This window comes from Antechinus flavipes, chromosome 2 (assembly GCF_016432865.1).
Source record: "Antechinus flavipes isolate AdamAnt ecotype Samford, QLD, Australia chromosome 2, AdamAnt_v2, whole genome shotgun sequence".
Lineage (NCBI taxonomy): Eukaryota > Metazoa > Chordata > Mammalia > Dasyuromorphia > Dasyuridae > Antechinus > Antechinus flavipes.
The window spans coordinates 177,522,230-177,666,408 of record NC_067399.1 but is presented as its reverse complement, the minus strand read 5'-3'; the positions used below and the strand labels follow the sequence as shown (position 1 = coordinate 177,666,408).

Sequence of the window (144,179 nt, the reverse complement as noted above, 5' to 3'; positions counted from 1 at the left end):
ATACTATATTTTGCTAAAGGGTAGCATAGATAATGAAGCAATATCAATATTAAACATATATGCACCAAGTGGTATAGGATCTAAATTTTTAAAAGAGAAATTAAGAGAGCTACAAGAAGAAATAGACAGCAAAACTATAATAGTGGGAGATCTCAACCTTGCACTCTCAGAATTAGATAAATCAAACCACAAAATAAATAAGAAATAAATCAAAGAGGTAAATAGAATACTAGAAAAATTAGATATGATGGATCTGTGGAGAAAACTAAATGGAGACAGAAAGGAGTACACTTTCTTCTCAGCAGTGCATGGAATCTATACAAAAACAGATCATATATTAGGATATAAAAACCTCAAACTCAAATGCAGTAAGGCAGAAATAGTAAAGGCATCCTTTTCAGATGACAATGCAATGAAAATTACATTCAACAAAAAGCTAGGGGAAAATAGACCAAAATTAATTGGAAACTAAATAATCTCATACTAAAGAATGATTGTGTGAAACAGCAAATTATAGACATAATTAATGACTTCACCCAAGAAAATGACAATAAGGAGACATCATACCAAAATGTGTGGGATGCAGCCAAAGTGATAATAAGGGGAAATTTTATATCTCTAGAGGCCTACTTGCATAAAATAGAGAAAGAGAAGGTCAATGAATTGGGCTTGAAACTACAGATGATAGAAAAGGAACAAATTAAAAATGCCCAGTCAAACACTAAATTTGAAATTCTAAAAATAAAAGGAGAAATTAATAAAATTGAAAGAAAAAAAAAACTATTGAATTAATTAATAAAAATAGGAATTGGTTCTATTAAAAAAATAGACAAACCCTTAGTAAATCTGATTTTTAAAAAAGAAAGAGGAAAATCAAATTGTTAGTCTTAAAAATGAAAAGGGAGAACTCGTCACTAATGAAGAGGAAATTAGAGCAATAATTAGGAGTTACTTTGCCCAACTTTATGTCAATAAATTTGATAACTTAAATGAAATGGAAGAATACCTTCAAAAATATAGATTGCCTAGATTAACAAAGGAAGAAGTAAATTGGTTAAATAGTCCCATCTTAGAAAAAGAAATAAAACAAGCTATTAACCAACTCCCTAAGAAAAAATCCCCAGGACCAGATGGATTTACATGTGAATTCTACCAAACATTTAAAGAACAATTAACTCCAATGCTATATAAACTATTTGAAAAAATAAAGATTGAAGGAGTCCTACCAAATTCCTGTTATGACACAGACATGGTACTGATACCTAAATCAGGTAGGTTGAAAACAGAGAAAGAAAATTATAGACCAATCTCCCTAATGAATATTGATGCTAAAATCTTAAATAAAATATTAGCAAAAAGATTACAGAAAACCATCCCTAGGATAATACACTACAACCAAGTAGGATTTATGCCAGGAATGCAGGGCTGGTTCAACATTAGGAAAACTATTAGCATAATTGACTATATCAATAACCAAATTAACAAACACCATGTGATCATCTCAATAGATGCAGAAAAAACTTTTGATAAAATCCAACATCCATTCCTAATAAAAACACTTGAGAGTATAGGAATAAATGGACTTTTCCTTAAAATAGTCAGGAGCATATATTTAAAATCATCAGTAAGTATCATATGCAATGGGAAAAACTGGAATCTTTCCCAGTAAGATCAGGAGTGAAACAAGGTTGCCCACTATCACCATTACTATTCAATATTGTATTAGAAATGCTGGCCTGGGCAATAAGAGTCGAGAAAGAGATTAAAGGAATTAGAGTAGGTAATGAGGAAATCAAGCTTTCACTCTTTGCAGATGATATGATGGTATAGTTAGAGAACCCCAGAGATTTTACTAAAAAGCTATTAGAAATAATTCATAACTTTAGCAAAGTTACAGGATACAAAATAAATCCACATAAATACTCAGCATTTTTATACATCACCAACAAAATCCAACAGCAAGAGATACAAAGAGAAATTCCATTCAAAATAACTGTTGATAGCATAAAATATTTGGGAATCTATCTACCAAAGGAAAGTCAGGAGATATATGAGCAAAATTACAAAACACTTTCCTCACAAATAAAGTCAGAGTTAAATAATTGGAAAAATATTAAGTGCTCTTGGATAAGCTGAGCAAATATAATAAGGATGACAATACTCCCTAAATTAATCTATTTATTTAGTGCTATACCAATCAGACTCCCAAGAAACTATTTTAATGATCTAGAAAAAATAACAACAAAATTCATATAGAACAAAAGGTTGAGAATTTCAAGGGAATTAATGAAAAAAAAATCAAATGAAGATGACCTAGCTGTACCTGATCTAAAACTATATTATAAAGCAGCAGTCACCAAAACCATTTGGTATTGGTTAAGAAATAGATTAGTTGATCAGTGGACTAGGTTAGGTTCACAAGACACAATAGTCAATAACTATAGCAATTTAGTGTTTGACAAACCCAAAGATCCCAATTTTTGGGATAAGAATTCATTATTTGATAAAAACTGCTGGGAAAACTGGAAATTAGTATGGCAGAAATTAGGCATGGACCCACACTTAACACTATATAACAAGATAAGATCAAAATGAGTCCATGATTTAGGCATAAATAAATTAGAGGAATATAGGATAGTTTACCTCTCAGACTTTTGGAGGAGGAAGGAATTTGTGACAAAAGAAAAAACTAGAGATCAATATTGATCACAAAATAGAAATTTTTGATTACATCAAATTTAAAAGGCTTTGTACAAACAAAACTAATGCAAACAAGATTAGAAGGGAAGCAACAAATTGGGAAAACACTTTTACAATTAAAGGTTCTGATAAAGGCCTCATTTCCAAAATATATAGAGAATTGACTCTAATTTATAAGAAATCAAGCCATTCTCCAATTGATAAATGGTCAAAAGATATGAACAGACAATTTTCAGATGATGAAATTGAAACTATTTCCACTCATATGAAAGAGTGTTCCAAATCACTATTGATCAGAGAAATGCAAATTAAGACAACTCTGAGATACCATTATACACCTGTCAGATTGGCTAAGATGACAGGAAAAAATAATGATGAATGTTGGAGGGGATGTGGGAAAACTGGGACATTGATGCATTGTTGGTGGAGTTGTGAATGATTCCAACCATTCTGGAGATCAAATCTGGAATTATGTCCAAAAAGTTATCAAATTGTGCATACCCATTGATCTAGCAGTGTCATTACTAGGCTTATATCCCAAAGAGATCCTAAAGAAGGGAAAGGGACCTATATGTGCCAAAATATTTGTGGCAGCCCTGTTTGTAGTGGCTAGAAATGGGAAAATGAATGGATGTGCATCAATTGGAGAATGGTTGAGTAAATTGTGGTATATAGATGTCATGGAATATTATTGTTCTATAAGAAATGACCAGCAGGATGAATACATAGAGGCTTGGAGAGACTTACATGAACTGTTGCTGAGTAAAATGAGTAGAACCAGGAGACCATTATACACTTCAATGATTCTGTATGAAAATGTACGCTGATGGAAGTGGATATCTTCGACAAAGAGAAGATCAAATTCAGTTCCAATTGATCAATGATGGACAGAATCAGCTACACCCAGAGAAGGAACACTGAGAAATGAGTGTAAACTCTTGGTATTTTTGTTTTTCTTCCCAAGTTGTTTTTTACCTTCTGAATCCAATTCTTCCTATGCAACAAGAGAACTGTTCGGTTCTGCATACATATATTGTATCTAGGATATACTATAACATATTAAACATGTATAAGACTGCCTGCCATCTAGGAGTGGGGGTGAAAGGAGGAAGGGAAAAATCGGAACAGAAGTGAGTTCAAGGGATAATGTTGTTAAAAATTACCTATGCATATTTACTGTCAATAAGAAGTTATAATTATTTTTAAAATTTTTTAAAGAATATCACTGGAATTGATGAAAAAATACAAAGGAAGGTGGCTTAGCCATATCAGACTTAAAACTACATTATAAAGTAATGATCATCAAAACCTTTGGTTTTGTAATGGATCAGTGAAATAGGTTAGGTATGCAAGACACCATAGTGACTTAAGTATTCTACTGTTTGATAAATCAAAGGACTCCAGCCACTGGGATAAGAACTCACTATCTGACAAAAATTTCTGGGAAACTAGGCACTGACCAGTACCTTACCCCTTATACTGAGATAATGTTGAAATGAGTTCATGCTTTAGACATAAGGAGTGATACTCTAAGCAAATTAAAAGATTGAAGGGGTAGTCTATCTCTTGGAAGGAAGAGAAAAAAGGAGAAGGGAAAAAATATGACAAAAGAATTAAAGAATATTATGAAATGCAAAATAGTAATTTTACTTACATTAAGTAAATAAAATTTTTGCACAAATAAAACAAATGCATCCAAGATTAGAAGGGATGAAGAAAACTGGTAAACAATTTTATAGCCAGTGTTTTATAATAATGGCCTCATTTCTAAAATATAGAAAGAATTGACTCAAAGGAATACAAATCATTCTTCAATGGATAAATGACCAAAAAATACAGACAATTTTCAGATGAAGAAATTAAATCCATTCATGATCATTTGAGGAAAAAAATTCTAAATCAGCATTGATTAGAGAAATATAAATGAAGACAACTCTGAAGTATCACCTCACACCTATCAGATGAAATAAGATGACCAAAAAAGATAATGATAGATGTTGGAGGGCATATGAGGAAAATAGGACACTAATACATTGTTGGTGAAGTTGTGAGATAATCCAGCCATTCTGGAGAACAATTTGGAACTAAGCCCAAAGGGCAATCAAACTGTGCATACCCTTTGATCCAGGAGTGTTTCTACTGGGCTTATATCCCAAAGAGATCTTAAAGAAGGGAAAGGGACCCACATGAGCAAAAATGTTTGTAGTAGTCCTCTTTGTTGTGGCAAGGATTTGGAAACTGAGTAGATGACTATCAGTTAGGAAATGGCTGAATAAGTTACAGTATATGAATGGAACATTACTGTTGTGTAAAAATTGATGAAAATTTCAGAAAAGCCTGGAAAGACTTATATGAGCTGATGCTGAGCAAAGTGAGTAGAACTAAGAGAACATTGTATACAAAAACAATAAGATTATATGATGCTCAACTCTGATGGACTTTTTTTTTCAACAATACAAGGCAATTCCAATAGACTTGTGATGAAAAGAGTCATCTGCATATATTTGCATTGCATCCAATGAAGACTGAATGTGGATTGAAGGATACTATTTTCATCTTTTGGGAGGAAGGTTATCTGAATTTTTTCTCTTTTTTTCTCTTTTGTTTTGATTTTTTGTTCACAACATTAAAAATATGAAAATATGTTTAAAAGGATTGTACATTTATAACCTCAATTAAATATTTTGCTGAGTTGGGGAAGGAGAATATAAGAGAAGGAAGGAGAAAAAATTTATAAAGCAAAATCTTACAAAAAATGAATGTTTAAAACTATCTTCACATGCAATTGAAAAAATAAAATATTATTGTGAAAAAAAGTTATCACAACTGTGGCCCATTATTCTGAGACTTGCTTGTTAATTATTACTGGAGGAGGCATTACGCAGTTTATAGCTCTGTAGGCACTAATATTTGTCATGTAGTCAAGTCACTCCCGTACCTGTTTGTATCTGAAATGTATCAAATATTCCTACCCTGCAGGAGAGTTGTGAACCTATCTAAATTATTTTTATTTCATTAAAAAAGTTTAAAATGTTATTCATAAAAGCTGGTCTATCTTCAAGTCATTGCAAATCTCTAATCTGCCAATTTATGTGTTGATGTTGAAAGAAAACTTCAGTCTTTGGGCTTTTCAATCTGATTAATGAGGCAAAACTCAATACACAAACAATTTAAAGGAATATATTTTAACTAAGTTAAGGTAGCAACATTTATAAAAGCTGGTCTCTCATTGAAACTTTCAATGAGGTACCAGCTTTTATGAATAATTTTTAGATTATATGGATAAGTTTACCTTAGCAGATGACATTGAGCCATTACATCTCAGTTCCTGCCTAAAGTAGCAAAAATGTGACAATCTGAAGGTAGGGATACATAATAAAGAACAGGAAATGCAAAAGCTGTAGGTTTGATGTCTCTTTCCTTTCTAGAGACTTTTCCAACATTGGTTTATAAAATAGGACTAAAAACAATGTAAATTAATACTGAATCAATCTAAATTTGAACAATTCATCCATTTGGTGCTGACCATATATATGAAAATGACTGAAAGAAAGAAAAAATATATAGTTCAGCCCCACAAATCAATCTTATATTTCACCTTTTTGCCTAATTTCATCTTAAACTTTGCTGATGATAGAACCAAATTAAGAGCTATAAGTTATGGGACTTCAAATTCATCAATCATAATCCTACATTTCCATCAGTGTCATAAAATTGACTAAACTATGGTAATAATCACACATATCTCCCAAGCAATCAAACCTTATTAAATAGGCCCTATATTCAAAGTAAGGCATAGCACAATTCAAATTGCTTAGAGGGAATACTGTGTAACAATTTTAGAGGGGAAATGTTCAGATTCGAAATGTTACCAAAAAATTCTCTGTAGACGGCTAAAACTACTGAGTCAATGCACTGAGGTCGGGACTGCTAAGCACTTGAGGCTAACTACTGATTGGACAATACTCTATGGGCACATGCTTGGAAAATGGTTCTTTCCACTATCCATACTGGCTCAATGATTGGTGTATAGAGGATTGTAGGAAGGACCGGGGGTGGAGTAAGACGAGCCAGAGACACTCTTGGCAGTAGACGAGGGGAAAGGCGGTCGCAGAGATTCTGCTTCCATCCTGTTCAATCCTGTGTCTAAGACCAAGAATAAAGACTGAGGACTTTTGCTTACCCTGACTCCAGCTGATTTGGGGTGTACTGGGTGCACGGTTGTTACATTCCTCAGTAAATAAAAATATAATGAATCACAAGATACAAATAAATTATGATCACTGATATCAAATAACAGAAATCCTCCTTGTAACCTAGTTATAACTACAAAATTTCAGTTAGTTATTATATTTCTTCTTGAGTTCCAGATAGCTCATGAAGTTGCCTGGTTCCTGTCCATAGACATCCTGGCATAAGCTTCTTTCTTAGATAGCTCTTTTCATTGGATTTGCTTCTCTGGCTCCAAATCATTTGCAAAGTCCAAGATAATATACAAAAAATATTTGATTTTTTAAATAATAGATCATATGGTGAAAAACAGCTTCTGGTCCATTAACATCAAAGCTATAGGAAAAACAGTTCTATGGATCCACATGTCATTTGAAATCTTAAGAAAACTTCAATCATCACATACCATTTACCATTTCGATCTTCCATCTATGGAATTGTCAATGTAATGCATTGTATAAAATTTATGAATAAAATCTTAAAACAATTTCTAAAACTAATTTTTATAACATAGTAAAGTTCTTTTCAGAACTTATTATCAGAAAATGCTCAAGGCTATATGTTCCCTTATCACTGTTTCTTTGACATATAAATCCAATCATCTTGTTGCTTTCTTTTTTTTAAATTCATTTTTCATTAAAGCTATTTATTTTCAAAACATATGCATGGATAATTTTTCAACATTAATTTTTGCAAAACCTTATGTTTCAATTGTCCTCCCTCCCCTCACCCTCTCTTCTAGATGATAAGCAATCTAATATATGTTAAGCATGGTAAAAAAAATATGTAAATCTAATATATGCATACATTTATAAAATTATCTTGCTGCACAAGAAAAATCAAATCAAAAAAGAAAAAAGTGAGAAAGAAAATAAAATGCAAGAAAACAGCATAGAGAGTGAAATACTATGTTGTGATCCACAGTCAGTTCCAGCAATCCTCTCTCTTGGTATAAAAGGCTCTCTTCATCATAAGATCATTGGAATTGGCCTGAATCATCTCATTGTTGGAAAGAAAAAAAAAAGCATGTTCCTCAGAATTGATCATCATATAAACTTGTTGTTGCCATATCCAATGATCTCTTAGTTCTGCTCATTTCACTTAGCATTAGCCCATATAAGTTTCTCCAGGTCTCTCTAAAATCATCCTGCTGATCATTTCCTATAGAACAATAATATTCCATAACATTCATATACCATAACTTATTCAGCCATTCTCCAACTGATGCTCATCCACTCAGTTTCCAGTTTCTTGTTACTACAAAAAAGACTGTCACAAACATTTTTGCACATGTGGGTCCCTTTCCTCCTTTAAGGGATATAAACCCAGTAGAAACACTGCTATATTAACACATTCCCTCCAATATTCATCACTATCATTTCCTGTCATCTTAGCAATTTGAGAGATGTATAGTGTCAGAGATGTCTTAATTAGCATTTCTTTGATCAATAGTAATTTAGAGCACCTTTTCAGTATGACTAGAAATGGTTTTAATTTCTTCATAATAAAATTGTCTATTCATATTCTTTGACCATTTATCAGTTGGAGAATGGCTTGAATTTTTATAAATTTGAGTTAATTCTCTATATATTTTAGAAATGAGGCTTTTATCAGAACCTTTGAATGTAACTTTAATACAATATTGAATAGTAATGGTGATAGTGGGCAACCTTATTTCACCCTTGATCTTATTGGAAATGGTTCTAGTTTATTTCCATTATGTATGATACTTGCTTATGGTTTTAAATAGATGCTACTGATCACTTTAAGAAAAACTCCATTTATTCCTATTGTTTAATGTTTTTAATAGGAATAGGTGTTGGATTTTATCAAATACCTTTTCTGCATTCATTGATATAATTGTATTATATTTGTTAGCTTGTCTATGGATAGTCAATTACGCTAATAGTTTTCCTAATATTAAATCAGCCCTGCATTCCTGGTATAAAACTTACTTGGTCATAGTGTTATTATCCTGGGGATAACTTTCTGTAATCCCTTTGCTAATATTTTATTTAACATTTTTGCATCAATATTCATTAGGGAAATTGATCTATAATTTTCTTTCTCTATTTTCACCCTTTCTGGTTTAAGTATCAGCACCATATCTGTGTCATAAAAGGAATTTGGTAGGACACCTTCTTTTCCTATTTTATCAAATAGATTGCATAGTATTCAAATTACTTGTTCTTAAAATATTAGGTAGAATTCACATAAAAAATCTAGCTGGTCCTAGATATTTTTTTTTCCTCTTAGGGAGTTGATTAATAGCTTACTCTATTTATTTTTCTAAAATGAAATTATTTAAGTAATTTATTTTCTCTTCTGTTAATCTGAGAAATCTATATTTTTGTAGATATTCCTCCATTTTGCATACATTATCAAAATAACTTCTAATTATTACTCTTATTTCCTCTTTGTTGGTGAAAAGTTCTCCCTTTCATTTTTGAGAATAATAGTTTGATTTTCTTCTTTCCTTTTTCTAATCAAACTAACTAAAGATTCATCTATTTTGTGTTTGTTTTTTTTCATAAAACCAACTCAGGTTTATTTATTAATTCAATAGTTTTATTACTTTCAATTTTATTAATCTCCCCTTTTATTTTCAGAATTTCAAATTTAGTATTTAATTGGGGTTTTTTAATTTGCTTTTTTTTTTTAGCCCCTTCCCCTTTCTTATGCCTTTCCCCTTGTACTTATGTTCTCCCTTCTATTAGCCTCCTCCTTCCTTTCCCCTTTACCCTCCTATTTCCCTATAGGGTAAAACAAGCTTCTCTGTGAAGCTATATATGTCTGACACTCTGTCTTTGAGCCAAATCTGATGAGAGTAAGATTCACACAATGCTCATTTTCTTTCTCTAAATTGCAATAGGTCTTTTTTTTGCCTCCTCATGAGATCTAACTCTATTTTCTTCTTCTTCCAGTAAGATAACTTTTCCTCTTAGTTTCTTTTTTTTAAATCATCACAACAAAATCAAATTATACTTGCACTCTCTAAGTATACCCATAACAGAAATACAGGTCTCAAGAGTTAAATATATCATCAGCTTTTTAACTTTTAAAAGTTGTTTTTTCTTTCCCTTTTAACTTTTTGATCCTTGAGTTATATATTTGAATATCAAATTTTCATTTCAGCTCTGGTCTTTTCATCAGAAATTGATGACATTCACCTGTTTCATTGAATATCCATCTTTTTCCCTAAAAGATGATTTTCAATTTTGGTGGATAGTTGATTCTTGGCTGCAATCTAGGTTCCTTTGTCTTTGGGGATATCATATTCCATGTCTTTTTATCTATTAAAGTAAAAGCTGCTAGATCCTGGTAATCCTGATTGTGGCTCCTCAATATTTGAATTTTTTTCTTCTGGCTGCTTACAATATTTTCTCCTTGATTTCATAATTTTAAAATTTAGCTAAGATGTTCCTTGGAATTTTCATTTTGGGATCTCTTTTAGGAGGTAATTTGGTGTATTTGTGCAATGGCTATTTTACCCTCTGGTTCCAAGACATCAAGGTAGTTTTCCTTTATGATTTCCTGAAAGATGATGTCTAGACTTTTTTTTTCATCATGGTTTTTAGGAAGTCCAACAATTCTTAGATTGTCTCTCCTATATCTATTTTTTAGAGCAGTTGTTTATCCAATGAGATATTTTACATTTCATTTTATTTTTTAAATTTTGTTTGACTGATTCTTGAAGTCTTATTGTGTCATTCACTTTCATTTGTTCAGTTCTAATTTTTAGTGAATTATTTTCTTCAGAGATTTTTTTAAATCTCCTTTTGCATTTGGCCAATTGAGCTGTTTTGTTCATTGCATTTTTTTTCCATTTCACAAATTCTGTTTTTCAATGAATTGATTTCTTTTTTGTATCTATTTTGTAAGGAATTAGATGCTTTTTTCATTTCAGCAAATCTATTTTGTAAGGAATTATTTGCCTTTTCCATTTTGTCAAATCTATTTTTTAAGAAGTTTTCTTCAGATAAGTTCTCCTTTTCCTTTTCCATATCCTCTTGCAAAAATCTCATTTCATTTCCCTATTTTTCTTCTAACTCTCTTTTAGGATTCTTTTTGAATTCTTCCATGAGAGCCTCATGAAATACTCATATCATCCACTGTGGCTTCATCTGAAGCTGATTTACCTTTAAGATCCTCAGGATGTGAGGATCTTCTCTTTTTCCATAAAAACTGTCTATGGTCAGAGTTCTTTTTGCTTTTTTGCTCTTTTTTTAAAGGTTGAGATCTGCTCTTAAGGCAAAGAGATGGCACTCTCTTTAGTTTGCCCTGGGGTTGGTGTTGATGACTGACTTGCAATGATGGGTAGGCATGGCTAGGTCCTGCCTTCTGGACTTCAGGGGCTCACAATTTGCCTTTTGTATTTGCTTTGAATGTCTTACTGCTAATTTGTTGATCTAGGAGCTTGTATCCAGGTACTCTGTCCTACTCCCAAGAGTCTCGCAATAGATTCCCTGGTGCAAAACTCACAATGCCTCAGTTCCTACCCCCAGCTCCTTGCCCTGGGCTCCCTTCAATGCAATCTGGTCTTGGCAACCTCTCCTCATACCTGATTTCTGAAGTTCTTTCAAAGTATCTTCTTTTGGAAACTTGTTGTACTCTACATATTGTGTGACTAGTACTTATGGTACATAGATATTTTTCATTCCTAGATTCAACAGTATATAAATGAATTTACTTTAAGATGCTTAGTAATAGCCAAAAATAATTAGGAGGGGAATGTGTACATATAACATCCCAAATTTTATACAGAGACAGCTTAGTTGAAATGAATTGTTTACAGGAAAACAGATTATTGCTCTCAGAAATACTTTAAACAATAAGAACATCTTTAAGGTAATTCTTGAGTAGTTTGCATACATTTCAGGACCTGTTCTACAAACTGGTTATAATCCTAGAGTAAATACCAAACAAAAACAAAATCAGATTTCCTATTAAAACATAAGATGTATCATAAATTACCTCTCACCACATAAATAACTGACTTCACTGAAATTCTATTCCTTAAAACATAACAAAAGAAGTTCCTGACTCTAATCTAATAACTAAACAGATTTATAACTTTGTTTCACAAACTTCTTTACCTTTGTCTAATTATTCCCATATCATATAATGATATGTTTCACAAACTTAATCTTATAAATATGATAAATTCAAGCACTAATTTAATACTTGCATAGGTCATGAAATTACTATAAATTCAAATCAAGATCTTTCTCACTTGCAGCTTATTAGAGTAATTCAGATACCTTTGTACTAATCTAATTAACTAACAGATTCAGTATTGCAATGACAAATTTCTAGTATTTGCCTGCCCTGACAGTAGAAATTTGCCATCAAAGGAAGAAGCAGGGCCATGATTATAACAACATCAAAATTGGTCCTCTAATGGCAAAAAAAGAGAGAGAGAGAGAGAGAGAGAGAATATCAGGATAAGCAGCTTTAGTGCTGTTTGAGTTCATAGGACTCATAATTAAGTTTCAAGTCTCATTTCATTAACAAATTACCAAAGCCAGATTCAAGATTTTAAGGGACAATACTTTTGTTCCAAGCAACATAATGGGACATCCAAAAGGATCCAACCTTCCTCCATAATAAAGTTATGCTCTTAGCTTTTTCCAAACATAATAGTTTCTTGAGTGCACTCCCCAAGGGCTTCTCCCATTAATTAAGGATGAGCTATTGTTCTCATGAAATTCAAATTCAGACTCTTGTAGATTACAAAGCCACTGGTTTCACCACAAATAACAAGTATCATTAAACACCACTTAGGGCTAAATTATTATCATTCCTCACCTTTTGTTGCAATAATAAAGTTTAGCAAGCCTTTAGTTAGTAACTCAATATTCTTTTCTTCCTTTTGTCTTCTATTCCCAAATTGTAAATTCACTCTGAAATAGAATAGGTAGCTAGAAATCAAGAAAATATAACATTTTGAAATCCCACATATATATGGTGGTTTCTTCCTTGAAATCAAACAAACAAACAAACAAACACTAATTGTTATATACCTCCAGGCTACCAGACATCATTTTTTAAGATAGTATATATTCACTCCTTAAGGCAGAAATAAATCTTTAAAAGTGGACTTTGTTTTGACTAAGATGATTCAAGGTATAACATCTACTCTAGATATATCACAAATTCTGAAAGAGATCTGCAAATAATCATAAATAAAACTCACTCTATATAATTAGCAGATTTTAAACTTTCATCCTCATTTTGTGCAAGGAATGTTTGAATTCCATTTACTCAGTAAGAATTTGACAATCATAGCAAGTCTCGAACAACTTTGATAAGAGGCAATGACCAGATGGTTCCAAAAAATAGCTTAAATGTAAAAATTAAAAAATATTACCAAGCCTTTTTTTTTTTTTTTTGGTACTTCTTTCACACAGCAAAGATCAATTTTACCTGTAAAAAATGTAATGCTGGAGAAACTGAGCAAGACAGAGATTAGAGAACAATTTAATAGTTTATCAAATAGGAAAGATTTACCGGGACCAAATGATCCATGTTTGGTCCCAGGGCTGAACGAGACTATTGTCTCAAAGAATCCAGTCCTGAATATCAGACAGCAAGACTCTTTTATAGGATAATAAGAACAATGATATAATGGGGGAGGTACCTGGATGGGGATGACCTAATAGGGGGAGGCATCTAGGATGACATAATAGAGGGAGGTACTGGAGAGGTTACAGATATTCTAATGATGTCTAAAATGAATAGATCTTTATCCTGTCAAACATTAAGAAGGGATGATTATAGCCTAAAGATATAAAACCTTTATCTCATCAAACATTAAGAGGGAAAGGTTATAATCTGAGGCTGAATAACTAAATGGGACAATTAGAGAAACTGGATCAGGACATTAAAAGGGAACTGTAGCACAACAATATATACATGTAAAGATTGATATGTTATAATATTATGACAAAAACCCTAATAATTTCATTGACAATCTCATAATTTTCATGAATGAAAGCCAAATAATTTTAGGTGAAATTTCCTCTTACTGTAGGCAAACCTGGAAGTTTCTAACTTTTTAAGTTTGAGGATTTTATCTTACAATACATGATCAGCCGAGCTAACAAAATAACACAACAATTTTCAAACACTTTTTTCAACAATAGCTTTCTATTTTTCAAAATATGTGCAAAGATAGTTTTCAACATTCACCTTTGCAAAACCTTGTGCTCCAATTTTTTCTCCCTCCTCTCTCTTCCCTCCTTCCTCCTCTAGACAGCAAGTAATACAATATAGATTAAATATGGGCAATTCTTCTAAACATATTTCCACATATAACATGTTGCACAAGACAAATCAAATCAAAAAGGAAAAAAAAATTAAAAAGAAAAAAAAAGCAAACAAACCACAACAAAAAAGGTGAAAATACCTCCTCTCTCTGGATGCAGATATTTTTTTTTTCCATCACAAGTCTATTGCAGTTGTCCTGAATCACCTCATTTTTTCAACGCCTTTTAACAGTACAATTCACAATTTAGTGACATTCAGATTATAAGAAAAATTGTTTTTCTCACAATGTAATCCAACATAACAGTTTATCAAATTTCAAAATATAGTTTTGATTATATTAAATTTAAAAATATTTCATCAATGTTATCCCTCTTTTCTCTTCTTACACTTTCAGTCCCCAAGCCTCCACACATATTCTGTTTATATTTTCTTCAAACTTCTTTATTCCTTAGGCAACACCTGGCTGTCTTATGAAGGCAAATACCTCTCATGACTTCAGAAAGTTTACAGTATGATTTGGAACAGGTGCCACCCATAAGTAAACATTTAAAAATTTCAGATCTATTGTTAAATCCTGTGAAAAGAAGAAAAAAACTATTTCAGAATCACAGCTGATTATCATATAGATGAAAAGCTATTATGCTGTGTTATGAATCATAATTCAACATGTTGAGACCTATTCTTAATATTTATTAATTTGTTTTTTTCATTAATATTTCAATAAATGACATAGTGTAATGTAATGGAGAGAACCTAGAATTGAAATACCAAGAATTAGAATACATCCCAGCATGCCTCCTTTTAGGTCTTGGTGAAAATTATCTCACTTCTTTGACCCTTAATTAATTTTCTATAAAATGATACTCATTATGTTTGGATTATATCTCACAAAACTGTTGTGACAATCAAATCAGAATATTGATTAGACTTGTCTTTGTTATAGCACAGGTATTATGTTTCTCTCCTACTCAATAAACTTCATTGGCTTCCTATCATCTCCAAGATAATTTTTTTTTCTTCTTTTTTACCTTCATTGTATTCTGAGGTATCTTTTCAACCTAATTACTTAGCTGATCCTTTCATTCCCTCAATAACCTAGCCAAACTAACTTTCCCTTTGTTTCTGCAAGCATAGAAGTCTATTTATCATTTGTTTTTGTGCTAAATATAAGCCTTATCTGGGTGAGACTTCTTCATTTTGATCTCTTAAAAGCTCAAATTTTCCTTCAAAAATAAGCTTATATTTTTACCACCTACATTCAATTTATCCTAATCCCTCAAAATTCTATTTCCCTCTCCAAATCCTAGTACATGGATCTATTTTGTATTTTACATATGCTTATATATGTCCTTACCGTTATCCCCAGTAGAGTGTAAGCTTCTAAGCGTGGACAGTTTCATTATTCCCTTTGTATTTCCAGTCCCTGTCAAGAATTAGGCATTTAATAAATGTTTTATGATGAATTGCCCTCTAAGGCACTATGTGATTGATAGTAGGCACATATGAATGAAAAAGTATTGTTCCCTATAGTCAGGAATATTACAATCTGGTTAGAGAGAAAAGCCATGGAGACAAATGATTGAAAACAAAATGTAAAGGGCAAAAAAGTTATCAGACTATGCATACTCTTTGATCCAGCAGTGCTACTACTGGGCTTATATCCCAAAAAGATACTAAAGAAGGGAAAGGGACCTGTATGTGCCAAAATGTTTGTGGCAGCCTTGTTTGTAGTGGCTAGAAACTGGAAAATGAATGGATGCACATCAATTGGAGAATGTTTGGGTAAATTGTGGTATATGAGCGTAATGGAATATTATTGTCCTGTAAAAAATGACCAGCAGGATAAATACAGAGAGACTTGGAGAGACTTACATGAACCGATGCTAAGTGAAATGAGCAGAACCAGGAGATCATTATGCACTTCAACAACGATACTGTATGAGGATGCATTCTGATGGAAATGGATTTCTTCGACAAAGAGATCTAACTCAGTTTCAATTGATCAAGGATGGACAGAAACAGCTACACCCAAAGAAAGGACACTGGGAAATGAATATAAACTATTTGCATTTTTGTTTTTCTTCCCGGGTTATTTTTACCTTCTGAATCCAATTCTTCCTGTGCAACAAGAGAACTGTTTGGTTCTGCACACATATATTGTATCTAGGATATACTGTGACATATTTAACATGTATAGGACTGCTTTCCATCTTGGAGGAGGGAGTGGAGGGAGGGAGGGGAAAAGTAGGAATAAAGTGAGTGCAAGGGATAATGTTGTAAAAGATTACCCTGGCATGGTTTCTGTCAATAAAAAGTTATAGTTATTAATAAAAATAAAAATAAAACAAAAAAGAATAGAAAATATACTCAATGAACAGGACAAAAGGAATGTAATTCATAACTAATAATAATAATTAAGTGTATATAATTAATACAAATATATTTTTCAAAGAACATTTTTGTATGTATTTAAAATAAATTTCATAAACATTGAAAAAAATGTAAAGGGTAGGAACTTTGGAGAAATATACTTAAGGTTCAGTATGATTGATTTAAAAAAGGTGTTAACTCAGTGGAATTGATAAGACAATGGTTATCTAGTTTAGCATGTGAGCTCTCTAGTTCAATATGATTGCCCTAGTGATAAAGTGATTGGTTTATATTCAGTATGCTGTAATGATGCAATTGCAATAGAACATATAAACTGGGACAAACTCAGCTAGAGATAGACTCAGAGAAAACAGAGGACTGGAGGCTGGAGCTCAAGCTCTCTGACTTAGAGAGACATTCTATCTTCATCAGCCTCATGGTGGCTCTCCTGCTTCCCCTACTGAGACCAAGACCCATTCCAGAGGGCCTCCAGAAAACTAGCCTGGGTCCCAGGCAAGGAAACAGACTGTGAAGGAGACAATAAAGACTTTTGGACTTTATCCCTGGCTATTCTTGTGGTGATTACTCTGCTGACATGAAGGCTGATCCCAAGACCTCCAGAAAGCTAACCAAAACATTACAACAAAATACAAGAAGATTTTGAAATTTAAACAAACATGCTGTTCTAAGAATTCATAAAAAGAAAATAAATCATTTTTAATTTGGCCAAGTCAAAGAACAGGGAAGCAAGATTTCTTAGAGAAGATAGGATCTGAGTTGAGCCATAAGGGATGAATAGGATTTCTATAAGTGAATAATGGGAGAGGGCAATCCAAGGTTGAGTCAAAATGTGCACAGGCCCATAAGAAACAAAAAACAACATGTGGTCATATATTTATTTGATAATGTAAAGGAATACAGGAAACAATTTTGGACTAGAATCAGTAGATCTAGGTTTGAATGCCACTTTTGATGTTTAAGAAGGTTTCTACCAACTCAATGACAGTGTATCCTTTCTCTAGCTTTATTCGTAGCCCCCATAAAAGCTACCTCTGCTTTAGAGAAGAGTGTTTGCCCTATTAATTAAACTGCCAGAATGGTGAGAGAGAATGTGAAGGATACAGAAGTTATGAAAGAGAAAATCAGGAGTTGAATCTTACTTCTGCTGTTTACTATCTGAGTGACCTTGAACAAGAAAATAGTAGTAATATGTTGGTAAGGAACATAAGATGCATTATCACAGTAGCTAGGTTCTCATTCTGGCCGCATCTAAAACTTATGAATTAAAAAAAAAAACTCATTTCACAGCTTTGTCAGGAGTCTAGGCTACTGTTCATAACTATAACACATCCACATTTTGCATAGTAATATACTAGTATTATGATATACATTTTACAGATAACAAATCCAAGATTTAGAGTGCTTAAGTAATTAACCAAGTGTAATAAACCATAAAAGACAGAGAAGGGGCATGCATTCAAGTGTTCTGACTCAGAATTTGTCCTTCCTTTTTCAAAGTAGGTCATCCTACATATTCCTCCTAAATTCTTCATCTTTTGACTATACTTAGGTTTCTAACACCTATGAATCATAGCTTACATTTCTCTAGCGTCTCTTTATACAAATCTTTTTTTATTATCTTCACAATATTGCTGGAAATTGATCAGTGTAATAAGAAACTGAAGCCTTGGAAAGATCATTGACTTTATCTAAATGTCATCTGGCTAGTTGCTGTAACCTCTTCATTTAGAAAGATAGTGAAAGAGCTGGTATTCAAGCTCTGGTCCTCTGATTCCAAAGCCAATGCTTACTCATGTTATCCCAGTTGGGTTTGGGTGGGTACACTGGCAAATATCACCTTATCCTCCTTAGGATAGATATAATATACTTGAAAGTATTTTCAGAAAACTTTCTTACTCACCTGTGATCACTTCCCAATCTTTATACTTACTGAATTTAAAATAAATTTTTAGATAGAGATTTCTCACTGTCAACAGTTGGATGGAACTTGGGAATTATAGGAAAAATGTTAAACTATCCTTTTAACAAAAGAAAGAACAAGATAGGAAAAATAAAACCACACCACATCACACTGAACTTACATTGGTTCAATTAATATCAGCATTTAAATACCTAAAGTAGAATGTAGTAACCATTTTCAAAGCCTAGAGTAGCCCTATATTTATTGGACTAGGAAATTGCCCAATTAAAATTTATTTTGCAAGTGATGAAATCTACAATGAAATTCTAAATAAGCCCATATTAAATTGTAAAGTATGGGCTAGCTCTCTGGAGGGCTTCAGAGTCAACCAGTGTCAGGATAAATCAAAGTTCTTGGCCTTTAGGGGGAGAAGTGAAGGAGGCAGACAAGCTGCCATGAGGCTTGCCAAAGATCTCTCCTGGATTCTGGTGGTGATTTGAGTCACCACCTTCTCTTCTCCTCATCCTGCCATTAAGTGTTTTGATTGTCTCTCTTTGCCCTCCAATCCTTGCCTATGATTATCTCACTGCCAAACATTCAGCAAGCACCAATAGTGAGGAGAGTCATTATCCAAATATATGCTAATAGAGCTATTATCTCACATCAAATAGGTAGCCTTAAGTGCTCTCTTGTCTGATTCAGAGTTTCAGCCCTCTACATCTCCCACTTTCTTTTGTTTTAGAACACAGGTGCTCAAGTCCTCCCTGACTTCTCAGGAAAGGGGGTGAAAACACCAAAAAAGGAGGTGATCACATGCCCCTTGACTTCTCAGGAAGGTAGATGAAAAACACCAAAGGGAAATGGGGAGTCAAGCCAGATATCATTAGCCGGTTTCTGGGCTGAAGGGTCTTATTAAAAACAGGTATGCACAAACCCATCAGCATGGGGGGTATTACACAAGCACATAGCAATAACGCAGAGGCTAGTAGTGATGACTCTCCCCACAGATGGCGCAGGTTCAATGTGGTGTAACAAACATGAATTGTATATACAAGTAATTTATAACAAACAATATGAATCAACATGGTATTGTAAAAGATTTCTAGAAGTCCTAGTAAATAACAATCACATATATGCCTCCTTCAGCAGTCAAGAGATAGCCCAAAATTAATCTATTGTCCATTACTTCATCAGGCAATCCAATGATCCCTGCAAGTTTTTGAAGTCCTGCAACAGTCTTTTTATGTGTTAGGGAATCCAATGATTCCTGCAGATTTTGAAGTTCTGCAACAGTCTTATCATTTCTCAGAGAATCCAATGATTCCTAAGGGTTTTCAAGTCTTATAACAGTCTCATTATGTCTCAGGAAATCCATGATTCCTGAGATTTTTCAAGTCCTACAACAATCTTATCATGTCTCAGGGAATCCAATGATTCTTGAATGTTTTCAAGTCCTACAACAATCTTATCATGTCTCAGAGAATCCAATGATTCCTGAGGGTTTTGAAGTCCTTCATCAGTTTCATTAACAATTTTTGATGTCCATGAGTCAATAGCCGTAACTGACAAACTCTTTCAGTAGTGGGCACAGTCAGTGATGGAACCCCCTGATGTTTCTTGGGTCTTCTTCATTTCAAGGGTCTGCTCTGTCTCTTTCCAATGGACAAGGAGAATACGACTCATTGGCACCCATCTGATTCCTTCTCCATCTGTAAAGATACAAGCAAAGTCTTTCCCCCAAGCAGTTAACCTATCTGATCCCTTCCATTCACTGCTTTCTGGGTCTTTCCATATCACCTGGCAATTATCTAAAGATAATGGAGCTGCTCGTACTGGACACTGCCCTTCTGGTGGGTTATAAAACCTGCCTGCCAAAACCAGTGCATCTTTGTCAAAAATCAAAAAGCTAATGAAAATAAAATTTATATACATCGGGGCTTCAGTTATTGTCTTGTTAATTGTCTAAGTTATAGATGATATAGAAAATGTTAATCATGCAGGTAAAACTTAAAACTTTAAAAGTATGTCAAGACTATATTGTTGTTGTTTGTTTGGTTTTTTCCAGAAAAGTCAGTTGTTAAACATTTGCCAGGATACTCCTACATAAAGCTCATAAGTCTCTGTTTTCCCCTATAAGAATGGCATGAAATATTTTATCAAAAGCTTCACTAAAATCTATGCAAACTATATTCAGATCATTTTCTTCATCTATTAGTTAAATAATTCTATCAAAAAAGTAAATGAGGTTACTCTGAGAGGATCTGTTGTTGATGAAGTCACACTAACTCTTTGTGATCACTGCTTCACATTTTAGATGATAATCAACAATTTCCTTAGAAAATTGCTTTGTAATTTTCCTAGTTATCAAATTAAAACTTACTGGCCTATCATTTTTGGATAGTTCTGTCTTATTTTTGAAAACCAGCATGTGTGTTTGTCATTAAAACTGGGGTACCTGTCCCACTTTCAACTATTTTTTCAAATATCATTGATATTATTTCATCTATCACAGTTGACAATTCTTTCAATGCCTGAGATTGTAGTTTATCTGAGCCAAATGACATAAATTTTGCAAAAGTTACTCAACGTTCTCTATTTCCTTAATTATCTTGATATCAACTTGCTACTAGTCATTTTTGTCCTGTAAGTTCTAATGCAAAAAAACCCCACTTTTACTGGCAGGAAAAAATGAAATCAAAATTAAAGTTTTCTCTTCTTTCTCTCTATAGTCAATTATTTCACTTATCTAAAGGAAAATTGTTGTCTCTTTTTTTTTCTACTCAGTTTCCCCTAGGTGTATTTGTTAAAGCACACTAAAGTTCTGCCTTTTTCTAACTTCCTGTTTTAGGAATATTTAGAAATACATATTCCTCTAGTCTGAAAATCTGAATGAAGAAAATTGTATCAATGTTTTCTGAAATGGGAAGGAAAAATAATGGTCTGAGCAAAATCTCTCTCCTTCTACCCTTATCAAAGAACTAGCCATTTTCTTTAGTTGGGCAAAAAGTTCATGGGATAAGGCATTCCACTGGATTTAGTTTTTTATCTCTCTTCCTCTAAGCTTTTGTCTTTCTCTTATCTAAATCCCATGATATTAATATAGGTATCTACATTTCTGTATCTATCTATATGCATGTATATGTATCTACCTATCTATATATGTGTGTGTATACATATGAAATATATGTATGTATATATATGTGTGTGTGTGTGTGTGTGTGTATACAAATATATATACACACACATGAAATAGTATATATTTTACATACACACACACATTGCCTCGGGAAACTATTTTAAAAATTTAACATCTCAGTAATGAGGGTCTAAGTCTTTCTACCCCCTTCAGAAGAAATATTACAATAAGATCCCAGAAGTCACCAAAGGACCACTGAAGGTAAGAATAGGGGTATGAACATGATTAAGTTGGGAAGCAGCTGTGCTATGACAGTTTGACTTGAAGGGATCAAAGTCCTTTTCAATAAAAGGTAGGGAGCTCTATTTGTACAGTCATCAGCAGAAAGGCCAATTACCAAAATTGAGAGCCTAGAGTAATCATATTATAGTTTTCCCCTAGAAATCTTTACTACCAGGGCTTTTTGTCATATTAGGTCCTCTGCCTGGTGAATTGTGGAATCATTTCCTTTTCTCTAATTCTCTGCTCATGTGATTTTGTTTATATGATTTGATATAGGAATCCTGGAATCTTCAAGGTCCAAGATTCTCCTTTCTTCAGGAAGATTAAAATGATCTCTCCTAAATAAATTTCTTCTAGCACTCTTTTTAGTTCTCTCATAATGTCACAGAAAAGTATAGTTTCAGCATTAGAAGGGACTTCAGTGGCCAACTAGTCCAAACATGTCTGAAAATATATTTTCTCTACAGCAAAACAATCCTTTGCTTAATTTAATATCAGTGTTGATAATTAGTAGTATCCAACTCTTCATGACTTCATTTGGCATTTTTCTTGGCACTAAAGTAATTTGCCATTTCCTTCTTTAACTCATCTTACAGATAAGGAAACTTAGGCAGTGTTAAGTAATAAGCTCAGGGTCACATATTAGTAAATGTCTTGAGTCTTCCTGACTTCCACACTGTCACTTTATTCACCTAGCTACCCCCTCCATCTAGCTGCTGCCCCCTATTATGGATGGTGTTTCTAAAGAACTACTGGGAAAATCCCACTCCCTCTAGACCTCAGGTTTTTTCATTAGGATATCATAGGATGAAAGCTCACCACAGAACCTTAAAGACCATCTAGTCCATCCTCTTCATAATACACTTCTACAAATTGAAATCCATCCCAAGGAAGTGACTTATTCTGAAGTCACACAAGGCCATGCAAATGCCATAAATATAATGTGTTGTTTGACTAGATGACCTTAGGGGTACCATTCTTCTTTAACATTTCAGAAATCTATGAATCTCATTTTCTTAGTCGGGAATTCTATTTAGTTAAGGAAGTTTTCAGGAAGGAAATGGGGCTTCTGGGGAGTTTTTGAAGAAAGGGAGGAAAGTTATTCTAAGATCACAGTCATAATAGCAGAGTTCTTTAAGGATTTGCAAAGTACTTTATTGTTTGGAAAAATCTAGGAGATAGTGATAGTCTCAAGGAGTCCTGAGCCTGTCTTCTTTGATTCCTTCATCTTAAGGTTAGGAACGGTATCTTTTACAGCAAGGTTGAGCAAAAGCACAACTCCCCACTTTGAACTCTACCCAGGGACACAATCCAAAGCGACAAACACCAGAAACTTCTTTGCATCTTTGGGCATTATGTACTGGATCACCTCTTGGGAGAAGATTATCTCCTGCAAGAAGAAAACAACCTTTAAATGGAGAATCAGTCTCAATCTAGCAAACCAGACTGAAAACATCAGCCTCAATGATGCTGAAAGGGAAACTCTTTAGACCCCCAACTTCTGCCTCTAATATCCAATCTCTTTACCAAAATCCTCAGTTTAACTGAATCCCATGTTAGAAAATAGTGAAATAATTTCTTTTTATCTTTTTTGTATTATTATTATAGCTTTTTTATTTATAAGATACATGCATAGATAATTTTTCAGCATTGACAGTTGCAAATCCTTTTGTTCCAACTTTTTCCCTTCTTCCCTCCACCTCTTCCCCCAGATGACAGGTTGACTAATACATGTTAAATATGTTAAAGAATAAGTTAAATACAATATATGTATACATGTCCAAACAGTTATTTTGCTGTTTAAAAAGAGTCGGACTTTGAAATAGTGTACAATTAGCCTGTGAAGGAAATCAAAAATGCAGGTGGACAAAAATAGAGAGATTGGGAATTCTATGTAGTGGTTCATAGTCATCTCCCAGAGTTCTTTCCCTGGGTGTAGCTGGTTCAGTTCATTACTGCTCTATTAGAACTGATTTGACTCATCTCATCATTGGAGAGGGCCACGTCCATCAGAACTGATCATCACATAGTATTGTTGTTGAAGTATATAATGATCTTCTGGTCCTGCTCATTTCACTCAGCATCAGTCATGCAAGTCTCTCCAGGCCTTTCTGAAATCATTCTGCTGTTCATCTCTTACAGAACAATAATATTCCATAATATTCATATACCACAATTTATTCAGCCATTCTCCAATTGATGGGCATCCAATAGTGAAATAATTTCAAGTTTATGCAATTTTTTCTTAATTAATCAATCCACAAATATTTATTGTCTGCCATGTAGTAGACCTTATCCTAGAGAAATAAAGGGAGAAATAAAACATACCCTGTTCTTAAATAGTTTCCATTCTCAGAATGTACAGGAGGTGGGAGAACAATATCTAACTACATATATATGTAACTATATACAAGCTATATGTAAATTAAATGTAAGCAATCTGAAGGATAGAGTTGTAACTAAGGATCTCAATAAAGACCCCATGTGGAAGTTTTGTACTTGAGTTGAGATCTGAAGAAAGCAAAAATTTTAAGATATCATAGGTGAAGAAGGAACACATTATATATATATATATATATATATATATATATTATATATATATATATATATATATGTGAAAGCCTATGCAAAATTAAGGAGATGGGAAATGGCATACCATGTATGAAGAACAAGCAGCACAGTTTGACAGGATTATAGAATCCATGAAAGGAGTAATGTTTTAATAAGGCAATAAAAGCAAATCAATCAGGCTAAGATGACAGGAAAAGATAATGACAAATGTTGGAGGGGATGCAGGAAAACTGAGACACTGATGCATTGTTGGTGGAACTGTGAAAGTTTCCAACCATTCTGGAGAACAATTTGGAACTATGCTCAAAAAGTTATCAAATTGTACATACTCTTTGATCCAGCAGTGTTTCTACTGGGCCTATATCCCAAAGAGATCTTAAAGGAGGGAAAGGGACCCACTTTTGCAAAAATTTTTGTGGCAGCCCTTTTGTAGTGGCTAGAAACTGGAAACTGAGTGGATGCCCATCAATTGGAGAATGGCTGGGTAAATTGTGGTATATGAATGTTATGGAATATTAGTGTTCTGTAAGGAATGACCAGCAGGAAGAATACAGAGAGGCTTGGAGAAATTTACATGAACTGATGCTGAGTGAAATGAACACAACCAGGAGATCATTATACACTTCAACAATGATAATGTATGAGGATGTATTCTGATGGAAGTGGATTTCTTCGACAAAGAGAAGATTCAATTCAGTTCAATGATGGATAGAATCAACTACACCCAGAGAAGGAACACTGGGAAATGAATGTGGACTACTTGAATTTTTGTTTTTCTTCACAGGTTATTTTTACCTTCAGAATCCAATTTTTCTTGTGCAACAAGAGAACTGTATGGATCCGCACACACATACTGTATCTAGGATATACTTTAGCATGTTTTAACATGTATAAGACTGTCTGTCATCTAGGGGAAGTTATGGAGAGAGGGAAGGGAAAAGTTGGAATAGAAGTGAGTGCAAATTTCTCATGCATATGTTCTATCAATAAAATGCTATAATTTTTTTAAAAAGTAAATTAATCAAAATGTAATTTTACAAATGATACTTCCTATCCTTGTGACTGTTCCTCAAACCTTAATTTTCTCATCTTTATGCAGCAATAGGGAAAAAACTAGGTGTCACAATGAATAGGGCACTGGTCTTGGGATCAGGAAGACTTGATTTCCTGAATTCAATTCTGGCCTCAGACACTTACTAGTTGTGTGACCCAGAGCAAGTCACTTAACTCTATTTGTCTCCGTTTCCTCATCTGTAAAGTGAGCTGGCAAACAAATCCAGATTTTTTAGATGTTTTCCCTGCTTTAATTCTTATGAAAGCCCAGCAGGGACCAATGTTCAAATACATGGTTATGTGTTCTTAAGTAAGTCTCTTAACTTCTTTGGCCCTCAGTTTCCTTATCTGTAAAATATGGAAATTAGAGCAGATGACCTTTAAGTTTTCTTCTGCTTCTAAATCCATGCTTCTATTATCCAATAAAATTTTCTGAGCCTCAAGTTCAATGATAACCATATGCTTTATTATATTTTAATCTTCTTTGTTAAATATTTCACAATTATATCTTAGTCTGGTTTAAGCCATACTCCAGAATGTTGTTATCTATATATAGCCTATGGTCCATGTTTGACACCTCTCATGTGATAAATAGAATGATGATCCTGGAATCAGGAAGATCTGATTTTATATCCTGTCTCTGACATTTACCAGTTATATGATCCTGGAAAAGACTCTCTCCCAATTTCCTTCTCCTCTCTCACTCTCCCCTTTCCTCTTCCTCTCCTCCCTTTTCCTCTCTCTCTCTCTCTCTCTCTCTCTCTCTCTCTCTCTCTCTCTCTCTTCTCTCTCTCTTCTCTCTACATACATATATCTTTGTGTATATGTCTGTATAAATATAGATATAGATATAGATATATACATATTCATGTATGTCATATTTTGGACTAATTGGAAAAATATGACATTAACTATACAAACTGCTTAATTTGTTATTGTTAGCATAATTGTTATTGTAAATAATAAAAAACCATGATGATAAAATAGTCCTACCTTCATCATCACCATTCTTAAGCTTTGCATTCTCTATATGCCCTTCAACTTCAGTTATATCTTCCTTTGTAGCTTCATTCTGACTCTCTAAGGAAGCCTGGGCTTGGAAAAACAGGAAGAGAAAAGCAAAGAGAAAGCAAAAGATTCTCATGATCATTAACTTGGTGGCTTCAGGAGTCCCACAAGCTGCTACTTTTTACGAACTATACTTGGACTTTCTAATTTATAGGAGATAGCCTATTATTACAGGTCACATGAGACAGTTGGTCGGCTACATATGATTTATTAGTTTCTCTTTGTTGTTATCCAGTCCCCAGGTTTTATATTCCCTTATTCCTTTTGTTTGCCAACAGCTGACTCAGGCTCAATCCTACTCTGCACCTGCTTACTTTTCTTTTAACTTGAAAGCAATCTAGGAAAAGAGATAAAGAAAGCCTATTTTAGGCCTCAGAATTACAGCTGTAAAATCCAATTTCATCAGTTTATTTGATCCCTCCACTTCTGATCTTTGATTTCTCCTCCATTATTTCACATTGCTTCACAGTTCCAGATGAGTCACCTGAGACATGAAGATCTGCTTGCAGAAATTTATGGAGATATTGAAAGGCCTCACAAAACTCAGTAAAGGACTTGTTCCCTCTCCCTTGGGATTTGTTCTAGGAGAGAGGCAAGGAATAGTTATCAGATACACAGACCTGTGCACCCCTTCTTTCTATGGGTTTCTGTGATTCCAAAGGAGTTAGAAATTAAGCTTGCTTTTGGAGTCAAATTCCCTTTACTTATCCAAGTACTCCACCTTGAAGAGTCTTCTTTACTCTATTCCTGTAATACTTACAAGTGTTTAGCTAATAGAAGAGTGATCTATCTGTCTCTGAAAGTCACTTTAGCTATGAATGTAGGAGAGAGAAAATAGTGACAGTGAAATGGTATGTATCTGTTGGATAATGAAAGACTGGCACATTTTCTGAGCCACTTTTGCCCTTGTTGCTCCAACTGCTCTAACAAGGTCCACTGGGATTATACTCCAAGAAATGTTCATTGGTTTCTAACCTTTCATCCTTTTCTCTCCTCATTCTCCTTAACTATTCAGAGGATTCTACTGCAACACCTTTGTTCTTATCCACAGTTACACCATCCTGGTTTAGTCTATTATCCCCTGGCTTCTTACAAAAGCCTCCTAGTTGGTCTCCCTGACTTCAGCCTTTCCCCTCTCCATTCTGTCCTTCACATGGTAGTCAAATTAATACTGCAAATATATATGACTAACACTTTCATTCCCTTCCTCAGAAAGTTCCAGTGCCTTTTCTTGTCCCTAAGAGAAAATAAAAATTTCTTTGTTTTAATGTTCATCATCATTTTATTCCAATCTACCTTTGTAAGCTTATTCTATATTACTCTCCTTTTCAAACTATTATCCAGCCAAATTGGCCTGGGTACTATTCTCCATACTTGACATTTCATTTCATGTCATGCTATTCTTCAAGTTTAGATTGCATTCCCTCCCTACAGCCATCTCAAAAAAAAATCCCAACTTTTCAACAAAGCTCAGCTGAAATGATATCTCCTATAGGAAGCCTTGCCTAACCTATTGCTAGTGCCCTCCCAGCTGAAATAACTTTAATATAGTTTTAACATACTTTATACTTACTTTTCTGTGTACATGTTGTTGTCCCTTTGTTCTATTTGGCCCTAGAATGCAGGAGACAAAGCTAAAGAGAGAAATTTAGACAATGTCAGGGGACAATGTTTTTCAAACAATCAGAGCTATCTGTATGTATACTGATCTGCCTCATGAATAAATCTGCTCCCCTCTTTGAAGGTTTTAAGCAGAATTTTTTAAAATTACTTTTTAGGTGAAGTGTTTCAAAGTTGAGTATTATCTCAAAGATAACTTTTAATCTAAGTATTGAACTAGATGATGTTGTAGACCTCTTCTGGCTCTAAAGATCTGTGATTCTCTGAAGGACAAAAGAAAGGTTTAGATAAAGTGTTATAAGAAACTCCAGGAATAAGAGACACTTTGATCCTGAAGGGATCAACAGAAAGTCTACCTCTAAGAAGAGTCACCTAAGGTAAACCTTGAAACAAGGTTGGGATGGCCACAAATGAGAGGGAGTCTACTGCAAGCACAATGGATATCGTGATTGAAGGCAAGAAGCTGAGAGAGGGAAGGAGAAAGACAAGAGATAATTAATAGACCTCATTTGACTGGGAAATAGATCATGTGAATAATTTGAGATAAGGCTGGAAATTTAAGACAATGCCAAATGGTATAGGACTTTCAATGTTAGGATGAAGAATTTGTATTTTATGAAGAACTACTCAAGACATTTGAGTAGAGTTGTAATGTAATCAATGTGGTACATTAGGCAAATTACAAAAAAAAAAAAAAAAGCTTCAAAATATCAGAGAAGGGCAAGATTTGTGGTAAGTGGAGAGGCTCAGATTCTTTCCATTTATTTCAATAAATAGGACCTCTTATGTACAGAGCACATGCTAGTCACTAAAGGAGAAAAAGAGATGATATTAGAGACAGTCCCTATATTAATGGAGTTTTTAAATCTTTGATATGATGAGAAGAGATTAAAAATCATCTTATTTAGAAGGGTCAGGTATTTTTCAGATTTTATGGGAGAAGAATGTAAAGTACAAGCTAGCTCCCTGGAGGGCCTCAGGGTCAGCCAGAGTCAGGATAAATCAAAGTCCTTGGCCTTTAGGGGAAGAAGTGAAGGAGGCAGGCAAGCTGCCATGAGGCTCACCAACGATGGATCCTGGATTCTGGAATCTGGAGTCTCCAGCCTCTCTCCTCCTCATCCTGACGCCAAGTGCCTCTTAGTTCTCTCCCTCCAATCCTTGCCTATGATTATCTCACCAACAAACATTCAGCAAACACCAATGGTGAGGAGAGCCATCATCCAAATATATGCTAATAGAGCCATTGTCTCACATCAAATAGGTAACCTTAAGTGCTCTCTTGTCAGATTCAGAGTTTCAACCCTTGATAGAGGAAACTAAGTCAAAGAGTTAAGTCAAACTTGCTTTGGGTTAAGTGCATGGCAGGGTAAAATAAGAAATAAATATCCCAAAGCAGCTCCTCCCCTTTAGCCACCACTGCTCCATCTCACTCTCATTTAGGAACAGGTCTTGAAAAGCTATCAGAATCATACAAGGTCAGTTTCTCTGATCAGAAGAATCTCCACTCCCATGAGTTCCCACTAGGCAAGCAGCTAGCTAGTATCATCACATATACATACACATACATACATGGATTTTAAGCTTCTAGAATCTATAATTGCATTGGGAAGTATACCCTCTTTACTCCATTCCTTAATAAAAGACATTTTTCATTTGTGTGCCTAGGAAATTTATCAGCTGTAATGAAACTTAAACTACTACTTGGATAACACACAATCTCTAGGAATATAACTCAAAAGAATCATCCCAGTGATTACCTCCTCATTACCATTGTTAGGTTTTGGAAGATGATTATGGTCAGGGTTATTTCTCTAAGGGTATTAAGGGGAAGGAAGGCCCCTCTTCATTGTCTCTCAAAAGTCCATTACTATCTATTTTATCTAGAGAAAGACATAGAGGTAAGTTAGGTTAGTCAGATAAGAAATCAGATATTTCTAGTGTACAGTCAAATGCCTTGGAAGGAGTGTTTATTTTTTATGATGTAATAATTTCACAAATATTCCCATCTTTTCCTGGGCTTATCTAAGCATTGGGGCACATGCCTTCAGAAAATAGTCGGTATACTGGAATGCATTCCTAACCAACTACTCCCAATAATCTCCACAGGCAGCTATCACACATCAGTAGACAGCCTAATTGATTTCAAGTAAAAATCAGCATTGAAAGAACTAGTTCCTTTCACTCAGGCTTTCTTTACCCTAGGAGGATGCCTAAGGGAACTGTGCAGCTTGACTTTTTTTTTAGGTCCCTTCTAGATTGAAATTTTTGGTCCTATCTATCATTGAATGAGACATTATATGAGATAAAGAGAATAATTTTCATTGTAATCTTTTCAGGAAATGGAGGAAGAAAACCTTAGGGTAAAAGAAAGTCAGAATATGCTATGAAGTTCAAGATAAAGAACACTTTGAGAGAGACTTCATTCACAGATCCTCAACTCCCTTGATAATAATAGCTTACATTTATAAAGTGCTTTGATACTAGCAAAGAAAAGTAATATGATGTAGTGGAGGAAAATCTGGGTTCCAATCCTTCTTTTTTCTGTTTAAGTAGGTAAACTCCCTAAAGGGAGCAACTGTTTCTTTTTTTCTTTTTCTTTGTATTCCCACTGCCTAACTCATAGTTTAGAATTTATCAGGTACTTAAATTCTAAGCTATAAGTTGATTGATTGTGACACATATTAGTTATATAACTGAAAGAGTTACAATCTCTCAGTTTTCCCAGGCAAGTCTTTTAAGACTCTAAGTTGTAGGACAGTGAAATCACATGTCCATTCAGAAAAATGCAAGGCTCTTGAATAGATACCTTATCTCATTGATCCCCATCATAACACAGTGAAATAACCACTATAAGCATCTCTATTTTTCAAACAGAGAAACGAACCCAGAAAACTCTCTTGATCCTCAACTGTTTATTCACTGCCTTAGTAGCATTAGTACAGTATTTAGAAATCTGAATCCTTTAGCTTGAATTGAGATTTTGCCACTATCTGGGTGAATTTGGGCTGCTATACTAGCTCAGGAATCAGGAAAATCTGACTTCAAGTCTGGCCTCCAAAAACTTAGTAGCTATGTGATCCTGCACTAATCACTTAACTTTTGTTTGCCTCTGTATTTACCTGTAAAATTGGATTAATAGTAGCACCTATTTAAAATAGTTGTTACAAAGATAAAATAAGATATTTGTAAAGCACAGTATCTAGTACATGGTAATCATTATATAAATATTTATTTCTTGTCCTTTCTTTACAAATTAGGAAACAAAGGTTTTGAATTAGATGATCTCTAAAGTCTATTCTACCTTAAAATTCTATGAGGAGTTATAATCTTATAGTCCTGACCAGCCCTACAATATCTTCTTCACTGTCCTACCTTGATAGGTCTCTTCCTGATTACCTGACTCTCCTCAGTCCGCCTCAAATCTCTTTTAACAAAATTCTACTTTTAATTTTTCCTATTTTCCAATCAGACTGATGTAGTTTTTATCCTGTATATTTGTCTTTATCTCCCATTTTCTATTTCTATATTTATGTTGTTCACTAAGTCAAAAATGGACTCCCCTCCTCCTTCTTTTTGCCTGTCAATCAATCAATAAACATTTATTAAGGGTGTGCCTAATATCTGCCAGGAACTGTACTTAGCCATGGAGATAATAAGAAAGACAAAATAAGCCCTTACTCTCAAGAATATCATATTGTAACATAAATTATACAAACAATCTATTTTGAGGATATATTGAGGGAAATCTCAGAGGGAAGACAATAACAAAAAGGAGGACAGTAAACAGCTTCTTGCAGAAATTGAGACTTGAAGAAAACCAAGGATACTAGGAGTCAAAGATAAGGAAGAGAGTTCCTAAATGCCATGCTTATTAACTGTATTATTGGTAAATCATTTTCCTTTTCTGAGTCTCAGTTTTTTCATCTGGAACCTGGGGTTTTTAATATTTTTGATTCTTGCCACAAAATGTTATGATAACCATGGGTCACTGTGGATCAAGGCCTAGACTTATTCAACTGCTAGTTTATAAATCTAATATTCATTTCCAGCAGATTATAAAGTATTAATCATGTCTTTTAGAGCATATTTCAAGTTCTATAGCAGTTGCAGTGACTCATTCCTTTGGCTTTGCTTTTTGAAGGTGTGAATCAGATTCTTTGTACATTTGCTAGAGATGTGGTGTGGATTTACTCAGTAAGTATGACTTAAAATCTCCATGCTACCTAACTCATAACCTTATCCTATCATTTACAAATGATTCATCATAGTTATGTGATCTTGAATAAGATACACATTTTTGCAATAAAACCTTAACTAGACATCACTAAAGGTATGCATTTATTGTTCTTTAATTGATTCACTTGCATTCCCTATAGCAGCTGTTACAAATCTCTTCTCAAATCTCCCATACCACATATCCAGGATTTCAAATATCATTGAAAAATGATTGATTTCTCTCTCCTTTCCAATTCTACATCTCAAAATCCCTGACATCACCCACTCTTTGGCCCCATCCATTTTTTCCTCTTTTTTTCTGGTCTCTTTTTCCTAGGTCTTCTCTTTCTAACTTCTTTATTTCTCTCAAAGGGATTGTAATCATTCTCATTACCCAGGTTGCAACCCACAGAATTATGTTCCATTCCTATCTCTCACTTATCTCATATATTAACCTACTTAGGGACCTTTATTGGTTCAACTTTCACAGCATCCTTCTTCTGTCACCTCATTTTCTCCTTTCCACTCACATCAATTTCCAGTCCCTATAAATTCTTGCTTCAACTACTGCAATAGTTTCCTAATTAAACTGTCTACTTTATGTCTCTCGACAACACATCATTACTAAAATGATGTTCCTAAAATGATCCCTTTCTCAATTGATAAGTGGTCAAAGGAATTGAACAAACAGTTTTCAGAAGAATAAATCAAAGTTTATCAATAGACATAAAAATATTCTAAATCACTAATAATTAGAGAAATGCAAATTAAACAATTCTTGAGTACCACCCCATGCCTATCATATTGGCTAAAAAGACAGAAAAGGAAAATGACAAATGTTAGATAAGATGTAGAAAAATAGACATACTAATGCATTGTTGTTAGAGTTGTGAACTAGTCCAACAATTCTGGGAAAGCAATTTGAAATACTGCCCAAGGAGCTATAAAACTAATAGGACAATTTGATCCATCAATACAGCTACTAGGTATATATCCCAAAGAGATCAAATAAAAAAGAAAAAGCACCCAGTTGGGTTAGTAACTATCCATCTCTGCCTTCGTATTTCATATCAGTAAAATGAATGTGGTTTGTTTGTTTGTTTGTTTGTTTTTTTGGGGGAAGAGTTAGTGTACTGCAAATTCAGAAATGATTGAATGTACTCCCTAGTGGTGTCTAGTTGCTAGAGTCCTCTAGATGTGTGCCCAGAAACTTCTTAATGTAACTCCTACTGATCATGGGCACTTGGCTTTCTGGGTGCAGGAAGAGGTTTACAAGGAGGGAATAGAAACCATTCTCTGGTTGTTGGCCAGTCTTCAAAAGGTGAACTGCCCAATCTAACAAAACCCTCTCTATTTTTTGCTTGGTCATTAATTCTTCCTTGATCCCCATGTCAAACAGGAGACTTTCCCACACACACAGTCCATAATTTGCCTATGACATCCCCATTTATGTCTAAATTTTGTGCCCATTTTTAGTTCATCTTGTTATATTGTGAGATGTTGATCTATATATAGTATATAGTGTGTATATACAGTATGAGATATTGATCTATATATAGTATATAGCATCATCTTCTTATAGTATCAGATGTTGATCTATGCCCAATTTCTGTCAGACTGCTTTCCATTTTTTTCTATATTTTTGTGAAAATGTAAGTTCTAGCCCAGTAGCTAGGATCTTTGGGTTTACTGAACATTTAGTTACTGGTTGTAATTTACTTCTGTATATTTTATGCCTATTCTATCCTACTGATAAGTCACTCTCTTTTTTATCCAGTGTGACAATGATTTGATGATTACCATTTTGTTATATAATTTGAGATATTATATTGCTATACCACCTTCCTTTGCTTTTTTATTGATTCCCTTAATATTCTTGACTTCTTGCTATTCTAGATGAATTTTATTATTTTCTCTAGTTCTATAAAATAATTCTTTGGTTATTTGGTTGATATGGCAGTGAATAAGTAAATTTTCCTAAGTAATACTGTCAATTTTAGTATGTTGGCTTGGCCCACCTCTGAGTATTAATCATGAAATGTTTATCAAATTTAAAGATGGAATATAGCTAAGAGGGATAGCTAATACTCAATCATCAGAATTAGGATACAAAAAAGTTAACTTTCATAATATCAAATTTAATAAAAATTCTAAAGTATTACACTTGGATTCAAAAAGTCAATTTTAAAAAATAAAAAGAAAGGAAGTTATCCAAAATATCAGTGAATATTAAAAAAAACTCTCTAGGAGTTTTATTAGAATTCCAACTCAATCAGAGCCAATAGTCAGATTTGGCAGCCAAAATAGCTATTAAATTTTAGGCTTTATTAAGATAGGAGCAAAGCCTGGGACATTTTGCTTACGGCTACATTTTTTGAAAAAATCTTATTCTGGATAGTTAGAGAGAATTTTGAGTGTGAAATCATGTGATTGAATTGTCTCCAAGCTTTGAGAGGAAACATGTATCCAGAGATGTTTCCCTAGAGATATAGAAAAAGAAGCATTAGTCATGCCAGGGAAACATCATATCCAATATGCCTCTGTTTTCCAGCTTGTTTCTCTAATGACTGCTAGAATAGTCTTCCTTAGGAAAATCAGACCCTATCTCTCTTAGTTTGAACTGAGATTTCATCTGTCTTTCAGCTAAAAAATTTATTAACTTTTGTATGTTCTAATCTGTTTAATGTCTCCAGTTTCTGCTTGCTATTTAGGTAAGTTTCTCTCCTACTTATTGTTTATGTTTGCCAATTACATGAATTTGATGGGAAAGATTTAAATTAATAAGTAAAAGCCAAGGGCTACCTTTACCCTGAAGAAAAAAGGGGAAAACACTTCCTTAAGTGTCTAGTATTTACTAAGGACTGTGCTAAGTACTTTATAAGTATTATCCCATTTGATTTTCACATCAGTCCTGTGTGATAAGCTAAGTGATATTTCTATCCTCATTTTTGGGGGTCACTGAAGCAGACAGAAATTAAGTGGTTAGCCCAGGGCTACATAGCTAGTATTATGTCTGAAACCAGATTTGAACTCATCTTCTTCACTAAACACCCAGTGTTCTTACTATCTACGGGGCTACCTAACTATCTCACCCTCAAAAGCGAACAAACATGCATTTTTCCTTCTAAACTCCTTGACTAGAACAGAAATATTTTAGAGGAATTAGATAGATAGATAGATAGATAGATAGAAAGAATCCTAGTGTCATACTCTTAACACAGAAGTATTCACAATACACTTATTGAAAAAATAAATATGTGAACAAAGATAATTATATAACTTAACCAATCTGTAAAAATTTACCTATTTATCTATTCCTAGTTTATAAAATGGGAATAATCATATTTGCTTCTTAGAGGGGTTCTGAAAGTTGAAAAAAAATGCTAAATTAAAGTGCTCTGTAAAATATAATGTTAATATGTAGTACTATTTATTTTCTTCTTATTTTTAAGGCAAAAATCTGTCCTTGCATTTGTATTTTAGTTGTTTTTTAATCATGTCCTACAATTTCTGACCCCATTTGGGATTTTGTTGACATAAATACTGGAGTGGTTTACCATTTCCTGCCACTAGAGGTCATGCAATGCTTAGTAACTCTGACACTCTAGAAAAAGATTTGACTTCCTAAGTAGCAGACATTTCAATGATTGGGAAAGACTGCTTCTTATTGTAGCCTATCACTATCATCTTGGAAGAAGCCAAGAAGCTCAATGAAAATGAAAGAAGAGTTTAAAACATTTTATTTTGAGTTAATCCTTTATGAATTCAATTCACTTTAATTCAACAAATATTAATTAAGCATCTTTGGGTCCAGCACTGAGCCAGGTTCTGGAGTTACAAAACCACAAAAGATATATTCAATAAGCTTTTATTCTTTTAAGACCAAAGCAAACAATGTACATAGAAAATTGGATGCAAAATATTTTACAAATAATTTGAAGGATGAGAGGATTCTCCTAGAACCTGGGGAGACCAAGTCAGAATTCAGATGGTACTTAAGCTGAGGTTTTAGAAAAAGTTAGTAACTCAAAAAAATGAAGAAGGTGAGCATTTTAGGCACTGGAAACAATCAGGATAAAGGTCAGAGATAAGAGAGGGAATGCTGTGGATGTGAGAGAACAAGCAGACAATTTGACTGAAACAACATGTGTGACAAAGAGTGAAAAGGTAAGCTGGGATCAGAGTATGAGGGCTTTAAAAACCATTAGGAAGGATTTCTATTTTATTCTAGAGGAAAGAGGAAACCACCAATTTCTTGAGAAGGAGGGAGACACAATCAAATCAGGGCTTTAGGAATATCAGTTTAAAGACTTTTTTGCTCTTATTATTTATATGTATACTATGACCCTAACACTGGTTCTTGCACCCATCCTTCCACACACATCCAAACTGAGTAGATTGAAATATCCATGGCAAAATAAATATGTGGACTAATGAATGAACAAATAGAAAGATAAACAAAGGAAGGAAGGAAGGAAGAGAGAGAGGAAGAAAAGAAAGAGGCAAAGAGGAAAGAAGGAAAGAAGGAAGGGAGGAAGGGAAGGAGGGAGGAAGGAAGGAAGGGAGAAAAGGAGGGAGGGAGAAAAGGAGAAAGGGAGGGAGGAAGAAAGGGAGGGAAGAAGGAGGGAGAGAAGGAGAAAGGGAGGGAGGAAAGAAGGGAAAGAGGAAGGAAGGAAGGAAGGAAGGAAGGAAGGAAGGAAGGAAGGAAGGAAGGAAGGAAGGAAGGAAGGAAGGAAGGAAGGAAGGAGGAAAGGAAGGAAGGAAGGAAGGAAGGAAGGAAGGAAGGAAGGAAGGAAGGAAGGAAGGAAGGAAGGAAGGAAGGAAGGAAGGAAGGAAGGAAGGAAGAAAAACTTCATCCAGAGGCCAAAACCTTTGGTTGTGAGCCTCTAGTCTGGTCCTTGAATGATAAAGATGGACAAAGTCTATCTTTGGGCTATACTTGGGAGAACCTACTAAAATCTTTAAGAACACAGGAATATTTCCATGTCATAGTGCATGTGGGGACATTGTAAATGGAGAATGACTTCGTCAAACATATCTACCTCAAGACTTCCTAATAGTTTAGAAGACCTGAACTTTCAGGCTAAAGTTATGAATAATAACTTGGAGAGAATCCAGAGAGGAACAATTAGAATAATGATGGGACTTGAATCCATGACCTATGAGAATTATTTGAAGAAATTGGGAATGTTTACTCTAGAGAAGAGAAAACTGGGAGGTAAGAGGATGGGAATAGGGAAGGAATGTGATAGATATCTTCAAGTATTTGAAAAGCTGTCCTGAGTAATGGGTGAAAATTGTAACACTCTCAATTTAATCTTAATATCAGAGAAAAATCTTCATAATTAAAGCTTTCCAAATATGTATTTGGTATTCCTTTTTAGGTGTTCAAGTAAGCTGAATGACTCCATGTCCAATATAATTTAATGGATATTCCTTTCATGAATAGACTGAATTGATGATTATTGAAAGAGTTAAGAGGATAGTAAGGGAAGATTTTTAGCCAGTCTATTACAAAAAGATTAAATATCATGAGCAAAGATGCAAAAGTTGAAATTAGTATCACTCAAATGGAAAGGATGGTGCCAAAATAAAAGGAGAAGAAAGGCTATAGGTGTACTTAGAGAAAACAATAACTTCAAAGTGCTATGTAACTGTGAGCTGTTATTAACTACAAGTAAACTTCTATAAATTATTTCATCTAATCATCACAATATCCTTCATAGTTCAAGTATTATTAAGATCAATTTACAAATAAGGAAGCTGGGAATTAGAGAAGGCAAAGGACTTTCCCAATGCCACATTGCTAGTAAGTGGTAAAATTGGAACTCTAACCAAGATTTCATAATTCCAAGTTTATGAGTTATTCCTAACACTTCTTCACATACTTCATGCTTCCTTGAAATATTTTAAATCTTTCAGTACCCTTGTTAGTAAAGGGACCTACTGTATAGCCATGACCTGTAATCATGACCAACACAGGTAGTTATCAGTTCCTTAGCTTTGTAGAACATTGACCTAATTCCTCCTTATGTACAGAAATTAGAATCAGACCTCTTTTGTAATAGGTCTAAAGCATCATAAAAAATAAGACTTCATGGAAATGTGAATGACTTTAATCCAGACCATGAGAAATGTGATATTCCAAGCCACTGATTTAGAATTTCTTTTTTTCTATTTTGAGGTATGTCATTGCTTCTATTTCAGTAAGCATCAGATTGTTCACCATCTCTTTTTTTTCCCAAGTGTCAATTAACCTGGATCAATTTGTTTCATGCACAACCTATAAAAGCATAGAAATCCTCCCTTGGAAACACACAGAGATCATCAATCCTTACCTGTGCCCTCCCTTCCTGCCTTCCCATTTTACAGATGAGAAAACTAAAATTCAAGGATTCAAAGGAATCCATTCAATTCCACACAGATAGCTTATAGATAAAAGCCAAAACCAGAATAAAGGGTTTCCATGGAAACTCAACAATATTTATCTTATGAAAAGGTCATAAACCTCTGAAGACAGATAAGTAATCTTTCCCTAAAAAAATTTTATAGAAAATAGGCATCATGGCATAGTGGTTAGAGAGCTGTTCTTGAAATCAAGATTTAAGTCTGACCTGTGATACATGCTGGTCATGTGATAGTTGACAAATACGTTCTGAATGTTCCAGGCATTTCTTTACAACTATAAAGCTTCAGAGAAGGTACAAATGTGCATGGAGAAAGGAAGTTTCTTACTAGGAATTCCCTACACAAACAAACTGAGAACCAGTAAAAACAAAAAACAAGAAAGCTTCAAAGAGGATCATTATATAATCAGTCTTGTACCTCTTAGAATCATGGAATGTTAGTACTGAATGATCTCTTAGAGATAGGTTTTGGTTGAACTCGATGACCTCTGAGGTTGTTTTCAACTCTCAGATTCTGATTTGAAATTCCATCTCCAGCATACCTGATAAGTTGTTATCCAGGTTTTGCTTGAATATCTCCAGTGAAGGAGAATTCATTACTTATTAAACCGTCCATTAATTTTTCAAAAAATTTTCTTACCCTGAACTTTGCAGTATACATATAGCACTCAGCTTCTGAGTCCAGGCAGAAGAAATCTAGTCTCTCTTCAACAAAACAACCCTTCAAATGATTGGAAGTAGCTATCAAGTTGTCCCTAGGGCTTCTTTTTTTCTCTAGGTTAAACATCTCCAGTTCTTCCACCTAATCTTACATGTGTAGCTTTGTATAAACTTTAGGAACCCTTATCCCAACTCTCACTTGCATTGGTGAGGTGCCAAGAAGATTGGCTAGATATACTCCTCCTGCTAAGGATTCTAGAGATACACTGGAGAGCAGTAAGATTATTCCAAAGCTTTTGGCTCAAGCCTCCACGGCATGTTTGTTGGAATATCAATCATCAATTAGTTTCACCCTGTATCTTTGACTGACCCAAAGATTCCTGTTCCAAAAACATTTACCTGATGAACATCCACTGGCCCTTGCAAAAATAGATTAATGAAAAATTACATGAAAAAGAAAAGTAAAAATACTCAAGAGAATACTTTCCCCTATATAGCCTTGTGCCCTGTAGAAAGTAGGTTTAGATTTAAAAGGTTGCTATAAAGTATTTTCCACCAAGTTCACTTCCAAATGAAGCATTACTATTAGATAAGTAGCTCTTGTGCTTAATTACCACCATTTCCCACTGCAATTTCTATGTGTATTTGGGAGGAATCCCACATCTTGAGTATATATTTGTGCACCAGGTTAAGATGCCAACAAACACTGAAATAGATTCCCAACTCGTATAGGCTCATAGCTTCTTGGATTTAGAACTGATAACTCACATCCACTTAGTTCACTGTCTTCATTTTGTGGATGAAAAGATTTGCAATGGCATTAGTTGTGTGTTTTTTTTAATCTTTTTAATGTCTGACTTAATAGAAAAAAAGTTTATCTACTTCTATACTCAATCTATTATATGTTGTATTGGTTGAAATATATAATGAAACTTCATCCAAATATGTAGTTAGAAAAAGCAGGGTTTTTTCTGTGGCCAAATAACATTATTATTATAAAAAAGTGTTTTTTACCTTGTGTATAGGTAGTTTGCAAACTAGTATTTGGATGCTTCCAAAATTTGATCCCCAGGACTAAGTATTATAACTATACTACTGTCTACCATGATAAAACTGTGTTTGGGGTATCACCTTCCTTGTTTCTAATTAATAATATTAATTAATAATAATGACACTGTGGAAACAAAAAAGTAAAAATCCTGCTCTCAGAGAATTTAGAATCTGGTGTATCCCAGGATAACATGTACATTTGTGGACATCTACAACAGAATTACAAAATATATTCAAAATGATTTTGGGATAAAGGTGCTAAGCCCTAAAGGAACCAAAAAAGGCTTAAAAGCACAGCTTAAACTGAAACTGGAAAGAAACTAAGGATTTTAAGAGTAGCAGTAAAGAGGGGATGCATTCTAAACATGAGGAGAAAGTGCAAAGCAAGAGATGAAAGGTGCATCATCATCACATATCAGGAACATACTAGGCCACTTTGACTAGACTTCATTGTATAACAGCAAATAATTAGGAAAGTTGAAAAGCTGCATTGGAGCCATACCCTTCTCTACAACTATGTGCATTTATCTCTGTAGTGAAAGGAGCAAATAATGTAACTGATTATTTACAAATAATGCAATTGATAAGGAAGTGAAGTGATTTGTTTAGGGTCAAATGACTGACAAATGGAAGATTTAGGGGGAGAATATATCTTCTGACTCAAAATTATGTGTACTTTTCATTATGTTATGCTGCCTCTCTTTATTCTATTCTACTTTAAAGGCACTTCCTGTAATTCAATTAAAAAAAAACAATTTGCCTCAAAGTTGCATGTTATTTTTACATTTTAATATACTTTCTAACAATGACCCTATTGTACATTTATGAAATTACTCTACATTAGGTGAGGTGAATTTTATTGTCCCTGTTGGCCAAATTAATACAGAGAGGCTTAATAACTTGGACCAGTTTCTTTAGCCAAGTAGTGGTGGAACTAGCATTAGAATCCAGGTTCACTATCTGGATTTAGTGTTACTAAATGCTACTGCTAGTAGATACCAAGGTAATGAAGGGCTAGGAAAATAGATAATTCTTGTGTCAAAACTGCAGCTACTTTCATTGATCAGCTTTCCTTCCCTCCTTATGGCACAAACTAAGGCTCTGATTCTAGAGTATCACAGAGTATACCACCTTTATTTATTTTGACTAGTTGGTGGAGTGAAGTCATAATTATTTCATTTAAGTGAATTTTCCAAGTAAATGACAAGTACTACTTTTAGCATCAAATATTTATATTTTTTAAAAAGAAAAGAAAAATTTTAAATGACATTTTTGGATTAAAATCTTTCTTAAGCATGTTATAAAACTTCAGAGTTGGAAGGGATCTCAGAAATCATCAAGTAAAATCCAAACATGCAAATAATCCTATCCACAATAAATATCCACCCACTTTTGCTTAAAATTCTCCAGTGAGGGGAAATCATTATCTCCAAAGGCAGCCTATTCCACTTTTGAAAAGTATTCATTGTTAAGATATTTTTCTTGACATTAAGCCTAAATTTACTTCTTTGCAACTTCCACCTATTGTCCCTAGTTCTGCTGTACAGTGCCAAATAAAACAAATCTAATATCTCTTCCACATGATGACTCTTCAAACAAATGTCTGGCAAATAATAAGTACTTAATAAATGCTTATTGACTGAATAATTGAAGACAACAATCACATTTTTTCTGAGTTTTTTCTTCTCTAGCTTAAACCTCCCTAGCTCCTTTGGATGACTCTCTTACAGAATATTCTCAAAGCCCTTCATCATCCTGATTGTTTTTTTTTTTTTCTGTAAACTCTCTGATTCTTCCTTACTGCTTAAATGTGATGCATAGAACACAATGCTCAAGAGCTGTTCTAATCATGGTATACCACCTCAGCTAAGGGATATTGAACATTAACTTTCAGAGATTTGTGTCATCATTAAGAACAATCCACACTCTATCAATTAGAATATTCCACACAAGAAAAAATGCCAGATCTGGAAATGAAGGCCCATAGAATAATTTACCCAAAGGCACATAGGTAGTAAAAAAAAAAAAAAAACGCAGACGGAATTTAAACTCAGATCTCTTTTCTCCTCAGGAAGAGAAGGAATGAATTTTAAGCATAGAGGAAAAAGTCTATGTGAAAGCATATTTTGGAATCAGATATGCCAGATTTGAGGAACAACTATGAGGCTGATAGAATTTAGACTCCATTAAAGAGAGGAATGTTTTAAAAGTCTATGAAATTAGATGAAGCCAGATTGTGAAGGGTTTTTAATATCTGGAAGAGGAATTTACACTTTATTTTTGAGGTAGGAGGGAGACTTTAAAGAATTTTGAACAACATAGTTATATAGTCAGATTTGTGCCTTAGGAAGACTTTGGTTATATGCATGGAGGTAGAATTGAAGAAGTTAGAGACTAGAAGTGGAGACTATATATGGTTATAACAATATACCAGGAGAGAAATGATGTGGTATGAACTAGCATAGTGTACATGGGAGTTAAGAGAAGAGACATATTGCGAAATGTAGAAATAAAGTGCATAAGTCAAATGATTATGTATGGGGGCTGAGAGAGAGGAAAATCTCTTGACATATAAATTTTTAATTTTATGAATTGGAAAGATGGCATCACCCTGGAAAGCAAGAAGGAAGCATGGAGAAGGAAAAGCATTATGAGGGAAGAAAATGAGTTTTATTTTAAATTTGTTGAATTTGTACGCAAAAGGAAAATTAGGTTTAGAGATAATCAGGAGCTAAAAATAAAAAATTGAAATTTAGGTGAGATATTTGGGCTATTTTAATAGATTTGACAGACATTTGTATAGAGATAATAATTAAACACATGGGAATGGATGAAACATTAAAATAAAAAACAAAAAGAAAAGAGAAAATGACAGGATAGATCCTTGGAAGATACCCATATTTGAAATTCAAAAGACGGATGATGATACCATAAAGTTGATAAAGTAGGAATAGTAATACTGGTAGAAATAACTAAAGAAATACACACATCATGTAAGCCAGGAGAAGAGAGAATATATAAGAAAAAGAGGTGATTAAAAGAACATAAAGTTGAATAGACCTCAAGAAGAATAATTCAAAAGGGATGTTAGATTAATAGTTGAGATTACAATTAGTCAACTTTTTGAAAGTGGTTGATTGTGCATATCCTTTGATCCAGCAGAGTTACTACAGGGCTTATATCCTAAAGAGATTTTAAAGAAGGAAAAGGGACCTGTATATACAAGAATGTTTGTGGCAGCTCTGTTTGTAGTGGCCAGAAACTTCAAACTGAGTGGATGCCCATCAATTGGAGAATGACTGAATAAACTATGGCGTATGAATATTATGGAATATTATTGTTCTATAAGAAATGACCAACAAGATGATTTCAGAAAGGCCTTATATGAAGTGATGCTGAGTGAAATGAGCAGGACCAGATCATTAAATGCTACAATATACAACAATACTATATGATGATCAATTCTGATGGACGTGGCCCTCTTCAACAATGAGATGAACCAAATCGGTTCTAATAGAGCAGTAATGAACTGAACCAGCTACACTCAGTGAAAGAACTCTGGGAGATGACATAGAATTCCCAATCCTTCTATTTATGTCCACTTGCATTTTTTATCTCTTTCACAGGCTAATTGTACACTATTTCAAAGTCTGATTCTTTTTGTACAGCAAAATAACTGTTTGGACATGTATACATGTATTGTATTTAACTTATACTTTAACATATTTAACATGTATTGGTCAACCTGCCATCTGGGGGAAGGAGTGGGGGGGAAGAGGGGAAAAGTTGGAACAAAAGGTTTTGCAATTGTCAATGCTGAAAAATTACCCATGCATATATCTTGTAAATAAAAAGCTATAATAATAAAAAAAAGAAAGTGGTTGATTGACATAATTTCAAGGAATTATGAATTCAAAACCAAGAAAATAAAGTCAATGAATTTACACAATTGATTCTAGACACTTTACTGAAAAAATTACGAGAAAGGAGGCAGGGTAAAGGTAAAATTATTAAAGGACTTTAGAAAACCTGGGGATATTTGTATACAAGGTTAAAGCCAACTGAGAGGGAAAGGCTATGAGAAGATGAGAAGCAGAAAAAAATATTGGAAGAACAAAGTCCTATAATACAAGAAAAGCTGGGATCAAGGACATAAATAGAAAGAATATTCTTAGAATAAGGAAAGACCTCTACTTCTACCAGATAATGGAACATTAGAGAAATGAGAAAAATGAATAAAGAAGAACAATGATATGTGGAATAATGGAGAAGAGAGACATCAAGGGACAACCTCTTTTCTAAATAAAAAAGTCAAGGAAGAGAAGGGGTTACTAATATTAAATAGGGATCTGAGTAGTAGACCTTCTGATTTGATTCAAGTGTATGGAGCTATTTATACTGGCACTCAATGGACTCAAACTACTGTTCTTTATAAGTTCTTGTGACAGTTTTAATGATATTCCACTAAAACATGTTGCCAAAGATACAAAATTGCATTTGTATGCAATACATATATGTATATACAATTTTGACTTTAAAAACATTTTTGGATGGACCTGTGATTCATCCATGTAGGTGAGGAAATTGATATTGTTCATTAATATAGATTTGGTCTCCATCTAATAATTTCTATTCTTGCTATCAAGTTATTTGTTGACTGTCATATTAGCTACCTAAGTTTTAGCTTCCAGCTTCTCTCTCTTCTCTCTCTCCCTTTTGAATGCTGATAAACCTGGCAAAAAGATAACCAAGAAATGGTATGTGGAGTAAATAAGAAGTAGCTAAGTAGTACAGTGGATAAGATCTTGATCTTGGAATCAGTATGACCTGAGTTCAAAAATAGCCTCAGTTGCTTACTAGCCATGTAACTATAAGCAAGTCACTTCACTATCTGCTAAAGTTTCCTCATGTATAAAAATGGGGATAACAGAAATTACTTCCTAGGATTGTTGTGAGAATAAAATGAAATGACATTTGTAAAGTACTTTGCAAATCTTAATGTGTCATACATGTGTAATCTATTATTATTGATTAAAAATGGGTCTCTGTGATAGGTTTTCATATGAATAGAAAGCATTGACTTTAGTATATGGATTTGGTGAGAATGTATTGATTACTCAGAGGTCCTAATTTTCTTCCTAGTTCTTGGCAAGGTAATGTATAGCTGAAGTAACTAGACAAACGACTTCTTGGATAACTAAAGGGTTACTATACTTGGTTATTTTCAGGATTTTAAGAATTATCAGGTACTTTTTCACAACCATTCCTAAGCAGTTGAAAATTGCAAGTACTGTAATATATAATATTTATATGAGAAAACTGTGGTTCAGAGACACTTACCTGTGGTCACAGAGATAGAAAGATTGCAACTACTATTAGATAAGATGGTGCTACTTTACCATTACATCATCCATGGATTCCATTGCTGTCACTCGGTAGTCCTTTTATTGTTTGCCTGTGTTTTTATCCATTTAGTCAATATTTAGACAGCTGGAAAGCAGGATTCCTCTTATAGAAGACTGGGACTGTGTGTTGGGACCAGCATGTGGACAAATATAAAATTAATTAATCTGTCAACCAGACATATGGAAACCTATGTTAGTGAAGGGGAAAAGATTAGAAAAGATTTCATTCAAAGCCTTCATTCATTCAAAGCCTGTAGCCTTTGTTCAAATTGCTTTCCCTGTTCAAAAGTGCCTCCATTCCATTTTCCCCAACTTTCATCTATGAGTACCTTTCCTCTGGAATGAATAATGAATAAATGAAAGAAAAAATGAATGAAAAGCATTTATTAATGCTTCTTATTTGCCAAACACTACATTAAGTTCTAGAGACGCAAATACAAAAATAGGGCTAGTCCCTGTCTTCAAGGAAGTTATGCTCTATTGAGGGACATAATAAATATAGTGAATAGTCAAAAAGTAGCATTTTGGATTGAAACATTATAGGAATAGTTCATAAAATAGTAAATTCATAATCCATTCTCATGACTTGAGTGATTCCAAAACTGGAAAAGGGTTGCAGGTAGAGAATACAAGGGCAAGGTGGCTATCAAAATGATGACAAATATATATGACAAGGGACCTCCTAGATAGAGAATGTCAATAGCTAGTTATTCATTTGACTACTTTTTCAACTAGATAATATTTTTATAATAATGTAGACTTTATTCTTTATTCATTATTTCAGATCTAATTCTTTGTAAAAAATCTTATTGCTACCTTTCACATATTTCATATGCTAACTACTCATATACAATGTTGGAGCCCCTTGTCATGTCTACCTCTTAGTTATCTGGGCTTCCTTTAAGGCTCCATTCAAATTTTACCTTCTAGGAGCCTTTGCAGGTCTCCCCATTGCTATGGCTTTCCCTCTGAGATTTCCTCTAATTTCCCCTCTATATATCTTGTATGCACTTAGTTATCACCCCCATTGGAATGTGAGCTCTTTGAAGGGAAAGACTAATTTTGTCTTTATTTGTACTCTCAGTGCTTAGCCCAAGTCTCAGCACATATTAAGTACTTAACAAATGCTTGTATACTAACATATTCTTGAGCAAGGTGTTTAGAACAGAAAGGGCAATTCAACCAGTTCCAAAGGTGATATTATAGCTCACATCTTTACCATCTGACAATGACTGAAAGGTTCAGAAAATTTTTTAAAAAATCATTGCTTTGACAATTTTAAAGCATTTGATTCTTTTGTGTTGTCATTGTTACATTTTAAGTTCTACTGTCTTCCTCCCTCCCTTTCCAAACTCACACTAGAGAAGACTACCATTTCTCTCTCTCTCTCTCTCTCTCTCTCTCTCTCTCTCTCTCTCTCTCTCTCTCACACACACACACACACACACACACACACACTTGTGTATGTATTCCATCTCAGAAAAAGATTTGATTAAAAAGAGCAAAATATTATTTTAAAAATTTACGTTTCCAATATATATGTCAAAATTAGACTTTGAAAGAAAAGGCTAGGTTCTACTTAATGCAAATAATGAATTCCTTAAAGGAGGTGCATGTATTGAAATTTTTTATTGTTTAAAGTAAAGTAAAATAATAAAGTAGTTATATAAAATACGGTCATTTGTCCCATTTTGATGGAAATATTCAATGGGATTCTTCATTTTTTGTACTAATTGGGACCTAGCTGTAATAAATTGTCTACTGATGCTATGATAATTCATCATTAAAAATCACAACAACAATAATAAAGACATGCCATACTGTTAGAAGTTTGTACATGAATTAGGCAGGCTCCTAATGGCAATTAAAAAAACTCTAGAAAAGATGTAGAAATAATGGGAGGTCAAACAAAGAAAGAATAAAAAATTAGAGTCCCTATTTTTCCCCTTCCCTCACTTTGTTCTCCCCAAGAATCTTTGACATCATGAAATACTTAGCCCTAAGACACATTTACCCATGGATCCAAGAGTTGTTAATTTCATGCATTCTTAGAACTTAGAAAAAAACTTGGAAGTATTCTAGTCGTAAATATTGTGAGTTGAAAGAACCTATAGCCCAGTCAATTAGCAACTTTCTTCTGCCTCCTGCCTCTCTGGATCATTCATTCCATTTTGAGATGGCTTTATTCATTCGGAATTATCACCAAAGTGTAAGTCTTTGTTTAAATCCACCACTTTACAGATGAAGAAACAAATTGATGGAAATAAAGTGACTTGCCTAAAATCACAAAGTGAGTCATAAAATGGAAAAGGGTAGAAATAAAATGCAAATGGGAGTAGAAATAGAAATGGAGTCAGAATTTCTTAACATCCAATCCAGAATATCTTTTTTGATGATGCAGTGCCATAATTGGTCTTTTGTAAAGGGTTTCCCTGGGTAAGAATCAAAACAGAGCTGGTCCAAGCCCACAAAAAGCCTGTTCTTTTTGTTTTAGACATACCCATAACATAAACAGAATTTCCATTCCCATAGTAGTTTATGGTATTTTTAAATCACCCCTTCCCTACTTCAACAATTCTCTATTTCCACATGAGAAAGCTGAAACTTAGGGGAGTGAAGTTATTTAAACATCTGAAGAGGAAGTGACTATGTTGTATCTCCAGAGGAGCTACTTCTCTATATACTGCCTGCAGAAGCTACTCTGGAAGTAGGGACCATGGTTATTTCTTGGACTCTTGTGTGTGAGGGACTGATGTGAGGGAGTAATAGATTGAGGTAATGGCAATGATTTGACATGCCTAGAACTTGAAACTTTCTGTCTCTCTACCAAAATGTCTTGTCATTTCTTGACATAAAGTGTTTTTAATTTTTTATCTACTTTTCCTCTTTCAGATTATTTTATGACTCACTACCAGCAATCTAAAATATCTTACAACTCAGTAGTTGCAAGGTACCACAATATTCATTACTAATGTCTTCAATAGTACCAAAATATTTTTTGCAAAAGCTTACAAATTATTGTAGTTGTTTTTGCTATTTTCTTACCAAATCTTAAAGATAGCTAGAGGGCCCCTTTTAATCTATTTTACTGAAACTGTTTTTTAAAAATTTGCTGAAAATTTTTCTGGCAGAAAAAATGACAAAAATGACTTCCAATAAAAATGTTTTCCTCGTTTTCCTTGGTGTTTCCATTTGGGATGGAGAAAAAAACTGTTATCTAGTTAAGACCTTTGATGTTCATTAAATAAGTTTAAGTTAAAGAATTTGGCAAAATGTAAAAAAAAAAAAAAAAGTTGAACCCCCCCCAAAAAAAACTAAAAAGCCAAATTTATTAGGAGCTCTCTCCAAAAAGCCAGGCCAAAACATATCTCATATTCAACCATATTTGCTGTTTTTTGCTCCAGGCGTCCCAGTTCAACAATGGATGAAGAATTTGAAAGATCCACATTCTAGTCCTTCTTCTGACATTATACATCTTGCTGTGGGCCTTGACAAGTCAATTAACTGTTCTGGGCCTCAATTTCCATACAAAGAGGAGCTGAATCAGAGAATATCCAAAAGTTCTTTAAAATAAAACATTCTCTCATATATTGTACAATCCAGAAGTCTACTCCCAAGTCTTTAAAACTCAGTAACTAAAATTAAATCTTGAGGCTCATTTTACTCTTGAATTAATAATAGAAAACAGTATTCCAATGAAATCTTCCCTAAGCTATCTTTATTAAATGCCATATTTCTTTGGTATAAATATTACATTAATTAAAAGTAATGTTTCTTTAGTAACAAGTAGGCAAACATCAATAGCTAAAAATAAATATCATTCCATTCCAACACAGAAACCTTAATCTTTATGTATGGATTTATATTCATTATATAATACTATAATCTTCTGGAAAAAATACATGACCATTTACTCTTACTATTTTGAATATAAACTAAGGAAAGATGTTTGAAAATGTACTAGCACTAAGACAATGGAACTTCCCTCTTTTCAGTAATGTACCCAGTGAAATAAATTATTAGGAAAAGATTTTTTTGTTGTTGTTCAGACCAATGATTTATTCAGTGTAGGGAACTACATTGGGGGTAGGAAATTTTAATAATGCAATTCAGAAAGATACTCTAAAGTTGCACTGGAAGCTCTCAAGGGATTGTGAGAAATAAAATGACTTGCCCATGATCACACAGCTAGAATATATTTGGATATATTAATAGGTAGATCTTGCAATTCCTACTGCCTCCATCCATTATACCACTGTGTTATTCATTAATTTTATAGGTATCAAACAAGATCCCTGTTTTGTTTTACTACTTTACAAAGTCTAAGCAAATTGGGAAGGGGGGGTACAGAGAGAAAGTGATAGGGGCAGTTGAAAGAAGTGTCATAGGAAGAACAAATTTATTCATTTTGTCTTTCTAATTCTTATAGGAATAATAAACATAATGACTGCATTTGTTCAATGACTTACTGTTTATAAATTGCTTTGCTACACATTACTATATTTGTGAAGGAGGCAGGATAAAGATAATTATCCCCACTTTAGAAATAAGGAAGCTGAGATCCAGAGTAACTCAATGGTAACACAGGGAGCAAGTAGAAAATCTGGGCCTAGAATCTAAATTATTTGATTCTTTCTCCTGAGTTGTTATTGTTTTTGTCTGCCAGGCTTTTATCTGTTCCATGGCCCCATGAACTTGGAACTTCTTTGTCACTCATAACCTGGAGCTTGAAGGTTACCTGTTATTCAGAATTTGTTTCACTCTCATGAGAAATCTCTTTGAGAAGGGGGAAAGAGATTACAGAATTTACCTTGACAAGGTTTTGGATCCTAACAGGCAGCAATCTCATTGACTCTGAACCCAAGGGTGATAAAATTCAAGGTGGCTAGCATCTGTCTAACCACATCAGCAAAAGGCTGGTTTACCAAAATAGGTATTAGGAGACAAGTTTTTCATCAGCTGTAGTATATTTTAAAACTAACATTGTTTCCACCATAACTGATACTGAGTTATCTTTTGGGAGACAAAAAGATACTTGTTTAAAAAGTTAAGAATATATGTTTATGGTGGTGGTCAACACTTGTAGTTCCTAATGCTGGAGAGAATTTAGACTGGGAAACTGCATGAAGTTGGGAATTCTGAGCTTCATTGATGTTAAAGCTGATTGGGAGTGCATACTGAACACAGCACTAATGAGGTAAATTCCCTGGGAACAGAGCCACTGACAGAATGGAAAACCAGTTCACATCAGACAAATGAAATGTGAAAAGCTTCTGTGCTGATCAGTATTGGAATAGGAGTGACTAACTGATGCACTTCCAGTCTGGGGGAAATAGGGAAACAAAATAAAAAATAAAACAACAGAAAATTCTTCTGATATGATGCCAGTAAAAGGCTAATCAGGAGACAGATGGAGGATCATATAGTTATGACAATGAGAAAATTAGCTAACAGATGGTATAGGTCACCAAAGAATATCAAAGAAGAGAGTTTTTTTTTTTAATTATACACTCATAATTGTAGTCTTTCCTTTTATTCCCGACTCTGTTCCCTTGAGCACCAGTTAAAGCTTTATAAAGAGAGCTCTCTTCCTCATTAGATCACAGTCAGAGTTGTCAGTGTCTTCTCTTTTTGTAGCCCTTGCAAACTAGACAAATCTTTAGGATGAAAGCCTTCTGCCTTCTCTTTGCTGTGTTTTTTGTGGCTGTTCAGACCCTGATTCATGATGAAGTGGAACAAACAGATGATTCTCCAGTTCTGGAGGGAGAGATGGAGCATGCTAACTTCCGGTGGCCTTCAAGACCTGGGAGAAAAAATGAAACAGGTAATAAATAAGTAACAACTCTCCTAGGGGGTTTCGATTTAGTATTTACCAAAATAGTAGTTGGACTTTTCTTTCCCCAATTGGGAAACATTCTGGGGAAGTACAGTTTAATGTAGTATTTCCCAAACAATGGTTCTGACTCTCCAATGGAATTAGGAAGTGTTAGGTCCAAAAACTCAACTTCATTATTTTCTGCTTAAAGCCTCCCCACTTCCAAACTTTGCTATTACTGTTGAAGGCACCAGCATCCTCCCAGGCCCCAGACATGCAACCTAGGTATCATGTCTATTGATTTCATCCTTTTAACATCTCTCAAATGGAGCCCCTGGTGAAGGCTCTCGTTTTCTCTTGTTTGGACTATTGTATAAATTTCTGCTTGGTCTGTCCACCACAAATCTTTCTTCAATCTCTTCTACTCACCATTTTTCTGGAAAATCAGACCTGACCATGTCACCCCAACTCTACTCAAAATTCAGTGTTTGGCATCTGAAGTTTTTTTACAACAGAGTGCCACTAAAATACACATACTTTATCTTTCTATCATTTTCATATCTTACCTTTTCTTTTCTGTTCCTCAAACAAGATACTCCATCTCCCAAACCCATGTATTTTTTTCCACTGACTATACCCCATGTGTAAAATATTCTCTATCCTCCTCCTGGCTTCCTTGGAGTCCTTTAAGCCTCAGTTTAATTCCTACCTTCTACAGGAAGTCTTTCTTAATCTTCTGTAATTCTAGTGCCTTCCTTCTGTATCTTTATTTTATGTGTAGCTTGTTTGTACATAGCTGCTCACATCTCATCTCATCTATTAGACTATGAGTTCCTCAAGAGCAGATATTTTATCTGTTGACTTTCATTATATCCCCAGTACTTAACACAATGGATGGGATAATACTGAGTGATTAATAAATTTTTGTTAACTAACTAACTATTAGTGTTGAAGACAAGAACCACATATTGTATTGGAGAGGTAGGTTCTCATAATGTTGGAGTTCAGCCAAGAAATGAAGGAAACTAGAAAAGAACTCTTCAATGGGGAAATAGAGAAGGGCAAAAAGAAGGTAATTCAATTCAGTTTAAATAAATTCAACAACCACCTTTGGAGTACACAATATTTACAAGGTGATTTAAAGTAAGGACTTAGAGCAAGGTCTTGGGAGAATTTTTATTATAATATAGCTGCTTAAAAATAGGTTTTTTTTAATCTGAATTTTTCTTGGCATGTTTTCAGAATCAGAGAAATTTAGAAGCCAACTTCCTGGTTGGGTAGAAGCAAACTGAGCCCTTTCTCTTCATATTGACATGCCTATCATTCCCTTAATAATTGCTTAAATTTTTATAGTGACTTAAGTATATTGCAGAGAACTATGTATTCATTATCTCATTTTGTCCTCATAAAAGGACCAAATGCCATTTTGAGCTAAGTGCTACGATTATCTACATTTAACAGAAACAGAAACAGTGTTCAGAAGGATGGCTAGAGACACTGACTCTTCAAAAATAGACAATGCTGCCTATATTTCAATCTTCAGTAGGGGCTCACTGATCAGAGCTGGCAAGGAGCTAAAGGGCTTCTTACCCTTCATTGGCTCACAAATCCAAAAAGGGTCTTACATAACTTTAGAAAGCCAAGTAGGTCTTGAATTATCCAAAGTTGATTAAAAATAATTTTTGAATTCACAGAAAATATTCAAAGAAGAAAATATTCTTTGTGGTATCTATATTTGAAAATGTTCTAGCTGATTGAGTTTGTATTTTCAGATCAAGTCAAGAAAGAGGCAGAAGCCCGTTGTCTACAAAAGAATGGCATTTGCCGAAGGAAGTACTGCAGAAGAAATGAAAAATTGGTGGATTTTTGTGGCTTCCTGAAATCTTGCTGCAGTCAGAAAAATAGTACAGATGAATACTTTTAGGAAAAGTGTTTCATGAAGAAATTGATCTCTTGTCCTGTAATTGGCCTCTTTTTGATAAAAATGTGAATATATCCATGTAACTAAATGTGTTTTCAATGCTATTGATTAACAAGAATAAAGAAAAAAGTTGGCATTCCAGAGTTGTATGTTTTTCCTCCTAATGTCAAATGACTTCAGCTGCTAACAAGATATGTTCTGTACAGCATATTCTAGTATGGTAAGATATGACAGCATGAACTTTTAAGTAGAAGAAAATACTATCTACCCTTCTGCTCAGAAGAAGAGTCAGAACCCTCCCCCTCATTCATCATACAAAGGCTTTAATGGGCAGAATTATGGCTACTTGGGTTCTGACCTTCAGGTTGTAGATTGTAATTCAATACAACAAAATTCCATCAATATTTCTTAAGCTCCCATTATGTGCCAGACACTACATAAGGCACTGGAGATTTAAAGATAAGCACAAAACCATCTCTCTCTTTAAGGAGCTTATATTCTCCTGAAAGAAGAGTTCAATAAGAACCCTATCATAAAATTACATATTTAAATCTGGAAGAATGCTCACAGATCATTGTCCCAACCCTCTAATTCTAATTAGAATGAAATCAAAGCCCAAGGAGAAGTGACCTTCCTAGCAGCACAAAAGTGAGAAGTAGCAGAAGTTAGATTTGAACATATGGATTCTGGTTCCAGAGTCCATACTCTTTCCATTGTACTATCTGCCTTTTTCATAGGCTTATTGAAACATCTAGAATTAGAAGTGGAAAATACAACAGAGGTCAATTTGATATAGGTAAGAATAATTTGTGGTTTCTGGAGCAGAAGAAGAAGAAGAAGAAGAAGAAGAAGAAGAAGAAGAAGAAGAAGAAGAAGAAGAAGAAGAAGAAGAAGAAGAAGAAGAAAAACTGTCTCTTTAATCCTTACATTTAAAGAATTTAACAAATATAAAAAGAATTTCCAAGATGAGAATTTATAGGTGAAGTGAGAAGGATGAGAATTTCTCTTCCTTTTGGACATGAAGAGAATAAAGAACATAGGGAATGTCAAAAAGGCATAACTATACAGAACTATGATTCCCAAACTGGACATAACAGCAAACAAAGGGAGACCATGGAATACTTTACATTTTCTTAATAGACATACATAGTACCCTGCTAAGTATTAAAGTTCAATCAAACCTCCATTTTCAACTTCATATTTTTAAGAGGCTGAGTTTTTGACAATCCTTATGATAAAAAAACAAAACAAAATAAAAGGAGTACTATATTCAAATAAATGAGGAAAGGGAAATGAGGGTGACAGTGTCCATTGTGAAACAAGCTTTTGAGAAAGCTGTGCAGTTCCCAACAGAAATGCACATCACATTAAAAAATCTTTGTAGTTACTTAAGAATGAAATTAAAATATTATTTTTTCTTTTCAAATGGTTCTAGTTTTTAACAAATAAATACTTAGTATTTACTTAATAATTTAGTAAGTTGTTTGGATATAATTACTTAGTAACCAGAATAATTAGGTATTTCCTTTGGTGTAGGGAGTACCAAGAAACATTACTGAGCTACTAAGGGCTCTGTGAACTGAGAGAGTTTGAGAACTTACCTCTCAAAGAGAAAGAACTCTTATGGCTAAAACTTGAACTCAGGTCTTATGACTCCATTACAGTTTTTAGCTGTGACTTGGAATAAGTCATTGAATCTCCCTGAGACTTCTTTTCCTCGTCTATAAAATGGAGGTAATAAGATACATATATTCCACCTTAAAAAGGTTGTTGTGAGAAAATCACTTTTATAATATAAACAACTCTGGAAATGTGAGCTATTATTCAATTCAATCATTTTATTGACTTTTATAGGTATAACATACCAGAGGAAAAGGGGTGTTTGACAGGAGGTTTCCCAACTGTCCATGCTATAGCAACTAAATTGTCTTGTCTTCAAGTGCTATGTCTATGAGGCCATCTCAGAGACTATTCGAAAACAGTTCTCCTTCTGGCTCTTATGATGGCTAAAAATTACTCATTCCCTTATAAAAGCTTTAATCTTCCAGCATCTCCCACTGACATACAAATATCTTAAGAATGATGATATAGACTACCTTTAGCCATTACCACGTTAGAGGTAAGTTCAAGGGTAGCTCAAAGGCAAGATTCAAGAAATATGGGTTGTCTGGGTAAGGAAATAAAATGATCAAGAGAGGGTAAGTAGAAGGCCCATAGGCTTAATTATTTATTTATTTTTTTTTTTTTTTATTTGTTATTATTATTTTGCTGAGACATTTGAGATTAAGTGACTTTCCTAGAGTTATACAGCTAGGAAGTGTTAAGTGTCTGAGGCCAGATTTGAACTCAAGTCTTCCTGACTGATGCTCTATCTACTGCACCATCTAGCTACCCCAGGTCAGCACTCTTTTAATCAGTGTTTTCAAATCATCTCATCCCTGGTACTTTAATAAGACATTATAGACAAGATTAAATTCATCCCCAGTAACTGAATGAACAATAGATTTGAAGTCTTGACTTTAATGTTCAAATTTAAATTAGCAATTTACTTCTTGTGTGATGTTGAATAACTCTGCTTCTCTGCTTCCCCATTTCTTTTATCTCTAAAGTCCTTAACAGATAGTCCTATCTATCTCTTAATTCCTATGATGTTACTGAAAATAAGGAGGAGGAGGAATTGAGATAAGGGGGAAAAGAGACTTGGGAAAGGAAATAAATTCTGCTTCTGTATCTGGAGATGCAAGATATATTATAATATGGTATATGGTATGGTATTCTTTTAAATTGAAGTTTTTATTTTTTGCTACGATGTACTGGAAGATTTCTTTTCAAAGATTTCTTGGGATATGTTATGTAAGGTCTTTTTGTTTGTTTGTTTATGGTTTTTTTGGTCATGACTTTTAGGTAGTCTAATGATTCCTAATTTTTTTCTCTTTAATCTATTCTATAATTTATTAGGGCAGGAATTTTTGACATGAGATACTTTCTATGTTTTCCTATTTTTTTTAGTCTTTTAACTTCGTATCAATATTTCTTGTTTTATTGAATCAATTCTAAATTTTAGAGAGCTTATTGCCCAGAGAAAGATATGTATACCTTGTGGCAAGATTTTACTTTCCTTTCCAGTTTTTTCTTCCACAATTCTCATCTGCTTCCTAATTTTTTTCTCTAGTGTTCTCATTTCACTTTTAAAGATAATTTAAACTTTTTAAAGCGTCTTCCTGAACTGTGGTGTTCCATGTGGCAGGTTTCTGGGCAGATCTAGGCCTCAATAACCACATACTTCTTTTCCTATCTCCCTATGTCACCCTCAGTAAGAAAAAATGACTTCTTGTGACTTGCTTCAATTTCTTCACCAGAAGTTCATTTGATCCTTATGATCTGTATGACCTAAAACAATTTATTATGAGTAAGAGATAAGTTTTAATTTTTCCTAGTACTCCACATATAATCTCAATATCTGACTTCCTCATGTCCTAGGATATCCAGGGAAATAACTTTAGAGATTCTAGATATTTTAACTGTTCAATTATTTTTCAGTTATGCTTAACTTTTCATGACCCCATTTGGGGTTTTCTTTGCAAATATAATAGAGTGGTTTGCCATTTCCTTATCCTGCTCATTTTACAGATGAGGAAACTGAGGCACATATAGTTAAGTAACTTGCCCAATAACACACAGCTAGTATCTGAGGCCAGATTTGAATTCAGAGAGATGAGTCTTCTTGTCTCCAAGCCCAGCATTCTTTTCACATTGCCATCTAACTGTTAGATGCAATTCCTCAAAATATTGGCATTTCTCTTTCACTGCGTAAAAAAAAATACATTCAAATTTATGGTAGTGCTTTGAGTGTTGGGATTCCCCTTAAAGGAAAATATACTATAGTATACAGCCAAACTGGCAACTTACTTTCTGTCAGACCCACACTATCCCAATAACACGCTGTATTCACAAAATGAATAAAAAATCTAGGTGTCTTATTGCTCCAGATGATGGCTTTAGTTTTTCCCATCACTGGGAACAGGTATGCCATCCTTCTTTCTTGCTTAGAGGTCAATTGCTCAGCAAATTCCATTCTTCTCAATAGAACACTGGATCCCTGAAGTGAATGCTGCCTTCTTTGTTGTTGAAATCTAGAATACTAGATTTCAGAGGTAGACTGTCTAAGAAATCCTCTCCATAACTGCCATTTGTTCCTTTGTTATTCCCTTTCCAGAAATTCTTGATAATCTATTTACCATTACCCCAGTTATCATCATTTCTTGTGTGGAAAAAATTCTTTTTCAGATTCTTGGTATCTTACTCATATTAAAAAAAAAAAAGGGAAAAAGAAAATATTAGCCAGAGACTTGGAGTTTAAGAGGTGTCCTCTTGGATTTTCTGGAATAAGCAGTTTACCAATGTGCCTTTTCCTGAATATTGGATTATGGGGAAGACACTACTTTCCAAGAACTGCAATATTCTCAGCCTCTTTCCAGAAGAAAGAAAAGAGAAACTTGGAATGAAAAGTAATTTATTAGTTCCTTTTGATTGGGCAACCTCAAGGGAAAACTCCACCTGGGAAAGTCCATCCTTGCAAGGTTCTGAGTCAACCAGTTAATCTTAGGGAAGGGGAACAATCACCATCAGTAAAGACCCTTTTTTAGGAGATGACAGAATGGTTCTAAGTCAATGCATTAATTTTGGGGGCAGCTCTAGTCATTGAAATGTAATTCAAAGATGTCATTATTCTTCTCTTCAGAAACTCTCCACAGAGATGATTTCAGAGGTCCTAAAAGAAATTTCTGCTTTATATGCTCATTAAGCTATTCATAGAACTTCCTTGACCAAGCTCCTATATGGGATAAACTGGGTGAAGATTTCTCATGGGAATATGGCCTTGAGATTTTATAATAATAACTTGAGCTATAGGGAAAAAATGCTGTAGGTGTTTCATTGTCTTGCATAAACCTTTCCTCTCGTTTCCTACCACCTCTTAATTAGCATTTAGTTCTTTTTTTATAGGTGATAATGGTTTTGGGAATTCAGGTAACAGAATTCTCTCATCTGAGAATATCTGATTATAGAGCAGTTCTCTAGGGAAAATTTAAGAGTTTTTATATACTAGTATTCTTTTATTCTGAGATAGACTTCTCTGTTTAAAGTATAAGCCTGGACTCCCTTAGACAATAGGAAAAAAGGTCAAGGGCTATGGGGGCTTCTGCTCCATTTAATCTTATATTTTGCAGTTTGTGCTTTGCACTCCTCTACTGACACCTTATAGGTTGAGAGTTGCCCTTTCTCTGAGATCATAACAACTCCCTTTTTGACTTTTTTCTTTTTTTTTTCTTTTTTTTTTTTTTTTTACTTTGAGAGTCTGATTTTAACTTGGGTAAGGGTCACTGTCCCACATACTTTGGGGGCTCATCCTGAGATATTTCCTATTCATGAGAGGTCTCTACTGTACTAAATTCTTGGACAAACATACTTTGGAGAATTCTCTGGTGACCCTTGTGATGGAATATAGCTTTTAGGGGAGGCAGCAGTAGGGAGCTCCCCTGACCTTAGAATGATTCTCTTCTAACCATATTATCAATGATTCTAAAGTCTTCTGGCTTTGGAATCTCGAGGTCCTCTGACTTTAGAGAGCTATTATTCTAATAATCTGTCAATCAAAGATTGTAAAAAGTCTTCTGGACTAGGAATATAATAATATTTTTTTCCATTAGATTTTAAGGAAGATATATTAGTAATCCTGAGACTCTATAACTTTAGAATGCTATTGTTCTAACAATCTATCTGTCAATGACTCTAAAGTCTTCTGGCCTTAGAATAATCCTAGATCTACTGGTCAGTGATAACCAAATTTCTGAGACTACTCCTCATTTCTATCTCTAGGTCATAAAATTAGCATATCAATGACATGAAGAACTGAATAAATTTGACTCCTTGCTCCTGGTTCTTTGCTAAATTCTTTTGGAACTTAGCCCACTTTAAGTGGGGGTTCAATTATAATAAACTTTGCTCCTTGAATTGGAGATGAGTCCATATTCTTTTGAGACACCTCATGACACCAGTCTGTGCCTCCCAACCTTTTGAGGTCCCTTCTGAGCCTCAACACTTGGACACAGCTCAGGAACTCCTGCTCCCAAAGAGAGACACTTTTCTCCCAAAGAGAGAAAGCAAAAAAAAAAGTGGGCTAATGAAGATAGTATATTAATTCAGCCCAGGAATCAGGAGATAAATTATCTGTGAAAAGTTTGAAATCAGTCAGTTAGGGCAAGCAACTGGGGGGAACAGGTGGAGGGAGGAATGAGACTTTCCATTCCAATAAGTGATGAGCTCCTCCATGACTGGGATTAGGATTGAGAGAATTTAAAGCTGCCATTTCCCTTTGAAAACTTTAAAAGGTTCTAGTCTGTAAGGGTTTCCTCATTTCCCTTTGGTAAGATCAGATGAGGGACAAGATACAGTGGACCTTGGGAAAGGAACAATCTATGGGGCTCTAAAAAACAAAAACAAACAAAAACCTATCTAGAGCCCCAGGAAAATAACTCTTTAGAAAGAATTGGGATGAAGTACCAAAATATATAGGGATTAGATACTGTTGTTTTGTTTATGCCCCACCTGGAGAAACTGCCCAGCTCCAGAGAGCTAGATGTAAATTGAAAGGACCCTTCAATACCCAGCAGGCAGGTTCCTATGGCTTCAGCTCCAGAACTCTCCTAGCTTCCATCCCAAGATGGCGTTAAGAAAGTGAGATTGATTGATTTAGAAAAGTAGTTTGATTTTATATCCTTAGAGGCTTACTTGAATAAAATAGAAAAAGAGAAGATCAATGAATTGGGCCTGGAACTTAAAAAGTTAGAAAAAGACCAAATTAAAAACCCCCAATCAGTTACTAAACTTGAAATTCTAAAATTAAAAGGAGAAATTAATAATATAGAAAGTAAAAAAACTATTGAACTAATAAATAAAACTAAGAGTTGGTTTTATGAAAAAACCAATAAAATTGATAAACCTTTGGTAAATCTGATTAGAAAAAGGAGAGAAGGAAATCAAATAGGCAGTCTTAAAAATGAAAAAGGAGAACTTACCACTGATGAAGAGGAAATTAAAGAAATAATAAGGGGTTACTTTGCCCAACTTTATGCCAATAAATTTGATAACCTAAGTGAAATGGATGACTACTTCCAAAAATATAGGCTTCCCAGATTATCAGAGGAGGAAGTAAATTGCTTAAATAGTCCCATTTCAGAAAAAGAAATAGAACAAGCTATTAATCAACTCCCTAAAAAAAATCCCCGGGACCAGATGGATTTACATGTGAATTCTACCAAACATTCAAAGAACAATTAGCCCCAATGCTTTATAAACTATTTGAAAAAATAGGGAATGAAGGAGTCCTACCAAACTCCTTTTATGACACAGACATGGTACTGATACCTAAACCAGGTAGGTTGAAAACAGAGAAAGAAAATTATAGACCAATCTCCCTAATGAATATTGATGCTAAAATCTTAAATAAGATATTAGCAAAAAGACTACAGAAAATCATCCCCAGGATAATACATCATAATCAAGTAGGATTTATACCAGGAATGCAGGGCTGGTTCAATATTAGGAAAACTATCAATATAATTGGCCATATTAATAATCAAATTAACAAAAACCATATGATCATCTCAATAGATGCAGAAAAAGCATTTGATAAAATCCAACATCCATTCCTATTAAAAACTCTTGAGAGTATAGGAATAAATGAACTTTTCCTTAAAATAATCAGTAGCATCTATTTAAAACCAGCAGTAAGCATTATATGTAACGGGGACAAACTGCAACCATTCCCAATAAGATCAGGAGTAATACAAGGTTGCCCACTCTCACCGTTACTATTTAATATTGTATTAGAAATGCTAGCTTTGGCAATAAGAGTTGAGAAAGAGATTAAAGGAATAAGAATAGGCAATGAGGAAACCAAATTATCACTCTTTGCTGATGATATGATGGTTTACTTAGAAAACCCCAGAGATTCTACCAAAAAGTTATTAGAAACAATCTATACCTTCAGCAAAGTTGCAGGATATAAAATAAACCCACATAAGTCATCAGCATTCTTATATATCACTAACAAAACCCAACAGTTAGAGATACAAAAAGAAATCCCATTTAAAGTAACTACTGATTGTATAAAATATTTAGGAATCTATCTGCCAAGGGAAAATCAGAAACTTTATGAGCAAAACTACAAAACACTTTCCATACAAATTAAGTCTGATCTAACCAACTGGAAAAATATTAAATGCTCTTGGATTGGGCGAGCAAATATAATAAAGATGACAATACTACCTAAATTAATCTACTTATTTAGCGCTATACCAATCAGACTCCCAAAAAACTACTTTGATGAATTAGAAAAAATAACAACAAAATTCATATGGAAAAACAAAAGGTCAAGAATTTCAAGGGAATTTATGAAAAACAAAAATCAAATGAAGGTGGCCTAGCTGTACCAGATCTAAAATTATATTATAAAGCAGCAGTTACTAAAACCATCTGGTATTGGCTAAGAAATAGACTAGTTGATCAATGGAATAGGTTAGGGTCAAAGTACAAAACAGCCAATAACTTTAATAATATAGTGTTTGACAAACCCAAAGACACCAGTTTCTGGGATAAGAATGCATTATTTGACAAAAATTGCTGGGAAAATTGGAAATCAGTATGGCAGAAACTAGGCATTGACCCACACTTAACACCATACACCAAGATAAGGTCAAAATGGGTTCATGATCTAGGCATAAAGAATGAGATGATAAATAAATTGGAAGAGCATAGGATAGTTTACCTGTCAGACCTGTGGAAGAGGGAGGAATTTATGACCAAAGAAGAACTAGAGATCACTATTGACCACAACATAGAAAATTTTGATTATATCAAACTGAAAAGTTTTTGTACAAACAAAACAAATGCAAACAAGATTAGAAGGGAAAAAATAAACTGGGAAAGCATTTTTACAATCAAAGGTTCTGATAAAGGCCTCATTTCCAAAATATATAGAGAACTAACCCTAATCTATAAGAAATCAAACCATTCTCCAATTGATAAATGTTCAAAGGATATGAACAGACAATTCTCAGACGAAGAAATTGAAACTATAGACATATGAAAATATGCTCCAAATCATTATTAATCAGAGAAATGCAAATTAAGACAACTCTGAGATACCACTACACACCTGTCAGATTGGCTAGAATGACAGGGAAAGATAATGGGGAATGTTGGAGGGGATGTGGGAAAACAGAGACACTGATACATTGTTGGTGGAATTGTGAACACATCCAGCCATTCTGGAGAGCAATTTGGAACTATGCTCAAAAAGTTATCAAGCTGTGCATACCCTTTGATCCAGCAGTGTTTCTACTGGGCTTATACCCCAAAGAGATACTAAAGAAAGGAAAGGGACCTGTATGTGCCAAAATGTTTGTGGCAGCCCTGTTTGTAGTGGCTAGAAGCTGGAAAATGAAAGGATGTCCATCAATTGGAGAATGGTTGAGTAAATTGTGGTATATGAACATTATGGAATATTATTGTTCTGTAAGGAACGACCAGCAGGATGAATACAGAGAGGACTGGCGAGACTTACATGAACTGATGCTGAGTGAAATGAGCAGAACCAGGAGATCATTATATACCTCAACAATGATACTGTTTGAGGATGTATTCTGATGGAAGTGGACCTCTTCGATAAAGAGAGCCTTAATTGATCAAAGATGGACAGAAGCAGCTACACCCAGAGAAAGAACACTGGAAATGAATATAAACTGCTTGCATTTATGTTTTTCCTCCCAGGTTATTTATACCTTCTGAATCCAATTCTCCCTGTGCAACAAGAAAACTGTTTGGTTCTGCACACATATATTGTATCTAGGATATACTGCAACCCATTCAACATGTAAAGGACTCTTGCCATCTGGGGGAAGGGGTGGAGGGAGGGAGGGGTAAAATCGGAACAGAAATGAATGCAAGGGATAATGCTGTAAAAATTACCCTGGCATGCGTTCTCTCAATAAAAAATTATTAAAAAAAAAAAAAGAAAAGAAAGAAAAAGAAAAGAAAAGTAGTTTGTTGTTTCTATGTGTGTGAGCCTGTATTTTGTCTTCTGTGTTTCTCTCAGGTGAATTAAAAGATCTGGCTATTTGAGATTTAAAAATGTTTGTTTTGTATACAATTGGATTTATGCAAATAGCTTTTAGTTAGAGACAGGAAGGACTAATTCTGAGATGGGCAAAGCTTTTAACTCTTGCAGCAAAAAGAAAAAAAAAAAAAAAAGACCTTTCTATGGATCCAGAACTGGCCAATTTGGGTCTGCAGAAATAAAGTTATAGAACTGCTAAAACATTTTAGCAGATTCTGAGAGGGTTTTTTTGGCACTATCTCTAAGTCAGCTAAATTCAGTTAGAGGATATTGTATTTTTATGTAGGCCTAGTTTAAAAGCCTTCTGAGGGCCTGAACTTGAAGCTTACAGAAAAACTGCAAAAGAAAAAAAAAACCCTCTCTGGGATTTTTCCTTTGAGAGATTTGTGGAATCTATCCTGGCTAAACTGGAGTCCCTAGCTGGCCTGGCTTCTTCTGGGGATTGTGCTGGTGCCCCAACATCTTCAACATGACCCCCAGCATTTCTGGCACAGAAAACAGGCTAGTCACTGAGTCATAGACGTGCAGCTGAGCATCTGAGTCCAAATTTCTCCTACCATCTCCCTCAGGATTCCAAAGATCTCCCAGTTTTTAAAGCCCTGAAGACAGACTTGAAAAGCAGTTTTCTGCCACCATAAATTTTGGGGCTATGTATGTTTAAATTGGAATTCTGATTCTGAAATTGTATGAGATAATTACTATTAGCTAGTACATGCTAAAATTGTGAGCTTGTTTATTCTGGTATAAGATTTTAAAAATATGTGTGCATTGATATTGAAGTATTGCTACTAGAAATTTAAATTTTTATTTGATTTGATTTTAAGTTAAAAATTTGGATTCTGATAACTTACCTAAAGAGATCACATGTTTGTATCTCCTAGTTAGATGAAATATATTTAAACTCCCATGTTGCTTTTTAAATTGTATATTGGGTAATTTGTAAAAATTGTGTGAGCTGTGGTTTAACATTTTGTCAGCCCTGTTGGACATGTGGTATAAATTTTGTGAAATTTGGTCCAAAGTTATTTAAATATTATCTGTATTCTGAATCTTAAGATTTGTCTTGCTTATTCCCTTTAACAAAGAAGGAAAAGCAAGAAAATTTGACATTAAGGGATATGTGTAATTGTAGAACAAATTATATGTGAAAGGTGTGTAATATGTCTAAAAGTAAATAAGATGGTATTGAGGAGGTGTCCCTCTGGAGGGAGGGAGTTTGGCTACAAAATATTTAGGTTAGATTTTATGAAATAATACCAGTGGGGAAAGTGAGATATAGAGGATGGGGGGATGCTGTTCCCTAAGCTCTGCGGTGTAAAGAGGGGTTAGTAGAATAACATTGGAACAAATTTTACCTAAGAATGGATTGGTAGAGTCTCTTGACTCTGATAAAGGAACATATTTTACTTCTAAGGTTTTATAAGAAATAGTGGGGAGGAATTGTAAATTGAGTGGCAATTCCGTACACATGGACATATGCCCTCATCAGGGAAAGTGGAAAGAATGAATCAGATTCTTAAATATTACTAAATTGATGTTAGAGACTAAATTGTCTCGGACCAAATGTTTGCCTATTGCTTTGTTAAAGAATTGTAACTGTCCCCGAAAGTGATCTGGGACTTTCTCTATATGAGATTGGTTTATTTTATTTGGGAGGAAAAAGGGAAAGACCCTCTTTTGAAACAAAAGATAAAGTTTTAAGAAATTATATACTGGCATTATCCTCATTCCTGTCAGCTCTTAGAAAGTAAGGATTGCTGATGAAGACAATATCTTTGGAGTTTGCAGTTCCAGGAGAGTGGGTTCTTTCCAAGTCCTGGAAGAAGCAGAACAAGAAGGAATTTATCAGATGCTATATCTGGTAAATCTGAAAGCTGAGAATATCAAGCTTAAAGGACCTATTGAGGAACCTCAAGAATAGACAATTTATAACATCTAAAATTGACTTTGTAATTAAGAAAGTTTTGGTAAGAGGTGAGAATATTTGTGCGTAGAGGAATTTTAAACAATACTGATGTTGTGCCTGTTTCTTTATATTTTCAGAAAAGCTTATAAAGACTCCTTGATTTGAATCTAAGGGACTGGGGTATAGTAGATGGAATCCTGGAGAGTTCAGATTCCACCTAAGATATTTATCAAGCTTTGTGACTTTGTTTAAATCACATAGTCTCAAGTTCTTCATCTTAAAATTGAGGGCATTGGCCTAGAAAAACTTTAAGCTCTCTTCTAGCTCTAAATCACTTATCTATGATTATTAAATATTTGATGATTGGTTGGTTATCTTGAGTCTGCTCACAAGACTACTGAAAGCCCAGATAATAATACTGACAACTCACCTCCCAATTAATATTTTTCCAAAGCCATTATGTCAACCACCCTTTATAGACCTAGATAGAAGTCAACTCACTGGCCTGACCCCTATTCACTTTTCCCTTTCTGTAATATTATTGGAGATATCAAAGATGATGTTGGCAGACTTCTCTGAAAGTCAAGGTTCTGGAAATTCTTTGATCATCAGGACATTTAGGAAAGTTTCCCTGTAGGATAGCGTCCTTGTTGAAGGTTCTCCTAAGAATAGAACTTTGAAAGCTTTCAGAGCTCAATGGGCTGGATCTTAACAAAGCAAATCCTGAATCCAGAATTTCTGATACCAGATTCCATCTTCCTTATGTTGTATATTGCCACTCTAGAAGATGCATTATTTTATGTGTGGAATAATAAGAGGAAATGACTCTCGAGGAAGTTGGGGTTGAGAATGGTTTTCAACTATCTATATTACCTTGATCACATGTTAGGCCCTAAGATGGGAGTATGGTATACAATCCCAGTACAACCCATGGTAGCACAGCCCAGGCCCCAGCCCCAGCAGTTCGTAAAGGAGGGACAAAATCTCACTGAGGAAAATAATAGAAGCATAATATTAAGATTATTGGTAGGAGGTGGAGCCAAGATGGCAGAGAAAAGGCAGGAACTTATTCAACATCTCCCCCAAACTTCTCCACATTCCTTTAAATAATGATTTTAAACAAATTTTAGAGCATCAGAACATCTCAAAGGATGGAGTAGAATATTTTCCAGATGAAGACAACTTAGAAAGTCAGCAGAAAAGGTTTGTAACATCACCAAGGATACACTATTTCAAAGTTGATGCACTGAAGTAGGGACTGCTGAGCGCTTGAGGCTAACTACTGATGGGCAAGTATATGATTGGAAAAATGGTCCTTTCCATTATCCGTACTGCCTCAATGATTGATGTATAGAGGATTGTAAGAGGAATTAGAGGATGAAGTAAGACGAGCAAGGCACACACTTTGGCAGTAGACGAGGGAGAAGGCAGTTGTGGAGAATCTGCTTCCATCCTGTTTAATCCTGCATCTAAGACCAAGAATAAAGACTGAGGACTTTTGCTTATCCTGACTCCAGCTGATTCTGGGGTGTCCTGGGTGCAAGTGCGGTCATTACACAGAAAAGCAAAACCAAAAAAGAAAATAACTCAGTTAAAAAAAAAATAGCGAAATGGGAAAAAAATTCCACAGAACAGAACAACTCATTTAAAAACTCATTTGGAACATCCAGCCATTCCGGAGAGCAATTTGGAACTATGCTCAAAAAGTTATCAAACTGTGCATACTCTTTGATCCAGCAGTGTTACTACTGGGCTTATATCCCAAAGAGATTTAAAGAAGGGAAAAAGACCTGTATGTACAAGAATGTTTGTGGCAGCCCTCTTTGTAGTGGCCAGAAACTAGAAACTGAGTGGATGCCCATCAATTGGAGAATGGCTAAATAAATTGTGATATATGAGTATTATGGAATATTATTGTTCTGTAAGAAATGACGAGCAGGATGATTTCAGAAAGTCCTGGAGAGACTTACATGAACTGATGCTGAGTGAAATGAGCAGGGCCAGGAGATCATTATATATTTCAACAACAATACTATATGATGATCAATTCTGATGGACGTGGTCCTCTTCAACAATGAGATGAACCAAATCAGCTTCAATAGAGCAGTAATGAATTGAACCAGCTACACCCACCAAAAGAACTCTGGGAGATGACTATGAACCATTACATAGAATTCGCAATCCCTCTATTTTTGTCTGCCTGCATTTTTGATTTCCTTCACAGACTAATAGTACACTATTTCAAAGTTCGATTCTTTTTGTACAGCAAAATAACTGTTTGGACATATATACTTACATTGTGTTTAATTTATACTTTAACATATTTATCATGTGTTGGTCAACCTGCCATCTGGGGGAGAGAATGGGAGGAAGGAGGGGAAAAATTGGAACAAAATGTTTGGCAATTATCAATGATGTAAAATTACCCATGCATATAACTTGTAAATAAAAAGCTATAATTAAAAAAAAAAAAAAAAAGAATCAGAGTCCCAAAAGGAGAAGTGAGGGCAAAATAAGGGGAAGTTCAGAATGAACACTGAGGAAAGGACTCTTCATTGAGACATTAGAATATTTTTGTAAACCTTAGAGATGTGTGTTGAATAGGAAGCTAGACTGAAAAACTGAGCGGATAATGAGCAATGTGGAAATGGAGGAACAAATTTTTATAAATATCCATTTTCAGGATAGAGAAGATACAAGTGTTTTTTTGTTTATGTTTTTGTTTTTTGTTTTGTTTTGTTTTGTTTTTATAATAGGAAGAGACAGTGCATAAAATTCTCTATGTGCTTTCGTAAGGTAGAGACCAGAAATGAACAAAATATTACATGTGTGAGCAGTACTTCACTTACATGAAAAAAAAAATTAACTACATCAGGAAAAATATCTAGCAATTCCAAGGCTTTTATGGATGACTTGCTCTCTGAATAATGTAAAGGAAATTATCTAGGGTTTTTCTGTTTAATCGGCAAGATCAGTCCCAACTACATAAGAAGCAAATGCTCAGGCAGATGGGGAACAGGCATAAAATAAACAAATGATAATTTGGCACATATATAGATAAATCTATGAGATCAGAAGAATATCAAAGCAGGCTTGGTAGAAAATGAATGACATCAGACCCACCTGTTTCCAGGAACTCTTTATCTTTCCCTTCTTTGTGGATTTTAGGCTCTGATCCTGCTTGCAGAGCTCTGGTATAAATAAGGGATCAGTTTTTTTTCTGCTCACTAGAGACAAGCAGGCTGCTGCTATTTCATTGGAGATTCTGAAGCACCAGGAATCATCAAGCCATGAAGATCTGCTTTCTTCTCATGGTTTCTGTCTTCTTGACCATCCAGGTCCAAGCTCAGATGAGAGAATTGCTGCTGACTCAGGAAGAGGCTATGCCTGAGAGCCAATTTCCTGAAACAAAAGATTCAGATATAATGGCTTCAGGTAAGAAAAGGATACTGACATGGAGTGGGAAGAGCACCAGGGGCAGAATAAGGACAGGAAACTTAGCTTATAGTCCCAAATGGATCACCAAGTATCTACTGGACTTCATTCAAGTCCTCTTCTTATTTTTGGATTTGTTTATTTTCTTTTTTTTTTTTTTTTGGTCAAATGATGGGCTGGAACAAATCATTTGTAAGATCCTACCAGTTTTGTCATTCTTTCTACAGCCTATATTTTGAAACTTACCAGATCTACACAAAAGTCAGACTGATATTTATGATAAGTTGTTTCCTAGTCCATGTAAAAAGCCAAAGGGGGGAAAAAATCCCACATTATTAAGGAAATTCTTAGGCTGTAGATGAGAATTGAAATATTCAAGAGGAGATGAAGCACAAGAGAATATGGGTGGAAGTGATAGGCAAGATTGGGACAATTGGGTTCTTTCTGAGAACATCGGAAACATGGTCTGGTTGCAAGTAACAAAATCAAGAAAAGAGCTGATTCAGAGTCAGTGATCATAAAGGGCACTGAAATATGGAGGGATAGCTTGACAATATTGGCAAGCAAACTCATTGGGATCAAGTGAGAAGACCCAAGTTGAAGCTCTTCTCTGATATTGATTGACCAAGTGACATTGGAAAAATCATTTGTTAGTTCTGTTTCTCTCCTAGTTTTGGGCCTAGGGGTACAGCTGAAGTAGGTGACACATCAGAGAATGATATGGATATTCCGTATTGCAAAGCATATCTGTGCTTAAACCTTGGTGTTTAGCCTACTGAAGAGTACATTTGGATCTAAATGAAATCTCCCTATGGAACAAGAGCAGAACCTGGGATGGTGCCATTTAATGAAGGGTTTTAAGGACGAGAAATAGTTTATATTTGTTCCTTGATATGGAGCTGCAACTATAGAGGATCCCTGGAGCTTATTACAAGGGAGGTAGAGGGTAGCATGGTCATACCTGCATATTAGGAAGAGCACCAAGATGGGAGTAGAGGATGAATTGAAGTAGGAAGAGAACTGAAGTAGGGAGACCAACTAAGAGCTTATTATAAGAGAACTGAGAGGCTGCCCTGGTTATGGTGGTAATGACAATGGAGACAAATTGATATAGATATATTATAGAGATAGAAATGGCAAGATTTTTAAGTTTATGGATACATGAGGATAGTAAAAGTAAGTAGCAAAGGATAATATAGATTTGAACATGGATAACCAGGAGGATGGTAGTGTCCTCATAAGAGGAATAGGGAGGATCAGAAGAGAGATGGATTTTGGGCAAAAGAGAATGTGTTCTACTTTTGACATGTTGAGCTTGAGGTGCCTTTGGGATATCTAGCTCAAAATAGACAGTTGGTGATGCAGGACTAGAACACAAAAAAGAGTTTAGGTCTGGATGTATAGATCTGGAACCTAAGGAAGTTGATGAGACAATGGCTTTCTGCCTGATTATAGAACTTATAACATTCTTATAAGAAGGGCTGTAATCCTTGCCATTTAGCACAAACCCTGAATTTATAACATGAATAAATTAATGCCCAATGATGAGAGATTCTTTGCTCCCACTCACACAATTAAGGATTGTCAGGGCTGGGAGAACTCTAGTGTCTTGATTTTCATTCTAGTCCTAAAGCATTTTTACATTCTACTGTGTGTGAAGCAAAGGGTATACTGGATTGGAGGAGAAATCCATCTTACCTGTGCCACACAATTTTGACCCTAAGTCTGAAAAGTCTAGTACACAGATTGTCAATATGATCATGTTCTCATATATATGAGAACATATTGTGTTCTCTTGGAGTGGGGGGACTGATGGCATGCAGGATATCAATATAACTGTCCAGGCTTCTCTTGGCCATGTAAGAGAAAAAACAGAGTAAAAGAGAACATCCATTTCTGTGGGAGGTCCCTCAGGTTTTCCAGTAATATTCATTGATTCTCTTCCTTTTCTTCAGATGCTCAGCAGAGAAAAACTGTTACCTGCTATTGTAGAATTAGCTGCCTTTTCCAGGAAACAAATTCTGGAACTTGCCAGATCAATGGTGTATCTTATCCGCTATGCTGTAAATAACTCAAAGAACTTCTTGAACCAACTGAAGTATTGAGAAGAGAAGAACTATTAATCCTGATAATCCCCTTTCTCTAACACAAATATAATTCTAGCATAAAGTTCATACTGTGTCTGGCTTTTGCATCTCTATGTATATGTGGATCCTCCTTTGGATTATTTCGCCATAATTATCTATGACATTGTGCCAATTAAGAGAGTGAACACTATCTGATATGGTAAATGATACCCTCGAGTTGTTTTTTATTTAGGAAGTGTGATGAAATTCATGAATAATTGCATTTAAATTGTACAAAAAAAATCCTTTAAGCCTGAAATACTACTTCTTGACCTATCTCTCAAGGAAATTTAAAAAGGGAGGAGAATTTATTTGTACTTTTGTAATATTTATATAAGCTCTTTATGTGATGATGAATTGAAATTTGAGGAAATACAGCCCATCAATTGGGGAATGGCTGAACAAGTTTTGCTATATGATTGTACTGAAATATTATTGTGTTGTAAGAAACAATAAGTAGGATGATTTTGGCAACACCTGCAAGAAATTACAACTTCGTTACTCTAAGAGAAGTAAGAATATATATAGACAAAGAGTGTTGATATAAGGTGATTATTAACGGTGTTCGCCAAAAAAACAGAACAAAGGCTTGAGAGAGATAGTTGAACTGGAAGAATAAAGAAAAAGGAGAATGAATGGGCTACATCCTCTTACATAAAAGAAGAATGAATTATCTATTGTTATGGATGTGAAAGGACAGGACACTAATGGTAGACAAAGCAAAAACCTTACTTTCGTCAAAAAAATAACATACATATTTAATTGGCTACAGAAATTTACCTAACTGTATAAATGAGTAAAAAGAAACAGGGATAATAGAAATTATAGAGGAAATTTTTTTAAAGGAGGACATATTGGGGAAGGCAGGGATCAAAAGTAAAATAACTGAAAGGATAAAAAGTGGAGGCTAAAAGAGAAAGGGGGATAGATAAGTAAAAAATAGTATGGAGAAAAATATAGAGTTATCATGCCTACAAATAGGAAATTGGATGAACTCACCCATAAAATAGAAGCAGATAGCCAAAAAGCTTAAAAATCAAAAGTCCACAATATATTGTTTACAAGAAACATATTTGAAGCAGAGAGATTCACAAGGGGTTGGAGAAGAATTTATCATGTTTCACCTGATTCAAAGAAAGTAAGGATAGCAATCATGGTCTCAGACAAAGTGAAAACAAAAGTATGTCTAATTAAAAGAGATAAAAAAGAAAGTCATTTCTTGCTGAAAGGTACCCTTGGCAATAAAGTCATATCAATACTAAACATATATTCATGAAATGGTATAGCATCTAAATTTTTGAAGAAGTTGAATGAGACTCAGGAACAAATAGATAATAAAACTAGTGGTGGACCTCACCTTTCCTCTTTAAGAAGTAGATAAATCTAACCAAAAAATAAACAAGAAAGGAGTTAAGGAGGGAATAAAATTCTGAAAAAGTCAAATATGATACTTTTCTAGAGAAAACTGAATGGGAGTAGAAAAGAATATACAGTAAATGGGACATACAAAAATTTTCACCATGTGTTAAGCAAGAAAACCTCATAATTAAATTCAGATAAGCAGAAATAGCAAATGCATCCTTTTCAAATTATAATAAAATAAAATTGTATGCAGTAATAGACCATGGAAACAAAGATTTATAATAATTGGATATTAAATAGTCAAATCTTTTAAAAGTTGGTCAAAAACAATACATAAATAAAACATTAGTTTCATTAAAGAAATTTACAAAAATAAGACAACATAGCAAAATTTAAGGGATGAAGCTAATGTAATGCTTTAAGGAAGATTTATATTTTTAATTGCTTACATTAATAGTGTAGAAAAAAAGCAGATCCAGGATTTGGGCATACAAGTAAAAATGTAGAAAGAGCAAAATAAAAATCTCCAATTAAACATCAAATTGAAAAATATGAAAATCAAAGAAGAGATTGTTAAAATTAAAAATAAGAAAATGGTTGAACTAATAAATAAAATTGACATTTGGTTTTATGGAAAAACAATAAAATAAATGAACCATTCTTTAAGTTAATTTTTAAAAGAAAGAAGAAAAACAAATTATTAGTATTAAAAATAAAAGGGGCAAATTCAGCAATGAAGATGAAATGAAAACAATTATTAGAGTATTTTGCCCAATTATATGCCAGTAAATTTGACGATCTAAATGAAATGGATGAATATTACAAAATATAAATCCCTCAGATTTACAATTTTTGGAGGAAATAAAAAAAACTTGAGCAACTCATCAATGAACTTCATAGGAAAAAATCCCTAGTGCCTACTGGATTGACAAGTGAATTCTACCAAATACTTAGAAAACAATCAATCCCAATAAAGAAGAAAGGAAAGAAAGGAAAGAAAGAAAGAAAGAAAGAAAGAAAGAAAGAAAGAAAGAAAGAAAGAAAGAAAGAAAGAAAGAAAGAAAGAAAGAAAGAAAGAAAGAAAGAAAGAAAGAAAGAAAGAAAGAAAGAAAGAAAAAAGAAAGAGAGAAAAAAGAAAGAAAGAAAAAAGAAAGAAAAAAGAAAAAAGAAAGAGAGAAAAAAGAAAGAAAAAAGAGAGAGAGAAAGAAAGAGAGAAAAGGGAAAAAGAGAGAGAGAGTAAGATGGAAGGAAAGAAGAAAGGAAGGAGAGGGAAGAAGGAAGGAAAGAAAGAAAGGAAAGAAAGAAGCAGGGAAGGGGGGAGGAAAGGAAGAAAAAAGGAAGGAGAGAAAAGGGAATGAGTGAAGGTAGAAAGGAAGGAAGAAAAGGAGGATGGGAGGAAAGGAAGAAGGAAGGAACGAAGGAAGGAAAAGAAGAAGGAAGGAGGAAGGGAGGAAGGGAGGCAGGAAAGCAGAAAGGAAGGAAAGAAGGAAGGGAAGGAGGATTCTTTCCATTCAGTGGATTCTTTCCATTTCTATTTTACCTTATAGTGCAAAATATGACAGTTTTCCTTAATAACTTCTTGAAAGTGATGTCTAAGTTCTTTTTTTTTTTTTAATCATGGCTTGCAGATAGTCCAATAATTCTTAAATTATCTCTCCTGGATTTTTTTTCCAGGTCAGTTGTCTTTTCAGTGAGATATTTCATATTTTCTACTATTTTTTTCATTTTTAATTTTTTTTTCTGCTGAGGCAATTAGGGTTAAGTGATTTACCCAGGATCACACAGCTAGGAAGTATTAAGTATCTGAGGTCAAATTTGAACTCAGCTCCTCCTGACTTCAGGGCTGGTGCTCTATCTACTGCACCACCTCGCTGCCCCCTCATTTTTAAATTTTTATTATTACTTGAAGTCTCAAAAAGTCATTGGCTTTCATTCGCTCAGTTCTAATTTTTAAGGAATTATTTTCTTCTGTGAGCTTTTATACCTCCTTTTACACAGTTTTGCTTTTTCACAGTTTTCTTCTCTTTATTGGATTTTTGTTTCTCTTTAACCATTGACCTATTCTGTTTTTTAAAGATGTTTTCCTTCAGTAGTTTTTTGTTCTTTCATTACCAAGCTATTGACTGTTTTTTTTCATAATTTTCTTGTACCATTCTCATTTCTCTTCCCAATTTTTCCTCAATCTTCCTTAGTTGGGTTTTTTTTTTAATCCTTTTTGAGTTCTTCCATGGTCTGGGGCCAATTCATACTTTTCTTTGAGGCTTTGGATACAGATTGTTGTCTTCTTTGGAATTTATATTTTAATCATCCCTCTCACCATAGTAACTTTCTATAATCATAGAAATATATAGTCAATATATTTTTCTGTTGTTTTCACATTTTTCTAGCCTATTTGTAGCCTAGACTTTTTACTCCATACAAAAGTGCGACGTTATTTCCAAGGTGGAGGAAGCACTGTCCCAAACTTCAGAATATCTGTATAGCTGTTATCAGAGATAGTTCTAAATATTCAGTTTTTCCAAAGAGATGTGATCTACAGAAAGGTTAGTTAAATGCTCTCCTGCTCTGTGCTCTGGTCTGTAAGTGACCACAAGAATTTTTTTTCCCACTCTAGAACTGTGAGCAGGGTCCCTGATCCTCTGTGATCACAAGCTCTAATGTGCTCCTCTTTGCCCTGGGACTGCCATACAGAACTGTGACCCAGATCCTAGTGTGGGCAATATGATAGAATCCTGTCCCTATGACAGTAAAAGAAACCCTATAATTACTTTCTGATCAATTGTCTGACATCCTTACTGTCTCTCCCATCTTCATTCTACTTCCCTAAACTGGTTCTTGAAGAATGAGAAGGAAATGAAAGTATAAAAAAGGATATTATAGATAGAGGAAGCAATATGAGCAAAGGCATAGGAATAAAGAAGGATTGGAGCAGCACAATACAATGAAAAAAAGTACAGGACTATAGAACAGAATCGTGTCTAAAGGGGATGGGCTATATTTTCCAGAATGCTATGAAATACAAAGCTATTAATAATTTGAAGACATTTCTAAGCCTCCATTTCTTAGAAGAAGATGTATCTATTGATTCAGGTGATTATGTCTTAGAAAGATGAAAGCGGGATTTTAGACTGGGGGTAAGCATTTTTAGTTCCTACTGTGTGCTAGACATTATAAAGAGATGTTTGACAAATATTATCTCATTCAATCTTCACAAAAACCCTGAAGATGAAGATGATATTTTTATCCAATTTTTTAAATTTAATGGAACTAAGGCAAATAGAGATTAAATGGCTTACTGAGATTGGATTTGAACTCAGGTCTTCTAATTCTAAAGCCAGGCTCTAACCTCTTTGCCAAGAGCTGCCTTACACAACAAAATAGGATTATAGATATAGGCCTGAAAGGACCTTAGGGACCATCTAGTCCAGCCCCCTCTTACAGATAAAAGAAATTCAAATTCAGAGAGGTTAAATAACTTATCCAGTGGTCAGATAGCTAAGTAATGCCATAGGTGGAACTGGGGATTTCATTACTGTTTCTAACACTTGCATATGATCTGAGTGAAGATTTCCGCTATCAGAGGGATCATCTGATAATGAGAAGATATAGTACTTTCCAGTGACCTCCACTGAGATCTAGAAAAAATGGATGCTGAGACTTGCAGACGAGAAAAAAATCCACTGTGGCAAATAAGTCTTCAAAAATGATACAGAATAAGATAATATAACAATGATAAAAAATAAAGTCATAAGAATAAAATAATTGACATTTACAGAGAACTTACTATGTCCCAAGTACTATAATAACCATTTTATAATAATTAACTCATCACAACCACTCTGAGAAGTAAGTGTTACTACTATGATACAAATAAGAAAACTGAGGCAAATTAAGTGCCTGGGATTAGATTTAAATTCAGCTATTCCTACCTTCATATACAGAGCCTTTTCTATCCCCATCAAATTCTCTTGTCTCTTAATAAAAGGACTCTGATGTGTCTCAGACATGAGACCCCAGTATAATTACAATGACTTTGGCCATGAGCAGTTTCAGAAAGAAGTTCATTCTTAGCCTAGCTTAGCATGGCTGTGCTTCCAAACTAATCAAAAATCTTTCCTGGTGTTCCGGCCAAGATGGCGGAGAGGAAATACACTTCTGTGTAATCTCCGTGTTTTTCTCTCACTATTCATTTCATTTCATGCCTCTGAATTAATGCTCGACTGAAAAAAAAACCATACAATTACTTACCAAGAGAAACCATCCTTGAGACTCGTCAAGAAAGGTCTGTTTTTGCGCGAGGGCGGGGACGGTATTTGGAAGCAGTCTGCGGGTAGCAGCAGCTGCAACCAGAGCACAGATAGCAGCTCAGAACCGGGTGGAGCGGAGAGGGGGTAGGACCGCAGCCGTCTCTGCGGTGAGAGCTTTGCTATAGGAGCAAGTCAGCAGCCCAGCAGAGAAGCTAAAAACACCGGGGGTGAAGAATACAATCCCAAACAGCTGGAGTTTCTAGGGACCTGGCCACCCCTCCCCCACAGTGTCTTAGCCCGCTCGGATCTCAGAGCGCTCGGATCTCAGCGCGCAGGCGCCATAGCACAGTAGGACCTGTGCCTCACGAATACCCTGCCCCTCCCCCAAAGAAAGCAGCCTCCATTCAAGGGGTTTTTTTTCCTTCTGTTTCTTTGATAGTTTGTCTTTGATAAATAGACAGAATGAGCAAGAAACTGAAAAAGAATTTAACCCTGGACAGCTTTTATACAGATAAAGAGCAGACTCCAAACCCTGAGGAGACTAAAAACAAACAGTCCCCAGGTGAATCCCCGAAGGAGGAGACCTTATGTCCCTCAGCACAGATGAATCTCATGGAGGAAATTAAAAAGGCTCTCACAAGGGAGCTAGAAGAAAAATGGGAAAAGGAGAGGGAGGCTCTGCAAAAGGAGAGGGAGGTTTGGCAAAAGAGCCTGGAGAAGTCAGTTAAAGAGAGAGTGGATAAAGAAACCAAATCCTTGAAAAATAGGATTAGTGAACTGGAAACAGAAAACAGCTCTCTAAAAAACAAAATTGGCGAAATGGAAAAAAATTCCACAGAACAAAAGAACTCAATTGGACAATTAGAAAAAGATCTTAAAAAAGTGAGTGAAGAAAATACCTCACTGAAAATCAGGGTCGAACAATTGGAATTGAATGACTCGAGGAGACAAGAAGAATCAGTCAAGCAAATCCAAAAAAATCAAACAATGGAAAAGGATGTGAAATACCTTCTGGGGAAGACAACAGACCTGGAAAACAGATCCAGGAGAGACAACCTGAGAATCATCGGACTTCCAGAAAAGTATGATGAAAAAAAAAGCCTGAACACTATCTTCCAGGAAATTATCAAAGAGAACTGCCCAGAAGTCATAGAAACAGAAGGTAAAATAGACATTGAAAGAATTCATCGATCCCCTACTGAAAGGGATCCTAAAATCAAAACACCAAGGAATATAGTGGCCAAATGCCAGAACCCTCAGGCAAAGGAAAAAATACTGCAAGCGGCTAGAAAAACCCAATTCAAGTATCAAGGAGCCACAATAAGGATCACCCAGGATCTGGCAGCATCCACATTAAAGGATCGAAGGGCCTGGAATATGATATTACGAAAGGCTAAGGAACTTGGTATGCAACCAAAAATAACTTACCCAGCGAGATTGAGCATCTTTTTCCAGGGAAGAAGATGGACATTCAACGAAATAAGCGAATTTCATCTATTTCTGATGAAAAAGCCAGAACTTAACAAAAAATTTGATCTACAAGCACAGAACTCAAGAGAAATCTAAAAAGGTAAAGATTAATCTTGGGAACTATATTTCGGCTGTAAAGATGTATAAAAAATACATGTATACCTTGTTCTAGAAACTAGTTGAGGAAAGGACATTGTACTAGAAAAAAGGGAAAGTGGGGGTACTACATTTCATGAAGAGGCAAAGAAAACCTAGTATATCTGAGAGAAAGAATGGAGAGGAATGAAAATAGTGAGTATTTTACTGCTTTCAGAATTGGCAGTAAGAGAAGAATTTTAGACATATTCAATCTATGGTGAAACTTCTCCCACCTCATTGAAAAGTGAGAAGGGAAAAGTGAAAAAGGAAGGAATAAGCTAAGTGGAAGGGAATACGGTAACTGGGAGGGAAAGGGGTAAGTTGGGGGGGGGGGGAACTCTAAGGGGAGGGGAGGGATACTGAAAAAGGGAGGGCTGTGAGAAGCAAGGGGAGCTCACAAGCTTAATACTGGGAAGGGGGGTAAGGGAGGGGGTAAGGGAGTAAGAAGGGAGAAAAGCATAAACCGGGGTCAACAAGATGGCAAGTAATACAGAATTGGTCATTTTAACCATAAATGTGAACGGGGTAAACTCCTCTATAAAGAGGAAGCGGTTAGCAGAATGGATTAAAAGCCAGAATCCTACAATATGTTGTATACAGGAAACACACCTGAAGCGGGGTGATACATGCAGGTTAAAGGTAAAAGGTTGGAGCAAAATCTACTATGCTTCAGGTGAAGCCAAAAAAGCAGGGGTAGCCATCCTGATCTCAGATCAAGCTAAAGCAAAAATTGATCTAATCAAAAGAGATAAGGAAGGGCACTATATCTTGCTAAAGGGTAGAATGAATAATGAAGAAGTATCTATATTAAATATATATGCACCAAGTAGTGTAGCATCTAAATTCCTAAAAGAGAAATTAAGAGAGCTGCAAGAAGAAATAGACAGTAAAACTATAATAGTGGGAGATCTCAACCTTGCACTCTCAGAATTAGATAAATCAAACCACAAAATAAATAAGAAAGAAGTCAAAGAGATAAATAGAATACTAGAAAAATTAGATATGATAGATCTCTGGAGAAAATGTAATGGGGACAGAAAGGAGTACACCTTCTTTTCAGCAGTTCATGGAACTTATACAAAAATTGATCATATATTAGGACATAAAAACCTCAAACTCAAATGCAGTAAGGCAGAAATAGTGAATGCATCCTTTTCAGACCATGATGCATTGAAAATTACATTCAATAAAAAGCCACAGGAAAGTAGACCAAAAAATAATTGGAAACTAAATAATCTCATACTAAAGAATGATTGGGTGAAACAGCAAATTATAGACATAATTAATAACTTCATCCAAGAAAATGATAATAATGAGACATCATACCAAAATGTATGGGATGCAGCCAAAGAGGTAATAAGGGGAAATCTCATATCTCTAGAGGCCTATTTGTATAAAATAGAGAAAGAGAAGGTCAATGAATTGGGCTTGCAACTAAAAATGCTAGAAAAGGAACAAATTAAAAACCCCCAATCAAACACTAAACTTGAAATTCAAAAAATAAAAGGAGAGATCAATAAAATTGAAAGTAAAAAAACTATTGAATTGATTAATAAAACTAAGAGTTGGTTCTATGAAAAAACCAACAAAATAGACAAACCCTTAGTAAATCTGATTAAAAAAAGGAAAGAGGAAAATCAAATTGTTAGTCTTAAAAATGAAAAGGGAGAACTCACCACTAACGAAGAGGAAATTAGAGCAATAATTAGGAGTTACTTTGCCCAACTTTACGCCAATAAATTCGACAACTTAAATGAAATAGAAGAATACCTCCAAAAATATAGCTTACCTAAACTAACAGAGGAAGAAGTAAATATCCTAAACACTCCTATCTCAGAAAAAGAAATAGAACAAACTATCAATCAACTCCCTAAGAAAAAAACCCCAGGACCAGATGGATTTACATCTGAATTCTATCAAACATTTAAAGATCAATTAACTCCAATGCTAAATAAACTATTTGAAGAAGTAGGGATTGAAGGAGTCCTACCAAACTCCTTTTATGACACAGATATGGTACTGATACCTAAACCAGGGAGGCTGAAAACAGAGAAAGAAAATTATAGACCAATCTCCCTAATGAATATTGATGCTAAAATCTTAAATAAAATATTAGCAAAAAGATTACAGAAAATCATCCCCAGGATAATACACTATGACCAAGTAGGATTTATACCAGGAATGCAGGGCTGGTTCAATATTAGGAAAACTATTAACATAATTGACTATATCAACAACCAACCAAACAAAAACCATATGATCATTTCAATAGATGCAGAAAAAGCATTTGATAAAATCCAACAGCCATTCCTAATAAAAACACTTGAGAGCATAGGAATAAAAGGACTTTTCCTTAAAATAGTTAGGAGCATATATTTTAACCTTCAGTAAGCATCATATGCAATGGGGAAAAACTGGAACCTTTCCGGTAAGATCTGGAGTGAAGCAAGGTTGCCCACTATCACCATTATTATTCAATATTGTATTAGAAACACTGGCCTCTGCAATAAGAGTCGAGAAAGAGATTAAAGGAATTAGAGTAGGCAATGAGGAAACCAAACTATCACTCTTTGCAGATGATATGATGGTATACCTAGAAAACCCCAGAGATTCTACTAAAAAGCTATTAGAAATAATTCATAATTTTAGCAAAGTAGCAGGATACAAAATAAATCCCCATAAATCCTCAGCATTCTTATACACCACCAACAAAATCCAAGAGCAAGAGATACAAAGAGAAATTCCATTCAAAATAACTGTTGATAGCATAAAATATTTGGGAATCTACCTACCAAAGGAAAGTCAGGAATTATATGAGCAAAATTACAAAAAAGTTTTCACACAAATAAAGTCAGACTTAAATAATTGGAAAAATATTAAGTGCTCTTGGATAGGCCGAGCAAATATAATAAAGATGACAATACTCCCTAAACTAATCTATTTATTTAGTGCTATACCAATCAGACTTCCAAGAAAATATTTTAATGATTTAGAAAAAATAACAACAAAATTCATATGGAACAATAAAAAGTCGAGAATCTCAAGGGAATTAATGAAAAAAAAATCAAATGAAGGTGGTCTAGCTGTACCTGATCTAAAATTATATTATAAAGCAGCAGTCACCAAAACCATCTGGTATTGGCTTAGAAATAGATTAGTTGATCAGTGGAAAAGGTTAGGTTCACAAGACAGAATAGTCAACTATAGCAATCTAGTGTTTGACAAACCCAAAGATTCTAAATTTTGGGATAAGATTTCATTATTTGATAAAAACTGCTGGGATAACTGGAAATTAGTATGGCAGAAATTAGGCAAGGACCCACACTTAACACCACATACCAAGATAAGATCAAAATGGGTCCATGACCTAGGCATAAAGAACGAGATTATAAATAAATTAGAAGAACATAGGATAGTTTATCTCTCAGACTTGTGGAGGAGAAAGAAATTTGTGACCAAAGATGAACTAGAGACCATTACCAATCACAAAATAGAAAATTTTGATTATATCAAATTAAAAAGCCTTTGTACAAACAGAACGAATGCAAACAAGATTAGTAGGGAAGTAACTAACTGGGAAAACATCTTTACAATTAAAGGTTCTGATAAAGGCCTCATTTCCAAAATATATAGAGAACTGACTCAAATTTATAAAAAATCAAGCCATTCTCCAATTGATAAATGGTCAAAGGATATGAACAGACAATTTTCAGATGAAGAAATTGAAACTATTACCACTCACATGAAAGAGTGTTCCAAATCACTATTGATCAGAGAAATGCAAATTAAGACAACTCTGAGATATCACTACACTCCTGTCAGATTGGCTAAGATGACAGGAAAAACCAATGATGAATGTTGGAGGGGATGCGGGAAAACGGGGACATTGATGCATTGTTGGTGGAGTTGTGAACGAATCCAGCCATTCTGGAGAGCGATCTGGAATTATGCCCAAAAAGTTATCAAACTGTGCATACCCTTTGATCCAACAGTGTTTCTATTGGGCTTATACCCCAAAGAGATACTAAAAAAGGGAAGGGGACCTGTATGCGCCAAAATGTTTGTAGCAGCCCTGTTTGTAGTGGCTAGAAACTGGAAAATGAATGGATGCCCATCAATTGGAGAATGGCTGGGTAAATTGTGGTATATGAACGTTATGGAATATTATTGCTCTGTAAGGAATGACCAGCAGGATGAATACAGAGAGGCTTGGAGAGACCTACATGGACTGATGCTAAGTGAGATGAGCAGAACCAGGAGATCATTATACACTTCGACAACGATATTGTATGAGGATGTATTCTGATGGAAGTGGATTTCTCTGACAAAGAGACTTAACTGAGTTTCATTGGAGAAATGATGGACAGAAACAGCTACACCAAAGAAGGAATACTGGGAAATGAATGTGAACTATTTGCAATTTTGATTTTCTTCCCGAGTTATTTTTACCTTCTGAATCCAATTCTCCCTGTGCAACAAGAGAACTGTTTGGTTCTGCAAATATGTATTGTATCTAGGATATACTGCAACATGTTTAGCATATATAGGACTGCTTGCCATCCTGGGGGGGGGGGGAGGAGGGAGGGAGGGGAAAAAACGAAACATAAGTGATTGCAAGGGATAATGTCGTGTAGAAATTATCCTGGCATGGATTCTGTCAATGCGAAGTTATTATTAAATAAAATAAAATTTATTATAAAAAAAAAAAAAAAAAAAAAAATCTTTCCTGGTGATTTTCCCCAGATTTCTTCTTTCTGTGTGGGGAAGTGCACTAAGCTAAGCTTAGAGTGACGAAGTTATGGAAAGTAGGTTTCCTTGAACAATGGCTCAGGATAGGTCAGGCCTTCCCTGGAGGATTTCTCATCTTATATAATGTTTAATCATAAACAGTGTATGTGCTAAAGGACCAATGGCCCACAAAGGACACTGAGTGTATAGGCAGGTGCCTCATTAGGATAATCTCTGTTTCTAGGCCCCAGTGCCTGACCACCCCTGGATTCTCAGATGACCAGACAAGGACTGAACAGACTGTTAGAACTGCTGGGACTAAAGAAGAATATTTCTGAAGAAATGGTGTTTCCATTCAACATTCTGCCTTCTTTTTTTTGTTTTGTTTTATTTTCCTTCTCTCTCCAAATCTCAAGTTATCCCTGCTCTTATCTATGACTTTGTGTTTGGCTCCTTCTGGAATCCCAACTATGAACATGAATATTTTACTTGGGGGAACACAAAGTATGAGTGTGGCTGTGGGAAAACTAATTTATTTCAATTCAACAAAAAGAAAAGTGTTAACAACCTCAGCATGGAAACATAGGACTTTAAGAGATGACAATTGACAAAGTATTGGATTTAGCACCCAAAGTACCTGAATTTGAATAATGCTTTAAACTAGAGCTATGTTAGCTCTGGAAAGTCACTCAACCATCTCTCAGCCTCAGTTTGGCCATCTGTTAAATGGGAATAAAAATAGCCCCTATCTAATCGAGGTTCAAATGTAATATAGTGTTTTAAAAACTTTGAAATACTACATGGGTAATAGTTGTAAAAGTCAGGTGGAATACAGAAATAGGAAGCCAACAATGGTATTTTAAAGAGATGATCTAGACCACCATCATGGGATCAGAAAAGAGTCTATTTTAAAGGAAGGATATGGCAGGTCAGGAAAACATAGGTAGAGCCTCTAGAATTGTGTGGGACAGTAGGAAAGCATCTTGGACTTTAAAAAGAAGACAAAAGCTTAAATTCCAAGTTTGAAAGTGATTACCTGTGTGACCTTAGGCAAATCATTTAACTTTTCAGGGCCTCAGTTTCCTGATCTGTCATATGAAGGAGCTGAATTTGGTGGCCAACAAGGTGTCATCTAGCTTTTTATCTATGGTCTTATGCATGTAATAAAAAAAAACAATACATAGTCAGTCAAGTAAATGCCCAAATGAAAGTGAACCAGAGAGGAAGCTGCAATACACCTACCTTTAAAAACCACCAAGGTATATTGATATTCAGAAGGATGGTTTTCCATCCTTACCTTTTCAAAAAACAAGCTTAATGCTGCTTTTATTTGAATATGTGGTGGTGGCCCACTGGTCAGAGCTAGTACTGAGCTAATAGGGGATTAGATCAGAGAAGGAGGAAGCATCTTACATGATTTAAGGAATCAGCTAGGTCTTGACATTATTTACAAGGCTACCTCAGAAAAAATTTTTGAATCCACAGAATAAGTTCAAACAGGTATTCACAAATTGTATCTGTGTTTCAGTTGATTGGGATTGAATTTGCATATTAATTCAAGACAGAAGGAGAACTTATCAACTGAAAATGATATCTGAGAAAGGCAGTACTGAAGAAGAAATGAAAAACTGGATTTTTAACTTCTTGAAGTGAAGGAAATGTGGAGTTTGGGGAGGGGAGCAAGTTATCACTCATGTTGCTAATGGTATCTGAAAGGGAGGAATGAAAAATAATTTTGGTTTTATGCCTACCTTGGGACTAATTAATTGTGTAGTCAAAAGTCCATTATTTAATCTTTTTGGGTCTCAATTACTTTGTCTGAAATATGAAGGTGACATGATACAATGGGAAGAGCAATGGATTTGAAATCAGGAGACTAGAGTTAGAATCCCCATGGTGCCAAGCATTACATATGTGATTTTGTGCAAACATTTCTTGCCTTTGGAGTTCATTTTCTTCCTCTATGAAATGGGGATCACACTGGATGATATCTAAATTCTGTTATTTTACTTATATTGGTACTTTGACTTTCTGAGAAGAGAACATTCAATACCATAGAAATGGGGAGTTGGGTAATTTCATTAAAGTTTAAGACAAATGCCAGCTATTATCTTTATCCAAAAAATTAGGGAAGGAGCATCTGACCAGAGAGACCAAGAACTCTAATGGAGAAATAAATGAATCAATGACCCACTGATAGACCTATTGAGCTTTAAAAGTGACAGTACTTCTAGAAAACAACTTATGCAGTGACAACACAGACACAAATCTCAAAGGATGCTATTTTAATTGCATGAATAGGGTTCAGAAGAGTGGAGAGTCAATAAGTAGATCCCAAGGAAATCCAGATAGATCCATGTTGCTCATTGTTCTAAAAGCAGCAAATATAATATGCCTTCCCTCGGCAAAGGCCTTTCCTCTTAGTTATTGGACAGCTTCTTCTGCAGGTACAGCGTTCTATGGTTAATTTTCTATTTTGCCCTGTGAAAAAAGATTGGGACAGTTTGTCTTGCAATTCAGCTCAGCCACTCCAAATTTAGCTCCATACTACTGTGCTTGCTGATTAAGGTCCCTAACCATCAAACATGATTCACAGGGTGAGTGGGGTATAGTAGTTGGAATCCTGCAAGTTTCAGATTCCACCTAAGATACTGACAAGTTTTGTGACCTTGATTAAATCATATAATCATATAATATAATCTTTACATTAAATTATATAATAAATAATCTTTATTTATATATAAATCATATAAATTAAATCATAAACTTTGTACTTCAGGTTCCTCATCTTGAAAATGAAGACATTAAGCCTAGAAAATCTTTAATGTCCCTTCTAGCCCTAAATCACTCATCTATAATTATTAAATATTTGATGATGAATTGACTATCCTAATCACAAGACTTCTGAAAGCTCCACATAATAACACAGACTGATACTTTTTAAAGTGCTTATATTTGCTCAGCATCCTTTTATGAACCCAGATAGAAGCTGGTTTACTGGCCTGACCCTTATTCATTTGTGACCCTGTACGCCTTCATTTGGATACCAATTCCAGCCCTTGATGTTTAGAATTCTGGAAAGATTATAGAAGCATGGTAACAGGATCCCCAGGTCTAAAAGGGATTTTAAAGTCCATTTAGTTCAGCCTTCTCAGTTTCTTTATGAGGATGCTGAGGCTGAAAGGGACAAAATTGTTTGTTACACAGCAAATTAATGGAAAAATCTAAAACTACATCCTATGATTCTCGGAAGTAGGGTTAAAGGTTCTTCATGGAGCTATATAAGCCAATACTTTCCCAACAAGGATCAGGATGTACAGAGTTATACCTTTTGCTTTATTATTCTGAAGTGAGGAACTGATTAGATTAAAAGCTTGCTCTTCTTGGTGAGAGAAGATATGACTTTAGACTCAGGACTGGAAGGATCACTGAGACCACATAGTCTAACTCCCTTATTTTACCAATGAGCCAGAATGAGGTTAGAGAAATCAAATGGTTAGCCCAAGATTTCCCAGGTCTGAAATACTAGGACAGAGTACTCAAGAAATGGTGGAAAGGCTTTGGGGTAACAATGAGGATAATAAAGAGAGACAGAGAGAGATCTTCACCAGCACACAACTAAAATGGGGCATAAATCAGGATATCTATGTGTGTAGTAGTGGGAGAGATAGAGACCAACTGCCCAAGGGAATTAGAAAATTCGCCCTATTTGAGGATCTACTAAAAGTTCTGTTCTCATCTTAGGCAAGTCATTTAATTTCCTGAATCTCATGAACCAGTTTTCTCACCCAAATAACTTACTAGGTCCATTCCAACTCAAGAACAATGTCTCTATGCTTATGTGGACTCAGAACATGAAAATCCACATCTACATGCAGACTCTGATTATGCTAGTAGAGTTGCGGAAGGAGTGTTTTTTTGGTAATTCCTGTCTTATCTCCTGATAAAACAGGGTCATTTTTTTTTCCTTTTTATTTCTTCATCTCATGCATTGAGGCCACCTTGCCTTTTCTCTATCTCTCTGTCTCTGTATATGTTTCTCTGTGTCTTTTTCTCATTCTCTCTTTGACTCTCTGTCTCTCCTTCTTCTGTCTCTCTGTCTCTGTCTCGCTTATCTCTCTTCCTTTTTATGTTTCTGCCTCCTTCCATTTCTATTTCTCTTTTCACTTCAATTCTCCGTTTCTCTTTCTCTTTGCAACATCTTGTGTGTGTCTCTCTCTCCATCTCTCTTTCTTCCTCTCTCATCTCTCTTCCTCTCTGTGTGTTTCTCTATCTCCTTCCATTTCTATCTCTCTTTTCACTCCCATCCTCCCTTTCTCTTTCTCCTTGCTACATTTTGCTCTAAAGAAAGCATGTGAATGGACAATGAGGGATATTCTCTAAAGACTATAACTTTTCTAATTGAGTAGGTTTCCTCTTCAGTGGAAAAAAATCTGGACTCTGTAAAAACCAGTCAAAAAGAGGTTAATATAAAGACCATCATTTTTGACTCTTGTATGCCTGTGTGAATCCACAAGAGACATACTTACTTTTCCCTCTATCTAGACATCTAGTCATTCCCATGTCCACGTTCTCCTAACTGACCTACCACAATGTTCTCTTACCTTGAGTGGACAAGAGGAAGTCTTGAGGGCCATCTTCATTCAGAATCAGTTGATCAGCTTCCCCATCCTCTTCTTCCTTCATCTCTCTTCCAGGTTCCATTTCTTCCTCCTGAAAACTGAGTCCTCTATATTCTTCTTCATTTATGGCTGTGGCTTTTGCAGCCAAGAAGAAAATGCCTAAGAGGAGACAGAGAGATTTCATGGTACTAGTCAGACTGGAAATTCTGAGTCACTGAATAAAAGCAGGAACTGAAGTTCTCCCAATAGTGCTGATGGAAAAGGCTCATGGCTATATTTATACAGAGCTTTTAGATGTAGGACAGTGGCTCAGATGTTGACAGGAGGTAATGACTGATACCTGCCCCTTTGATGTTCTTTTGATCTGTATCCTTGACCCTTTCTAGACTTCATCTAGAAAGAATTACTCATTCCCCATCTGGCTCCTTATCTTCTGGTAGAGTTATGTCTATGGGCTCTTTGTGCTTCCTTCTTGAGACAGAGATGTTGCTTCCCTTACTTCTTCCTGAAACCCAATGAGTATCTATTGTTACCAAGTTCTCTCCCTTTCCTGTTAGTATGGCACTTGATGTGCTAGAATTCATCCATATAATATTCCCCAGAGGAGCTAGTAGACACTGGAGAAAGAGGACTGAATAAGATGACAGATAGTTCTGAGCTGTGATACTGGCCAGGGTACTAATCAAATTGGGACACTGCCTGTCTATGGTAACCAAATTTCTATCATAACAATGAAGTCTGGTGGGAGCAAAGAAGTTGGGATGTCGACTTAGAAAGTTTGGATAAATGTATCCTGAGGTGACTTGATTTGGGACCCAATTATGGGCAAGAAAAAAATTTTTTTTAATATTTAGGATTTTGGTATTTGTATCTGATATCCCTGCGAACTGCCTTTCCAGATACTTTTCATCTCCTAACTGAGTGCTTTTATCTTCCTAAACTGTTATTCACTGTCTTGGACACTATATTTACCTGAGAATGGGATTGGAATATGTATTTAAGGGACAATTTTAGTTTTAGTTTTTGGAAACTTCAGGCTTAGAGTGTACTAGAGATTGAAGAGCAAGTACAACAGAGTTCTTCATCTTGAAGACTGAAAACTTTGAGTTACTCCTTTAGGCTGTTCTAGGCTTTAGCTTCTTTAGATGAAAAGTCAAGATTGTTATACTTATTGGTCTGCCTTGAAAAGTATGATGAGAACTGTTTAAGACAACTGACCTAAATTATTTATCATAAGTACAAAGCACTGAGTGCAGAGTGTATCTGCCTTCTGGAGCCATGTCGTCTGTGATCAGTGGAGTTATAGATCAGGCCGCATTACCGCAGACTTGGGAGCATGAGCCACATCAAGAGTACATAGCAGGCTGATGTTTCCTCAGGTTCTCTGTTAGGGTATCCCCTGAGGTTTTTCCCTGGGTATCTAACATGATTAAGTTTACCTCTCTATTGCCTCCTGACTCTCCTGCATATTCTATAAGGAAAGGGCATAATGGATTTACTCTTGGAGTAAGGAAAACTTGATTTCAAAATCTACTTCAGATATTTCCTAACTCTGTAATCGTGAGCAAATCACACCTTCTCACTTTCCTTATTTGTAATAAGGTGATAACAGTGCTATCCTAGTGTAATTATGAAGAACACATGAGGTAACATTTGTAGATCTTTTGCAAATGTTATAATTCTCTACAAATATTAGTTTTTAATATTCCCACCTTTTAGAGTTTGCTATTTTTTGATACCCATAGTGCCCTCTACTCCTTACTACCTCCTTACCAAATTCTACCAACCCTTTATGATCCAAATTATTTCTCTCTACCTTCCTTTTCCCTGGAAACTTTAGCTCTACTTGGTCTCACCTTTCTTTGATCTTCTGCAGGACTGACAGTTTGGAATCCCCTTTCACCCAAAACAAATCTTTTCATTTTTAACTCATTAGTTTTAGTGTATTTGGTTATGCTTCCCAACTAGACTGATGGAGCCTGTGTCTTTTAGTATCCCTAGTATGGAAAAGGGCACAGAAAAGTGTTCAAGAATTTGACAAAGTAGTTATATTACAGGATTTTGGATGCAGAAAAATACTTAAGACAAAACATTTTAGGATCTACCCTTCTGGGTGTATTTGGGATACTCAGAAAGTTCTGTGTGGCTTTGACTACATTTGACTCCAAGTTGCTTTACATTAGGAGTAAATCCAGTAGGATTTCATTCCACAACATAACTTGTACAAGTGATCCATGATCACTTAAGTATTTCCTTTTGAATTTAATCAAATAACTTAAGGCACAAAAAATATATTGTCTTTTTCTAAGTTAGCTTTTACTAGAGTGTTTTTTTTTCCTTAAGGAGCAGCTTGAGAGGGCATCTCAATTTACAGTCCTCGATGCTGTAATGGAAGTAGCATTATACATAGAAGTCAGGAGCCAAGGGTTTCAGTCTCAAGTTATACTTTATCCCTATCATTGTTCAGATTTTATCTCTCCCTATTTAGGTTTCCTCAGTCGTGAAGAAAAAATTAAGTCAGAACAATGAAGAAAATGAGGATATTTAGCCTAAAGAAGAAAAAACTCAGGGAAAGTATCACAACAACTGAACCATTGAACATGGGTAGGGGACTCATACCCAAAATGATCTCATAATTGGATTCTCTCTTACACCCAATTTAACAACTATAAAGGACAGGAAGTGAAGAAAAGAGGGAGTGAAATCTATAAAACTAATAAGGGAAATGATACAATTAATCATATGAGAAATGATGAAGTTCTAACAAGGATTGAGTTTACTAAACTGAGAGAAGGAGAAAAATAGGAAAAAAATTGTGAAGAGAGAATAATAAGCTTTAGTGACTGACTGGATATGGGACTCATAAAAAGGAACAGTCAAGGATGATTTCAGGGTCATGCAGCTTGAGTATATGGAAGGATTGTAGTACCATCCAACATGTCTGGAGACGTTATGGATTTGGCAGACTTTGTTAAAAATTACATTTTGGACTTTTTAGTTTGAAATGGCTGTAACGTTCTCATAAAACATACCCAGTGTACTACTAATAATGTAGGAATGAAATTCAATAGAAATATTTAGGAATAGATTTGGGAATCGCCCACCACTATTTCTTTAGAGAAATGATCAAAAGAGAGCTTGTGTCAACTTTGAGAGATGTTCATATTTCAGGATGGCAGAAAATTTGTATAAAAGGGGGACTTTCGGAAGTCTTTGGGCCTGAGATATACAAGTGATAAGCCAAGTATCAGAGACAGAAAAGAAGAAATGAGAGCAAAGAAAGAAGGAATGGATGCTGGAAAATGTTAATCTCATTTTAAATGAAGCCAAAGGAAAAGCCAATTCATTTAGATACTAAAATGTTTATTGTGAGCCTTGGAGAGCATGGTGAATTGAGTGATATCATAGGAAAATAGATTGGGGAAAACTTAGAAAACAATTGACATTGTGGAAATGGAGAAATAAACTTTTGTAAATCTTCATTTTCAGGATAGAGAAGATGGGAGTGCTTTTTGGTAATAGAAAAAACAATGTATCAAGATCTCGATGTTCTTCCCATAAGATGGCAACCAGAAGTGAACAAAATGTTTTGAGTGAGCAATACTTCACATGGAGATTTAGCTACATTTGGAACAAAAACTAGCAATGCCAAGGCTTTCATGGACAACTTGGCCTCTGAATAACATAAAGGAAGTTGGCTGGAGTTTTTCTGCTTAACCTGAAGGATTCCTAAGATGTGTCCCGGCCATGTAGGAAACAAATACTCAAGCAGATGGAGAATAGGCAGAGAATAAACAAATGAGATTCAGGATATATGTGGATGGATCTATGTGATCAGAAGAACATCAAAGCAGCTTTAGGAGAGAAGAGATGACATCAGACTAACCTGTTCTCGGGAAATCTTTATCTTTCCCTTTTTTGTGCGTTTCAGACTCTGATCCTACCCCCAAAACTCTGATATAAATAGGGGATCTGTTTTTCTCTGCTCACTAGAGACAAGCAGGCTGCTGCTATTTCACTGGTGACTCTGAAGCACCAGGAACTTTCCCACCATGAAGATCTGCTTTCTTCTCATAGCTGTTGTCTTCATGACAATCCAGGCCCAGCCACAGAGAAATGAAGAAGAGATGCCGTCTCAGGAAGAGGCTGTGGCTGAGAGCCAGTTTCCTGAAGCAGAAGGTTCTGACATAGTGGCTTCAGGTAAGAAAAGGATACTGCTGTGGAATGAGAAGAGCTCCAGCCTGAGGGACAGGAGACTTAGATTCTAGTGTCATCTCGACCCAAAGTTGGAGAGTATTAGCGAAGAAGGGCCAGGGCTGGAAGAGTGCCAGTTGGTGAAGGGTTTGAAGTACCACATGTGGTTTATGTTTGGCCCCAGACATAGAGACACCACCATAGGGAGTCCCTGGAGCTTAGTAAGAGGGAGATAGAGGGTCCTGACCATAACCACAGGTTAGGAATATCATGGAGAATAAACTGAAACAGGGGAGAAGTGAGGCAAGAAGGACAATGAACAATCCAGGCAATTAGAGCCTCCATCTAGGTATGGTGGTTATGACAATGGAGAAAAGTTGGTATAGATGTGTCATAGAGATAGAAATGGCAAGAGTTATCATTTATCCGACACACGAAGAGAGGAAAAGGAAGCAGCAAAGGACACCATAGATTTTAATGGGGGTGACTAGAGGAGGGTACAGCTCTCACAAGAAGACTTGGGAGGATCAGAAGAGATGGATTTAGGGTAAAAGAGAACGTATTCTATGTATGACATGTTGAGCTTGAGGTGCCTTTGGGACATCCAGCTAAAAACAGGCAGTTGCTGATGCAGGACTAGAGCACAGGAAAGAGCTTAGGCCTGAAGGCATAGATTGGGAATCACTTGCATAGAAATGTCTTATGATCCTAAGCGGGTTGGATGACACAGTGGCTTTCTGTCTGACTATAGGACTTGTCAGGGTGTTATAGGAAGGGCTATAATCCTTGAACATTTAGTGCAAACCCTGAATTCATAACATACGCAAAATGAAGTCCAATGATGGGAGAGTCTTTGCTCCCACTGACATAATAAGGATTATCAGGGCTACAACTCTAGTCTCTTGATTTTCATTCTAGACCTGGAGCCTTTCCACCCTCTACTTGTGTTTCAGGAAAAGGATGCAGTGGAAGGAGGAGAATCCTTCTTTCATTTGACCGTTGCCACACATTTTTGTCCCCAAGTCTGAAAGACTGGTACATAGATTGTCACTATGACCATGTTCTCATGTATGGGCTTTTGAGTGGAGGGAAAGGTGGAATGCAGATATCAGTGTGGTAAATGTCCAAGCTTCTCTTGGCCTTGTAAAAGATAAAAAAGAGTGGAAGAGAATGCCCTCCCTATGGGAGGTCCCTCCGACTTCCCAGTATTACTCATTGATTCTCTTCCTTTTCTTCAGATGCTCAACAGAGAAAAATTACCTGCTATTGTAGAAGTCGCTGCAGATTCCTGGAAAAGCTTTCTGGGAGTTGCCGGATCAATGGTATATATTACCGACTGTGCTGTAGATAAGTCAGAGAACTTCTTGAACCAACTGAAGTATTGAGAAGACCATCACTATTAATTCTTGTAATCCCCTTTCTCTAACCCAAATATAATTCTAGCATCAAGTTCCTGGTGTGAGTCTGGCTTTTGCATATTGTATATGTGTGACCTCCTTGAGACTATTTCTCCATAATTATCTATGAAGTTGTGCCAAGTAAGAGAGTGAACAGTAGTTGGTATGGTGAATGATTCTCCGGAGTTGTTTCTTATTTCATATAGGAGGCTGGAATTGCAAATAAATGATACCCTCCACCCATACATACACAGTTGCGCCTAATTTATCCTGATGTACAAACTACCCATCCTCTTATTTTACTAGGAATTTGTTGTATTGCTTCACCTACCCCCACTTTCTTCTCTAAAGCTCCATGGAGGGGAGTAGAGAAGTGAATGGCCTGGGATAGCAATTGTAATCAACCCTAACCTGATTTCCATTTCAAGTATGGCCTTGCAATTTAAAAATAAGGAATAAACTACTCTTCACTCTCCCACACCCATTACATTCCATATATTCTCTTGATTTACAGAGATGAAATCTTTACTTATTTTATTTATTGTATTCTATCTTACTATTCAATCACTGGATTTCTGCTTAATCTTTCATGAATTCCATTCCCCTCATAAAGCATCGTGAAAATGGAATAATTAGAGGAAGAATGAAATTAGACCTATAGAACTCTAGTGACCACATTTACATGTTTAAGCCTTTAATATCTAGCTGACTGAATAATCTGACAAAAAAAATGGAAAATGATGCATACAAGAAGGGCTGTGGGAAAACGAGGGAAAACCATTACTGATGGAGTTTTGAACTGATCCAGCCATCGGAGAGAACAATTTAGAATTATGCCCAAAGGACTATCAAACTCTACATATACTTTGATCCAGCAATTGATCATAGCCTTGTGAAAGGACTTCAGCACATCTCAAGCTCATCAAAGATCATCTTCTAGGCAAGCCAAACAATGAACATTTCTCCAGCACCCAATCCCCAAAATGAGTGGTTAGTGTCTCCAGTGAAGTTTTTTGCTAGCATTTATGATCTTTTATTTACTGAAAAACTAAGCAAAATCAAAAATACTGATTGAGCACATGGAATCTTAATAGTAGCTAATAAGAAGATGGTGCTTTACGAATATTTCATTTGATCCTCAAAACAACATTGGGTCAGGACCGAAGACAGATTAGACAATTTCTATTTCTTTTTGCAAAGTTCACATTGCCTTTCCTATTTTTCTTCTAACTGTCTTTTAAGGTCCTTTTTTAATTCTTCCAAAGGAACCTTCTGAGTTAGAGATAATTCATAAACTCTTTGAGACTTCATCTGGAGACTTTTTGCCTTTAGTTTGAGGACTGTTCTTCCTGTCTCCATAATAGCTATCTATGGTCAGAGCTTTTTTTTTCCTTTTTGTTCATTTTTGAAAGTTGAGATCTGTTCCTAGCATAAAGGGGAAATTGTTCCTCTATGCAACAATAGATATTTTACACTGTTCTGTGGCTGCTGCTGCCTCATTCTTCCCATTCTGGGTGGGCATGTGCAAGTCCCACTTGTTAAGCTGGGGTTCAGGGGCTCACTACTTGCTTTCTATGGCTGCACTGAAAATCACACTACTAGTCTACTGTTCAACTGATTTCTGAATCATGACAGAGTATCCAGCACTGCTAGTTAGTCTAAGACCCCTCACTAGATTTCCATGTAGTTCCTATCTGTGTCCAAAAGAGATTTAAAAAGGGAAGAAAACCTATTTGTACAATAAATTAGGATTATAGATTTAGACCTGGAAGGGCCTTAGAGACCATCTGAATCAGCCCTCTCTTTTTCAGATACAGAAATTGAGGCTCAGAGAGGTTAAATAACTTATCCAATGGTCAGATAGCAGATAGTGTAGAAGTGAGTATTTTCTGGCTGTTTTTACCACTTGCATGTGGTCTGTATGAAGGTTTCAGACTTCAGAGGGATCATCTGATAATGAGATGGCATAGAACTTTGCAATGACCTCCATTGAGAGCTAGAAGAAATGGATGCTGAGACTACTAGACAAGAAAGAAAAACATCATAGTAGCAAATAGAGTATTGAAAAAAAAGATGCAAAATAAAATAAGATATCAAAAATAAAAATAAAGCCATAAAGAATAAAATAGCTAACATTTATAGAGAAATTATTATGTGCCAAGCACTATGGTAACAATTTTATATTTATTAACTCATCACAACCATTCTGAGAGTCAAGGATTCCTATTATATTATAGATGAGAAAACTGAGACAAATTGAGGTTAATGACTTACTAGGGTCATAATAGTAATAAGTGCCTGGGGTTACATTTACATTTTGCTCTTCTTGCCTTCATATTCAGAGCCTTTTCTACCCCATAAAATTCTCCTGTCTATTAATAAAAAGACTCTGATGTATCTCAGACATGGGATCCCACTTTAATTACAATGACTTTGGGAATGAGGAGTTTCAGAAAGAAGTTCATTCTGAGCTTTTCTTAGGATGGCTGTCCTTCCAAACTAATCAAATATATTACTGGGGTACTTTTCCCAGATCTCTTCTCTCTGTGTGGGGAAGTGCATCTAAGGGTCAATGAGTTATGGAAAGTAGATTTCCTTGAATAATGGCCCAGGATAAGTTCAGGCCTTCCCTGGAGGATCTCTCATATTATATAGTGTTCAATCATGAACAATGTATGTACTAATGGACCAATGCCCCCTAGAGAAAACTAAGTGTTTGGCAGGTGCCTCTTTAGGATCATCTCTGTTTCTAGGCCCCAATGCCTGACCAGCCCTACATTCTCAGATGGCCAGACAAGGAGTAAATAGACTGTTAGAACTGTTGACACCAAAATATATTTCTGAAGAAATGTTGTTTCCACTCAACATTTTGTTTTATTTTTTGTTTGTTTGTTTTGTTTTGTTTTGTTTTTCCTTCTCTCTCCAAATCTCAGTATATCCCTGTTCTTGTCTAGGACTTGATGCTCCCTCTGGGATCCCAACTATGTACATGAATATTTTATTTGGGGGAACACAAAGTATGAGGTTTACCACAATGTGACTGTAGGAAAACTGGGTTCCTTTCAATTCAACACAAAGAAAAAAGTAACAGTCACAATACACAGACATGAGCCTTTAAGAGATGATTGAATGAATACACATAATATATTGTTTCTTCAAAGAATTTGTCCCTGGCATATATACTCCTATGTCATCAGTTAGCCATTCATTTGAACCAATTGCAAAGGGGAGCAGTAGAGAGAGCAGTTTTTTACAACTGCTGAAAAGTAGCATGTATTTGTCTTTAATGGAGCCTCAAGGAGATCAGAATCAAGAAGTAGAATGGCAGCTGTCCAAGGTGAGAGTCAGGACACAAGGATTCTAGTCTCTGCCAGATATAACTTAGTTCCTATATAGTCATGAGCAAGAATTCTCTCCTCTTTCTCCCTAAAATGAATTAGCACACACAATCTTTAAGGTCTCTTTCAGCTCTGATAGTCCATAAAGTTATGGAAGCTTGATGACCCAGTTATGGAAGATTGATGAAGGCTAAGATAGGTCAGGAAAGCAAAGGGAAGACCATCTAAACCTGTGTGTGACAGTGAAAAACATCTTAGCCTTGAAAAAGATGACAAGGGCTCAAATTCCAGATCTGATATTGATTACCTGTGTATTCTTAGGCAAATTATTTAACTTTTCAGGGCCTCAGCTTCCAGATCTATTAAATGAAGGAGCTGAATCTGGTGTTCTACAAAATCTCTTCTACTTTTTAATCTATGAAATAAGCATAACAGCAGGCATATAAAAGCCCAAAATACAGTGAGCTAGAGAGGAAGCTACAATAGAAGCCTACCTTTAAATACCACTGGGGTATGTTAATGTTCAGAAGACAGTTTAGTGACTGTGGTGACAGTAGCTTTTCAAAAAGTAGCCTTCATGACGCCTTTATTTGAATAAATTGGTAGAGATGGTATTGAGCTAAAAGGGATTAGGTCAGAAAAGAAGGATGCAGTTTACATGACTTAAGAAATCAGGTAGGTCTTGACATTATCCAGGACAAGCCCAGAATGATTTTTTGAATCCATAAAATAAGATCAAAGAAGTGTTCCCAAGTGTTATCTGTATTTGGAAAGTTCTAGTTGTTTGAGATTGCATTAGCATATGAACTCAAATCAGAGGTAGAATTTTCTTATCAAGTGACAATGGTATCTGACTAAGGCAGTGCTGAGAGGAAATGAAAAAACAAATTTTTTAGCTTCCTGAAGTGAATGTGGATTTTAGGGCAAAGCAAGTTCTCTTTCTCATGTTGTTTGATGGTATATGAAAAGGAGGATGAAAAACTATTTTGGTTCTAATCTCACCTTGGGACTTATTAATTGTGTGGTCAAAGGTCCCTTAGTTAACTTTTCAGGGCCTTAATTACCTTTAATTGAAATATAAAGGTGATATGATATCATGAAAAGAGCAATGGATTTGAAATCAGGAGATTAGGGTTAGAATCCCATTGTGCCAAGCATTACACATGTAATTTTGAGCAAACATTTCATGCCCTTGGAATCCATTTTCCTCCTCTATAAAACTGGGAGTCACACTGGGGAATGATGTTTAAGTTCTGTTATCTTAATTATAAGATCAGCAGCAGCAGCAGCTTCTTGTGAGAAAAGAACATTCAATACCATAGAAATGGGAATTGTATAATTTTATTAAAGATTAGATAAATGTTAGCTGTTGTTTTTATCCAGAGTATTAGGGAAAGAGCCTCTGACCAGAGAGCCCAAGATTTCTAAGGGAGAAAATAAATGAGTCAATGGCCCATTAAGAGATGTAATGAGATTTAGAAGTGACAGAATTTCCAGAAAACACTTTGTTCAGTGACCACACAGACACAAATCTCAAAGGATGATATTTTAATTGCATGAATAGGGCTCAGAAGTGTGGTGAGTCAATCAGTAGATTCCCAAGAAAAGCCAGAAATCTCTTTGTTGTTCATTGCTCTCTGAAGTTCAGGAAGAGCAACAAAGATGTTTTGAGGAAGACTCAGAGCAACGACCTCTTCTCATTTCTGTTGGACAGTTTTTTCTGCAGGAACAGCGTTTAAAGATTAGCTTCCTATTTTGCCCTGTGCAGAAAGAAGATTGGGAGAGTTTGTCTTGCAATTCAGTTCAGCCTCTCCAAATTTAGCTCCCTCCAACTGTGCTTGCTGACCAAGGTGCTTAATCATAAAGCATGGTTCTTAGAGTGGGTGGGGTATAGTAGATGGAAACCTAGAAGGTTCAGATTCCATCTAAGATACTTACAAGTTTTGTCATTTTAATTAAATCACATAGCCTCTCTGAGCCTCAAAATCCTCATCTTAAATATGAGGCATTGGCTTAGAAATTCTTTAAAGTTGCTTCTAGCTCTAAGTCACTCATCTATATTATATGTTTGATGATTAATTGATTATCCCAATAGCCTAATCACAAGACTTCTGAAATCTCCAGATAATAAGACAGACTACAAACCATCCAGGTGATTTTTTCCCAAAGCCCTTATCTCCCAACATCTCTTTATGAACCGAAAGAGAACTTGGCTCACTGGCCTGACCCCATTCACTTGTGGTTAAGTAAGCCTTCCCCTGGAGACCAATTCCAGCCCTTGGTATTTGGAATTCTGGGAAGATTGTAGAGGCATAGTAGTAGGATCATCTGGTCTAGAAGAGATGTTAAAGTCCATCTCGTTCAGCCTTCTCAGTTTCTGTATGAGGCCATTGAGGCTGAGAGAAAATGATTTGATTCACAGCAAGTTAGTGAGTTGCAAAATTAAAAACCAAATCCTGTGACTCTTGGAAGTTCCTTAATGGAGCTGTATAAGCCAACACTTCCCCAACAAGGACCAAGCTGAAAACAGTTATATCTTTCAGTTTATTATTCTGAAGTGAGGAGATGAACAGATAAAGAGATTCTTCCTCTACATGAGAGACCATAGGATATTAGACCACCGAATAGAAGGAATCATATATTCCAAGTCCCTTGGTCTACAGATGACCTAGAAGGAGATTAGAGATACTGAGGGATTGGCCCAAGATTTCCCAGGTCTGAAATACTAGGACAGGTTAGTCAAAAAATGGTGGAAAGGCTTTGCGGTGTTAATGAGGATGTTAAAGAAAGAAAGAAAGATCTTAACCAGAACACAACAAAAATGTGTAATAAATCAGCTCATCTATGTATGTCGTGGAGGGATAGGTAGAGACCCACTGCCCAAGTGGATAATGAAATGCTCCCTATTTGAGGATATGATAAAAATTCTGTTCACATCAGTATTTCTGAGGTCAAAAACACTGAGTCCAAAGCCTAGTCCTAATATTTTCTACCTCTTTGTCTTTAGGCATATCATTTAATTTCCTGAATTTCCATAACTCTCAGTTTCTTCATCCAAATGACCTTCAAAGTCCCTTCCAACTCAAAAGAAATGAGTCTATGAACATGAAACCTGAGAATAAGAAAAACCACATCTACATGCAGAGTCTGAGCAATATTGGTAGGGCTAGGGGAAGGCTATTTCTGGTTATTCCTGTCTTACCTCCTGGTAAAATAGGCTCACTTTGACATTTTCATGTCTTTACATGCACTGAGGTCACCTTGCTTTATCCTTTACCTCTCTGTACCTGTCTCTGTCTCTCTATGTCTGTCTTTATGTTTTCTTTCTCTCCTTCTTTCCATCTCTCCCTCCTCCCTTTCCTTCCCCTTCCTACCCTTTCTCTCTTTCTATTTCTCTTTCTTTCTCCCTTCTTCTCTGTTTGTTTCTGTCTCCTTCCATCTCTATTTCTCTTTTCTCGCCCATCTTCCCTTTCTCTTACTCCTTGCTACATTATATTTTTTTTAAAAAAGCATGTGAATGAAAAATGATGGATTTTTGCCAAAGAGAATATATAAATTTTCTAATTAAATAGGTTTACTGTCCAGTGGGGAAAAAAATCTGGACCTTGTACAAAGCAATCAAGAAAAAGTAAACATGAAATCTATCATTTTTGACTCTCGTATGCCTATGTGAATCTACAAGAGACATACTTTTTTTTTCCTCTCTATCAGGATGGTCTGGGCATTCCCATGTTCAAATTCCCCTAGCTGACCCTGGCATCATGTCGTCTTACCTTCAGCCAATGTGGCCAGAAGGAAATCTTGAGGGCCATTCTCATTCAGCAGCAATTGGACAGCTTCCCCACTCTGTTCTTCCTTCATTTCTCTTCCAGGTTCCATTTCTTCCTCCTGAAAACTAACTCCTCTATATTCTTCCTCTTTTTCAGTTGCAGCTTTTGCAGTCAAGAAGAGAAGGCCTAAGAGAAAGCAGAGAGACCTCATGATTCTAGTCAGGCTGGGAATTCTGAGTGACTGAGTTAAAAAACAGGAACTGAAGTTCTCCCAATGGTGCTGATGGAAAGGAGCCATGGCTGTATTTATACAGCTCTTTTAGGTGCAGGACAGTAGCTTAGATGTTTACAGAAGTTAATGACTGATTTGATGTCCCTTTGATGTCCTTTTGATCTGTTCCCTTTTGACTCTCTCAGTCGATCTAGACTCCATCCAGAAAGAACTTGTAAAAAATTACTCACTCACCATCTGACTCCTTATCTCCTGCTAGAGCCATGTCTATGGGCTCTTTGTGTTTCCTTCCTGAAACAGAGATGTTCCCTCATTTACTTTCTTCCTGAATCCCAACTAGTAGCTATGGTAACCAAGGTCTCTCCCTTTCCTTTCAGTTTGGCACCTGGTGTGCTAAAATTTATCTGTATACTATTCCCCAGCGGAGCTAGTAGACACTGGGAAAAGAGGACGAGATAAGGTGACAGACAGTCCTTAGCAGTGATATTGGCCAGGGTACTATTCAGACTGGGCACTGCCCGACCATGGTCACCAACTTTCTATCACAACAGATAAGTCAGTTGGGAACAAAGGAGTTGAGATGTCAATCCAAAAAGATGGTATGAATGTGTCCTGAGGTGAATTGATCTGGGATCTAATTATGGGCAAGAATAAATTTTTAAAAATTCTTTGGTAGATTGCTTCTGAGTTATCTGGGAACTCCCTTCCCAGATGCTTTTCATCTCTTTGCTGACTGCTTTTATATTCTTAAAGTGTTATTCACTGTCTTGGGTACTACTGTTACCTGAAGTGGGAATGAAATATGTGTTTAATGGATAGATTAGTTGTTGGAACCTTCAAGCCAGAGGCAAAGATAGAGCAGAGAAGATTCCACCACATTGCAGTCTGAAGGCTTTAAGTTACTCCTTTGGGTTGTCCTGGGCTTTAGTTTTTTTTGTTTTGTTTTGTTTTGTTTTTCAGTAGCAGTTTTTTGGTTTTCAAAATATTTGTAAAGATAGTTTTCAACATTCACCCCTGCAAAATCTTTTGTTCAAAATGTTCTTCTTCCATTCCCCACCACCAACCCTAGACAGCAAGTAATCCAATATATGTTATATGTTTGCATTTCTTTATACATATTTCCACAATTATCATGCTGCACAAGAAAAATCAGATCAGAAAGGAAAAAATGAGTAAAAAAGCAAGCAAACAACAACAAAAAGGTGAGTACTATGTTGTGATCTGCAGTCAGTTCCCAAAGTCCTCTCTCTGGAAACAGATGGCTCTCCCCATCACAAGTCTACTGCGTTGGCCTGAATCACCTCATTGCTGAAAAGAGCCAAGTCCATCAGAGTTGATTATCACATTATTTTTTCTTGCTGTCCTCTTGGTTCTATTCTCTTCACTTAGCATCAGTTCATTCAAGTCACTCCAGACCTCTCTGAAATCATCCTCCTGATAATTTCTTATAGAACAATAATATTACATAAAATTCATATACTATAACTTATTCAGCCATTCTACAAGTGATGTTCCTCGCCATGCTGTTTTCACTGTTTCCACTTCCTTGCCACTACAAAATGGGCTGCTATAAACATTTTTATTAGTCCTTTTCCCTTTTATCTGATTTCTTTGGGATAGAGATCTAATAGAGACACTGCTGGATCAAAGGGTATGCATATTTTGATAGCTCTTGGGGCATAATTCCAAATTGCTATCCAGAATATTTGGATCAATTGACAACTCTACCAACAATGTAGGAGTATCAGGGCTTTAGGTTCTTTAGATGAAAAGGGAAGGTTTTTATACTTTCTGGTTGGCCTTGGGGAGTTTGGTAAAGACTCATAAGGTAAGTTTGTTACCTTTTAACACCTACACTCTACTATTTCCTCCCATGTTACCAAATTCAACCAGCCGCGCACCATACAGATCATGGCTCAACACCTTTCTCTTCTCTGGAAACTTGAGGTTACTAATGTGAGAGAAGGGAAAAGATAGGAAAAAAATTTGTGAAGGGAGGATGATAAGACACTATGAAAGACTGGCTATTTGACTCATAAAAGGGAATGATCAAGAATGATTACAGGAATATGTACCAAGTATATGGAAAAATTGTGGTACCATCAAGCAAAATATGTCTGGAGAAGCTATGAGTTTGGTTTTAAAAAAATTAAAGTTAGATTTTAGACATATTCAGTTTGAAATGTCTGTGGTATTCACATACAATATCCAGTGTGCTCCTGGTAATATAGACATGAAGTTCAGTAGAGATATTTAGGATATGGATTCATAGGTTTGTGAGTTATCCCTTATTATTTATTTAGAAAGATGATTTTAAAAGAGGCTATAACAACTTTGAGACAACTTTGAGAAATGTTCATGTTTCAGAATGGCAGAATGATTGTATAAAGAAGGGACTCTCCCAGGAGCCCTTGGGCATTATATACATAAGAGACAAACTAATAATCAGAGACAAAGAGGGAGAAATAAGGGCAAAATGAGAAGGCAGAGATACCCAACAATAGAATGAAGCTAAAGAATGAACAATTCAATTAGAAATTAAAATATTATTGCTGACTTTGGAGAGCATGATGAATTGAGTGGTATCATAGGAAGCTAGACTGAAAAACTTAGAGAAGAATGAGCAGTGTGGAAATAGAGAGACAAAGTTTATAAATATCTGCAATCAGCATAAGAAGATAGAAGTGTTTTTTGGTAATCAAAAAGGACAATGTATAGAGTTTGCTATTTTTTCCCATAAGTTGACAATCATGAAAAACAAAATATCATGTATGAGCAATACTTCCCATGGAAATTTAAGTAAGTGTGGAACAAAATCTTGTAATGCCAAGGCTTTCATGGACAACATGGCTTCTGAATAACATAAAGGAAGTTAGCTGGAGTTTTCTGTTTAATCTAAAGAATTCCTAATTCCTAAGATGTGTCCCAATTATGTAAGAAGCAAATGCTCAGGCAGATGGGGAACAGGCAAAAAATAAACAAATGAGATTCTGGCACATATGAGGATGGATCTATGTGATTAGAAGAACATCAAAGCAGCTTTAGGAGAAAATAGATAACATCAGACCCACCTGTTGCCGGGAATTCTTTCTCTATCCCTTCTTTGTGGGTTTCGGACTCTGATCCTACCCCCAGAACTCTGATATAAATAAGGAATCCATTTTTCTCTGCTCACTAGAGACAAGCAGGCTGCTGCTATTTCACTGGTGAGTCCGAAGCACCAGGAACTTTCACACCATGAAGATCTGCTTTCTTCTCATAGCTGTTGTCTTCTTGACAATCCAGGCCCAGCCTCAGAGAAATGAAGAAGAGATGCCGCCTCAGGAAGAGGCTGTGGCTGAGAGCCAATCTCCTGAAATAGAAGGTTCTGACATAGTGGCTTCAGGTAAGAAAAGGATACTAACCTGGAATGAGAAAAGCCCCAGCCTGAGGGACAGGAAGTTTAGGTTCTAATCCCACCTAAGTCACCAGTTATCTACTGGATTTTTTCAAGTCCTCTCCTTCCTTAGTCTGGATTTTGTTTCTTTTTCCAGTCAAATGTGAATCTGGTGCAAATGATTTGCTAGGTTCCTTCCATCTTTGTCATTCTTCTGTAGCCTATATTGTGAAAATTGCCAGATCTACACCAAGGTCAAACTGACGTCTATGGTAGGTTGCCTCCTACTCCATGCCAAAAGCCAAAGGGAAAAAGAAATAGCCCCACATTATTAAGGAAATTCTTAGGCTCTAGAATTAGAATTGAAATATTCAAGAGAAGAAGCAGCACAAGAGAATATGGGTGGAAGCAGTAGGCAAGATTGGGGCAGTTAAGTTTTGACTGACAACAACAAGAACATGGGCTGCTTCCATGGACCAAATATCACACAAGAAAAACTGGATCAGAGTCAGTGGCCATAAAGGTCACTGCAATATGGTGGGGATTTCTTAGCAATACTGGCAAGCAAATACATTGGGATAGAATGAGAAGACCCAGGTTCAAGCTCTTCTCTGATTGACAAGTGACTTCAGACAAATCATTTCTCAGATATGTTTCCCTCCTGCTATTGGGCCTCAGAATACAGCTGAAGTGGGTGGAATATCAAAGAATAATAAAGATATTCCATATGATTAAGCACATCTATGCTTAAACCTTAGTGTCCAGCACACTGAAGAGTACATCATGGCCCAAAGTTGGAGAGTATTAGGGAAGAAGGGCCAGGGCTGGAAGGGTCCCAGTTGGTGAAAGATTTTAAGTACCAGACATGGTTTATGGTTGACCATAGAAAGAGAGACACCACCATAGGGAGCCCCTGGAGCTTACTAAGAGGGAAATAGAGGGTCCTGACCATAACCACAGGTTAGAAAGATCATGGAGAATAAACTGAAACAGGGGAGAAGTGAGGCAGGGAGGCCAATGAACAGTCCAGGCAATTAGGGCCTCCACCTGGGTATGGTGGTTATGACAGTGGAGAAAAGTTGATATAGATGTGTTATAGAGATAGAAATGGCAAGAGTTATCATTTATCCGACACACAAAGAGAGGAAAAGGAAGCAGTAAAGGATACCATAGATTTTAATGGGGGTGACTAGGAGGAGGGTACAGCTCTCACAAGAGGAATTGAGAGGATCAGAAGAGATGGATTTAGGGTAAAAGAGAACGTATTCTATGTATGAAGTGTTGAGCTTGAGGTGCCTTTGGGACATCCAGGTCAAAACAGGCAATTGCTGATGCAGGACTAGAGCACAGGAAAGAGCTTAGGCCTGAAGGCATAGATTGAGAATCACTTGCATAGAAATGTCTTATGATCCTAAGCGGGTTGGATGACACAGTGGCTTTCTGTCTGACTATAGGACTTGTCAGGGTGTTATAGGAAGGGCTATAATCCTTGAACATTTAGTGCAAATCCTGAATTCATAACATAAGCAAAATGAAGCCCAATGATGGGAGAGTCTTTGCTCCCACTGACATAATAAGGATTATCAGGGCTACAACTCTAGTCTCTTGATTTTCATTCTAGACCTGGAGCCTTTCCACCCTCTACTTGTGTTTCAGGAAAAGGATGCAGGGGAAGGAGGAGAATCCTTCTTTCATTTGACCTTTGCCACACATTTTTGTCCCCAAGTCTGAAAGACTGGTACATAGATTGTCACTATGACCATGTTCTCATGTATGGGCTTTTGAGTGGAGGGAAAGGTGGAATGCAGATATCAGTGTGGTAAATGTCCAAGCTTCTCTTGGCCTTGTAAAAGATAAAAAAGAGTGGAAGAGAATGCCCTCCCTATGGGAGGTCCCTCCGACTTCCCAGTATTACTCATTGATTCTCTTCCTTTTCTTCAGATGCTCAACAGAGAAAAATTCTTACCTGCTATTGTAGAAGGCACTGCATATTCCTGGAAAAGCTTTCTGGGAGTTGCCGGATCGATGGTATATATTACCGACTGTGCTGTAGATAAGTCAGAGAACTTCTTGAACCAACTGAAGTATTGAGAAGACCATCACTATTAATCCTTGTAATCCCCTTTCTCTAACCCAAATATAATTCTAGCATCAAGTTCCTGGTGTGAATCTGGCTTTTGCATATTGTGTATGTGTGACCTCCTTGAGATTATTTCTCCATAATTATCTATGAAGTTGTGCCAAGTAAGAGAGTGAACAGTAGTTGGTATGGTGAATGATTCTCCGGAGTTGTTTCTTATTTCATGTAGGAGGCTGGAATTGCAAATAAATGATACCCTCCACCCATACATACACAGTTGCGCCTAATTTATCCTGATGTACAAACTACCCATCCTCTTATTTTACTAGGAATTTGTTGTATTGCTTCACCTACCCCCACTTTCCTCTCTAAAGCTCCATGGAGGGGGATAGAGTAGTGAATGGCCTGGGATAGCAATTGTAATCAACCCTAACCTGATTTCCATGTCAAGTATAGCCTTGGAATTTAAAAATAAGGAATAAATTACTCTTCACTCTCCCACACCCATTACATTCCACATATTCTCTTGATTTACAGAGATGAAATCTTTACTTATTTTATTTATTGTATTCTATCTTACTATTCAATCACTGGATTTCTGCTTAATCTTTCATGAATTCCATTCCCCTCATAAAGCATCGTGAAAATGGGATAATTAGAGGAAGAATGCAATTAGACTATAGAATTCTAGTGACCACCCTTACATGTTTAAGCCTTTAATATCTAGCTGACTGAATAATCTGACAAAAAAATGGAAAATGATGCATACAAGAAGGGCTGTGGGAAAATGAGGGAAAACCACTACTGATGGGAGTTTTGAACTGATCCAGCCATTGGAGAGAACAATTTAGAATTATGCCCAAAGGACTATCAAACTCTACATGTACTTTGATCCAGCAATTGGCCACAAGTGGATACTTATCTCAAGCTGATCAAAGCTCCTTACTAGTCATCCCAAATAATGAACTTTTCTCCAGCCCCCAACTCCCAAAATGAGTGGTTAGTGTCTCCAGTGGAAATTCTTTGCTAGCATTCATGATCTTTTATTTACTGGAAAACTAAACAAAATAAAAAATACTGATTAAGCACATGGAATCTTAATAGTAGCTAATAAAAATACGATGTTTTATGAATATCTCATTTGATCCTCAAAACAACATTGGGTCAGGGCTGAGGACAGATCAGACAATTTCTGTTTCCTTTTGCAAAGTTCTCATTTCCTTTCCATTTTTCTTCTGTTTTTTAAGGTCCTTTTTGAATTCTTCCAAAGGAGCCTTTTGAGTTGGAGACAATTCATATACTCTGAGATTTCATAGACTTTTTGACTTTAGTTTGAGGACTGTTCTTCCTATGTCCATAATTTTTTTTTCCTTTTTTGTTTATTTTTTGAAAGTTGAGATCTGCTCCTAGGGTAAAGGGGAAAATTTCCCTCTATGCAACAATAGGGATTTTACATTGTTCTGTGGCTGCTGCTGCCTCATTCTTCCCATTCTGGATGGGCATGTCCAAGTCCCACTTGTTTTACTGGGGTTCAGGGGCTCACTACTTACTTTCTGTGGCTGCACTAAAGGTCTCAATACTAGTCTGCTGTTCATCTGGCTTCTGAACCATGACAGAGTAGCCAGCACTGCTAGTTAGTCTAAGATCCTTCACTAGATTCTCCATGTGGTTCCTCTCTGCCCCAGGCCTCCCTGCACTGTGCCTGTGTTGGGCTCAACCCCATTGCCATGCTCAAATGAGAACAGACCTTTCCTGAAGCTCTTCCAACCTTCTTCTGGAAGAAGAACCTCTGCTGGAAATTTGTTGCACTCTAAATATTTGTAGTTTCTCTCACTCCAAAATCCATTCAGGCTTGATCTGGTGGTGATTATAAGGGAAGACAGGAAGAGCTCAGGCAAACTCCTGTCTAATCTCCACCATCTTGGTGCCCCTAACCAATTATCCCCATTCTTTTACAAAAGATGCACACTAAGTCAATTGCTTATCTATGCCCAACTGATCAGTGCCTATGGTTGAATCTGAAGTCACTTCTTCCTGATTTGTGGTCTAACAATCTATGCAGTGTATCATCTAGCTGCTTGTATGGAGAAGGTGTTCATGCCCCAATTAATAAATAATCAAAGAATGTGAACAGGCAGTTTTCAAACAAAGAAATCAAAGCTATCTCATTATATGAAAAAATGTTCTAAATCTCGATTGAGAGATGCAAATTAAAACAAATCTGAGTTTCCATCTCACACCTATCAGACTGCCTCATCTGAAAAAAATAAAGGAAATGATGGAGACTGAAGGGGATGTGGGAAAACTAGGACATTAATGCACTATTGGTGGAGTTGTAAATGTCTCCAACCATTCCAGAAAACAATTTGAAAGTATGTCTAAAGGGATATCAAACTGTGCATATCCTTTCATCCAACAATACCATTCATAAATCTGTGTCTAAACGAGATTTTAAAAAGAAACAAAACCTACTTGTACAATGAAATAGGATTATAGATTTAGACCTGGAAGGACATTACAGGCCATCTGCACCAGCCCTCTGTTTTTCAGATATAGAAATCGAGACTCAGAGGTTAAATAACATCCAATGGTCAGATAGCTAAGTAACGCCATGGGTATAACTGAGGATTTCCTGACTGTTTCTAACACTTGCATATGATCTGAGTGAAGGTTTCAGATATCAGAAGGATCATCTGATAAAGAGGAGATATAAAACTTTCCAGTGACCTCCAGTGAGAGCTAAAAGAAATGGATGCTGAGACTTGCATACAAGAAAAAATATATATTGTGGCAAGTAGAATCTTCAAAAATGGTACAGAATAAGATAATATAACAATGATAAAAAATAAAATCATAATAGAATAAAATAGCTGACATTTACAGAGAACTTACTATGTCCCAGGTACTATGATAACCATTTTATAATAATTAATTCATCACAACCACTCTGAGAAGTAAGTGTTAATATTATGATACAGATAAAAAAACTGAAGCAAATTGAGGTTAATGACTTGTTAAAGTCATACTAGTAATAAGTGCCTGGAATGAGATTTAAATTTTGCTCTTCCTACCTTGAAATATAAAGTCTTTTCTACCCCATCAAATTCTCCTGTCTCTTAATAAAAGGATGCGTCTAAGACCATGAGACGACAGTATAATTAAAATGACTTTGGCCATGAGCAGTTTCAAAAAGAAGTTCATTCTTAGCCTAGCTTAGCATGGCTGTGCTTCCAAACTAATCAAAAATCTTTCCTGGTGATTTTCCCCAGATTTCTTCTTTCTGTGTGGGGAAGTGCAGCTAAGAGTGACGAAGTTATGGAAAGTAGGTTTCCTTGAACAATGGCTCAGGATAGGTCAAGCTTTCCCTGGAGGATTTCTCATCTTATATAATGTTTAATCATAAACAGTGTATATGCTAAAGGACCAATGGCCCACAAAGGACACTGAGTGTATAGGCAGGTGCCTCATTAGGATAATCTCTGTTTCTAGGCCCCAGTGCCTGACCACCCCTGGATTCTCAGATGACCAGACAAGGACTGAACAGACTGTTAGAACTGCTGGGACTAAAGAAGAAGAATATTTCTGAAGAAATGGTGTTTCCATTCAACATTCTGCCTTCTTTTTTTGTTTTGTTTTATTTTCCCTTCTCTCTCCAAATCTCAGGCTATCCCTGCTCTTTTCTATGACCTTATGTTTGGCTCCTTCTGGAATCCCAACTATGAACATGAATATTTTACTTGGGGGAACACAAAGTATGAGTGTGGCTGTGGGAAAACTAATTTATTTCAATTCAACAAAAAGAAAAGTGTTAACAGCCTCAGCATGGAAACATAGGACTTTAAGAGATGACAATTGACAAAGTATTGGATTTAGCACCCAAAGTACCTGAATTTGAATAATGCTTTAAACTAGAGCTATGTTAGCTCTGGAAAGTCACTCAACCATCTCTCAGCCTCAGTTTGGCCATCTGTTAAATGGGAATAAAAATAGCCCCTATCTAATCGAGGTTCGAATGTAATATAGTGTTTTAAAAACTTTGAAATACTACATGGGTAATAGTTGTAAAAGTCAGATGGAATACAGAAATAGGAAGCCAACAATGGTATTTTAAAGAGATGATCTAGACCACCATCATGGGATCAGAAAAGAGTCTATTTTAAGGGAAGGATAAGGCAGGTCAGGAAAACATAGGTAGAGTCTCTACAATTGTGTGGGACAGTAGAAAAGCATCTTGGACTCTAAAAAGAAGACAAGGGTTTAAATGCCAAGTATGATAGTGATTATCTGTGTGACCTTAGGCAAATCTTTTAACTTTTCAGGGCTTCAGTTTCGAAGAAGCTGAATTTAGTGGCCAACAAGATGTCATCTAGCTTTTTATCTATGGTCTTATGCATGTAATAAAAAAAAAAAAAAAACAATACATAGTCAGTCAAGTAAATGCCCAAATGAAAGTGAGCCAGAGAGGAAGCTGCAATACACCTACCTTTAAAAACCACCAGGGTATATTGATATTCAGAAGGATAGTTGGTGACCTTATCTTTTCAAAAAACAAGCTTAATGCTGCTTTTATTTGAATATGTGGTGGTGGCCCACTGGTCAGAGCTAGTACTGAGCTAATAGGGGATTAGATCAGAGAAGGAGGAAGCATCTTACATGATTTAAGGAATCAGCTAGATCTTGACATTATTCACAAGGCTACCTCAGAAAAAATTTTTGAATCCACAGAATAAGTTCAAACAGGTATTCACAAATTGTATCTGTGTTTCAGTTGATTGGGATTGAATTTGCATATTAATTCAAGACAGAAGGAGAACTTATCAACTGAAAATGATATCTGAGAAAGGCAGTACTGAAGAAGAAATGAAAAACTGGATTTTTAACTTCTTGAAGTGAAGGAAATGTGGAGTTTGGGGAGGGGAGCAAGTTATCACTCATGTTGCTTAATGGCATCTGAAAGGGAGGAATGAAAAATAATTTTAGTTTTATTCCTACCTTGGGACTAATTAATTGTGTGGTCAAAAGTCCATTATTTAATCTTTTTGGGTCTCAATTACTTTGTCTGAAATATGAAGGTGATATGATACAATGGGAAGAGCAATGGATTTGAAATCAGGAGACTAGAGTTAGAATCCCCATGGTGCCAAGCATTACATATGTGATTTTGTGCAAATATTTCTTGCCTTTGGAGTTCATCTTCTTCTTCTATGAAATGGGGATCACACTGGATGATATCTAAGTTCTGTTATTTTACTTATATTGGTACTTTGACTTTCTGAGAAGAGAACATTCAATACCATAGAAATGGGGACTTGTAAAATTTGTATATATATTTTGTATATATACTTTGTAATAAATTGTATATTTATTTGTGTTATATATATTTGTATATATAATTTGTAATAAATTATATAATTTGATTAAAGTTTAAGACAAATGCCAGCTATTATCTTTATCCAAAAAATTAGGGAAGGAGCCTCTGACCAGAGAGACCAAGAACTCTAATGGAGAAATAAATGAATCAATGACCCACTGATAGACCTATTGAGCTTTAGAAGTGACAGTACTTCTAGAAAACAACTTATACAGTGACGACACAGACACAAATTTCAAAGGATGGTATTTTAATTGCATGAATAGGATTCAGAAGAGTGGAGAGTCAATAAGTAGATTCCCAAGGAAATCCAGATAGGTCCATGTTTCTCATTGTTCTAAAAGCAGCAAATATAATATGCCTTCCCTCGGCAAAGGCCTTTCCTCTTAGTTATTGGACAGCTTCTTCTGCAGGTACAGCGTTCTATGGTTAATTTTCTATTTTGCCCTGTGAAGAAAGATTGGGACAGTTTATCTTGCAATTCAGCTCAGCCACTCCAAATTTAGCTCCATACTACTGTGCTTGCTGATTAAGGTCCCTAACCATCAAACATGATTCACAGGGTGAGTGGGGTATAGTAGTTGGAATCCTGCAAGTTTCAGATTCCACCTAAGATACTGACAAGCTTTGTGACCTTGATTAAATCATATAATCATATAATATAATCTTTATATTAAATTATATACTAATCTTTATTTATTTATAAATCATATAAATTAAATCATAAACTTTGTACCTCAGGTTCCTCATCTTGAAAATGAAGACATTAAGCCTAGAAAATCTTTAATGTCCCTTCTAGCCCTAAATCACTCATCTATAATTATTAAATATTTGATGATGAATTGACTATCCAAACAGCCTAATCACAAGACTTCTGAAAGTTCCAGATAATAACACAGACTGATACTTTTTAAAGTGCTTATATTTGCTCAGCATCCTTTTATGAACCCAGATAGAAGCTGGTTTACTGGCCTGACCCTTATTCATTTGTGACCCTGTATGCCTTCATTTGGATACCAATTCCAGCCTTTGGTGTTTAGAATTCTGGAAAGATTACAGAAGCATAGTAACAGGATCCCCAGGTCTAAAAGGGATTTTAAAGTCCATTTAGTTCAGCCTTCTCAGTTTCTTTATGAGGATACTGAGGCTGAAAGGGATAAAATTGTTTGTTACACAGCAAATAAATGGAAAAATAAAAAACTACATCCTATGACTCTTGGAAGTAAGATTGAAGGTTCTTCATGGAGCTGTATAAGCCAATACTTTCCCAACAAGCATCAGGATATACAGAGTTATACCTTTTGCTTTATTATTCTGACGTGACGAACTGATTTGATTAATATCTTGCTCTTCTTGGTGAGAGAAGATATGACTTTCGACTAAGGACTAGAAAGATCACTGAGACCATGTAGTCTAACTCCCTTATTTTACCAATGAGCCAGAATGAGGTTAGAGAGATTGAATGGTTAGCCCAAGATTTCCCAGGTCTGAAATACTAGGACAGAGTACTCAAGAAATGGTGGAAAGGTTTTGGGGTAACAATGAGGATAATAAAGAGAGACAGAGAGAGATCTTCACCAGCACACAACTAAAATGGGGCATAAATCAGGATATCTATGTGTGTAGTGGTGGGAGAGATAGAGACCAACTGCCCAAGGGAATTAGAAAATTCGCCCTATTTGAGGATCTGCTAAAAGTTCTGTTCTCATCACTAGTTCTGAGGTCAGAAACCCTGAATCCAAGTCCTGGTCCCGATGTTTCCTACCTGTTTGTCTTTAGGTAAGTCATTTAATTTCCTGAATCTCATGAACCAGTTTTCTCACCCAAATAATTTTCGAGGTCCATTCCAACTCAAGAAAAAGAACTCTATATTTATGTGGACTCAGAACATGAAAATCCACACATACATGCAGACTCTGATTGTGTTGGTAGAATTGGGGAAGGATTATTTCTTGGTAACTCTTGTCTTATCTCCTGATAAAATAGGGTCATTTTTTATATTTTTATCTCTTTATCTCATGCACTGAGGCCACCTTGCCTTCTCTCTTTCTGTCTCTCTCTCTGTCTCTGTATGTGTTTCTCTGTGTCTTTTTCTCATTCTCTCTTTGACTCTCTGTCTTTCTGTCTCTCCCTCCTCTGTCTTTCTGTCTCTGTCTCTCATCTCTCTTATCTCTCTTCCTTTTTAAGTGTTTCAGTCTCCTTCCATTTCTATTTTTCTTTTCAATTCAATTCTCCATTTCTCTTTCTCCTTGCCACATCTTGTGCGTGTCTCTCTCTCCATCACTCTTTCTTCCTCTCTCATCTCTCTTCCTGTCTGTGTGTTTCTCTATCTCCTTCCATCTCTCTCTTTTCACTCCCATCCTCCCTTTCTCTTTCTCCTTGCTACATTTTGCTCTAAAGAAAGCATGTGAATGAACAATGAGGGATATTCTCCAAAGACTATAACTTTTCTAATTGAATAGGTTTGCTCTCCAGTGGAAAAAAATCTGGACCTTGTGAAAACCAGTCAAAAAGAGGTTAATATAAAGACCATCATTTTTGACTCTTGTATGCCTGTGTGAATCCACAAGAGACATACTTACTTTTCCCTCTATCTAGACATCTAGTCATTCCCATGTCCACATTCTCCTAACTGACCTACCACAATGTTCTCTTACCTTGAGTGGACAAGAGGAAGTCTTGAGGGCCATCTTCATTCAGAATCAGTTGATCAGCTTCCCCATCCTCTTCTTCCTTCATCTCTCTTCCAGGTTCCATTTCTTCCTCCTGAAAACTGAGTCCTCTATATTCTTCTTCATTTATGGCTGTGGCTTTTGCAGCCAAGAAGAAAATGCCTAAGAGGAGACAGAGAGATTTCATGGTACTAGTCAGACTGGAAATTCTGAGTCACTGAATAAAAGCAGGAACTGAAGTTCTCCCAATAGTGCTGATGGAAAAGGCTCATGGCTATATTTATACAGAGCTTTTAGATGTAGGACAGTGGCTCAGATGTTGACAGGAGGTAATGACTGATACCTGCCCCTTTGATGTTCTTTTGATCTGTATCCTTGACCCTTTCTAGACTTCATCTAGAAAGAATTACTCATTCCCCATCTGGCTCCTTATCTTCTGGTAGAGTTATGTCTATGGGCTCTTTGTGCTTCCTTCTTGAGACAGAGATGTTGCTTCCCTTACTTCTTCCTGAAACCCAATGAGTATCTATTGTTACCAAGCTCTCTCCCTTTCCTGTTAGTATGGCACTTGATGTGCTAGAATTCATCCATATAATATTCCCCAGAGGAGCTAGTAGACACTGGGGAAAGAGGACTGGATAAGGTGACAGATAGTTCTGAGCTGTGATACTGACCAGAGTATTAATCAAACTGGGATACTGCCTGTCCATGGTAACCAAATTTCTATCACAACCATGAAGTCTGGTGGGAGCAAAGAAATTGGGATGTCAACTTAGAAAGTTGGGATGAATGTATCCTAAGGTGACTTGATTTGGGACCCAATTATAGGCAAGAAAAAAAAAATTAAGTATTTAGGATTTGGTATATTGCATCCGAGATCCCTGCGAAATGCCTTCCCAGATACTTTTCATCTCTCTACTGACTGCTTTTATCTTCCTAAACTGTTATTCACTGTCTTGGACACCACATTTACCTGAAAGTGGGATTGGATTAGGTATTTAAGGGACAGATGGGTTTTTGGAACTTTCATGCTTAGAGTGTACCAGAGACTGAAGAGCACATCAGGGTTCTTCACCTTGAAGACTGAAGACTTTGAATTACTCATTCAGTATGTTCTAGGCTTTAACTTCTTTAGAGGAAAGGTCAAGATTGTTATACTTGTTGGTCTGCATTGAAAAGTATGATGAGAACTGTATAAGGCAACTGACCTTAAATTATTTATAATTTAATTTATTTTTAAATTAAATAATATTAAATTAAATTAAATTAATATTAATTTATAATTATATTTATAATAAGTACAAAGCACTGTGTGCAGAGTGTATCTGCCTTCTAGAGCCATGTGGTCTGGTTACCTGTGATCAGTGGAGTTATAGATCAGGCTGCATTACCACAGATTTGGGAGCATGATCCACATCAAGAGTACATAGCAGGTTGATGCTGTTAGGGTATCCCCTGAGGTTTTTGCCTGAGTATCTAACATGATTAAATTTACCTCTCTACTGCCCCCTGACTCTCCTGCATATCCTATAAGGAAGGGGTATAATGGATTTACTCTTGGAGTCAGGAAAACTTGATATCAAAATCTACTTCAGATATTTTCTAGCTCTGTAACCCTGAGCAAATAACATCTTCTCACTTTCCTTATTTATAAAAAAGGTGATAACAGTGCTATCCTAGTGTAGTTATGAACAACACTTGAGGTAACATTTGTATGATCTTTTGCAAATGTTATAATTCTCTACAAATATTAGTTTTTAATATTCCCACCTCTTAGAGAGTGCTATCTTTTGATACCCATAGTGCCCTCTACTCCTTACTACCTCCTTACCAAATTCTACCAATCCTTTATGATCCAAATTATTTCTCTCTACCTTCCTTTTTCCTGGAAACTTTACTTGGTCTCACTTTTCTTTGATCTTCTGCAGGACTGACAGTTTGGAATCCAATTCCCACCAAAAACAAATCTTTTCATTTTTAGCTCACTTGTTTTAATGTGTTTGGTTATGCTTCCCAACTAGAATGATGGATTGGTGAGGGGAGAGCCTGTGCCTTTTAGTGTCCCTAGTATGGAAAAGGGCACAGAAAAGTGTTCAAGAATTTGACAAAGTAGTTATATTTCAGGATTTTTGATGCAGAAAAATACTTAAGACAGAATATTTTAGAATCTACCCTTCTGGGTGTATTTGGGGTCCTCAGAAAATTCTATGTGGCTTTGACCACATAGACTCCACATTTGACTCCAAGTTGGTTTACATTAGAAGTAATTCCAGTAGGATTTCACTCCACAACATAATTTGTACAAGTGATCTATGATCACTCAAGTATTTCCTTTTGAATTTAATCAAATAACTTAAGGCACAAAAAATATATTGTCTTTTTCTAAGTTATCCTTTACTAGTGTTTTTTTTTCCTTAAGGAATAGCTTGAGAGGACATCTCAATTTACAGTCCTCGATGCTGTAATGGAAGAAGCATTATACATAGAAGTCAGGAGCCAAGGGTTTCAGTCTCAAGTTATACATTTTCCCTATCATTGTTCACATTTTATCTCTCCCTGTTTAGGTTTCCTTAGTCATGAAGACAAAAATGAGTCAGAACAATGAAGAAAATGAGGATATTTAGCCTGAAGAAGAGAAAACTTAGGGAAAGTATCACAACAACTGAACCATTGAACATGGGTAGGGGACTCATACCCAAAATGATCTCATGATTGGATTTTCTCTTACACTAAATTTAACAACTATAAAGGGCAGGAAGTGAAGAAAAGAGGGAGTGAAATCTATAAAACTAATAAGGGAAATAATACAATTAATCATATGAGAAATGATGAAGTTCTAAAAAGGATTGAGGTTACTAAACTGAGAGAAGGAGAAAGATAGGAAAAAAATATTGTGAAGACAGAATAATAAACTTTGGTGACTGACTGGGTATGAGACTCATAACAAGGAACAGTCAAGGATGATTTCAGGGTTATGCACCCTGAGTATATGGAAGGATTGTAGTACCAGCTATCAGAACATGTCTGGAAACGTTGTGGATTTGGCAGATTTTGTTAAAAGTTACATTTTGGATTTTTTTAGTTTAAAATGGCTGTAACGTTCTCATAAAAAAATACCCAGTGTGCTACTGATAATGTAGGAATGAAATTCAATAGAAATATTTAGGAATAGATTTGGGAATCGCCCACCACTATTTCTTTAGAGAGATGATCAAAAGAGAGCTTGTGTCAACTTTGAGAGATGTTCATGTTTCAGGATGGCAGAAAATTTGTATAAAAGGGGGACGTTCGGAAATCCTTGGGCCTGAGATATACAAATGATAAACCAAGTATCAGAGACAGAAAAGGAGGAATGGATGCTGAAAAATGTTAATCTTATTTTAAATGAAGCCAAAGGAAAAGCCAATTCATTTAGATACTAAAATGTTTATTGTGAGCCTTGGAGAGCATGGTGAATTGAGTGATATCATAGGAAAATAGATTGGGGAAAACTTAGAAAACAATGAACAATGTGGAAATGGAGAAATAAATTTTTGTAAATCTTCATTTTCAAGATAGGGAAGATGGGAGCACTTTTTGGTAATAGAAAAGACAATGTATCAAGATCTGAAGTGAGCAAAATGTTTTGAGTGAGCAATACTTCACATGGAGATTTAACTACATTTGGAAGAAAAACTAGCAATGCCAAGGCTTTCATGAACAACTTGGCCTCTGAATAACATAAAGGAAGTTGGCTGGAGTTTTTCTGCTTAACCTGAAGGATTCCTAAGATGTGTCCCGGCCATGTAGGAAGCAAATACTCAAGCAGATGGGGAATAGGCAGAGAATAAACAAATGAGATTCAGGCACATATGTGGATGGATCTATGTGATCAGAAGAACATCAAAGCAACTTTAGGAGAGAAGAGATGACATCAGACTAACCTGTTCTCGGGAAATCTTTATCTTTCCCTTTTTTGTGCGTTTCAGACTCTGATCCTACCCCCAAAACTCTGATATAAATAGGGGATCTGTTTTTCTCTGCTCACTAGAGACAAGCAGGCTGCTGCTATTTCACTGGTGACTCTGAAGCACCAGAAACTTTCCCACCATGAAGATCTGCTTTCTTCTCATAGCTGTTGTCTTCATGACAATCCAGGCCCAGCCACAGAGAAGTGAAGAAGAGATGCCGTCTCAGGAAGAGGCTGTGGCTGAGAGCCAGTTTCCTGAAGCAGAAGGTTCTGACATAGTGGCTTCAGGTAAGAAAAGGATACTGCTGTGGAATGAGAAGAGCTCCAGCCTGAGGGACAGGAGACTTAGGTTCTAGTGTCATCTCGACCCAAAGTTGGAGAGTATTAGCGAAGAAGGGCCAGGGCTGGAAGAGTGCCAGTTGGTGAAGGGTTTGAAATACCACATGTGGTTTATGTTGGGCCCCAGACATAGAGACACCACCATAGGGAGCCCCTGGAGCTTAGTAAGAGGGAGATAGAGGGTCCTGACCATAACCACAGGTTAGAAAGATCATGGAGAATAAACTGAAACAGGGGAGAAGTGAGGCAGGGAGGCCAATGAACAGTCCAGGCAATTAGGGCCTCCACCTGGGTATGGTGGTTATGACAGTGGAGAAAAGTTGATATAGATGTGTTATAGAGATAGAAATGGCAAGAGTTATCATTTATCCGACACACAAAGAGAGGAAAAGGAAGCAGTAAAGGATACCATAGATTTTAATGGGGGTGACTAGGAGGAGGGTACAACTCTCACAAGAGGAATTGAGAGGATCAGAAGAGATGGATTTAGGGTAAAAGAGAACGTATTCTATGTATGACGTGTTGAGCTTGAGGTGCCTTTGGGACATCCAGCTCAAAACAGGCAGTTGGTGATGCAGGACTAGAGCACAGGAAAGAGCTTAGGCCTGAAGGCATAGATTGAGAATCACTTGCATAGAAATGTCTTATGATCCTAAGCGGGTTGGATGACACAGTGGCTTTCTGTCTGACTATAGGACTTGTCAGGGTGTTATAGGAAGGGCTATAATCCTTGAACATTTAGTGCAAATCCTGAATTCATAACATAAGCAAAATGAAGTCCAATGATGGGAGAGTCTTTGCTCCCACTGACATAATAAGGATTATCAGGGCTACAACTCTAGTCTCTTGATTTTCATTTTAGACCTGGAGCCTTTCCACCCTCTACTTGTGTTTCAGGAAAAGGATGCAGGGGAAGGAGGAGAATCCTTCTTTCATTTGACCTTTGCCACACATTTTTGTCCCCAAGTCTGAAAGACTGGTACATAGATTGTCACTATGACCATGTTCTCATGTATGGGCTTTTGAGTGGAGGGAAAGGTGGAATGCAGATATCAGTGTGGTAAATGTCCAAGCTTCTCTTGGCCTTGTAAAAGATAAAAAAGAGTGGAAGAGAATGCCCTCCCTATGGGAGGTCCCTCCGACTTCCCAGTATTACTCATTGATTCTCTTCCTTTTCTTCAGATGCTCAACAGAGAAAAATTCTTACCTGCTATTGTAGAAGGCACTGCATATTCCTGGAAAAGCTTTCTGGGAGTTGCCGGATCGATGGTATATATTACCGACTGTGCTGTAGATAAGTCAGAGAACTTCTTGAACCAACTGAAGTATTGAGAAGACCATCACTATTAATCCTTGTAATCCCCTTTCTCTAACCCAAATATAATTCTAGCATCAAGTTCCTGGTGTGAGTCTGGCTTTTGCATATTGTGTATGTGTGTCTTCCTTGAGACTATTTCTCCATAATTATCTATGAAGTTGTGCCAAGTAAGAGAGTGAGCAGTAGTTGGTATGGTGAATGATTCTCCGGAGTTGTTTCTTATTTCATGTAGGAGGCTGGAATTGCAAATAAATGATACCCTCCACCCATACATACACAGTTGCGCCTAATTTATCCTGATGTACAAACTACCCATCCTCTTATTTTACTAGGAATTTGTTGTATTGCTTCACCTACCCCCACTTTCCTCTCTAAAGCTCCATGAAGGGGGGTAGAGTAGTGAATGGCCTGGGATAGCAATTGTAATCAACCCTAACCTGATTTCCATGTCAAGTATAGCCTTGCAATTTAAAAATAAGGAATAAACTACTCTCCACTCCCCTATGCCCATTACATTCCACATATTCTCTTGATTTACAGAGATGAAATCTTTACTTATTTTATTTATTGTATTCTATCTTACTATTCAATCACTGGATTTTTGCTTAATCTTTCATGAATTCCATTCCCCTCATAAAGCATCGTGAAAATGGGATAATTAGAGGAAGAATGCAATTAGACTATAGAACTCTAGTGATCACACTTACATGTTTAAGCCTTTAATATCTAGCTGACTGAATAATCTGACAAAAAAATGGAAAATGATGCATACACGAAGGGCTGTGGGAAAATGAGGGAAAACCACTACTGATGGAAGTTTTTAACTGATCCAGCCATTGGAGAGAACAATTTAGAATTATGCCCAAAGGACTATCAAACTCTACATGTACTTTGATCCAGCAATTGATCATAGCATTGTGAAAGGACTTCAGCATATCTCAAGCTCATCAAAGCTTCTTACTAGGCACCAAACAATGAACATTTCTCCAGCACCCAACCCCCAAAATGAGTGGTTAGTGTCTCCAGTGAAGATTTTTTGCTGGCATTTATGATCTTTTATTTACTGAAAAACTAAACAACATCAAAAATACTGAGTAAGCATATGGAATCTTAATAGTAGCTAATAAGAATATGATGCTTTACGAATATCTCATTTGATCCTCAAAACAACATTGGGTCAGGACTAAGAACAGATCAGACAATTTCTGTTTCTTTTGCAAAGTTCTCATTTCCTTTCCTATTTTTCTTCTGTCTTTTAAGGTCTTCTTTGAATTCTTCCAAAGGAGCCTTTTGAGTTAAAGATAAGTTATATACTCTGAGACTTCACATGAACACTTTTTGCCTTTAGTTTGTGGACTGTTCTTCCTGTGTCCATAATAGCTATCTATGTCAGAGCTCTTTTTTTTTTCCTTTTTGTTCATTTTTGAAAGTTGGGATCTGTTCCTAGGGTAAAGGGGAAATTGTTCCTCTATCCAATAACAGGGATTTTACATTGCTCTGAGGTTGGTGCTGCCTCTTCCCATTCTGAGTGGGCATGTCCAAGTCCCATTTGTTTTGCTGGGGTTCAGGGGCTCACTTCTTGCTTTCTGTGGCTTCACTAAAGGTCTCACTGCTAGTCTGCTATTCAACTGGCTTCTGATGCATGACAAAGTAGTCAATACTGCTAGTTAGATTAAGAGCCCCTCACTAGATTCTCCATGTGCTTCCTCTCTGCCCCAGGCCTCCCTGCACTGTGCCTGTGTTGGGCTCAACCCCATCACCATGCTCAAATGAGAACAGATCTTTTCTGAAGTCCTTCCAACCTATCTTCTGCTGGAAATTTGTTGCACTCCAAATATATTTCGGTTCTATCACTCCAAAATCCATTCAGAGGCTTGATCTAGTGGTGATTATGTGGGAAGGCAGGAAGAGCTCAGGCAAACTCCTGTCTACTCTCCACCATCTTGGTACCCCATGACCAATTATCCCCATTCTTTTACAAAAGATGCATACTAAGTCAATTGCTTGCCTATGTCCAACTGATCAGTGCCTATGGCTAAATTTGAAGTCAGTTCTTTCTGATTTGTGGTCTAATAATCTATGCAGTGTATCATCTAGCTGCTTGTATGGAGAAGATGTGCATGTCCCAGTTAATAAATGGTCAAAGGATGTGAACAGGCAGTTTTCATACAAAGAAATCAAAGCTATCTTTTCATATGAAAAAAAATGTACTAAATCACGATTGAGAGATGCAAATTAAAACAAATCTGAGTTTCTACCTCACACATATCAGACTGCCTCATCTGAAAAAAATAAAGGAAATGTTGGAGACTGAAGGGGATGTGGGAAAACTAGGACATTAATGTACTACTGGTGGAGTTGTGAACTTCTCCAACCATTCCAGAGAACAATTTGAAAGTATGTCTAAAGGGATATCAAACTGTACATATCTTTTCATCCAACAATACCATTCATAAATCTGTGATTTAAAAGATTTTAAGAGATTTTAAAAAGGAAGAAATCCTACCTGTACAATAAAATAGGATTATAGATTTAGACCTGGAAGGACCTTAGAGGCCATCTGGACCAGCCCTCTCTTTTTCAGATACAGAAATTGAGACTCAGAGAGGTTAAATAACTTATCCAATGGTCAGATAGCTAGGTAATGTCATAGCATGGAAGTGAGAATTTTCTGGCTGTTTCTAACATTTGCATGTGGTCTGTATGAAGGTTTCAGACTTCAGAGGGATCACCTGATAATGAGATGGCATAGAACTTTGCAATGACCTCCATTGAGAGCTAGAAGAAATGGATGCTGAGACTACTAGACAAGAAAGAAAAACATCATAGTAGCAAATAGAGTATTGAAAAAAGGTACAAAATAAAATAAGATAACAAAAATAAAAATAAAGCCATAAAGAATAAAATAGCTAACATTTATAGAGAAATTATTATGTGCCAGGCACTATGATAACCATTTTATATTTATTAACTCATCACAACCATTCTGAGAGTTAAGGATTTCTATTATATTATAGATGAGAAAACTGAGACAAATTGAGGTTAATGACTTACTAGGGTCATAATAGTAATAAGTGCCTGGGGTTACATTTACATTTTGCTCTTCTTGCCTTCATATTCAGAGCCTTTTCTACCCCATAAAATTCTCCTGTCTATTAATAAAAAGACTCTGATGTATCTCAGACATGGGATCCCACTTTAATTACAATGACTTTGGGAATGAGGAGTTTCAGAAAGAAGTTCATTCTGAGCTTTCCTTAGAATGGCTGTCCTTCCAAATTAATCAAATATATTACTGGGGTACTTTTTCCCAGATCTCTTCTCTCTGTGTGGGAAAGTGCATCTAAGGGTCAATGAGTTGTACAAAGTAGATTTCCTTGAATAATGGCCCAGGATAAGTTCAGGCCTTCCCTGGAGGATCTCTCATATTATATAGTGTTTAATCATAGACAATGTATGTGCTAACGGACCAATGCCCCCTAGAGAAAACTGAGTATTTGGCAGGTGCCTCTTTAGAATCATCTCTGTTTCTAGGCCCCAAAGCCTGACCAGCCCTGGATTCTCAGATGACCAGACAAGAAGTGAATATATTGTTAGAACTGTTGGCACCAAAATATATTTCTGAAGAAATGTTGTTTCCACTCAACATTTTGTTTTCTTTTTGTTTATTTGTAAATTTTGTTTTGTTTTGTTTTTCCTTCTTTCTCCAAATCTCAGGATATTCCTGTTCTTGTCAAGGACTCTATGTTTTGCTCCCTGAGGTCCCAACTATGTACATGAATATGTACATAGTTTCTGATTTGTGGTCACTTCAGGAAGCTAAAAATTTTGGTTTTTCATTTCCTCTCAGCACTGCCTTAGTCAGATACCATTGTCAGTTGACAAGAAACATCTATCTCTGCCTTGAATTCATATGCTAATGCACATGAACACAAAGTATGAGGTTTATCACAAAGTGGCTATAGGAAAACTGGGTTCCTTTTAATTCAACACAAAGAAAAAAGTAATAGTCACAATACACAGACATGAGCCTTTAAGAGATAATTGAATACACATAATATGTTGTTTCTTCAAAAAGTTTGTCCCTGGCATATATACTCCTATGTCATCAGTTAGCCATTCATTTGAACCAATTGCAAAGGGGAGCAATAGAGAGAGCAGTTTTTTACAACTGCTAAAAAAAATAGCATGTATTTGTCTTTAATGGAGCCTCAAGGAGATCAGAATCAAGAAGTAGAATGGCAGTTGTCCAAGGTGAGAGTCAGGACACAAGAGTTCTAGTCTCTGCTAGATATAACTTAGTTCCTATATAGTCATGAGCAAGAATTCTCTCCTCTTTCTCCCTAAAATGAAGAGATTAGCACACACAAACTTTAAGGTCTCTTTCAGCTCTGATAGTCCATAAAGTTATGGAAGCTTGATGACCCAGTTATGGAAGTTTGATGGAGGCTAAGGTAGGTCATCTAAAATTGTGTGTGACAGTGAAGAACATCTTAGCCTTTAAAAAAGATGACAAGGGCTCAAATTCCAGGTCTGATATTGATTACCTGTGTATTCTTAGGCAAATTATTTAACTTTTCAGGACCTCAGCTTCCAGATCTATCAAATGAAGGAGCTGAATCTGGTGGCCTACAACATCTCTTTTACTTTTTATCTATGAAATAACATAACAGCAGGCATATAAAAGCCCAAAATACAGTGAGCTAGAGAGGAAGCTACAATAGAAGCCTACCTTTAAATACCACTGGGGTATGTTAATGTTCAGAAGAAAGTTTAGTGACTATGGTAACAGTAACTTTTCAAAAAGCAGAGAATTGAAGAAATACTTCCCCTCCCTAGAGCAGCCTGGTCCCTAAGAGCCCTGAAGACTCTTCTTGACTCATAGGGCAGCTATCACACTTTCAACTAGAGAGAACATTCCCCTCTCACCCTTTCTCCCCAAATCATCATCACAGGTTTCTTGGCCACGAACCAGTTGCTTTTTTAAAATTTCTATCCTTCCTTCTTCCCATCCTTCTTCCCTACCATTGTGAGTTTGGGGTAGGGACAGGGAATTGTGGAGGTAGAGCTGTCCCACAGCTTGGCCCAAAGCCAGCTCCTTTCCTTCTCAGCTGCCTAATACCAATGCTTCCTCCTTTATCTAAAAGAATCATATTCTCCCAACTCTCTTTTCGACATCCTGTCACTCTATCCCTACCCCATTCTACTATGCATACTCTCCTCATCAACTAAATTTTCCCTTCCCAGGCTTATTTCTTGCCCTTACACAAATATTCTCCCTTGGGCAAAACTCAGCCCTGGTTTGGGGTTCTGTTCCTCAAAGAACTATTAGAAAAAATAAACTATGAAGGAACAGAGAAACCAGAAAGTAGGAGCTTTATTGGTTCAAGGGAAGGAGAGATCATTTCTGGATTAAGGATCAATGAAGGAGACTTTATGAAGAAGATGATATATAAACTGTTCTTAAAGAATAAGAAGGAAATGGATGCTTGGAACTGTAGAAAAGGACATTATTGAGAAAGGAAACATTGTGAGTAAAGGCATAGGAACAAGAAAGCTCTGGAGTAGTCTAGTATAATAAGTAAAGTACAGGACTCATACAATAGAATAGTATCTAAAGGGGATGGATTATATTTTCCAGAATGCTTTGACCTACAAAGACATCAATAATTTGAAGACATTCCTAGGCCTCCATTTTCTGTAAGAATATGTACCTATTGGCTCAGGTGACTGTGTCACAGGAAGATGATAGGAGAAGGATTCTAGGTTGGGAATAAACATTTTCTAACGTCAACTATGTGCCAGACACTATGCTGAGAGGTTTCACAAAATCCCTGAGAAAATTATCTTATTGTTCCCATTTTGCAGTTTGAGTAACTAAGGCAAACAGAGTTTAAATGACATACTCAGGGTAGATTGTTAGTGTCTGAGGCTGAATTTGAACTTAGGTCTTTCTGACTTTAAGACCAGGGCTCTTTTACCATTCCACCAGCTGCCTTTCACAGGATCATTGAATCATAAGATTATAGATTTGGACCTGGAGTGGACCTTAACTCATTAGATCCTTGTCCCTATTTTACAGATGAGGAAACTGAGACAAATAGAGGTTAATAATTTGTCTAGGGTCACATTAGCAGTAATGCTTGAGGCTGGATTTGCATTTGTATCTTTCTGACTCTAGAACCAGTACACCTATGTTTTGGAAGTTTTTTTCATTCTGTTTCCAGAGAGAAAACCTTGCAGATTAAAATTACTTTTTCCAAAGTCACCAATGATCTTTTTATTGTTCAGTTTAGTGACCTTATTTTTTAGTCCTCCTTAAACTTAAACAAGCACTTCCCTGTGCTTGTTGACATTGTTAATCAAACAAATCCTCTTTTTGGATATTCTTACCTTCTTGAATTTTCATAAGATATAAAGACAAAAGTGGGATGCTCCATAGTGGAATGGAAGCTTTTGGAGGACAGGGAGCATCCCACTTTTGTCTTTATATCTCCAACAACTAGTGTGGTGCCTGACGCGTACTTCACAAATGCTAGTTCTATGACTCAGGGTTTCTTTGAGCATCAGTTTTCTGCTTTTATCAGATTGAAGTTTGAACCAAACGACTTCTAAAGTTCTTCCCAGCTCCCAGAAACCAAGATACTATTTGCATTTGCCTCTCTCGAATGTTTTGAAGTGCTCTGTAAAACTTCAAGCACCAGAGAAATATGAATTTGTAAGAGTATATGAAGGGATACACAAAATGTCATCTATTTTCTTTTCTTTTCAAAACACAGAGAAGGGACTGATATGTGCTCAGAAAAACAAAAACAAACAACAATAAAAATGCCTCCTAGATGGTCAAACATGAACCAAAGCAGCCTTCATTTTCCTTCCCTTCCCTTGATTCCCCTTCCCTTTTCTTTCCTCCATAGGACTATGTTTAATTTAAGAAACCGCCTGCACAATTACATCACAGACACGGATCTTAATGCTCACAAGGATGATGTTTAATGGCACAATGCAGTAGGGAAGAGTTGGCTGTTAAAGAGCAGACACCTGCTGGCAGCTAATGAACAATCATCTACATCTGCAGCAAAGGAGTTTGTTGCCACAGGAGCCCCATCGACTTTCAGCATAACCACAACGCTGTTGGCAGAAGCAACTGCAGGCCGTTAACCCCCTGGTCCGACCTAGAAGGAGAGATTTTCAGTTACTTTCCACTATCATGGGATACCTAAAAGCAGCACTGAAGTTTGATCCACAGAATTGTCCCCCCATTATCAAAGGCATGTAATCCCAATAACATGGTCATAGGACTAAATGAGGTGAATACAAACAATGGGGATGAGAATGAGGGTAATACTTATGAAGATAAAAATGCATTCACATTCACAACCTTATTGTATTCTACAATATATACACTGTCCTATCAATGCCCCTAAAGGAACCCAGGTGGAAATTGCCTCCCCCACCTAGCATCTCTTTACTTTCTCTCTTTCTTAACCTTCTCTTAAGAGGACTCCCAGTCCTCCTGAAGATTAAGATTAGTTAGACTGCAATAGAACTGGCAAACTGGTTTTCAGGCTGTTAAGAGAGGGTGCCCTCCAGTGCTGAGATTGCTGGGAAAGGACTCCTCTGTGTGAGGAAGGACTCCTAAATATGAGGTTCAGAAGGTTTTTGGAGCTGACTGGATTTCCTTACTCGTGACTTTCTTTTCTTTTCTGTGATTTACCACTGGTGGTGGATTATCTTGCATTTGATACCATGAGAATGGACTAAGAAAGAATTAGGGAAGGAACACTACAATCAGCAATTAGGGAGAAAGGCTGGGAACTTTGGGATGCAGCAATATATTCCAGTCCTTTTCCCAGAAAGTCTTGGATATTCCAAGGCAATCCCAATAAACTTTGAATAGAAAAGAGAACTACATCCAGAAAGAGAACTATAGAGATTGAATATAAAATAACACATGATAGTTTATTTTGTTTTTCTGTTTTCTTTTTCTTTTGTGGCTTTTCCCTTTTGTTCTGATTTTTCTCCCCCAACATAATTCATAAAGAAATGTATATTTAAAAGTTAATATACATGTATAATCATAAAAAATAAAACAATGATTAAAAAAAAAAAAGAAACTCTTGGATATGAAAAGAACTGAAGCTTTGGGTGATTGTTCCAAAGAAAGGAAGCTACAGGACAAGCAGTTCAGTACTCCCTGGGGTGCAAGTGGAGGGTTGGGGTTTAGGTAGTCAAGAAATTGTGCAGATATCTGGGCTTTGATTAGATGATAACTGGGAAAGGGAGATCTTACTCAGCACACATGCAGATTTTGTTGCAAAGCAGATAACCATTTAGATTTGATCCTCTCCTAAGTAGGTATCATCTAGGTGAGTGGAGGTGAAAACTAATTACCTAGGACCATTATCTCATTTGAGACTCTGCTACAAGCTCTACTTCCAAAGAACCAATCATCCTTTACTGCTCAATTGGAGGCTGTTGGAGGCTGGTAGGTTTGATCCCTATAGTACTAAATTTAGGACTCATAGCTTTCTGTCTGATCCTAAAGAAGTAGGGTCACTAACTTACTTCCTGACAGGGAGCACAGAAAAATCCATAAGGAGACATATCTTCTCTCTAATTCCTAACAAAAATCTCTGATTTCATCCTTTACTTGCTTTTCCTTGAAGCACACAAATGAACCAGCAGGAAGTAAGGGGTTCAACATTTGTCTGAAAGTGTAAGATTTGCTATCCAGAAAAGAAAAAAATATAATTATAAACAAAGAAGAGAAAAAGGAGTAGAGATATGGACTATCATTCCATGGTGGTGTTCCTCCTCTCAGTCTAGATGAGATGGTCAACATGATATGGTAGAAAGAATTCTGATTCTGTAGTCAGAGGTCCTGGGTTTAAATAAATCCCACCTCTGTACCTTACTATCTGTGGATAGGCCACAATCCCTGGATATCTATATTTTGTGCTCTGTTTATTGAGAGAGTTGGATTTGATCTAAGATTCCTTCTAGCTCTGAATAAATGATCCTGCATATGATTACTTTACAGACCTGTATGATCATCCCCATACCTAAAATCTCCCAAGCTTCCCTCATACGATGTCCTCTTACCAAAAGTATGACTTGGCAGGAAGAATTTTTGTGGGCCATCAGAATTCACTTTCACTTGAGTTTGTTTTGCATCTTCAGCCTGAGAATTGAGCACTGTGTCTTCTGCTGGTTTCTCAGCTGTGATCTGAGCAGCCAAGAACAGAAGTGCAAAGAGGAGACAGAGGGACTTCATGGTTGCGGCTTGGCTGGGACTTGGTTGTCACTGAAGTTTAACAGGTAATGAAGTTCTCTGAACACTGCAAGATGGAGAGGGTCCATGGCTATATTTATAAAGAATCCTTGATCTCAGATTTTCAAAGAGGAGGGAGTCCAGTCCCTTTGAAGTTTCTTTGATCCGTTCCCACTGACCTTCTTAGACTACTGGGCTTCATTCAGGATGTATGTGTGATAATACCTCTCACTTCCTATATGTCTGATTCCTTATCTCAAGATGGAGACACGTCTGTGGGCTCTTTGTTCTTTCCAAGTTGGATACAGGTGCATCCTTTTCATGAAATTTATAGCGCATTAGGTCAAACTTTTGGTTTAATGCCATGTTTACTAGTGAGAGGGTTGTAGCATGTCCTGGAAGGGATTGTTGGGAAGTGGAAAGATAATAATAGCTAGCTAGCATTTGTTTAGCAATTCAAGATTTCAGAGTGTTTTACATATATTTCATTTGATTATAACAACAACCCCTTTGTGTTGTAGGTAACATTATTATTTCCAATTTACAGATGAGGAAAAAGATGTGAAAAGTTTAAATATATTACCTGAGATCACATAAGTAGTGAGTTTCTGAGTCAAAATCTGAACTCAAGTCTTCCAAAGTCCCATACAACATAGAAACCTAAAATCTAGGCCTCTGTAAGAATCTGATTATCTTCCTTACATAAGAAAATCTCACCTGTGTCAATTTGCTATATTGTAAAATGAGTGTAGTTTGGCCTATTTGTCGGCCTGTTATGAGGATATAGTAGAAATCGGGTTGTGGATATCAAATAACATAATGGTAGTAAAACATTTTGACAAATGTAAATTATTATGCAAACTGAATTGGAGCCATCTCTGTCAATCTGTTCACTTTCTATTATGTTTCAGGATAATTGGCCTATGAGGTCCTTTTTTATCTCCATAAAAAAAAAAGGAATTAGGATAGGTGTTTTCTTGCTACAGATAACATTCTAAGATTCAGAAGTAAAGTCCAATCTTTAGCTTGTTGGCTAAGCAATCCAACATAGATTATACATGTGCAGTTCTTCAGAATATATTTCCATATTCATCATGCTATGCAAAAAAAAATCATATCAAAAGGGAAAAAACGAGCAAACAAACAACAGCAAAAGGTGAGAATACTATGCTTTAATCTACATTCAGTCTCCATAATTCTCCCTCTGGATATGGATTGGCCCTTTCCATTACAAGTCTATTGAAATTTCCCTGATAATTCTCATTGTTGAAAAGAGTCAAGTCCATCATAGTTGATCATCACATAATTTTGTTTTTACCACGTACAACATTCTCTTGCTTCTCCTCATTTCACTGACTATCAGTTCATGTAAGTCTTTCCAGGACATTCTGAAATCAGACTGCTCATCATTTCTTTTTTATTATTATTATTTTTTAGAGCTTTCTATTTTCAAAACATGCATAGATAGTTTTTGACATTCACCCTTGCAAAATCTTGCATTCCAATTTTTTTCTTCCTCTCTTCCCCCCACTCCCTCCCTAGATGACAAGTAATCCAATATGTTAAACATGTGCAATTATTTTATACATATTTTCACAATTATTACTCTGCACAAGAAAATTAGATTAAAAAGAAAGAATGAGAAAGAAAGCAAAATGCAAGCAAACCACAAAAACAAAAAGTGAAAATACTATGTTGTAATCCATGCTCAGTCCCCACAGGCCTCTCTCTAGTTACAGATGGCTTTCTCCATCAGAAGACCTTGCTGAATCACCTTGCTATTGAAAAACTGCTCATCATTTCTTACAGAATGATAATATTCCATTATATACTTATTCATCCATCCCCCAACTGAGCATCTATTCCATTTCCAGTAGAAGGAAAGCATTTAAAGGGAAATACAATGAGTTCAATTTTAGACATGTTGATTTTAAGATGTCTACTTAAATACACTTCTAGAGGTCCCAAAAGCAATTGGAGATAGGAGACTAGATTTAGCAGAAAGGTAAGGACTGGATAGGTAGATTTGACAATCATCAATATAAGGATGACAATTAAATCCATAGCCATTGATGCGATTACCAACTAACATAGTAGAGAGGGAGAAGAGAAGATAGTCCAGAATAGATCCTTATGGGACACAAACATTTAGTGGAAAGGGTCTGGATGAAGATTCAGTGAAGACTTAAAAGGAATTAAAAGACAGGTAACAAGAGAACCTGGAAAGAGTATCCCAAAAATCTAGGGAGAAGAAAATATTGAGGGGAAAACGAGGATCAATGGTGTTAAAAGTCATAGAAAAGTCAAGAAAGATAAAGATCATTAAAAAAAAAAAAAGATAGGAAGGGGCTCTGAATAATAGGGTGCCAGCCCTAAAGTCAGGAGGATCTGAATTCAAATGTGATCTCAGACACTTAACACTTCCTAGCTGTGTGATCCTGGGCAAGTCACTTAATCCCAATCGCCTCAGCAAATAAATAAATAAATAAATGAACAAACAAACAAACAGATAAATAAATAAATAAATGAGTGAGTAAGTAAATGAATGAATGAATGAATGAATGAATAAATAGGAGAAGAAAGATAGAAATCAAGAAAAGTCCATTAGATTTAGTAATTAAGAGATAACACAATTTTGGAGAGGGCAGTTTTGATTGAATGATGAGACTAAATCTCAATCATAGAATTAAGAAGAGAATGAAAGGAGAGGAAGTAAAAGAACCCGTTATAGAGGGCCATCTCAAAGAGTTTAGCCCGAAGGGGAAGAAGAGATATGGAATAATAGTGAAAATGGAAGAATCGGGTGAAGATTTTTTGACAATGGGGAATTTATGAGCCTCCTTGCCTTCTTTCAAGACTAGCTACTTGTTCCATGAAGCTTTCCCTGATTCATTCATTTGTTAATATTCTCCCCTCCTCAAACTATTTTATATTTCATCATCTACATACATACCACATCTTCATAGTAGAATATAAGCTCCTTGAGGGCAGAGGAAATTTCATATTTCATTTTTAATATCCCTAGTGTTATACCCATAATAATGAAAATACTGCTAATAACATCAGTTCTGAGAAATCCAGACATTTTCTATCCTTTAATGTCTCCTAATTCCCTGGTTAGTAAGAAAAATGGGAACTTATCAAGTACCACATTCATTACCTTCTACCAGTGAATCTTCTTTCCTTTGTAGTTTAAAAGGAATTGTTTGATCACAGATCTTATATTCTTGTATTAGGTTAATCCTGTCAACTTGTGGCCTGAACAGTTTTATCTTTAGAAATTACAAGGAGCTAAGGAAGGAAAGCAGTGTACAAAGACCACAAATTGTAAAGAGCTTTAAAAAACAGCCTGTTTGCTTTGGCCTTTGCTTTAATTCCTCTTTAACTGATTTAACATGATATACCTAAACCTCATCTCCATTTTGATTGGAGTCTGTTATCAACCAATAAAGAAGAATTGATTAAGCACTTACTATGTGCTAGACACAATGCTAGGTGCTGAGGATATAATTACAAAGAATAAAACCATCTTTACTCACTGAGCTTATATTCTAATAAGGGAAGCAACTAGTATGTGTATGCACACATATATGTGTAAAGAATAAATACATAATACAAAATATAGAGAATAAATGTGAGGTAATTTGGGAAGGAAAGAATTACATTTAGGGGATCATGAAGATCTTCAAGCAGAAAATGGTGTTTGAAGCAGTATTTTTAAGAAGATAGGAACTATAAGAGATGGAGAGAATGCATTTCAGATATGTGAAGCCTACTGCAAAGACATGGAGATTCAGAGAGCTGAGTTCAAGAAACCAGTTTTCCTGTTTTACAAAATGCAGAAAAGTGAGTAATATTCAATGACACTGAAAAGATAATTGGGTCCAGGTTGATTAGGGCTTTAAAGAATTAAAAGAGAGGTTTATTTTTTTTTTCCAGAGGCAATAGAAAAACGTTGTAGTGACTGAGTAGTGTGATCACATATTCATATCTGCTCTTAAGGAACATTACTTTGGCATTAGTGTTTCAAATAGACTAGATGGTGAGATGGTGCTCCTCCACTGATCCATTTTGTTTCCCTGGGTCTTAATTACCTCAGTTATAAGACTGAGAGATTTGGAAGAATTGCTATCTAAAGTACCTTTCAGTTCTTATATTTTATGATTATATTAAATTCAACAGAAACACTTAGGACATGATCTTTTCTTTGTCCTCAACATACCAGAAACCCAGAAGCAGAGAACCTAGGGCTCAAAAAGAATCTTGGAGGTCAGATGGTTCATCTTGTACATGATGGAGAATCTACTTAACCACATCTTTCTAGCAAATGATCTTCCAGTTCTGATTTGAACTGATAGTGAGAGAGAAATGGCATTTCTGGATGGCAATTTGAAAGACTATCTCTTCTCTAAAGTTTGCCTGCCTTTTGAGGCCTGAAACAACCACCCTCACACATGAAGACAACATGGCTCCTTATGCCTTCTTCAGGCTGAACAACCTCACTTCCTCCAACTGATGCCTTATGACACTATCTCAAGTTCCCACACCTTCCTGATCACACTCCTCTGTGTGTATTGAAACTTCTCAATGTCCTTAATAAAATGTGTGGCACCTTGCATTAAATAGAGAATTCCAGATGCAGTCAATACTTTTACTGTATGAAGATGGATATGGCACATGAGACAAAGATCAGAGAAAAAACCTGAGATAGTGTAAGAGGGTGTAGATGTCTTAGAGATCATAGAATCATAGATTTAGAGCTGAAAGAGATTTAGAAGTCTGATGTAATTCCTTCATTTTACATATGAGAGAACCCAGGAGCAGAGAAATTAAGTGACTTGCCTAAAGTCACACAGACAATTAAGTGACAGTGCCAAAATCTAAATGCAGGTTCTCTGACTCCAAGTACAGCAGCCTTTTCACTGCATCCATGCTATTATAAGATGAGATGTTGACTAGCAAATGTAATAGGGTTGGAGTGATACAACTTGAGTTTTGAATCACTTCTAAAATTTAATAGGCAAGTAAGTTTGTACAAATGCCTTTTTTTTTTTTTTTTTTTTTTTTTTAGCTCTGATCCTGCCTGGTTGTTTTTTGTTTTGTTTTTTCAGCCCATGCTCCCCCCAGTGGTCATTGCTGATTTTTGAAGAGTCTCTTCCAATCTTTGATTCCTGTTACTTAAGAAACACCACAGGACACAGCATAATTTGCCTAGTGGATGCTATCAATATTTGACATACCTTTTTTACTTCTCAGTGCATGACCCAAAGAGGAAGTGGGTTAATAAGTGTTCTGAGCTCAAGTCAACTTTTTAGGCTTCATTCAAAATGTCAAATAATAGTAGACAAACCTTCAAATATTCATAGGTATAATTAATTTGCTCACAATTACGCTTCCAAGTGTATATATGATCATTTCCCTTCTGACACCCTGCCATTAGGCAATGGCATATATACCTATCTTTTTGCCAGGAAGTTTTTATTATTCTCCTCAAATGCCTCCCTCTTACTGTACTTACCAGTCATCTTTTCTCCCTGCCCTTCTTTTTCTTCCTTTTCTTTTCTTCCCATACCTTTCTCTCCTCTCTTCTTTATCTTATTTACTATCTGATCAGTCCCATTTCCATCCTGTGCAAAATCAATATTATGACCTTAAGTTTCAACTATAGATAAATTGGAGTTTTTGATTCATCAGGGAAAATTACCTATGTATAAAATCTTTAAGGTTAAGCTTCTCTGAACCAAAATTTTCAGATAATATTAATCCTTGAAAGAGTTGTTACCCTCTTTGTGTCTATACAGTTCCTGGCACATAGTAGGCATTTAATATTTGTTGATTCAATGACTGCCTTCTTTGGATATAGTTCCCATTTAAAACCTTTTCACTGTAGGCTTGAATCTTGAATTTACTAAAAAGTCCCTCATTGCCAAGATAGCTTTTCTAATCTTAAAATTAGATTCATATTAGGTCCAACAGATAGTCTTTGTAATCTTAAAACCCTTAAATTCTCTTATTTCGTATTATTAGCTGGATGAAAATCTGGGTCTAACTTTCATGTGCAATAAATATTGTCTACAGTGTTTTTTTTATTTCATAAATTTAAAATAAAATAAAATTTAAAAGCAAAACAAATAATAATAACAAAAACCTGTGTTTCAATCAGAATGGAATACAGAAGTAGAATATAACATATTATCAATACTATAGAAGAGATGTTAGAGATCATCTTGGCCAAGATCCTTTTTTATAAAGCAGGAAATGAAGTTTAAGATGATAATTAACTTTCCTTAGAACATATAACTGAGGATTTACAGAAACGATACTACTCATTTCCTTCACCTCCTGAGTGTCTTCAAAAGCTCTCTCCTTCAAATTGCATGGTGTTTGACAGATAATAGAAGTTCAGTAAATTTTAAGAGGCTCCTCTAACTTCAACTATGATCACATAGCTCATTTCTCATTCAAAAACTCAGGGACAATACTTGTCATTCTAATTTCTGGGTCATTATAGAAATAGCCCATGAGTGAGGTTATTTTATTCATTTCTCTTTTCCTAATGCATCAACTCTTCTAATCCCCATTTTCTCCATACATTTCACCCTTCTGATCTTGGCTTTCAAAGGCAACATCAATTTGACAAATGTTCAGTCTTTTAGGATTTCTGAGGCACTATCATAAGTACTTGGGTAGGTACCCTGTGACATTTACTCTCTTCCCATTTTTTTAAAAGAACCTTAGAACAAAAAAAACACTATATGTTCTAAAAAATATCATAGCTGCTAAGACTGGGAAAAGTCTTTCTGGAGCAAACTGAATCAATAGTGGATATTATCACCTTTACTGTTATTAAACTCAAAGAAATTCAAGAATGAATTCGAGTGTTCAGAAAAGAATCCCTATCAATTCTTGTAATCCCATTTCTATAGTTCAAATACAATTTTAGCATCAAGTTCATAATGTCAGCCTGAATCTCTGTATGTATGTCCTACTTTGGATTATTTCCCCAAGATTACCTATGAGTCCTGCCAATTAAGAAAAAGAACAGTAGCTGGTATGGCAAATGATATACCAGATTTGTCTCCTATTTCATGAAGCGTAATAGAATTTACAAAAGATGTCTGTCCCCATACATATACATAATTGCCCCTGGGTTTTCCCATAATACAAATAATCCATCTATTTTATTATTGTATCCCACTTCCATTTTCCTACATGAAGTAAAATGTGTGTCTTATGGGAGGCAATAGTGGAAGCCAAAGAACATGGATAGTAACCAAACGTATCTGCTAGAGCAAAGGAATGCTGAGCATATTTTGGATACTGAGAGAATTGCAGCATATACTCTGCTGACCAATACTGTTGCCCAATCACTTCACGCATGACCATATCCCTAGGAACTATGTTTTACACCCCCAAACCTCTGACTTCAGTCTCTAGCAGAAGGTTTTTGCTGGCATTACCAGTCTTTCAGGAATTAAAAAGCAAAAAAGTATTAATTATGTAGATGGAAGATAAAATATTAGATGCTAGAAGAATTATAAAGACAAAAGAAACATGGTCACTGCCCTTGTGAAACTCATAATGTAGTCAAGTTGATATATATACTTGTAGGGTCATGGGATTTAAATTTGGAAGGAATCTTGGAAATAAAATTTTATAGAGGAAGAACTAAGACTAAGAGAAAAGTGGCAAGCTTTTATAGATAGTTTTAAGTAACAGATTCAAAATTAAAGCATAGCTTGTATTCTTCACAGTCTACAGAGTTAATTCCACCACACATACTATGTTCTGAATCAACCATAAATGAATGAAAGAAAAAGCACTTCTTAAACATTTACTATGGACTAGACACTTAGCTATGCACTGGGGAAATTGACACTAAAAATGAAAGAGATAAAAATTTTTAATGTCATTTTATTTTTTCAAATGCATGCAAAGATAGTTTTCAACATTTGCTGTTGCAAAACCTTGTGTTCCAGATTTTTCTCCCTTTCCTCCCCTTGGTCCCTACCCCAAACAATCTGGTATAAATTAAATGTGTTCAATTCTTTTAAACATATTTCCATATCCATCATGCTGAGCAAAAAAAAAAAAAAAGGATCAAAAGAGAAAAGAACACAAGAAAGGGGGAAAAAAACAGACAAACAACAACAACACAGTGAAAATACTGCTTTGTTCTGCATTCAGTCTTCATAGATCTTTCTCTGGATATAGATGGCACTTTCTATAACAAGTCTATTAGAATTTCCTCGAATCACTTCATTGTTGAAAAGAGTCAAATCCATCCCATTTGATCATCACATAATCTTGTTACTGTGTACAATGTTTTCATGTCTCTGCTCACTTCATTTAGCATTATGTTCATGTAAGTTTTTTCAGGTTTTTCTGAAATCAATTTCCTTAAAAGATGAAATTTAATTGGGAAAGGTAGCACATATAAAGGAACTTTAACCAAAGAAAAAAGTTTTATTCTGGACAAGACAGAATGTGAAAGAGATGTAGAAAATGCTATGCTAAGTTGGAGGAAAAATTACAGTTGGATATAGTACCAAGGAAGTTTCATGGAGTTGACATTTGAGTAGGTCTTAAAGAATGAGAAAGAAGAAAACAAATCAATTGGGAAAGGGCATTGTAAGAATAAGAAACTGAAGATACAAAATGGGAAAGTTTCTATCATAGCACTTAGCAGAGAGCCTGGCCCATATTAATAACTACTTATTGATTGATGGACTAGCCATGAGAGCATGTGACATAATGGAAAGAATACCAAACCTAAGATATCCTACCTTGGGTACTAGTTCTATGACTTACTATTTTTACCATTCTGGGCAAGACCTTTATTCTATCTTACCTTCAATTTCATCACATGCACAGTGGGGATGAGAAAAAGTATGGTATTGCTGTTAGAGATATGACTCCAGAGTCAAGGCTCAAGGTTTAAGTCCTCCTTCTGATGTATAATGGCTGTAGTACTTTAAGTCAATTGCTAAACCCTTAAGTGTCCTGGCAGCAATCTATGACAACTAAGTTTATTCATAAGGTGCTTCCTATGCCAATCAAACCAAACCAGGTTTTACCACATGTCCCAAAATGATAATAATCATATCTGTACTATCTACCATCTCATGCAAGTTTTGAAAGTAATTTGCAAACTTAAGGACAATATAAAAATTTACATTTGGAGTGTTCTATTTGGCTAAATGATTCTCACTGCATTGTTATCCTCCTACAACAGATCAGGTGACAGTTTAAGCATCTAGTTAATGAGAATAGTAAGTAAGTTGAAATAAAAGGCTAACTATTGATAGCCCTTTTCCTGCTCTGCCACGGTTCCTGAGTTGTCCTCCTCTTCCTCAAATATTGGCCCTTGTGTCAGCAAGTATCTCCATCCATCACCCTAATGCCATTTGCTCCAGAAGCCAAGATAATTTCTAGTTAGGATTCAAATGACCAAGATAAAAGGCTGTGTTTAAGCAAAAACTAATTTCTCTGTTGAATAAAAGTATGAACAAACATACAATTAATGGATTTTGTTTTGATTACGCTGAAAGATATGGAAAACAAGAAGAATTAGTTCTGATTTGTGGCAAGATTGTTTTAGTCTGTTCAGATCAGGCTTGAGTTAATGACTATAATTTTCTTAATGATATAGAATGGTTTAGGCAGGTAGAGTAGTACAGTGGAAAAAACATGAGCTCTCAGAGGACCTGGTTTAGATTCTCACCTTTGAAGGTTGTTATCTATGTGACTTCCTTGGTCAAGTAACAAACTCCTTATGCCTTGATTTCCTCATCTATAAAATCATTAACTTATCTATTAGTTTATGATCTACATTGGGGTAGGGTTTATCTAGTGATTATCAGAGTAAGCAAAGCTCTGTAGAGGGAAGAACAATAATAAAGTTCTTTAACCCTAAACATTAAAAACAGAATCAAAGAAATATATTGTTTTATTTATTCTTTGCTTATACTACCTTGACATTTTAAAAAGGAGAATTGGTAGAAAATAGATAGCAATATAACACTTCTTGATTCTTTAGTGTCCCTAAAGAGTTCTTTGTATCTTGATAAGTTTGACCTTACCATCCTACATATTAATTTAATTGCAGGTTAATTTATATATGAAGGGTAGATTTTAAAATGCCAAGTAGTGCATGATGAGGAAAATTAACTAGCTGCAATATATAGTTCCAGTTTACCTCCTCTGAAATTCTATGACACTTTGCCCAATGATGGAATCATAGATCAAAAACTAGCTTTAATTCAGAGGTCATTTGATCCTATTCCTTTTACATCTGCAAAATTAGTGTAGTAACTTTAGTTTAGTTTAGTAAGTTTAGTTAATAGTAGTGGTGTAAAAGTTAGATAGAGAATAAAAAGGTTGAGTTCTACTGTGATTCTGACTCCCTTCCAAGTCTTTCCACCTAAAGAATTCTTCATTTATCTTGTTTTACATATGGGAACAGAAACATGACCATGATATGATAGTAATAGTTCTTCAGGATTTTTGTAGCTATTATTCTTTATTTTATCTTATGAAGAATTCTTTCAGTGGATATAGTGATTTCCTAAGCTGATTTTATCTTATGAAGAATTCTTTCAGTGGATACAGTGATTTCTTTAGTTGTTATTCACTTCCCCAGTGACAATCTGTTGATCATTTTCTCAGATCTTGGTGAAACTGGTCATTGGATGATTGTCACAAAAACTATTATCCAACCTATAAAAAAAAATTTTTCGTGCTTAATGCAGAATGTGCTAGAGCTTATATTCTGACAGCAAAATCTTAAGAGTCCAGGAGTCCTTAATACCATTATGAGTCACTAAAGGAGGATTTGAGTAAAAATAACTAGAACCCTAGGATTATTGTGAATATTAACATTAGATGTTTACAAAATATTTTGCTAAACTGAATATAATATATAAATACTTCTATTAATAATAATAACATTGTCAAAATATCTCATTCTTCTAAAAAAGTGCTCTAACAATGATAAATCATATATATATATACACACACACACACACACACACACACACACACACACACAATGTGTGTACCCCACACTCTAGCCTAAATGGATATCACCCTGTTTGTCGAACATTTCCCATGCTTCATCTCCTCCTTTGCTTATAATGGTTTCTCTGAAAAATCTTCTCTCCCACATCTGCCTCTCAAGAGACTTCCAGACCTTGCTTAGATCTCCCTCCTATAAGAAAACTTGCCAAAATGTCCTAAATTGATATCAGTACATAGAATTATTGATTTAGAACTAGAAAGAATCAAGAAGGTTATCCAGTACAATCACAAAATTTTATAGATGAGGAACCTGGGGATCAATAAGGACCAAGGCCACATAGGCAGAGTCAGGATTTAAACCCAAAACCTCATTATAAATACAGTATATTTTACACTAATCTCTTCCTTCCTTGAACCTGTATACCATTGTATTTGCTCTAATCTTTTGTTTGTACATATCATAATTGGTCCATATTGACTGGTAGATGTACTTATCTCATATCCTTTATTAAATGGTGAAAGCTGAAGCAATATCTTCATTCCTGATGACTCACACACATTGCTTGGCATAGAACCCTATATACAATATTTTAGAATTTAATTGTTATAAATATCCCCTTATATATTTATATATCAAATTGTATATATACAATTTGAAAAGTGCTTGCATATGTGTTAACTCATTTCATTCTTATAGCATCTCTAAAATGTAAACAAGCAGAGGTATAATGTCTTGCTTAAGAATAAATGACTGATAAATGAAAAGCTTATATAATGGATTAACAGGGTGCAAAGGGAAACTCTTGAAATGTTCTTTGAATAACCATGATCCTTGCTCCCAGATGTAGACTTCTTTAGTTTCTTTATCAGTAATTTGTACAATATGGAAGCCACTTCTCTACTAACTGCTTTCCTTCTACTCTTCCTGTCTCCCCTGCTTGAGAGAAACATGTTTCTCTTCTGTTTTCAAACTAATAATGAAACAGTAAAAAGCTGTCTGATCTCACAATTGCCTTAAGGAGTGCTGAGAGTTTATTAGATTTATTATACTAACATTGAAGATTTTCAAGCAAATACTAGATGATAACTCATTGGAAATGTTGAAGAGGAAATTCTTGGTCAGGTATGGATTGCACTGGATGACCTTAATAGTCCCTTCCATATGTGAGATTCCGTGGTTATGAGGGATTATATGAACACTTTCATAGAAAAACCAGGATGGGAAATTTTAAAGGAGGATGAGGTGAGAGAGAGGAGATCTGTGTTCCGGGCATTTTTCTCTGGAGTTTTACCACTCAATGCCCATCTCTTTTTCATTTCCAAGCTTTAATAGCCCCTCTCTATTTACAAAGTTAAGCTTAACTAATAATTGGTGAATCCTATTTATGTCTAAACTTTTCCAGTTGTACCTCAGATTCATACTCTAAAAAGATGTTTACTCAAAGTCACTCACAAGTACAACAAAAATTAAGAACACTTAGCTCTCTACTTCTTTACTCATCTAACATCAATCAAATATCTTCCCCCTCACTATCTTACTCCTGTTTCTCTTGAAGAAGTACTCCTTCCCTTAACTAAAGAAAACTCCTCTAAATGTATTCTGGATCCCATCTCCTTGGTTTTCTCCAAAAGATTACTTTCTATTATCCCTATGCTACCTCTGATCTCCAGTGTCTTTCTACCTATGGGCTTCTTTCTTGATGCCTGTAAACATGCCTGTATGTTCCCCATCCATTTAAGAAAAAAACTTTCACTAAATCCAACTATATCTGCTAGCTACTGAAGTCTCTCTTTCTTCTCTTCAACCAAACTCCTTGAGAAAGCTATTCATACTAGAGGTCTCTACTTCCTCTCTAAATATATTTCTAAAACCATTGCCTATCTTATGACCACATTTTCCAATTGAAACTGATCTTGACAAAGCCATGAATGATCTCTTAATTTTTAAATAGCTTGGCTATTTTTTTTAAATAGTTTCTTTCTTTTTAATCTTTCTGCAGCCTTTGACACTATTAATTACCTCCTTCCTCTATAAATTCTTTTTTCTCTAGGTGTTCATGACACTACTCCCTCTTTGTTCTTTCCTTATTAGTCTGATTACTCTTTCTCAGTCTTCTTTATTAGAGCTTTATCCATGTTATGCCCACTAACTATAGCTATCTTTCAAAGGTCTGTTCATGGTATGGGTAAACTATACTATTCATCCTATTCATCCTATTCATATTCTAACAACAATTAATGGTTTATTTTCTTTCTTCCTATTTTTCCTCGCAATTTTTCTTATCACATTTACTTCTGCCCACTATCTTGCCATCCTATTCCTTAACCTACCTAAAGTCCCTCTTCCCCCACCCTCTACCTCTTGCCCTCTTATTTCTTTCTAATTTAGAAGTTTTATGTATATATACATATACATAATTTCTCTCTTGAACCCATTCTCAGTCAGAGTAAGGTTCCAGGACTACTGGCTTCTCTCCTACTAGCTTCTTCTGTATCATTTTTTTTTCCTTTTATGTCTGATTTGAGATAATTATTCTCTTTTATCTCTTCATACATAATGTTATTTTTAAAAATAAAATTTTAAAATTTTAAAATTTAATTTAATTTAATTTAAATTTTTAATTTAATTTAATTTAAATTAAAAAAAAAACACCACAATATTCAACTCAGTTCAAGCCTTTCTTTCAAACTACGCAAATAATAATGACAATTATAAGAGTAGTAATATTTTCACTTATATAAAGTAAACAATGTGCCCTTACTGAATCACTTGTAACTGGTCTTTAATGATTACCTTAAATTTCCACTGGATATCATATGTCAAATTTCCCCTTAAGTTCTGAAGTTTTTGTCACAAAAAGCCTGAAAGTCTTTCAGTTTGCTGAATGTCCTTTTTTCACTGAGGATCATACTTAACTTTGCTGCATACATTACCTTACACCATAATCCCACTTCTTTTGCTGTAAAGAATATAGCATTCCAAGACCTATGTCCATTAACATAATAGCTTCTCAGTCTTGTGTAATTTTTTTTGTAGCTCCATTATATTTAAATTATTTTTCTTGTTGCTGCCAATATTTTCTCCTTAATCCAAGAGCTTTAAAACTTAACTATGATATTCTTGCAAATTTTCCTCCTGGAATTCTTTCAGTTGATTATCAGCTGATTTTTTTTTCCTATTTCTGCTTTGCCTTCTTGTTCTAGAGCTTCAAGTTTCCTTTGATGATTTCTTGTAATATTATATCAAGATTCTGAGTAAAATCCTTAAGGAAAAAAATGAAAATTTAATGAAATAGAGGACTTTTGAGAATTCCTGATGAAAAAATCAGGGCTGAATAGTTAATCTGACTTTCATTACAAAACTCAAGGGAATCATAAACAAGTGAATGAAAGAAAAATTATTACCAACTCAAATTAGCCACTCAATTAATGACATTTCTAGTAGGGAGTTGATATTTGTAACTCTTAAAAGCTTTACTGTTATTAGCTAAACCAGAATAGAGGGTATGAATTGACTGTGATGAGATGATCTAAAAAATAAATCAAGTAGTAACAAATAAAATAATAAAACAAAATTAAGGAATAATAAAATAAGGAGTAAATAAATAAAGGACTAATAAAAAATTAAGGATGCACTAAGAGAAAAGGGAAGAGTAAAAGAACAAAGAAAATTATTTGTCATTAAAGAGCCATAGGTGGAAGGAAAATTATGGGGGAGAGAGTCAAGTACTTGAACCTTACACTCATCAGAATTGGCTTAAAGTGGGAATAATATATATACCTACCAGTTTTGCTAATATAACAGAAAAGGAAAATGACATACATTGGAGGAGATGTGGGGAAAATTAGTATACTAATGCACTGTTGGCAAAGTTATAAACTGATCCAACCATTCTGAAGAACAATTTGGAACTATGCCCAAGGTAATAGCCCAACTACCACAATT

The 144,179-nt window shown here is 35.6% G+C and overlaps 2 protein-coding genes and 6 long non-coding RNA genes across 10 annotated transcripts; 3 read left to right on the top strand and 5 right to left on the bottom strand.

Moving 5' to 3' along the window:
* Positions 1-23,038: 23,038 nt before the first annotated feature.
* LOC127548538 (uncharacterized) lies at positions 23,039-26,785 on the bottom strand. Its single transcript, XR_007950420.1, has 2 exons — positions 26,526-26,785; positions 23,039-23,298 (listed from the first exon to the last, which is right to left on the bottom strand). It is a non-coding gene; the product is annotated as an uncharacterized LOC127548538 (long non-coding RNA).
* A 42,138-nt stretch (positions 26,786-68,923) lies between these two features.
* Positions 68,924-71,385, top strand: LOC127552429 (uncharacterized). Its single transcript, XR_007951382.1, has 2 exons — positions 68,924-69,211; positions 71,167-71,385. It is a non-coding gene; the product is annotated as an uncharacterized LOC127552429 (long non-coding RNA).
* Positions 71,386-85,552: 14,167 nt separating this feature from the next.
* On the bottom strand, positions 85,553-88,404 carry LOC127548534 (uncharacterized). The gene is made up of 2 exons (XR_007950416.1): positions 87,887-88,404; positions 85,553-85,763 (listed from the first exon to the last, which is right to left on the bottom strand). It is a non-coding gene; the product is annotated as an uncharacterized LOC127548534 (long non-coding RNA).
* A 3,487-nt stretch (positions 88,405-91,891) lies between these two features.
* LOC127548531 (defensin-A2-like) lies at positions 91,892-106,366 on the top strand. Of its 3 annotated transcripts, none has more exons than XM_051975981.1 (2): positions 91,892-92,104; positions 93,337-93,547. In XM_051975981.1, the coding sequence occupies exons 1-2, from the start codon at positions 91,957-91,959 to the stop codon at positions 93,447-93,449; spliced, it is 261 nt and encodes an 86-aa protein (XP_051831941.1). In that variant the 5' UTR covers positions 91,892-91,956; the 3' UTR covers positions 93,450-93,547. The 3 variants fall into 3 exon arrangements, with proteins under 3 accessions (XP_051831941.1, XP_051831938.1, XP_051831940.1); XM_051975978.1 differs by lacking the exon at positions 93,337-93,547 and adding an exon at positions 106,153-106,366 and having other exon boundaries at positions 91,897-92,104; XM_051975980.1 differs by lacking the exons at positions 91,892-92,104; positions 93,337-93,547 and adding exons at positions 104,010-104,220; positions 106,153-106,366.
* Positions 98,367-101,035, bottom strand: LOC127548536 (uncharacterized). Its single transcript, XR_007950418.1, has 2 exons — positions 100,607-101,035; positions 98,367-98,593 (listed from the first exon to the last, which is right to left on the bottom strand). It is a non-coding gene; the product is annotated as an uncharacterized LOC127548536 (long non-coding RNA).
* LOC127548537 (uncharacterized) lies at positions 106,257-120,992 on the bottom strand. The gene is made up of 2 exons (XR_007950419.1): positions 120,378-120,992; positions 106,257-106,725 (listed from the first exon to the last, which is right to left on the bottom strand). It is a non-coding gene; the product is annotated as an uncharacterized LOC127548537 (long non-coding RNA).
* On the bottom strand, positions 111,896-114,901 carry LOC127548535 (uncharacterized). The gene is made up of 2 exons (XR_007950417.1): positions 114,320-114,901; positions 111,896-112,109 (listed from the first exon to the last, which is right to left on the bottom strand). It is a non-coding gene; the product is annotated as an uncharacterized LOC127548535 (long non-coding RNA).
* Positions 118,363-120,018, top strand: LOC127548533 (neutrophil antibiotic peptide NP-1-like). Its single transcript, XM_051975982.1, has 2 exons — positions 118,363-118,571; positions 119,805-120,018. The coding sequence occupies exons 1-2, from the start codon at positions 118,424-118,426 to the stop codon at positions 119,918-119,920; spliced, it is 264 nt and encodes an 87-aa protein (XP_051831942.1). The 5' UTR covers positions 118,363-118,423; the 3' UTR covers positions 119,921-120,018.
* Positions 120,993-144,179: the final 23,187 nt, after the last annotated feature.

What these genes read in the sequence shown, in the direction of transcription:
- LOC127548533 (XM_051975982.1), top strand. Translation starts at nt 118,424, where the DNA reads ATGAAGATCTGCTTTCTTCTCATAGCTGTTGTCTTCATGACAATCCAG. An exon ending in TTCTGACATAGTGGCTTCAG is followed by an intron (nt 118,572 to 119,804) that starts GTAAGAAAAGGA and finishes CCTTTTCTTCAG; the next exon opens with ATGCTCAACAGAGAAAAATT.
- LOC127548531 (XM_051975978.1), top strand. Translation starts at nt 91,957, where the DNA reads ATGAAGATCTGCTTTCTTCTCATAGCTGTTGTCTTCATGACAATCCAG. An exon ending in TTCTGACATAGTGGCTTCAG is followed by an intron (nt 92,105 to 106,152) that starts GTAAGAAAAGGA and finishes CCTTTTCTTCAG; the next exon opens with ATGCTCAACAGAGAAAAATT.